Consider the following 136466-nt stretch of genomic DNA (forward strand, 5'->3'; position numbering starts at 1 on the left):
ACTGGTAATAAACATATTGAAATAGGACCCCCGCTTCGTAACGGTAGGTAACACTGGTAATAAACATATTGAAATAGGATCTCCGCTTCATAACGGTAGCTAACACTGGTAATAAACATATTGAAATAGGGCCCCCGCTTCGTAACGGTAGGTAACACTGGTAATAAACATATTGAAATAGGACCCCCGCTTCGTAACGGTAGGTAACACTGGTAATAAACATATCTCCGCTTCATAACGGTAGGTAACACTGGCAATAAACATATAGAAGGTAACACAAATATTTACCCCTGCTTTATCACAAACTAAAAGACAAATTTTGACCCACACTGGGCCATTGTAAGAACAAAAGGAAGAGGTAATAGCACACCGAAAGTCATATAAAATGCATGGGAGCAACAGGGCGACCCCGTGCCTCTAACTGGTATTAGGTGCTGGTTTCGGACGGATGTACGCCAACGGTCAAGTTGTTGAATCTGTGTTGCAGGCATATGCAATAGATGGATGTAAGTAGTGCATCCGATCCGCAGAGAATGACTCGTATATATATATAACGTTTTGGTTCAAGATTACATTTTATAACGCATTGCCTTAAGACCTGACGAAACACAGATGTAGGGGGCCCTGATAAGCGCATGAGCGGCGTAGATAATGAGTTAAAGCGCGAACCGGACAGAGTGAATTTAAAGGCTACCCGCGGAGTGTTCATAAGCTTGTAACTCAACCAGAACGCCGGATACTTTCTCGTTTGCTTATTTAAACTGAATGCCTTCCTTTTGGATCAAATTGTTTTACCCCTAACTTTGATAATGCCAAATCGCCGAAGCGGAATAGACCGAGAAAAAAACAAACAAAAAAACAACCAGTATGATAGCTTTATATATCACAGCATAAAAGCCGTTCACGCAGACGGATGGTAAATACTAAATAATGTTTTCCAGGTCGTTGAGGCAGAAAGCGAGCCGCTTGTCTTTTTCCATCAAGCCGAATACCGCGTAACAATTTTTGTACTATGAATGCTTCAGCCGGATTCGGAAAGTTTTGAATTTTATACACATATGCAATAGCTGATACATATGATGTGACTGTGGAAGGTTTGAGCTGACGATGTTGGCAATTGGCAATACACTGAGTAAGGTGTACACCTGGTACGGGCAAAGGAGCGCATTGAGGGTAATACAGTTGGTGAGGGGCCATGATTTCTATAACTATTCAGCGTGGAGGGTGCCAGAGACGTATTAAGAAGAGTAACACACTGTTGTTCAGAAAATTGTGGCCAGGTTTTGTGGCTGAGTCTATGTCCATGTGGGGCGCTAACTGACGAAACTTGTCGACTTGAAGGCGAGAAAGTAAATCAGGTAAACCGAAACCATTTAATTCCAATCTTTAGACGTTTGTCTGTTAATTATATGTTGTCAGTGTGTAACACAATGCAACGATGTTGTAACTGTTGACCCCATAACTACAATTCCAAAATAATAGAAAACAAAAGGGTTCCCGATTAGAAAACGGGTTATATTGGCAATATTAACTGGAGTGACCACTTGGTTTTAAAGATTTGGCTTGGGATGATGTGGGCGTGGATGAGTTTTGAATGGCATGTGCAGCGAGCAGTTTATTTGATTATGTGCAATGGAATGTTGTATGTTGTCCTCTGCAAAACCCACACACTTAGGGCTGGGAACATATGGGATTATAGCATCCAGTGCGCTTGTTGTGATTCCAACATGTGTTGTCGATAAATTGTCTTTCTTTGAATGAAGCCTGCATTAAATACTTTGTTGGATCATTGAGACAGATTTGACATCCATGTCTATCCACAAGCCAGTCACATCTGATAGAGATGATGTGAGTATTTCATATAAAACATATTTGAGTTGGTGTTTGTTGTTTTATAAACTCACTGTTTTCAATAATCCAGTGGTGGTGGTGGTGATGGTGGTGGTGATGATGAATTTTATTGATAAATTTAGTAATTTTCTTTATATTATATACATGAATGTATCAGCTTATTGTTGTTGTTTTTAATTAATGTTGAGAAATATTAAACTGTTTATATTTTATTTTGTATATGTATGGCAGTATTATTATCTATACAAATTAGTTAGAAAGTACTTTTTTTCTTTTACAGCACTAAACATTCTAGATGGGTAAAGAACCTGAAGGGGCATGAAAACCAAATCAGCATTGACTCAGCATTGAGTAATTTTCATCTGTGCACACACTACAAGTACTACAATGACTGCCTTGTGATACTTAATAGTAGACCACAGTAAATCTTTAGCAATCACCAATCATTTAATATTTGTCATGCTTTCTGCTATTATTAACAGGGTGACAAGCTTGTTATCAGTAAACGATATTTCAGTAAATGCATTATTTAGTAAGTAGTTATTGTTTTTTCATTCAATTTGATGTGTGTCATAAATACAATTATATGTTCAAATAAGAGTTTCACTTTAAAGATGCTCATTTAAAGATAATGAACAGACACACAAAAACTAGACACATTTGATACTAATTATATGATTGATTATTGTTTTATATATAGGTGACCTCTGATTTGTTTTGGAGATATTCATAAATGGGTGTTATTCTTTATTGTCTTCAGTTTCTTATACATTTAAGGATTTTTATAATTGCTTTTCTGGTATATATTACAATGTAATTTAATGCAAATGAAAACACACTTTAAACTAGACACATTTGATACTAATGATATAAATGAGTATTGTTTACATGTACTTTGATTTGTTATGAAGATATTCATAAAGGGTTGTTCTTCATGTAATTATACATTTTGGACTTGATTTAGTATTGCTTTTCTGGTATATATTCATTTAATGCACAAAGAAATTGTTTTAAGTGTTCAGTATCACTTTCACACATTGTTTACTTTTTTTTTTTGCATATTTGGCCTATTTATGCTTATATGTGCATTGTTGTATTTCAAAACCTTTGTGAAAAATAGAAACAGTATTATTTCTTTCATACATAGTCTGATACATAGTCAGTTTGAATGCATTATTTTTATCATATTTGAAAAAAATTGCCATTGTCCAATAAGACACATGCTGTTTTTGTGTTAATATCAACTAAAAACATCCATTTTCAACTCTTTTTTACTATGTAAATGAAGAAGTTAACATAATAACTCCATTGACTAGATTTTTATGCAATTTTACATTACATTTTAGTATTATTAAACAGCTAAAAACAAGGCATGTTATGTTATAAATGCATTTCATCTAGTAAACAATGTTCACTTTTTATATAACAGTTCAATAATTATGTTCTATTTATGTTTGCAACTTTACAGTTCAATAATTATGTTCTATTTATGTTTGTAACTTTCGGATGAAATGATAATGTTTATTAAAGTACTACACAAATTGTTAAATTGTTATTTCATATCACTTATTCTTCCCTACAAGTTGTCATTCCAGCATAGTGACGTTGCCCCCTCCCCTATATGATTAGAACTGCAGTGTACATGAACAATAACTCTATTTCAGCGTATTGCAAGAGTTATTCCCTTTGTATCTTTTCCTGTCCGGAGCATAACTAGAAACCTACTTTTTTGGAATTCCATTAAACATCATTCAATGGTATTTAGCACAACGAGAGGAAGTGCAGTGCACAATGACTATAGCTGTTATTAAGCTAATTACATAATTATTGCCCTTTGCCGCTTTTTCTTGACCAGAGCATTACTTTAAAACTACTTATGGTATTGAAATAAAACTTGGTATATGGGTATGTGGCAATGACAAAAAGAATAGTGCACAAGCACCCTAATTTTGTCGTGTTCATTAATGTACCCCACCCCTAATGAAATGTTCAACTTGAAAATCTTCAATTTCAATGCTTTTGCCTATGTTGTCATGCAGAATACTACAAATATTTTGAGAATTTCATAGATGCGGTTCAATGCACCATAATATGCTTGTTGGCCTTGACATTCCTTGTTTTTCAACATATAACAAGTGCATAAACTATTAAACGGCGCCCTTTGATGCTTTGCATCAATGGTCTTTCTTGTATACATTGAGATCAGACAGCGTTTTGATAAACAGCTAAGGCAAATCGAACGCGAATATTAACGCTCAGTCTCGCTCGACATTGAAACCGCGTCAAACAACAACCTCGATGATTTCTGGGATAAAAACGCCTCGGCCCGAGAAAGGACACGACAATACCCACTGAAGTTGTCGATGAAAATCTAGATTGTGAGCGCTGGCGAATTGATTTTGAAAGACTATAAACTACTGTCAATAGGGATAACAGGAATGACTTTGATGAGAATTTCTATAACCGCGAAAAAATAAATAAACATTAGCTCAAAATGAACATTGCTGGCACACTGTATAACGATAAAGATGTTCTTATCAACGTATTCATGCTGGAGTTAGTGAAAGTTGTTATCGCAAAATTGAAGTCAGGAAATGGTCTTGTCTCTATTCCATACGCGGTTCTAAAACTCCACCGATCATCGCAGTTCTGCAAAAAACATTTCAGTTGAAATTTGACACAAGTGTTGTACCAAGTGATTGGAGAAAAGCAATGATACTCCCTGTCCTTAAGGACCCTAGCAATGATACTCCCAGTCCTTAAGGACCCTAGTTCAGACAAAAGGACACCGTTAAATTTCCGCGGGATCAGCCTTCTCTCTTGTATTAGCAAGGTATACAGCGCACTGCTGAATAAAATACTTTCCTGTTACTTTGAAGAAAACGACAACCTTTCTGTCGAACAAAATGAGTTTGTGAAAGACCGCTCGTGTGAGGACCGCATTTTCACCCTTAACAGCATCATCAAGAAAAACGCCAATGTGTTCACCGCCTTTATCAACTTTAAGAAAGCCTTTTTGTGGACAGGACTTGATGCTTTACAAACTATTACTTCAGGGTGACGACGGTAACATATATAACAGCATTACGTCAATTTAAATTCATACGGTGCCCACCATTTAAATGTTGACAACATGGTTTGACTGCAAGTCAGGAGTATCTCAAGGAAATAATTTGTTGCCGCATTTGTTAATGACCTCGTCACTGAAGTCAATGACCTTGGCATTGGTGTGCAAGTTGGTGATCATCCCGTGTCCGTATTACTCTATGCTGATGATATAGTGCTAATTGCCAACTCAAAAAGAAACTTACAGAACATGCTCAATAATCTTTACGTTTGGTGCAAGCAATGGCGAGTACTCGTAAACACTGGTAAATCAAAATCAATGACTGTAGCAATTTCAATCAACCCATATTGTCAGCTTCCGGCGAGCTATTGTTGCATGGAGAAACATGATCGACTATCATCTGCAATTAGCAGACTTTGTAAATGACATCTTTAAATAATACAGACAAGTCAACAAACGATACTTATTCCTTTGTCCTATAACATTAAAAATAATTTAGATTTCATGGTAAATACCAATACGTCGCAGTAAGTTCTCGCTTTCTCACGGGAAGATCAGTTCTCAAGATTTAATTTTCACTAGATTTTCTCCATTGCTGAACCAAAATTTATTGAAATATGGGTTTTTTGTGCAGTTAGCAAAACATACGAAATTTGACATTCAAGAAAGAATGTCATGCTGGCACGACATTGGATATTCAAGAATGTTCAATGTCCAATTTCGTGCCAGCACGAAATACACTTTATTTTTGAATGTCCAATGGGAATGTCATGTCAGCACTTCATTCTTTCTTTTGAATGTCGAATCTCGTGCCAACATGACAATCAAAACCTAACATCCAATGTACAATCAAGTTTTGAATGTCCAATGTCGAACCAACACTTCAATAAAAAATAACGTCCAAAATTAAATGTCGTGCTAACACGAACAATATTTTTAGATGTTCAATGCCGTGCCAGCAGTATTCATAATAAATGTCCAATTTCGTGACAACATGACATTCAGCAAATCATTCATTTAAATGTCTAATGTCGTACCTTAGGCCTATCAAGGAATTACACAGACGACACTCAAGGCTTACCAAAGACACACTTAGACACCCTATGCCTACCAAGAAGCAGACTCCTTAGGCATACCAATGACACACCAAGACAACCTATGCCTACCAAGGACAAATCCAAACACCCTAGGCCTACCAAGGACAAACACAGACACCCTAGGCCTACCAAGGGCACACACAGACACCCCAGGCCTACCAAGGGCACACACAGACACCCCAGGCCTACCAAGGGCACACACAGACACCCTAGGCCTACCAAGGGCACACACAGACACCCTAGGCCTACCAAGGGCACACACAGACACCCTAGGCCTACCAAGGACACACACAGACACCCTAGGCCTACCAAGGGCACACACTGACACCCTAGGCCTACCAAGGGCACACACAGACACCCTAGGCCTACCAAGGGCACACACTGACACCCTAGGCCTACCAAGGGCACACACAGACACCCTAGGCCAACCAAGGGCACACACAGACACCCTAGGCCTACCAAGGGCACACACTGACACCCTAGGCCTACCAAGGGCACACACAGACACCCTAGGCCTACCAAGGGCACACACAGACACCATAGGCCTACCAAGGGCACACACAGACACCCTAGGCCTACCAAGGGCACACACTGACACCCTAGGCCTACCAAGGGCACACACTGACACCCTAGGCCTACCAAGGGCACACACAGACACCCTAGGCCTACCAAGGGCACACACTGACACCCTAGGCCTACCAAGGGCACACACTGACACCCTAGGCCTACCAAGGGCACACACTGACACCCTAGGCCTACCAAGGATGCACACTGACACCCTAGGCCTACCAAACATACACTGACACCCTAGGCCTACCAAACACACACAGACACCCTAGGCCTACCAAGGGCACACACAGACACCCTAGGCCTACCAAACACACACACTGACACCCTAGGCCTACCAAGGGCACACACAGACACCCTAGGCCTACCAAACACACACACTTAGACACCCTAGGCCTACCAAGGGCACACACAGACACCCTAGGCCTACCAAGGGCACACACAGACACCCTAGGCCTACCAAGGGCACACACAGACATCCTAGGCCTACCAAGGATACACACAGACACCCTAGGACAATCCCAGGACACAAAAACCTAGGAAACCCAAAGGCGCTATATCCCGAGCCCCGTGATAGCCCTTGTGACAACCAAGGAAGCACACAACACGCTGTGATGGCACCAAATCACCCCATGATACACATACACAACATAATGATAATTCGACAAATCGTTTAGGTATTTCACCTTTTCTAGAACCTGTTTGCATTGTTATCAATTTAAAGGGACACAGAAACATTTCATTAATGACAGCATATGTTTCATACTGCGTTCAGCTTAGGTTTCGGGTGATTATTAATGTGCGTGTGTGCGTGTGCGTGCATACCATATTCCCTGAAGTACTCCATGCGCAAGAAGGACTGGTGCTATACATACCATATTGCCTGATGTACACCATGCGCAGACAGGACTGGTGCTATACATATAATACTGCCTGAAGCACCTTATGCGCAAGCGGGACTGGTACTATCCATGCCATACTGCCTGAAGTACTTCATGCGCAGACTGGACCGGTGTTATCCACAGGACTGGTATTATCCATACCATACTGCCTGAAGTACTCCATGCGCAAGCAGGACTGATGCTATCCATACCTTACCGCCTGAAGTACTCCATGCGCAGACAGGACTGATGCTATACATACCATACTGCCTGAAGTACTCCATGCGCAGACAGGACTGATGCTTTACATACCATACTGTCTGAAGTACTCCACGCGCAGACAGGACTGATGCTATACATACCATACTGCCGGATGTACTCCATGCGCAGACAGGACTGATGCTATACATACCATACTGCCTGAAGTACTCCACGCGCAGACAGGACTGGTGCTAAACATACCATACTGCCGGAAGTACTCCATGCGCAGACAGGACTGATGCTTTACATACCATACTGTCTGAAGTACTCCATGCGCAGACAGGACTGATGCTATACATTCCATACTGCCGGATGTACTCCATGCGCAGACAGGACTGATGCTTTACATACCATACTGTCTGAAGTACTCCATGCGCACACATGACTGGTGCTATACATACCATACTGCCGGAAGTACTCCATGCGCAGACAGGACTGGTGCTTTACATACCAAACTGCCTGAAGTACTCCATGCGCACACATGACTGGTGCTATACATACCATACTGTATGAAGTACTCCATGCGCAGACAGGACTGATGCTATACATACCATACTGCCGGATGTACTCCATGCGCAGACAGGACTGGTGCTTTACATACCAAACTGCCTGAAGTACTCCATGCGCACACATGACTGGTGCTATACAAACCATACTGTCTGAAGTACTTCACGCGCAGTCAGGACTGGTGTTATTCATACCATACTGTCTGAAGTACTCCACGCGCAGTCAGGACTGGTGTTATACATACCATACTGCCGGATGTACTCCACGCGCAGACAGGACTGATGCTATACATACCATACTGCCGGAAGTACTCCATGCGCAGACAGGACTGATGCTTTACATACCATACTGTCTGAAGTACTCCATGCGCAGACAGGACTGATGCTTTACATACCATACTGTCGACTGATGCTAAGCATACCATACTGTCTGAAGTACTCCACGCGCAGACAGGACTGATGCTATACATACCATACTGTCTGAAGTACTCCATGCGCAGACAGGCCTGATGCTATACATACCATACTGCCTGAAGTACTCAATGCGCAGACAGGACTGATGGTAAACATACCATACTGTCTGAAGTACTCCACGCGCAGACATGACTGGTGCTATACATACCATACTGCCTGAAGTACTCCACGTGCAGACAGGACTGGTGCTAAACATACCATACTGTCTGAAGTACTCCACGTGCAGACAGGACTGATGCTATACATACCATACTGCCTGAAGTACTCCACGCGCAGACTTAACTGGTGCTATACATACCATACTGCCTGAAGTACTCCATGCGCAGACAGGACTGGTGCTATCCATACCTTACCGCCTGAAGTACTCCATGCGTAGACAGGACTGGTGTTATTCATACCATACTGTCTGAACTACGTTATGCGCATGCTAGGATTTGTGCGTTACATAACATATTGCCTGAAGTACTTTATGAGCAATTTAGTATTTGCGTTCTAGATACCATACTGCCTGCAAAAGCTATGATTTGTGTGGTCAGTTCAATATAAAGATTTGCTGAGCATTGCAAAGGTGCCAAAATCTCCAGATCATCCATTAATGGCCTGCTTATTTTACCTTTTGGTCTAGATTAAAGCTCGTGATTTGACATCGATCTGACACTGTTCAGTTTAAAGGGATAGTATATGATCTTTTAAAAATATTCAGTTTAATAAATTCCCTTTATATTGCTTTGAATTATTTTAATTTATTTTAAGTCACTTAGTGTAAAAGTCCGGACGAGATGCTTTACTTTTGTTTGTGTTTGTACCTGTCGTATCTTAGAGCATACCATTAACATCGTTATAGCTATAATCTTTAATCAATTTCGTTGATATGATGTTACGTGAGAATGTGATTTTTTTTATTGATTTTTTTTATTTTTATTTTTTTTTATTTATTTTTTTTTTTTTTTTTGGGGGGGGGGGGGCGTCTAGGCCGGGGATCGAACCCGGGGTCACCTAGGGGAAAAGCGTGTGTTCTAACGACTGCGCTTACAAACAACATGCATTCTTTTGAGAAATCGAGTCTGAAATGAACCAGTTATAATGAATTTCTTTGTTTTATAACATGTTTAATTTGGTGCGATTCAAATAAAAAGACATACTGGGTTTTTTTTTCCAATAAGAAAAATCATAAACTCTTCCTTTAAATGAAAGTGAATATTTCGCTGAATTGGACCCAGTCAATCAGCATTAAATACTAACACCATCCTAATCCTTAAAGCTGTTAATAATAAGCAGATAATATCACCGTAACCCATTAAACTATTAGATTGAAGGTAAAATTATAATATACCTAATGCCTTTATTGTTCATGGCGACATCGTGCCAGCTAGGTATTACATTCCGTGACATAGGTGCTGGAATAGTAGCGTGTTCCTAATGTTTGAACGAGAGACCGTACACACTGGATCGAAAACAGTGGAGAATTGACTAAACAAATAATACAAAATAATACATATATTAACTGAAACTTTTGACAGATAGCATAAGCCATGGCTACTGTTGAAGTCTCCAAACGACAATATTGTCCAACTCGGGCTAAGGAGAACAACAGAAGCGAGCTTGTTGCAGGCAGCACTCTGAAGTCGAAGTTAAGGCCGCGAAGAATGGTGTCTGGACAACCTGAGAATCATGACAAGTTGTAAGTGTAATTATACTACAACAACAACAACAACAACAACAACAACAATAACTACTACTACTACTGCTACTGCTACTGCTACTGCTGCTACTACTACTACTACTACTACTACTACTACTACTACTACTACTACTACTACTACTACTACTACTACTACTGAAACTACTGCTACTACTGCTACTACTTCTACTTCTACTGCTACTACTGCTACTACTGCTACTACTGCTACTACTGCTACTGTTGTTGTTGCTGCTGTTGTTGCTGATGATGATGATTATTATTATTATTATTATTATACTGCTGCTGCTGCTGCTGCTGATGATGATGATGATGATGATGATGAACAAACAAAAAACAAAACAAACAATCAAATACATATTTATTCATTATTTGTTATTTATTAATTCAATTTAGTTCCTAAACTTCATTACTTCTTTTTCAGGATTAAAACGCATATTCTTCAGAATACGGAACACCCAGAAAGAAAAAGTTATTCAACGAGACAAGCAAATCACTTCGGGCAAGATCGAGCAGAAACTATCTGCATGTTGTGCGACACCGTCGTTAATGAGCGTCAGTACTACCTTTGGGAATCGCAGTACACGAAATCTTCATTTTGCTCAAGGTGTTCGGATAACAATTCCGGACTTCGGTATATTTCTTACTGGGGAACGCCTAGCTATGTGAAGGGTTCCTGGCGTAAACGCCACAACGCAGGAAGAAGCATAGATATCGACCTTACCCCGCTCCTTCAAGTCTTGGACCGCATAGACAGAATGGATACCAGCATGGGCACCGTCACTCCATCTAGTGGAAATGTACTGCATAAAATCAGCGAGGCTAATGAAAGAGACAATAGTCGCATGGATAGGTATAAAAGAACCGCAGAAGAGGAACTGACTTTTAGAGATAACGTGGATAAAGACATTAGCAATACTGAGCAAAGTCCTCGGCGATATGTTTTACCACAACGCGCATTAACACGAATAGTCTCCACAGAAAGTGAAAATACCTCGTTTGATACAACGTCTTTATCGCGAAATGGTTCAGAAAGTAATGGTATTGAATATTACACCGAAAACAGCATTTGTGATGAAGCTGAAGAGGTATGTCCCCTTGAACAAACTGAAATATGCATACCAAAAGAAGAAACAAATGAGGAAAATAGCAATCGATTGAAATACTCTATTTTTGAAAGCGGTTTGGAAAATGATACTATAAAACGGAGAAGTACTGCAGAGGAGGATCACATTACCGCAGCAATGAAAATAGTAGAAGAGAAATCCACTTCTCCAATACAACGCACAAGAAGAAAATCAATTCTCTCTGTAAGGTCCAGTCAAGAGTTAACCTCTGCCTACACCGAACCCATGAATTCAAATGGTGCACCAAACATGAAACGGAGAAAAAGTGTTATATTCAGGATATGCGATTCAAGTTCCTCAGACTCGGGGGACGACATCGAGAAAGCAAGTGATTACAAAGATGAAAAAAGCAAAAATGAATCAGCTGATTTATCTTCAGATATTGCTTATGAACTGGAGAACACATCCAATGAAACGTATAATTTACCTGCAGTTGTAGTAATCAAAAGGGACCGTGCACCTATAGTTTCAATTGAAACGACTAAACAATTAAAGACTTTCGAGACGACATGCTTTGACAAGTCTTCTTTAAACAAATCAAATGCAACAGTTTCATCTAAAGAAGGTAGCTGGAATGTAAAAACAGACGCAACAAAAGAAACCAAGAGAGATTTTGAAGAAATCAGACAGAAAATGGAGGGCTTAAGTCAAAGAAGACACAGTATGAGGAGAAGATCTTTGCAGGATATTTCCAAAGGAAAATTTCGGTCAATGTATCTCCATACAACAGGGCGTAACAATGAAAACAACAGCTCGGATTCAGAAAACGATGATAGTGACAGTTCATATGAATCGATGGAAACTCTTTCTTGCAGTACCAATACAAATAACACTAACGTTTGTGATAATTCAGGTTCATATCATACAGAGGACGATTCCAGTTCACTTGAAGAAGTCAGTGAACTAACGAAAGGAAGTCACAATACATCTGGCTTTGATGAGTCTGAGGACGACAGAGATGAAGATATAAGTACAACAGAACAGCAAAGCACTTCTCTCGACGCATTTCAGAAAAGTTCAAATGTGAATGAGCGCAATGATGGCCATCAGACACAAAATCTTTGTAAATGTGATGGCAAGTGGAAATCATATTCAGATGTATCCTCTCCAGAAAGTGAAAATAATGATCCATGTGTTGAATCTCAAACAATACTTGCTGCAAGAAAATTAACAAATGATAGCAGAAAATATTGTAGATCAAACCTGAAGCGACTTCCTCAGGTAAATAACACTGGCAAATGGAAAACAAGTCTTGGTTTTTCTACCACTTCAAGTGATCTTAGTGACGACAGTTGTTTGAAAACCGATGATGATGAGCATCTTCAAAGTAAAACAGAAGAAATTGTAAATGAAGAAAAGCCCGAATTGTGGAAAAACTATAAATCCTCGGTTGACAATAACGTAAGGAAAAAAATACGACGAAGATTTTCTCGGGTTCACTCCTCAAATGAACTGGGAACTGCGCATCAATACCGTGTAAGTTCGGGTAGTTGGAGAGACAAGGTATACGGAACAAAACAAGAAGAGGAATCTGAATCAGAATCAGAAAAACTTGATGAACAGAACGATGCCAATAATTATATTGAGCTAGATGGCGACCAAAAAGAGGAGAATGCTTTGAACTGGCGTACCAGGGGTTATAGTGTGGACTTTTTTATGTCACGCAAGTCTATTACTGGTTCTGAAATTCTCGATAGATATAAGACAGCTATTTCCAATCGGCAGAAACGAAACAGTAGGGACGAGAAAGTGTATGTTGCAAAAGCAAGAAGAGCTAAGACAAGTGCAATTTCTCGGATTATGACAGAATCGACATTGACCTCTGGGTTCACACCCAGACAAAGTTCTGGCTCGAGGAAGGGCAGCTTGAGTGCTGAACAAGTACAGATGGCTTTTCAGCGAGCAGAAGAGTGTTCTAAGCGAACAACAGAGAGGCTCAAACAACAGTTGGCGCAGGCACAGTTTTAAGTGTATATATTAGACCTTTACAATGTAATACAATGTTGTTGTTTTCTTTCAGCATTAAGTCGTCCAATTCATAAAGTTCATGACATTCTTGCCTACGAGGAATCTTCAAAAGAAGAATTCCAAAAACAGCTGATTTTTGTCTTTTATAAAGTGCAAAGATATGGCGTAATGCACGCCATCTTACATTGACAGAAAAGATTTGTTTTCTACTTTTCGTTTCTGTAGATTATTGATTCTTGTGGCATGGTAATATTGTTTAAAATAAAAAAAGCGAAAACGAGAAGTCGTCTGGTTTACAGTACTTTGTGTGCTAGTTATGACTGTGTCACTTCATGATGGTATTTGTTAAAATGATGAGAAAAATGGTCGCATAGAAAATGGTAGAATCTGAATAACAGTTCAAGTAAAAACTTATTTGCAAAAGCATCGTCCAAAAGAACATTTTTTATCAAACACAAAGCAAAAATTGCTATCATAGTAGAGGGTTATTTTTAGCGTATTGAAACAAATATATTTACTATTGAAATTTAAAAAGATTAGCGTTTAAAGCTATGCAATTACAATTTTATACGAATAAGCTCCCCCGAAATTCGAGGAAAGGTATTAAAGAAAATAATTGAAGATTAATAGTAGTTTAACAGAAATATGAACCGAACTCACATAATTTCTAATTTTAGGTTAGGGGTTCGGTTGACTTTATTTTCAACTTACAGGGACTTAGTTTATCAATTAAGTAATGTGATTTAAGTTTGACGCCATGTCGTTCAAACATCTCCGGTGTTTTGGCCAAATCGAAATGTATTTCAGACAAATATTTCTAGTGTATGAATGTAAAGAATATTACACATTTAAGAGCAACATATTTAATCGAATAAACGTAAAACCTATTTGGTACAACAAGGATGATAACTCTGTAAAAATGGTGAATCATTATGTTTGCTATAGATATTGCATGTCATATTCGTAATTGTTCAATATTTGAGAGTGTTTTCCTCGTTCTCATCTACACTCCCATATCAAAACGGTAACAAGTAGGCGGAGCTTGACCGTTCCATAGCTACCGCGCTGATAAAGTGCAACACTTTTCACTTATACATCACGCTAGTTATTGAACATTTACGTTACCCGTAACTCTCGTGGTTGAAAGTATACATTGCCGATAAAGCGTTCGTCTATATTATCAATATCTCGGGTGATTTTCGTATATGCATCTTCAAAAACAATGGCAATTGAAAACTGACCAATCATAAAAGTTGTCAAGAGCTTGTTACATTTGTATAAATCGGCCCCAATGTAAATAATGCTTGTATGAAGTAACCCCAGTGTTCTTGAAGTGTGGTCTGGATTTATTTTGTTTATTAGGAACAAACTACCCCTTAAATGCAGGTAGTAATACCTTGTTTAATAATTGAAAAGTACAATTGTACTGTACATGGGTTTACGATGGTCTGCTCAGATGAGTACCTGCCGGCTGTTGTTTGGTTCATGCAAGTAAGGAAAAACAACAACTCGATATTGATTACGTTCAAAAGAATGTTGTCAATATAAAATATGTGAGTATAAAATTATTCCCAGGAATAGTAGCCTGGAGCAAATTTTTATTGAAATGAGAAAATAAACCTTTTTGAAAAGTTTCATTTAATTGTTCAGTATATGAAAATAACGATTAGTCGGTAAGCTAATTGTTTAATATTGTTAGTAAAGAAAATGGGTTAATAGGAATAAATTTAATAAAAATAATACTATTGTACATCGATCTTATCCGATTATATATTGCAAACAATGTTTCCCTCGTCTAACACGGCTCGAAACTCACGTGTACTATTGTGTGTGAACTCCTCTAAACTTAGTAGACTATAACCCATTTATACATATTAGGTGGCGTTTTTGTAACCAAACTTCCGCTTCGAACGAAAACAGCAAAATCATAAGCCGGTTCACAATACTTAATTTACAACATGTCAAGAGGAAGCAGCGCTGGATTTGACCGTCATATAACTATATTTTCGCCCGAAGGAAGACTGTATCAAGTCGGTATGTAACACTGGCTTGAACGTCTCTTAGTAACGCTAAATTATACACCTCAGCCTGAGGCTCAGGCTCCGTGGGACTGGGTGGGGTAATTTAATTCTAAAATAAATATAATATACAGTACATTCATCAAGTAAGACCTTCTTCTCTCGATGGTTCCGAGTTATAAAGCCGATTACCCCAGATTCCCTCAGAGGGTACACCTTTGCAGCCAACACCATGAATTTATCAATTGTCCGCATGCCCTGGAGTTAGTCTAAAATAATAGAGGTGTTATACGGGATTCTGGATTCTTCCAATCCCTAACGTGTAAAAAATAGATAAAAAAGGTTCATGTAAGTGCAAAAACATTTTGTACAAAACAAGCATTAAATGGATTAAAACACAGGATAACATTTCCAATTAAAAAGAAATTTGATTGACACATACACAGGGTTCGAATTTAGACTGGCGTACTCGCAAAATGCGAGCGACATTTGCACATTGCGAGTGACTTTTATTCAAGCTCGCAAAATTCTGATAGTGGCTTTTTCTAGACCACAAAATGTTAAAAGGGAAGGAGAATAAACATGAACTTAACTCTGCTACATAGTCGAGTGTAAACAGCGTATAAGTGGCATGTTTACACTACCAGAATAAAGAAGACAGTACGGAGTCACGCTCTAGTAAGTTTTCAAAAATAGAACAAATACGGAACAGGCCGAGTTTTATCTCCAATCTTTCCGGGATGCTCTGAGGCGTGCATAATACAAAGTGAATAAAAATGACGTAATCACCTAGCTCAACCATTGGCTAAATTTAGCACTTTTGCGCACTATATGTAAACCCCATCAACCTTTAAATATATTTCCGCCCAACTGTCAAAATGAATAGACTTCGTCGATCGATAAAGTTCATGGTCCAAAGCATCCACGCTACATTTACTGTTGCTTTTATTAATTTTAAATGTATAATGTTATAGTTTTTAATACTTATAGACTTAATGAAATATGTAGCGTGCTTGTCAAATGGGTATTAAATTACCCGAAGGCGAGGGTAAATATACAAAGTGAACAATCTCAAATTATTGGACAGCTTTGGTATCAAATAAGCCATCAACAAGTTCTAGTAGTCGAGTCACTCGAAAAAGATACTTCTGAATATTTATATTGTCTTAGGTGTTAACTTCTACTTTAATTAGACAATATTAAAAGGGAATAAAGCAAATAATAAAATTGCAAGTTGATTTTTCATTTTGCGAGTTGCCTCAAAATGCACTCGCAAAATTTTGCGAGTGCTCTTCAAAGTTAAATTCGAACCCTGATACAACAATTATACCATGCATCAAAACTCAACCATCTCCGGCAGGCTTCGAGGTAGACCCCGAAAATACAATCTGTGGCCGAAAGTGTTCCCATTGTTGTAAATCTGTGAACCGCATCCTTGCAGGTGCTCTTCATGTATATATTGTTATGTTTTGACAGTATGAAATGAAGAAAAATGCATCAAATGCATAATAATTTGTTAAAAATAAATTTTAGACGCAATATGCTTTGACCCTGAATCCCGATCGGAATAGCTACCCACTTTTTGTACAAAACAATTTGTATGTGAAGGATTTGCCATATATATCAAAAATTGTAAAAGAAATCTGTCAACTTAGAAATATTTGGAGTAGCCCTGGAGTTTGGGCCACCGATGGTGATTAGATCAATGGATTATGAACGCGATGTTAACTCTATGAAACTCAGCAGACATAAGAGTCTACACTAAAATTAATTTTGTTTGAATAAAAATCTCAATTGATTTTGATGGCTCCAGGTAATTGCTGTTATTCAATTTCCTTTGGGTTTTATTTATTTTTCAAATCCACTTCCGAGAAAATATTTGATTACAAGGTACATGACCTTGACTAACAAAGTACATAAAGATAATAATAGCTTACTTCTGAAGAAGAAATATTTATTCCTTGCTTATCCCATCAGACATGGAGCCCTTGCGGAGTTTTAAAATTGGATGTGGTAGCAGCAGCTTAAGGCGATTGTGTGCGTACCACCACCTTGCCTATAAAAGAATATATCCGTGCGATGTTGCAATCTCTCGCACGGTGGAAAGCATTTTTTTTCGATAAAAGTGTGGTTGGTAGTGTGTTTCTTTTAATTTAATTACAAAAATCACAATTGAAAGTGACTGGATTCAAACACATGATCAAAGTGCAAAGCCCCTAGAACGATTTTAAGCATAAAAAAATCTGTAAAGTTAGATCTCCTAAGAGCAAGATTCCTGTTTTGCACATCATTTTACATGTGTTTTGAGTGGAAATACCATTGATGCAAGTAAAAAAAAAATCCTTAGTTTGAAAACATACATATTTTTATTCATAAAAGGAAATTTCAATCAAAATAGTCATCCTCCTGATCAGTCATCAGCACATGGCAGATCAAATGCCTTGCTGAAGAGATAAACTAGCTTAAACCAAAATTGGGTCTTTCAGAAGAATATAAACACAGTCGAAAATAATCGTATCCGAAATATGTGTAGTTCTTGCAATCACATTTTAAAAGCCATAATTACGCCGTTATTGAGTTCCCATTAATAAAACTGGAATAATATTCATATTATCTACCTAGGGACAAAGAACGATTCAAGTTTTCTTTGTTTACCGTCGTCTTTTGGCAGTGTTCGAAATTCGCAACAGCCCGAGGCTACCGAATTTCAGATCGGGCTACCGATTTTCCATAGAAACTAAGCCAACCGGTCAACCGGTTTTTTCCTTATGCGATTTAAAAAAAATACCAATTAAACGTGTAAATCATCGTGATTTTATACGCTTATTATTCCAGAATGCGTCCTATCTGGCGACTAGAGCGATTAGTCGCCTTGGCAACGGGGAAAGATCAAAGCGAAGTCATTTAGTAATTAACGCCCGAAGCGACAAGTGATTATCGATCGTCTCTAGCCAGTAACGTCTTTTAGCGGCAGTCCAACTCAATGACGTCAATAACTCCACCCATTATGTAAATTAATTTACAGATAACTTCGGCAGTTTTCGCTTACTTACGACGGCTGTAAAAAAAACAACAATGCAAAAATATCAAAATTGATATTTCATTTATTTCGTTTTAATTGTATTTGATTTATTAGCTAAATTTAAAAGATAGAAGTTTTTAATGCGTAACAGAAAATTAACATTTTACATTGTCTTAAATGGGCGGGAAACAGGATCCGGTTTACTTCCTGACATATTTAATCAAAGTGGAAGGAGAATTGTTGGATATAGTTAAATCATTGTCAGTTTACAGCACAATAAGGTTTTATTACCTTTGAATTGCTTTGCCATTTATTTTAAAGATCAGTTTTAGGAATATTGGCAATAGAAAAATTGTTTTTTTGTTAATACATTGCACCATCGCAGTCGAAGGTATTTAAAAATTAAATTGATCGTATTTTTACGTTTCAATTTTAAACCTTTTGAACTTATAGACATAATATTATTTTTTGTATGATAAGGGACATTTTAAGAACAAAATCATAAAATCCTAATGTAGAAGGCAGCTGTTAACCTGAGAATAGCCGGGTCATACGGCCATAATTGCCAGGGGATATCCCCAGCCCCCAGGTCTTATTGAGAGCCCTGGAAGTTAAAGGTCATGATACATTATCTTGTAAATTGTCTGCTGCTATAGAATTAAACACAAACAGAGGCAATATATCAATGGTTCAATTTTAATTATTAACAAGTCAAGAGAATATTTATTTGGCATTTACACACCATTTAATATACAATAAATCGCTGGTAAGAACTTGATGCTTCTTACAATGTAAAAACAAATAATTTCTGAACAAGAAATAATTATTTCTTGCTGATCTCATCAGACGCAGAGTTCCGCTGCATGGTCATAAAATCAGACAATCTCTGAGGATGCTGTTTTAAAACCTCCACAGTAAGCAATGTCGAGAAACAGCGAGGGAGACAGTTTTACCCTTGAAGGAAACCCATAAACAGCGACTTTATTCCTTAGAGTGAGCTAGGAAAGGGTGTCTTACTCGTTGAGTGTACTAAACACGACTTGGATCTTTTTTGATTGCCATCTGACATAACAGGAAACATTCTTCAGCTTTTTTACAGGTTTTAATATGTAATAACAGGAGGGCTACCATTAAAGGAAGTTGGAAGTACCCTACTCCCTAAAAATGGGCCAGAACTTCCAATATTGAGTCATTGGAAAAACAAAAACTTCCCCTCTTTGGAGAAAGCTTGTGAAGGCTTTGAAGTTCAGAATATCAAAATCTGGTGTCAATGTTACTTATTGCCCACATTTTTAATAAATCTATGTAAAATGTATTCTTTAAATATTAGTTTGTGTAGTTTGCAAGTTATTGTTACACATTATTTAATATTTAATGTATCGAGGTTTGACTATAGTGGAAAATTCTTTGTTTCAGAGCCACAAACTTCCAAAATTCAGAGGAAACTTCAAAACATGCTTTTAAAGGGAGTTCAAACTCACCAGTTTTAAATTCTAAATGGAAGCCCTGAATACAATAATGTAAAACTCTCGTAACTTGTTTTACAATCAAATTTTGTAATTGTATATTGAAAGTAAGAAAATCCTAGTCAAGAACATGATTAGTCCTCTGACAAATGTTTATAACAACTTAACCCCACAAACATAGGCTATGCCCTTAAAAAATATTTCTGAGATACACTTATGTACAAAATCGTTAATATGACTATTTTTCCATCATTTCAGAGTATGCCTTCAAAGCAGTGAATCAGGGAGGGTTGACTTCAGTTGCAGTGCGAGGCAAAGACAGTGCAGTTGTTGTCACACAAAAAAAAGTCCCTGTATGATCTTACAATATACTGCTTGAATTTAGATGCTAGAACCCTTTTGTTGCCGTGTATTAAACTGACGTGTATTTAGAATAGAGAAATGAGTTATGGAACTTGTTTAAACTTTTCTTTTGCTCACGTTGTACATGTATATGTAGTTTATTCATTTTTTATTAAAATTTATCTAAAATCAATAAGGGACACAAACAAGCAATTATTGCTGTTACTATTGTTAAACCTGTTCCAATATTTCAGGACAAGCTGCTTGATGCTAGCACAGTAACCCACCTGTTTAGGCTGACAGAGGACATAGGCTGTGTCATGACTGGCATGATTGGTAAGGTTTTCTTTAAACACTTGCTAATGTACAAGTTTTCAAAATTATTCACGAAGTTAATGACATCAATGCAAGTGTATTTTTCGATTTTGCGGACAATAGTGGAACAAGAGGTCACTGTTTGAAGCTTGCAAAGCCTAAAGATCACAAGTCTATTTGATTAAATTCTTTCGGACATCGTACTATATCCACTTGGAACAGCCTTCCACAAAATGTTGTTACATGCAGCACCGTGAACAGTTTTAAATCACAACTGGATAAGTTATGGGCACAAAAACGTTTTGATCTAAGTGATGTGTATTAAAATCATCAATAAATTCATCAGTAAACAATCAGACCGGAGTGAATTCATCAATATTTTCATTGATAAACAATCAGACCGGAGTGAATTCATCAATATTTTCATTGATAAACAATCAGACCGGAGTGAATTCATCAATATTTTCATTGATAAACAATCAGACCAGAGTGGAGATTTGCACAGAAGTAATCTAAAGGGATCAACTAGCCTAAAGGGCTAAACATTTCCCTAGAAGACACAAGGTACTGTGAAATCATTAATGTTCGTGGGGTATTAATGTTCGTGGTTTTCGTGGGTTGGATGATCCACGAATTCAAGATCCCACGAAATATAAACCCTTTATTCACTTTTTCAATTGCCTTGTTACGTACATACTCTAGTATATTCTTTACAGAGGTCGCAGTATACAGTGTTAAAACCTGTCTCACTGTATAACTTACGATCATTATTCTGTTAATATGTTGTAACTGCCTTTAACAAATAATGAACCAAATCAATTAAATGTGTTTTATGCAGCAAATGACAGTTATAAGCAGGTGTTTAAACGTGTGCTGTTAATGAAAATCTCCAAGTTTACAAGATGTGCGTGATGAGTGTCCATACTCGATTTTTTTATTTAATAAAATAATTAATCGATTACTAGTATATTGAAGGTTACTAAGCACCGAACGTGACAATATACGCACCTTTTCGGTGTTTTCACAGTTTGCAAAATTCTTAATTGGCATTCAATGGCTTCCCCTATCTGTATTTATGATCAGGGTACATCTTCTTTTATTACCTTTATTCCCAATTAAATTGATAAGTGACATGGGTATATGCACTAATTGGCATGTCATACCACATTAGCAAGTGTCATAAACCGAGTGACGTAGAAGACGGAAACACGGGCCAGCGCGTGGATATTATGCAGACGATCTAGGACGATCAAGTACCCATGAAATTGTTTTTTTTTCGGCAAACCACGAAATTTCATGCCCACGAACATTAATGATTTCACAGTAGGTAGGTAGGTAGGTAGGTAGTATCAGCTAGCTGTGGCAACTTCATGTTGCAATTTGATTTATGCCTTTCTTATCCAGTTTATTCTATGGGCATATCCCCATATAAAAAAATCTTTGGAATCAAGCAGATTTTCTTTCCTGCATGATTATATTTTAACTCATTTGACTTGAGCCTAGTTCATAGCCGTAATCGCGATGTCTGCATTTTCAAGCCGAATCTAGGGGTTCACTGACGTAATGTATTCATATGCTGTATTTTGATTGGATTGCCGTTAGCAAATTTGAATAATCAAAGTAGTACCAGAACTGATTACAATGAAAACATCCAATAAAAATAGTTCTCCTAACAAGACAAGCTAATTGTATGTTCTTTTAATGAAGCACAAGAAATGGGTACGTAGCGAGTGAGTTAATCGGGTTAACTACATGAATGTTCTTGCATACGGTCAGATTAAATGCAATAAGAATATGAACATATTCAGTGTTTGACACTAAGACTTTTAGAGAAGGAGTCCACTTGACTCCTTAATTCCAAAATCAAGGAGTACGGCATAAAAATAAGGAGTCCAGGATAATTAGAACATTTATTCAAATTTATTGACTCAATGCTCCAGCTAGCCCTAAATAACAGGTTGGGACACCCGCTGCCCTTTTCAAGTACCCGGTTGCCATTTTACTACACCCTGCTGTGCCCTTTTGTTTGCCAGTCAATGTCCAGAAATGAATTATAAATGTACATACTTTTGACACTAACTTAAAGTTAACAGCTGAGGTAACAAACTCTAAGTACCGTATTGAAAGAAGTAACATCACATTACATAAAAAGTTGAGTACTGGCCCTTGCAAGTGTCCCATAAAGGCTAATTTAATTCACATCAAAATTGTCATTTGGCTGGAGCACTGATGACTATTTATTCAATGATTTCACAGAGCCTTTGGTATTTCATTTCTGAAAGGCAAACTAGAGATTTGTATTCTGAGAGCACATTTAAGTTATATTTTAATTGTTTTATTCAAATAACATGAACATGACTGAAACTATTTATCTTATAGATTCTAATATGACTTGAAAAAATTGCCATGAACTGACGATCTACCGTATTATATCATGTATAGGACGCTAGCATAGATAGGACGCAGGCAAAAAAATAGTTGAGAAAACGGGTAAAAACCCTTAATATATAAGATAGGACGCAGCGAAAAAATGTCAAAATCGGAGCCGAAAATTGAGGTTGGTCAAGTATTTATAACATATATATTGAAGTAAAAACAAACAAAAAATTGTATATAAGGCATATTTTGGTAACTGTCTTGTGTATTTCGATAATTATTGTCGTATTTTGGTAATTTAGCGTACACAACAATGATATATGTCTTGACATTTTGAGAACATATAGGCATATTATAAGACTTATACAAATGCCTTAATAGTCCCGACTGACAGTCAACCGTTGCAACCGTTGCAATAGTCTCCACATGCCTTCTGAATGACAGTCAACCGTTGCAACCGTTGCAATCGCAACAAAACTGTGTATTGTCAAAACTGATGATTGTTTTGATAAGGCTTGTCGCTGTGCGCATTAAAGCATGTCGGCATAATTAAGTGTCAGTAATTAGCCTTGACAGCGGAAGGCACATCGGGTAAAGTGCGAACAAACAACCATAAGGTATTACCATCACAATAGTTTGTTCTATTGATGTTTTTCTAATAACAGACAGCGGGTGTTTTTCACACCTTCGCACATTTGAAAAGATTTGATAGTGACAATAATGCTACTTTGCGTTATGCACATTCATTTATCAATTTTTTAAAACAGTAACATACAACAAAATGTTGTGTAAAATATCGAAACATTAAAATCATAAACAACGATTAATTGATATTAACCTCCTTTCCCGATTTCCGTTGCCGTTATAACTCAATCCAGTTAAAGTGCACTCACATCGAGTTTTTGTGAGTTTTATGAAAAAGTAAACACTCGTGTTTTTTTTCAATTTATTTCTCAATAAATCATTTTAAAGTAAACATTCAATATATTTCTGCGTGTGTTAACTTGCGTGATTTTACCTATGTTAGTTGTTCTCTTCGGTGACGCAGTACAGATACTTACTATTACCGCGTTCTTCCCCGGTCCGATATTTTCGACCTGAAATGGACTTGGAAAAAAACAGATGAAATTCTAATAGCATAGAAAGGACGCAGGCAATTTTTAAGACGAGAATTGGGGGTAAAAAAGTGCGTCCTATGCATGATATAATACGGTAGATATAGAACCTTGGCCTCTTGTGAAGCGGCTGTGGAGCCATCAGATATAAGGGAATTGAACGGGGGCATTATCAAATACTGAATTTTGTTTAATTGGAACATTCATCTGCAATCAGTGCAATGAGACACTGACATGCCTTATATGTTGTGTCAATGCTAACGGACTTTGCAATATAAGCTTGGTACATGGTGACATAGTCTGTGTAGGACTGTCCTTATTTCTGAATAATGTTCAGCATCCATAAACAGAATGCACTACCTGTCAAAGATAGCTTTGTTCAGCTGAATTAACAAGCAGTCAGCTGGTGATTAACTTGATTATTTTTCACTTTTTTGCATTTCCTTAGCTTATAATATTATCATGGCCCTTAAAAGAGTTTTGATGGCTTTCAATCGCACGTTAGAGCGCACAGTGACAAAGCTCCCTACAGTCAGGTACTCATACAGATGTCAGTTCAAACATCAGCCAAGACAATTGTTTTAACCATGCTTGCTGAATTTCCTTTCTCTATAAATTACAAACTCTTTATGAATTTTTTTTTTTTTCAGTTCTTTTATTTTCGCTGCCGGTGGCGAAATCCATTTTACCGTTGACATAAACATTGTTTACATCTAAAATCAATGAGGAATATTTTTGGTAAACACCGTTTGACGGGTTTTAACGATTTAGTTACCATATTACAAACTTTAAAAGATACATGATTCATGAATACCAGTCTATGACGTCACTTACTACTTTAAAGAGCGTCTAAATGATAACGATTTGACGAGTCGCAAAATAAACATACGAGCTTTCGGATACTTTTAACCTTTTGATACGATTAGTGTGCAATTGGATTTTGAAATGAAGGAGTCCGACGGACTGCCTAGACGGAAAATCCGGTAGTCCGAGCCGAATTTTAGGAGTCTCGGACTACCGGACTCCCGTTAGTGTCGAACGCTGATATTGGAAAAGAACGCATCGACATTTTCCGTTCAAAGCTCTTGATTGATAGACTGGTAGCCGCTTTCTCTTTTATCCGAAAAGAGACCAGTATCAGCTAACCACGGTGCCCGTCGTGCATTCGAAATGTCTTGTGGGTACGTAAAACGAATCAAGCTTGCGGTCTAAGTAGTAAACAACCAAGATATTTGTTGTTGTTTTTTATAAAAAGTATTGTTATCCTTTGTATAGAATGTTGGTATTAATTTATTAACAGGGCTGTTTTCGACCTAATTTGCATGTTGCCGTGACAATTTCTTTTTAAATACAAAGTTTATTTTTTAACTAATCATTGCATGTCACTCAGCACTTTTTTTAAATACAGCATGATTTTTGGTATTGATTGTTTTAATACTATTAATGTAAAATAAAAAACCATATGCCGCGTACCTGTATAACGTTATAACTTGTGTTCTTGAGGAAAAGTAAATTCGGGTACCAGTCTACTGTATTGACTCATTCACTCTGATCAGAGCGGTCGAATGATTCACACATGTACATGTTATCACTACCTCCGGATGCTGATGATGTGAATTTTATACGTGTTATATTGAAGAAATTTATCAATAAAGTCGCCATTGAATGATTACCACCATCAAACGGATTTATTGTCATCTTACCGTGGATAGCATGGTTAATTTGACACGTAGAATTTCAAGCAATACAAGTTCGTTTGATAAATCATGTGATTTCAATTTTGCAAAATGGAGATAAAGAAATATCAAATATGCGCATACTTATTTATAAAGTTTCATTTTAAATGAAGCCAAATGTATGAATATGTGCATAGCATCTGGCTTATGAATATGGTGAGTGTTTACCTATGTGCATAGAAATGTCTTGCCATTCTCAGTGTAAGTACATTTTGTTCAATGACATTGTGTGATAAACCATCGCCATTTGCCTGCTCACTTTTGATTTCTACTCTTATTATGCACCAGTCAATTGTTACCACCCCCTCGGCGTATACTAGGGAAAAGGGCAGTGTTTTCACCTTTCAGCGGTGTCCTCACAGTGCCTGATGATTGCGGTGGTTTTGTCTTCCCGCAAAATATAGCGGGGAATTACCCTTACCTAAGATCCTTGGGGTGCGAGGTTATTTGGCAGGGATTTTACCATCAGTGCGTTCCCGCAGGGTAGGGCAGGGATTTTATAGGGGATTGGTTGGACTGAAAGTCAAAGTATTTCCCAGACCTGGAGGGGGGGGGGGCGTGGTTACATTTGACTGGTGCATAAAGTTCTTTTTCTGAAGACGTTTTGAGCTCACTTTTTGTTTCCTCGCCAAGAATGAAAATCAGTAATCACCAAATGTTGTGGCATAGTGAAGCATAGTGAAGTAATGAAGATTTAACCTCACAACAGTCTTTCTCAAATGCTGTCCAGGCTTTTTTATGCTTAAGAATAACTTACCTGGAGATGTCAGACCAGAAATCGTCTTGGCATGAGATTGGATTACTATGGATCAGCATGCACCAGTCAATTGTAACCAGGGCCCCCACATCCGGGGGTATACCGGGGAAATGGGCTGTGTTTTTACCTTTCAGGTGGCCCCGCAGTAACGGGTCTTCGTGGAAAATACAGTGCGGATGTGGCTTAACCTAATGTCCCTTGGGTGCTGGGGGGGATTTGGTGGGGACTTTGACATCAGATCATCCCTGCAGGGCGGGGATTTTAGCTTGGGTTGGCTGGCCGAAAGTAAAAGTCCCCGCTATTCCCTGGACCGGGGGGGGTGCATGGTTACAATTAATTGACTGATGCATAAGCTTGCGTATACATACAGATTCAGTGTTTTGGTGCACAGTTGACTAATTACTTATTAGAAGTTAAGAATATATATTTATTTATATAAGTTATACTTTGCAATCTAAATCATAGATTTGGAAAAGGTAACCTGTATCAATAAATGCAATTATAAATAAATAACTGTGCAAATCTTTATGAATCATCCAAATATGAGTACCTTGCAGGGTCTATGTTATTTTTTAAAAATTATACTAAGGGAGCTTTCAAGATTAGCTTTCCAATCGCATACACAATGCAGTTTGAAACCTTGATAAATCAAACAAATCTTGGTTGCAGACCATTCCTATTAAATATTTGATAAGTCACAGACATTATAAGGTACATTTTAAATGGGCTGTACTCAGTTAATAATGAAAAAGAAAAAAAAAACACTTTCTTTTTTATAGAAACCTGACATTAACTTGGTATCGATGTGTACCGAATTAATGCATTGAAACTTACTAACTGATGATGCACATAGTTTACAAATGATTCATTAATAGCAGTTATTTCGTGTTTTTCCTTTAAAAAAAGTACATTGTATGTCTGCCGAGTATAATTAATTCCTTATGCGTAATCTGTCGTTGATGTTATTACGTGATTTAAGCGAGTTAGGTATATATCTGGAAATTCCACCCAGTCTTTATAGCATAGTGGATTCGACACTGCACTGCAATTTTTTTACATTTTGGTATTTTATTTACAATAACGATATCAAAGAGTAAAATAGTTTATTAAAAAATTGTCCTTAGATTCGTTAAAGAAAAAAATCCAACTTTTTTGGTGCCATTCTGGTGTACAGTCCCTTTAATAAACAACAGATGAAGCCAATGCTGTATTAAATTTGAGACAGACAAAAAGAAGACAGTACAAAGTTCAACAAGTGTGACCAATTTGAGAATACCCGGTACCTTACGTAATTTATAAATATTCATGCGATTCAGACAATTTAAATGCTAAAAATCACCAAAAAAAACCATTCCCTTGAAATATTCCTGTCATAGTTTAAACTCATCAAATTTCAATGCACAGCATTTGAAATAATTTTAAACAGATGAAAAACTTATTTTTAAAAAGCACAATACATTGTTTATCTTTTATGTGACCTAACATTAATATAAAAATTTATTCAGATCATAATTTAGAGACTTTTCTTGCACTTAAATGTGAACAAGTATGCTTGGGATTGAACACTAAGAAAAACAAATTTCAATGAAATTGAATGAAGCACAAAATATAGAAAAATTGAAATTTTTTAGACTTTCAAAACATTTATACTAAATACGGTTACATAAAATGATGAATACATTTGTAGGATTTGATATCCCACTAAATGTAACCGTCGGCTTCGTTCATTCTAAACTTTCTCTCAGTGATAAGGAATAAATTTTATTCATTGCAGTTGTTTTCAAACTTTATGAAAATAAGAACAATGGAAACAATGCATTTACTGTTGATCAGTGCAGATTGTGGGAGGTCATGGTTGATTTCACTGAACCACCAATAAGCCCTGCCGAAATTGGATTCTAATTGGTCAGTCAGGTGTTTTTGGTAGGCATAATTAGTATGAATCTTAATTTTAACCATCATTTAAGAATGTTTACCAAATCATTGAATATTGAAATAACAAGCGAAATGTTAGTTTGAATGATGAAAGCCATGAAATATGTGAAGTATTCAAAAAGAGACCATTTTCCAGCTTGTGTCGAGAAAATTATTAAGTAAACTTATTTATTGTTTATCTGGAAAATGTTGAAATCTCATGTTAAGGCTTGATAGCTATGTTATTGCAATATGTTTTATTCATTGCAATATTAATGTAAAACATTTTTATGTTGACTTAAGTTTGTAGATAAAAACTAATGGTATTGGTGATATGAGAATGATCTCGTAAGTCTTTAAAATCCCTTTTGGTATTGTGAGGATTTTGCTCCAGTCTTGATCAGTTTAGCTTTTGAAGATTTTCAAAGTAACTGCAAAACAAGTCCAGCTGCCTAGAAAGACTATGTCAAACCCTGACCAGATAAAATTTCTAGTGTTTTCAAATTACCACCTTGGCAATGGTTTTATCATAACATAGGATATTAATGCTAGTGGTTTTAAAGAAAATGCTAGTGTTTTTGTATTCGGAATGATATATCATAAGTGGCACTAAATTGAACATAATTTATAGTTCTCATTGATAAAACACATAGCCCCAAGTACATGTTGATCTAAGATTTAAGGCTTGGATGGAGTCAGGTCAAGAAAATTGCATGTAACATTGTCAATACATTGTACTTTCCAACGCAAAAACTGTTTGATTATTCAAGTATATAACGCAATCCCCACACCAAGGAAATGCAGTATTGCTTAACCAGCTCAATTGACATCATGAGTTGGACATTAAATTGCTGCAATTAAAGGCACATCTAGATATCAGAATTATTCAAATTCTGATTTAGCAACCTTATTATAGTTTAATATATGAACTACTTTTGCGAAATGAAAGCTTTTTTAGATTTACAAGGACGGGTAAAAGTATTTGTAGTAAAGTAAATGTACTGCAACACCTGATACATGTTGCCTAGGAATCTTACAAATTCTAGGCACTCCAAATGTTACAGTTCTACTCAATTTGGAGTGCCTGAAATGAAAGCTTCTTGATTCTACATTCAACATCTTTCTGTATGACCAATGACCAGGAGAATCATGAACCTACAACCATTTGCAACTATTGAGATAGGGAGCTATCAGGACAGAGACAGAGGACAATACAAAATACAAGAATGGCCTACTGTTGCATTTATTGATGTCTTTTACAAATATTATCCAAAGTATGGCCCTGTGGTTTAAAGCTCCCCTGAAAAAGAGGTGACAGGTTTTCTATATAGGATATAATTACATCATTGAAAATCTCTCTGAAACTGCAAATAACAAACCTTTGATATAAAATGATTTAATCATTTAAACAAGTATGTGTACTTTGGTTAACATATGCTAACCACGTAAATTAATTTGTTTAGATCTGATTTAACGACATTGAGATTTTCAAAAGAACTATGACTTTATCTGATTAAACACTTTAGCCCCACCCCCTCCCTCTACCCACACTTTTAAAATTTCCTTTGCAGCTTGCAAGCAGTTTTAGTCTAAAGTTTAAGCTAGCCCATTAAACAGTGACCCCTTGTGATGTGAGCCGATTTGTTTAATGCTTAGAACATGGTTATCAACATTCCCCTAAATGAAGCCCTAGTCCATCAGTGCTTTCAGCACTTTGATTATTTGTTTGATAATGTTTGGAAGTATCGACATCTACCCTACTCTTCAATCTGTAGTACGGTATACATATTTAGAAATGCCTGGACTTGAATGTGGTACCCCTCCCTCCAGTGGACATACATGAACATTTAGTTTACAAATTCACTTTCTACATTTGAAGTAACCATGCTGATAAAAGACTATTTCCATTTAGGTGAGCCATGCAATGATTTTGTAGAATGTTTCATGTGTTTCAGCTGACAGTAGATCTCAGGTACAGAGAGCTAGATATGAAGCCGCCAAGTGGAAGTACACATATGGCTACGAAATTCCCATGGACATGCTGTGTAAACGTATAGCAGATGTTTCCCAGGTCTACACACAGAGCGCAGAAATGAGGCCTCTAGGATGCAGTAGGTTTTCTTCAATCTTCTTTATTTCATGAAAGCAGATTTAAATGGAGCAGTTGGATCCTGACACTGCTACTTGCTCTTTTCTACCCTTTTTAACATGAAGTGTCCAATATTTGTATTGATATGTCCTTAGAGATGCTTGGTACACTATCAACACAGTGAAGCTTGGTACACTATCGACACACACTATCGACACACAGTGAAGCTTGGTACACTATCGACACACAGTGAAGCTTGGTACACTATCGACACACACTATCGACACACAGTGAAGTTTTTTCATTGGTATTTTATGTTTTTTGGACTTGGACGTTGTTTCACCCTAATCCAAAGTTCTCTGTATTAAAATATGAGCAGCCATTGTGTTGATAACCTACTACCATACTGTAAGGCTTGAAGGTGATAGAAGACCAAGATTGTAAACAAAGTTTGTTTAATAATTGATGCCCATGGTCCACAAATTATGTATGTGTCTATTAGAACATGTAAGGATTGCTCACAATTTTGTGTGTTCATGCTGTATCATGTCTGTATGAAAACAGAAGGGAACTTAAGCAAATTCCATGAAAAGCATTAAGTTACTGAAACAGTTCATTTGTGCGTAAATCTCACACAATAATTGGGTATTTCCGTAACACAGGCATGCAGTGTGTGATTGTATGACATATACTATGCTTATATTGGTTGCAGGTATGATATTGATAGCATATGACCAAGAGAATGGTCCCCAGCTGTACAAAACTGACCCTGCCGGCTATTTCTGTGGGTACAAGGCGTGTAGTGCTGGTGTGAAACAGCTAGAGGCCAACAGTTTCCTTGAGAAGAAGATCAAGAAGAAGCAAGAGTTCACACACAATGAGGCTACTGAGGTTTGTGTTATGAAGATGTGGTATTAAAATGGGCAATTCTCTTGGAAGTAATTATACCCCCCAAAACAAAGTTTGGGGGGGGGGTATACTGGAATCGGGTTGTCCGTCTGTCTGTCTGTCCGTCTGTCCGTCCGTTTTTTTTTTGTCCGGGATTCATCTTTGTCGTTATTGAACAAATCTTTTTCAAACTTTCAAATATTAATGACCATGATGTAAACCTGTGCCTCCGTGGATTTGGTCCGAGTCGCATGATCCTGAGTGGAGTTGTGGCCCCTTAATGAGTTAAATTGGGCAAAATTAGCTTTGTCCAGGATTCTTCTTTGAAGCTATTGAGCAAATCTTTTTCAAACTTTCAAATATTAATGGCCATGATGTAAACCTTTGCCTCCATGAATTTGGTGGGAGTCACATGATCCTGAGTGGAGTTGTGGCCCCTTAATGAGTTAAATTGGGTAAAATTAGTTTTGTTCGTCCTACTCCTTCGTCATTTTTGAATGAATCTTTTTCAAACTTTTAGCCATGGTGAGAACATTTGCCCCTGTGATTGTGGTTGGAATCACATGATCATGTCTCCAATTATGGCCCCTGAATAAGTTAAAATAGGCAAAAATTATACAGCTTTGTCTAGCCTAATCCTTGGTCATTTTTTCTATAAATCTTTTTCAAACTTTCAGATGTCAATGACCATGATATGAACTGTTGAATATGTGATTTGGTGCACCTGTATTAATCAGAATGTTTGCATGGCCTTAAAAAGACCTTTAATTGATTTTGTCCTTAAAAAGACCATCAAAAGTCCTGAAGTTAGGTGCATACAGGCCTTAAATTTGTTACAATATTCGCTTTGGTGGCCTACTCCTTTGTCATTTTTCAATATATTTTTCTCAAAATTTCAGCTATCCATGACCATGATGTGAACCTTTGTATATGTGATTTTGTGCACCTGTATTATTTCCTTGGTACTCATGTGTGGGGGGGAGGTGGTGGGGGTGGGTAAACAGAAATTGGGTTGGCAGACTGTCAAATTCACCCGTCCACCTTCATTTTGGAATATCCTGTCAGGAGTCATGACCCCTTTATGGTGAAAATGAGAGAAACAGGTTTGTTATCTCCCCTGAGGTGGGTGGGAGTGGGGTAATATTCGCTTTGGTGGCCTACTCCTTTGTCATTTTTCATCATGACCCCTTTATGGTGAAAATGAGAGAAACAGGTTTGTTATCTCCCCTGAGGTGGGTGGGAGTGGGGTAATATTCGCTTTGGTGGCCTACTCCTTTGTCATTTTTCAATATATTTTTGCTGCAGTGCCATGGCAGTCCCTGATTCAGTAATAGGTATTCTAAATAAACTAAATAAATGTATTGCCTTGTGCTTTCTAATGATACCATAACTAAGGCCAGGGCAAACAACCTAGACAGGGAAGGGTTGGGGGGTATTCGTTAGCCTTTGGCTTACAGTTCTAGTTTTACATATGGCCATTTACTCCACAAATGGATCTTGTTAAAAGAGTATTTAAGTAAATGGTGTGAAGTGATCCTTCTTATATCATGTTATAGTTGCAAACTTCAGGTATTTAGAAATGAGGGTCAAGAAATTGTTTAAAACCTGTACTGAACCAGTTAACTTACATTGCATTTAATAGTCTTGGGTGGCATCAGCAAAATCTTGTGCAGACAATAACTAAATCATATATCATCAAAACTGTAGAAGCTTGGAGACAGTGTTTGTGGAATAGATTTATGTGGATTTTATTGGTTTTTTCCTTTTACATAGAAATATGTATTAGATTGACGTAGGTGGGCGCACCTATGGGTGACACATCAAATAATGTGCAATTTTATTTGTAAAGCTGTCACGAAAATTTTTTACGTAAATACATTGACTGGTTCATCATTGCATCAGTTATTCACCTAGACGCTTTTTATACCCCCCAAAACAAAGTTTGGGGGGGGGGTATACTGGAATCGGGTTGTCCGTCTGTCTGTCTGTCTGTCTGTCCGTCCGTTTTTTTTTTGTCCGGGATTCATCTTTGTCGTTATTGAACAAATATTTTTCAAACTTTCAGATATTAATGGCCATGATGTAAACTTGCGCCTCTGTGAAATTGGTACGGGTCACATGACCCTGACCAGAGTTATCTCCCCTTGATGTGTTAAAGTAGGCAAAATAAGCCCTGTCCGGGATTCATCTTTGTTATTATTCAACAAATCTTTATCAAACTTTCAGAAATTAATGGCCATGTTGTAAACTTTCGCCTCTGTGAATTTGGTACAGGTCACTTGACCCTGACTGGAGTTATCTCCCCTTGATGTGTTAAAGTAGGCAAAATAAGCCCTGTCCGGGATTCATCTTTGTTATTATTCAACAAATCTTTATCAAACTTTCAGAAATTAATGGCCATGTTGTAAACTTTCGCCTCTGTGAATTTGGTACAGGTCACATGACCCTGACTGGAGTTATCTCCCCTTGTAGGCAAAATTAGCTTTGTCCGGCCTAACTCCAGGGCAAACAACCTAGACATGGAGGGGTGGGGGGTATTCGTTAGCCTATGGCTTACAGTTCTAGTTGAACACATTTTTCTTGCAACTAGTGTATCCACTCCTTTTATTTCATTTATGTCAAGCCTGCTTGTGAGCCAGACATCGTAGTCACCATGGCAGTTCCTTATATGTGTGTGCATCTGTTTGTCTGGACTGAAGAATGTTTGCGCTGCTTCTTGACCATGCATTATAAGATATTAAAAAAACTTGCCATGAAGGTTTACCATGATGAGGTGGCATGTTGTGCACAAAGACCCAGGTCTGTAGGTCAAGGGCATGGTCACACTTAGAGGTTAATGGCAAAATAAGTACTGATGACAGGACTGGTCTAGACTGAGCCTAATCTGTACCATGCATGATAGAATTTTCAAAAAAACTTGCTATGGATGTTAACCATGCTGAGGCGTAGTTTCGCAGGTACAAATATTGTTCAACTCAATGTTATTCCATCATTCCTGTGCTGCAATTGCATGGAAGATCATTATGTTTGTGTCAAAGGCTCCTTCAACTGGCTTGGCATGTCGCCATTTGGCGTCTAGTTTTGTGTTAACCTTTTGACATTGATGTAAACACAGTGCATTTACATTGAGTAAGCAAATGTTCTGTCTGCACTAGGTGAAATAGGACCAGCTGGATGAGGAAAGGCCGGCTATTCAGGGAATGAATAAATCCATAACAAAATCAATGCTTTATTGGTTAATTTTATTCGGGCAAGGACATTATGAAAGCAGCTTGGCTGATTTGGCAAGTTCAGCAAAATGATTATTTCGAATAATGATATCATAAGAATCACTCTCATGGATAACAATACAGTTAAAGCCGTAAACCGTGCATTAATAATAATAAGCTGAATGTGAAAATGTAAATTATTTTCTGCAGGACCCAATTTTGCTGGATGTAGCTATGGCATATGTAACTATTGATATCTCAATCATTTAAACAACAATTAGCTAGGATCTTTCTTTACCTTCTTCTTTTAAAACATCTTTTACAATCCAATTATTGTATTTATATAATGCAGCAGCTGGGAGTTGCTTACGTCATAAGAACGGACATGACAGAAGAGGTTTTTCAAGTTAACATGTACATACTTGTAAATTATTGCAGTATTCTCCCTTTGCTTTCAGATCGCTATCACCTGCCTTTCCAATGTATTATCGGCTGACTTCAAGTCATCAGAAATTGAAGTGGGAGTTGTAACCAAGGACAATCCTCACTTTAAGTAAGCTGCCGTGTCAGTTAGTGGCTCAGGTTACATGATAATGGCTGCCTGACTCTGATGATAGAGTATTCCGATATAGTTATTGAAATGGCAACACATTGTATAGATTTTGATAGTTAATAAAAAAATTGTTTAATACTGGAATTAAATAGATGCAATTACTTTCAATATCAGGGTTCGCTATAAAGCAAGGCTTTGAAAACATTGTCTAACATGGCAAACTTTTCACAAATTGGGAGAAGTTTCTATGATTCAAACTTGTTCTATATATGTATAATCTCTATAAGAATGTTTGGGTATACCGTTCCTCCCACTTTCTCCTCTTTATTTGCCGCTATATAAGTGTATGTTGTATTTGATTGTTCATTCAATACAATTTTTCAGACTCAAACTACATTGCATGTACATATGTACCACAATAATCTGTCAATCTGGAGTTGTACAAATAAAAGCCACGTACCCTAAAAAAGCCAGCCACCAGCCTTTTTATCATGTTTTCTGGCCAGTTCATACCAATAAAATTAGCTTGCCTGTGAATTTTTTATGAGACTGTGTGGCCATTGATGCTTACTATATTAAGGTTTGAAGTCTGACCAAGCACAATCTACTTGCAGGCTGGTAAGGATTTTCCAAATCACATTACTTAACTATGAAGCAGTACCTACATGTTGATAAGGTCAAAGACATACATGTTTGACCATCTTTATCGCAGGTGAATCGAGTGTAGCTTTAATTAATGCTGTATTGTATGTGTGTTTGCAGGATTCTAACAGAGGAAGAGATTGATGTTCATCTTGTGGCGATTGCAGAGAAGGATTGATCAAGTCTCCTACCTGGACCATATATCATATCGACATTCATCTCCACTGATGTGAAGGTGGACTTTTGTCGCAGTGGAAACATCAGTCCATGCAAACTTGTTAAAACCTACGAACATCTTTCAACTCAGATTTATGTGTGTTTATGGATGATCAATAAATAATAGATGAACATTTGTGAAAATGTTAAAAAATCAAGTCAAATCTGACTTAAACAAGAAAAGTGCTTCACTGTTTGTGGTTTAAAATATATGATAATTGTATACTTATTAAATGAATCTGTGAAATGTACATTGTTGTGTAGATTTTTCACCCACCAATTCACTAATAATTTCATTCTTGTCAAGATTTATCAAGTATTGAAATAGCCTTGGTGTCATTGGCATTGTCAGCATTCAAAATCTTCACATTGGCCATGGCTCAGTTTCCAATGAAACTTGGTACACATGTTTCCAGAGATAATTTGTAGCAAGGCCAATAACTCTTGACTTGAAAAATTGGCGAATTACGCTCCTTGTTGACTGGAAAAATATGACACAGACAAGCACTGGTATTCACTTCATGGTGCTCTTGTTCTAGTTGTGGAGTTGTCACATTACGATTGCATCATTTGTATTTTATGGGCAATTTTGTAACAACTCACAATATAGATTGCATGTGGATATTGAAATGTGGCAAAATTTTATGACCAGGCATAGCATAGGCAAGCCCAGATATGCTTGTTTTTGCTAATTAAAGGGCCATAAATTTATTTTATTAAGAGCAGCGGAAAAAGAGACCCAAAGTGCACAACTAAATCACCTCATTAATATTCCCCTAAGGACAGACGCACAGATGGACAAGGGCATATCTATAAGCCCCTCCCCCCACATTAGCACTTTTATGTATGACAGCTGTAGTAAGCATAGTTACTCTTCCTGGAAACCAGTTTACTCATTTTTTTGCAAAATCTAGAATTGCAACTCCTATCATTTCTAAAGGAAGAGACACATTAAACTTAAAGCACCTAAACTGTACTTTCAAATAATTACATCAAAAACATTTGTCATGATGCACATCAACTATTACTGTCAATAAATTTATCGATCATATGACTGAATCTAGAACACAAAACTCGTATGATGAGTTCAATAAAGCTTAGCTAACTGCAGCTCAATTATAAACACTTGGTAATCAAAGTTGCCAGATTGCTTTCATGGAATATAAACTGTTGGTACAGAAAGAGCAATATTTGAATGCACTTCAGTTAAAAAGCAATATTACAAGGGGTTAATGTGGAAACTGTATGTGCGCCGGATTTTTCATTTTGGCAAATGCGATTTTCAGTTGATAGGGTAAATTGAATGCTGATAAACCATATTCACACTTGTCCAACCTAGGTTTTGACCAGAGATGACCCATATTCACACAAATCCTAAATATCATGCTGAGAAATATTCTGACTGAGTAGATTAGAAAAAACACTTGTTTAATTTATGAAAGGAATAATAAACTAGGTAGATTGCTTTTTTGAAATAGCTCTCGTCTCCCCCATTGTGTGGGTGTAGGTTTATGGACATGATATTTGTACTTTTAGACTGGAGATGAACAAACGTAAGGGTCACCTACTGGTCATGACCAACCTGCATACCAAGTATGAAGTTCCTGGGTTGAAACTTTCTTTAATTATTGAGCGGAAAGAAGTTTGACGTACAGACTGGTGACCAACAAATTGTGTTTACTGTTATAAGTCTCCTTGACCTTTGACCTACTGGCCTGATAATCAATAGGGGTTATCTAGTAGTCTTGACCAAGTGGGATTCAAAGTATGAACATCCTGGGTGCAAGCGTTTAGTTATTGAACAATTTTTTTTTTTCACCTCGGGGTAACTGCAACCTATACCACGACCTTGATCTTTTGACGTACTGATTCCAAAAATAATAGAGGTCATCAACTAGTCATGTGCAACTAGCATACCGATACCAAGTATAAAGTTCCTGGGTGCAAGTGATCTTAAAGGCCTAGTTTAAGGAATATTTGGCATGATAATCCCCTGCTCTGCATCTCCTGCAAATTGCACTGGTGTCACAGTAGGGGCCAATTTCCTGTGTATGTGTGTATTGGCTCAGGGCCATTAAGGGTCCATTTTTATAACAAAACATCCAAAACTGCACAGCAGGATACTCAGATTAGAGATCTGATCAGACAATTAGGCAGTAAGATTAAGATCAATTAACAGAGGTTGTGTACAAATACACGTTGTTTTTTTGTTGTTTTTTGGGGGGATCACTTATAGAAGGCTTAAACTAGGCCTTTTAAATTGTTATTGGAAACTGTTTTCACCTCAAGGTCACCTTGACCATTTGACCTACTGATCCCAAAATCATAAAATCAAGATCATAAACAAGTAATGACCCACTTGCATACTAATTATTAAGGTCATGGGTGCAAGTTTTTCAGCTTTAGATCACTACCAAAATATTGTTTATCACCCAAAGGTCACAGCGACCTGGACCCACTGATCACAAAATCAAAAGGAGTCATGTACTGGTCATGACCAACTAGTATACAAAGTATGAAGTTCCTGGACCTAAAGGATTTTCAATTATTAGGAGGAAACCATTTTTTTACCTCAAGGTCACTCGGACCTCGACCTTTAATCTACTGATCTCAAAATCGATAGGTGTCATCTACTGGTCATGACCAACCTGCATACCAAGTATGAAGTTCCTTGGCCCAAGCGTTCTTTATTGAGTGGACACGAAGTGTGACATGTGATCGACTGACGGACGGACAGAGCTAAAACAATATGTCTCCCCTTTTCATAGGGGAAGACATAACTGTAATTTCTGTATAATACTAATAGTGACCTAGCTTTTGACTAAAGATGACCATGTTCACACTGGTCTTAAATATAAAGCAATCGTTGTAAAATAAATATGTTTAAATTATGATGACCGAGTTTCATGAAGGTTGGTTCAACACTGCCTAATTTACGTGCGCAATTTTTTTCTTGATTTTACCTGGTGACCTAGTTTTTGACCAGAGATGACCCATATTTACACTGGTTCTTTATAGCGTGCTGTGAAATATTTCTGGAAGATCGGGTTAACACTAATGAATTTGCGAAAAGAATATGAAATTTTAGCATAAATTTTCTCGATGTTTGACCTAGTGACTGATTTTTTATACCAGAGATGACCAATATTGTAACTGGTCTAAAATACCATGCAAATAAATATTCCAACCAAGTTTAATGAAGATCAGTTAAAACTGTTGTATTTGTGACTCAGAAAAAAACTACAATAAGTTGTAGTATTTGTAACGCAGAAAACCTAAAGCAAAATGTTAACTTCACTGAAATGCTGCCTGCCCTCTTGTTATGGCCAATCCACAGTATAATGCCGATTTTTTTTCAAAATAAATACAGCTAGTAAGCACTCCAGTAGCTGTCTTTTTGTAATTTAGGTTTCAATTAGTGTGCATCTTTTTGAAACTTTAGCAATAATATTGAACCATTTTATTTGGATATATTTGACCAGTTAGTGGTAATTTTTGCCATTGGTTGACAATTAATTGACTACTGAGGCCAGTTTATCTTATAGACGTTTTATTCAGGTCAGCTTACAAGTTAATACTAAAAGTGAAGTAAATACAACAAATAACAAGTGGTAATAAATGACAACCAAGACCATGCTTTATTCAGCCCAAGTTTTTATTCCCTTTCATCTCCTGTCCATGAGCAGTCAGGTATTTGCAGTAATATCTGCACAACCAGGTTTCCATGACAACAACAGTAAATTCAGTTGCTATGGCAACAGAAAATACAGATCGAAATGAATGATTTAATGTGATGATTACAGATTTTCTTCCACTTATGAGTGGAAATTGTAATGGCTAGCCATCCCATGTTCAACAGTTTTCGAAAATTTTGTCAGTCACCTGCCCCTCATGTTCCATTTTAGAGCACTTAGCAGACTTTACAAGTCGTTAAAACAGAGAATGACTTGGATAAATATTGATAATGGTATGTAATAAATATATATAATATATGTTTACATGACAAGCACAGAATACGGCACATGGATCTAGAGTTGTCTGTTAGGAGAGAGGAGGTCTGACATGACGGAATGGCTAGCCATTTTACAGAGATGTATTAACAAATGTGATGTCCATTACTTAACAAACATAGCACATTACTGAAAGACCTTGTAACTTGTTTTGTGCAAAAATGGTTCTCTTTAAAAGGAAAGGACAGTCAATGAGAAAAAAAATGTGAGGAAAAACTACCTACATTAATGGTGACCTTGAACCCTGAAAGTCAGATCCAAGGTCACATGTGATTTGTTACGAATGATTTTGTTTTCTATGCAAAAATTGGAGAAGTATCACAGTCTTATAAATAAATAAATAAATAGATAATAACAAATGTGAACCTCCAATGATTCTCTAAGTAAAAACTACCTGTGTATTTGATGAGGAATGTTATTTGGCACAAACCAACGGTATTAACAGATGATGTCCCACCACTCACTATCACGTATTTAGCCTCTGCTTAACAGTGTTATGTCTACTCCCTGTCTTCAGACTAAATATTTCTCTGAACATGGTTGAAAAATGTGCATTTGCAGTATACAAAAGAAATTCTTATCATATTGATTAAACATTTTAAGTATGTGATTTCAAGCACATACATCTGCTGATGTTGGGTGCAAGCTCTGTCTGCCAGTCATAACAGGATTAACTTAAAAAAAAAATCAATGACACGATAGTTTGTGGTGGGGAAAACAACAAATGAATAAATGATCGCCTCTTTCTATCACATTTGTTAAATAATAAGCAGGGTATTTAATGATATAAGCCCCAAATTTTAAGTGCACTGTCACAGTCAAGCGCCTCTTTAGCCAGTCATGCAGGGAAAGGCTAACATGACTGGTTCTCGGCCCTTAACGCGCAGCTGTCTGGTACCCAGCAATAGTGACCAGTTCAAACAGTCGAAACGTGTCTCTTTTAAGTAACTGTCTACTTTGCAATAATTGTACCATTGGTATTGTCTTCTGACCCCGATATAAACATACACTATGCTCAACTGCCAACTTTAAAGGATAAAAGTGCGCTGATTTTTGTTCAAAGTGTTACACTTGACCCTTTAAAATACTGGTACTAAAAATACATCCTGCAATGAAAAGCCAAAAGGAAACAAAACAATGCACAAATTGTTACTTAAACAACACACTGTTTGAGTGGCATTAACGAAACACGTGAAGTATGATCCTCAGATCTATATATATAGTAACAACATGATGTCATGGAGATATAAATGCAAATACCACATACACAAGTCCACCAAAACCAGCCTCTCTCTCTCTATCACACTAAAACGTGAGAATATGTGTGACATCAGGCCAACTCATACCCACACAACAGTCATTTAAAATATTATACACATCATCCAGTTTCCATTTATGGTTGCCTGGATTTTACAAATTTCTAGCCAATGATGTAGTCATATTGCTAGTTTACTTGAAACCTTTATATGGAATTTATTGGATATCCCGGTGATATTATATAACTTTTGCTCCTTTTTTTTGTCTTGAAAAAATCCAATAGCGTTATTTGTGGGTATGGGTTTGCCTGATAAACAGATCTGAGGTATAAATGTACATAAATGGTCATCATTACTGATATAGGGATGTTGCACCAATATTCTTATGCAGGACTTTCTCACAAATCATAGCAAACACATAGTAAACAAGTCTGATTAAAAAAGTTAAGCATAAGAAAGTTGGTTGTATTATACGATAGGGTACTATGTATGAGAAACACAGACTGGATTAAACACTTCTACATGAATATATGAAGACTATTTTGATACTATTTCAATAACAAACCATGCATTGTCTTAAAAAACGAATCTCGATAAATGACTCGACATAGTAGTGAATCTATGAGAGAATCAAGAGACGAGTAGCGAATATTTGACACATGACAACGAACATTTCCTAGTTTTGTTAACGATGGTGTGATTCGTCCATTCGCAGCCATAACTGGCAAGGATAGAAATCGAGGTATGACATTTTAAACCAAGCTGCCATTATTCATGAATAATGCAAGAAATTAATCAAACTGGATCGTAGTTAAAATATGTTTACACAAATAGTATTCTTGTCTACATAGTCATAAAGATAAGTTGAAAAATGTCCCAAAAGTTTAAGCAACATTTGATTTGAATTGTATTTTACTGAAAACTATCACATTCTCAGTATATAAATGTTGGATGTTGAAAATGTTCAATACTGTATGTATGTATGATTACATATGTCTCGATACATGTTTATGAAGTTAACAGACAGGAAAATAACATTATCTAAATGTACATATAGTAACTTTCCTGCCTGAGGTCTCAAAACAATTTGACAAAAGTATTAACAAATAAGGTTGAGTAACTATTATACACTTAAATATTATAATATATTAGCTAAATCTGTATTAAACATGAAACATTGCCTGGCCGATTAAAGTAATCACAATGCTTTATAACAAAATAACAAAATAATCCCTGTACTAGTAATGACGCAGTTATGTACCCTTTTATACCACCAATCACACATAGTTATTGTCCTGTGTACTAAGACATGGGGTGGGGTAAATCCAGCTTCAAAATGTCATTAAAACTATTCTGCTTCGTTTTTCTTCATTGACAACTTATTTTCACTAGCATTGTTTGTGTTATTTATCCTTAACCAGTGACCTTATTATAAGAAACATTCCTTCATTTTGTTTGAACTGAAATATAGGATTCTTAAATGGTTTACAATAATTATGCTATTAATAAAATCACGAAATTACAAATATTATCCTACCTATGGCTTACTTTTGTCTGTTTGCATAGAGAACCATAGTAAGTATTTTGTGAAAATTAAAATGTTATAAAATTTATGATGATTTTTCAATGTATCTGGAATGATTTAAAAAAAAAATGTTTAAATAAAAAGACAATTTTAAATTTCTACCTAAAACCTATGGCACAACCACTAAGTGATCATATACCCTAAAAGTTGCACCAAAATACTAGAAAAATGGCTATCACTTCAAGAATGAACCACGTGGCGATATTTACAGTAATGTTCTCATGATCTCATAAAACAAGGAGTATAAACCAGTTAAAATTGATAAAACTTGAAAGTACAGTAAAAACTGCCACATTGATGCAAAACATTATGTACAAGGTGAAGTTCATTTTAACACTGTATGCAAGCTTATGGTGATTATACTCAATATATCACAGCATATAAAATACATGAATAACTTGTGGGGGCAAATTTCAAATGTCAATGTGGCATTTTCTATTGTGACGACAGCAGAATAAATATCTGTAACTGAAACAATGTCCTTGATAAGGCAAATCTAGTAATGAGTGTATGGTACCCCACCCCTAGCATGTCTCGCATTTACTCAGGTGAAGCCCGAAGCCCCGAGGCTTCAGGCCGAGCCCATGTAGGCTGACTTATGAGACTGAAAGACCGTGTAGCTGGTGATGAAGGACTCATGTGTTGACTGCAGACAACCACCCACCCCGCCAAACACAGCCATGTCCTCTGCCATACCTGCCTTTTGTGTATATGTAACAGGAACTTTATTAAGTTTGTAATAAATCAGAGCAAGTGCCAACTGTGCGACTACAATTGCAATGTAAACATAGTCCACAATGTATTTAGATAAAATTTCTTTCTTATTTCTACATTGAAATACAACTTTTGTAATAACAATAACACCTATTCAATCTCAATTTATCATCTGTCTTAGACTATATAGATGATTTTAAAAAAACAACAAAACTTTTGTGATAAATAATAATGCCCATGTAAAACAAAACAATGCAGTGTTTAACTGAGGAAATACTGTTTAATACTTTTTTTAAACACTTCTGCAATTAGTTATGACAGTAGGAAATGGCTGGTGCTGGCGAAGTGGCGCAAGTTGCTTCCCTTTCACTGGCATAAAACTGAGTAATGAACAACAATAGCAATGAAAAATAAATGATCAACTATTAAACACGAGGGCTGAAAAAATGAATTTTAATAGTTTTTAGATATAACACCTAGCCATAGCAGTCTTGTATAGCAGACAAAGCTTCAGATTACAAAAACAAACAATAATCATGTAAATTACGCCAATCTAAAGAAGTTATGCTTAAATGCAATATATTTGATGTCACTGTTGACGTAGCTAGTGTATTGATATATTGTATCTATGATATTTTAGAAAATATCTGTTTTAAAAAAACCAACCCATCCAGTATTGTAAGTCACGGAGTGTAAAATTGTCTTTGTGGCTATAGTAATTTAACTATAAATTTAAACAGAAAAGGAACACTTAGTTCCTTATTGATTGACATGTGTAAACACTGTTCATCTCATATAAGATTACTTGACAAAACTTTACAAGTTTAATGTCCGCTAAACTAAACTGCCATGGCAATTGTAAAATGATCTATTACAACAAAGTGGAAAACAAAAAAGGCTAAAGACTTCCCAGAACTTCAATCGTAAACTATCACTGTTTAAAAAGTCTCATCACGACTCAATTCTATAATAAGCATGCTCTAAATCATAAACACGCACAATTAAAAAGGAAACAAAAGACTAAGTTCGTAGAAAGATATATGTGTATTGACCTGAATGTCAAACTCAGGCTGGCTCAAACTAACAAAGATAACACAGGAGAATAGAGCAAGAATATTTCAACAGAGACTTGGAACTGACTGCAATATATAGTGAACATCAGCTACCCGTGTAATGAAGTTCCACAAACGGTAAACAAAGAACAATTCTTACAGTCAGCCCACATGAACATTTTCAACAATGCCATGGTTTAAGACATGTGCGTGTACTGTTATTGTTAACTGTATAGAGTCGTTAATTGCATTAAGTTACATGAAATTAATACTTAAGAATCTTAGTAGCTCATTTTCAGAAGTTTATGAAGTTGATTATGACAATTTGTCCACTTAAATGTATGATTGATAATGATTTATGGTGAATACTTTAATTGGAAATATTTTATAGCATGTTTTAATAATCATTATATGATTGCTATTGATCTTATAAAATAATCGTTATCAGCAATTGTGTATACTATGTTTAGAATATGTCTATAACATAAGCAAGTATATTATTCAACAATCAAATCACTAATTAGACAAAACAAGTACTTTGTACGCCATCCCGAGGCAATATTAAATAAATGTAATATAAACTACACTCACACACAGTATTGTGATTAAATACAGTAACATTAGCTTAGTAACAAAGAATTTAAATAAGAATTAACAATTTGACTAAACATTATACATTAACAAATTATCATAATTTCCCAATTCAAAGATATATAATATATATTATATAATACAATATCTATACTTAGAATGATTTTCTACAAAGAACATAACACCTCTAACTATATAATGCATACACAATTTCATCTCTGCGGAAAAAATCATCTTTTTTTTAAAGTGGAGAAAAAAACCAACTTATATCCACAACAGTAATAAATAAAACATTTATCTTCAACAAAAAAGTGCTTACTTAATATGCAAGATAAAATGCTAGACTATAATAAAAGTAATAATAAAACCAGTTACTAGCGGAAGACCACTGGTAACTGTAACCCATGTTTCACAGGTTTTTACATATTTACAAAAAAATAACAACAGCCTCCATACCTATTGAATTAAAATGGAACATTCCATGATAATGGACCACTCCTGTGTGATGATAGCAATGCTCTGTAATGGTTTAAGTACACGTGTTCTACATATGCCAAAAGGAGATCTGTACCTATATTCCTATGTATATACAAATACACAATAACCGCAACTCCACTTAAATAGTGATACATTGATAGATAAAAGTCCGCTATTCAGACTGAAGCATGCGTGTGAATCAAGACACAAATCAAAAGGGCATGCAGTTGATAAATATTCTAGCTTCACGATATATCTCATGATGATGGCAAACAATTTCTGTAACAATAGTATACTTAACACGTCAATAAAATGTCTGTGACGAATCTATCGTCAAAATGTGCACTACACTACGCCACAGTAACAGAAACAAGAGTAAAACACGATGAGAAAGTTCAATGTTTGTTAAAATGGTTGGTTTTTTTAAAACAGTTGTAAATAAAGCCTAATATTTAGCCAGTGTTAACGGGCGGAGGTTTGCGCCTGGCGAGCCCTCTTGACTTCCTCTTGCTGTATGCGTTGCTGAATCAGGTACTGTGCTTTTGTGATGTTGTTCGGCGTTCCTGTAATTGTAACGATTCGATTCCGAGTGCCTGGCATGTAGACACCCTTCTTCGAGATCTGTATATTGGTTTGAGTATACTGCTGTAATTCCACTATTCCTTTCCCTCCTGGACCTAAAATCGCACCAACTATACTCTCCGGAACTTCTAAATCTTGTTTGGCTGTAGCCGATTTGTCCTCAGTTGGACTATACATGCCAGTCCCTAAACCAAACGAGTTTTGGTTGATGTTAATGCTAGGTGGCCTCTCCCCTCCAGGAGTGAAGCCCTGGGAACCAGGGTAGGCTGGTGTGGCCGTGTAGGACTCGTTTAACATGGGACTTCCCCCATATCTCTCCTGTTGCACGTTCGGGGAGTTACTGCCAAACAGACTAGAGTTGGCGGCAGTGGAGCCCGAACTTCCCAGTCCTGATGACCCACTTCCCACAGGTCCAAACAGGCTACCTGACGACGTTGGAGTACTCATCATGTAGCCCTGTTGGGGGTTTTGGGAGGGTGTGCCTGCTGCGGTCGTGATCATGCCCTGAGGCTGAGGACCCTGCATGCTCATCTGAGCCTGCTGTACATTCTGCTGCGTACCCATAATTCCTAATATTCCATAATTTGCTAAAGTGCTCATTGCTGAACTAATTTCCTCCGTAGCCTGGTCCGAATATCCGCTATTTCTCAGAGTCATTCTCAAACTGTCTAAAGCTCCAGGAGTCATTCCACCGCCAGCTAACAAGTTTCCTATATTGAAATTAGCTAAACCACCGCCCATATTTGCGCCTCCTAGAGCGTTTGGATTAAATCCAAATCCAAAAGTAGCACCACCAGCAAAACTGTTATTTCCCACGCCCGACATTTCCTGTTGTTGGTTCTGCATGAAGTTTGTGTTGGCGAATGGGGAGCCGGTGGGATTTGCACTAGCCACTGGCCCTGTGTAGTCTGCATAGCTTATATTGGGACAACTACCGCTCTGTGGGTCCTCTACGATCTTTTGTAATATCAAGTCTACAGCTTTTTTGTTGTTTTCCATGTCACCTGAAATATACAGAAAAGAAACACTTTTAAAATGACTATAAATTGTAAATTAAAAGTTAACAAAACAAATGAACACTATAGAATTAGCATAACAGGGCTACATTATGGGTTGATGCCAATTCAAAAATTTCAATACTAAGGCATTATTTTGTTTAATTTATTTGATTTCAATAATCAAATAAAAAAATTTTTTATTATTTTGTGTACAGATGAAAAAAATATTAGCCTTTGAAAATGCTTTTTTCAATTGACAGCAACGTGGCAACAAATTCCCCAGCTAAAATATTGCAAATATTTTTGTACACAAATGGTCAGCTTTATGTTTTGATCTTTAAAGTCAAATGAGTTTAACATATTAATGCATAAATATAAAATGCCCCTTTAAATGTACACCTTTTTCTTTGTTACGCATCACTACTGGCGAATCAACAGCAACCATTTAAACCATGGCAGAATGTGACATAAACCACATATGCGGATGTTTCTTGTTGTTATCTTACAATCTATTATGAACACATGTATATACTAATCTTGGCCAAAAAGCTGTCTACACATCTAAATTATGTTTCACGGCCAGTGCAGGAGACTCCCATGATCATGTTGTTGAAATGTAGACTAAGTTTAATACTTTATACTTCTACTCCATTATGAAGACAGCTTAAAGGTGATATAAATCATGCCAGTGTCTCCTGTGAAGGAAACAATAAGAGGGAGAAACATTTGCCACCAGACTAATGCAATGTCCAAATTTATACTAATTCATTTCAGCTGTTTGTGACAAAAGACAGCTTTAAGAATCCCTCCTGATTCTGTTGCCTGGGAGATGTCTATTATGAAAGGCCATGAGAAAGTATCTATTAGGGGATCAAGCCTCTTGGTTAAGAGACAGACAACAAAGCCACTCTTCCACCTCAACCTCATTTACGGTCTGAATGTAGAGGACATATACTTCCAACAAGAGCAGAGCAAGCAGATGCCAAGGATCTGTTGTTTTATTTTTCAAGTCATATAGGGTCATAACTTCACCAGAGACCACCATTACAGCCATGTGTTATGGGCATGTAAACACAAGAGCTTTTAATCACTCGCAACATGTAAACTAACTTTGATGTGAACATCTTGAACGGTCTTCTCAGTGGCCAAGTTATGGCAAAGGTTAAAAATAAAGCACGTCTACTGCAACAACACTATAGAGATACCTCAACTTTTTGAATAAAGAAGGTTATAAAGCTACTATGGCACACACCTGCAACTGTGATACATCTTTCGGGAAGGTTTGTTTCTTTTGACTTCTGTGAGATTTGAACGTAGGCACCGCTTTCTTCCTTGATCTGTTTGATGAAGTTACCCCCCTTGCCAATGATCATCCCTGCGGTGCTGTTCGGCACAAGAATCTTCACCTGAAAGACACGCCTTTGTTAGAATTACAGCTTCAACAGTGATTGTCACAGTATTAATGCCTACATTAGTACATAGATTGCTAATGAATTTAATTACTTCTGATAATAGTGTTTTTATATATATATATATATATATATATAGCTTATGAAAGTTCAAGCATTATTTAGAAATATTGTCTACTTAAATCATGATGAAAGGAAAGGCTATAATGTCCCAATATTTTGTTTTACACAAGTGTATAATGTGCCCAATGATGTTTGAATGGTGAATATGAGGGTGATAATGATGAATGTGGGTGGATGGGGTGAACATGATTTGCACTTGGTCAATATTGCTTATTATGAGAACAATAAAAACATAAAGAAATAAAGCCTGTTTTTCCACTAAGGTTAACTACAAATGTGCGAAGCGGATATGTTGCCTGCTGGGAGTATCCATCATTCACAAACCATATTTAGTAATAATGTTTTATGCACCATAGAAATTAAATATTTTCATATAGAGTGAAAATCTTTTTATAACATAGGCAAAAACATTGTTCAAATTGCATCTAGTCCTCGCATATTTCGAGAAAAGCATGGAAAAAAACCCTGCTTGATCAACCAATATTATCAAGAGCCAAAACTCCGGAGATGATAATGCTCACTGGCTGATTATTGAACACAGTTCAGAAGAGTTTATAATCCGATCTGACTGATGATCAAACTAAGTTGGGATATAATACCAATAAACATTGTAGCCAAGTTTGATAGAGACGTGTTCAAGCTAGAATGCAGACAAAGTGAATTTGGTCAAATTTTAGCAATTTAAGGGCCTGAACTCAGGGGTTAAAATTGGGATGAACTCAGGTCAGATATTATGCTGTTAAACGTTGTGACCAAGTTTGGTCAAGATAACAAATTCAAAAGTTATAAAGCAGACATAAAAGAGAGACGCTGCGGATGCCACTGCGCAAAATGATCCCCATGTCTGCCATGCTAGGCTGGCTACATGATGTACAAAATACAAGTAAGCGTACTGCATTTACTATTATATTATTATAAAAGCATATGTGTTAATAAAGTGCCGTGTGCACCTTATCTCTCAATTACCTTCAAAAAAGCATGATCAGTAGCTAATTTGTATGAAAGGTTTGCATTTATCTCATGTTATGAACCATATGTGAGGCAGAGTTGGATGAACCTTGGTGGAATGCCTGTAATATGCCAGACACACTTGATGTATATGTTGCCCTTGAATATCCTGTTTTCAATACTCATCCCTCACAAGTCTGTTTTGTTCACCTCTGATTTTTTTATTTCATTGTAATGTTATAGTTTAGCTAAAGTCAAGGTGAACTTTCAGTCAAATAAGGGAGAAGTTTGACATTTTTTGGAGACTTCTTCTCCCCAGTTTCCATCTACATGATGAGTGAAAGGCTGATACTGATTACAAGTAATATGATTGTGTATGTGCAACAATTACAATACAGGCAATGAAACAAATGCTAAGTATATAAATGTATTCCTTGTAGAATAAAGAAAACTGAAGGAAATCCAAGCTGTTGTTGGAGGATTGTCAATAATGGTTTAATCATATGACATGGTAGACAGTGTTCTAGTGATTCACAGTGAAATACTGGAATCCCCACAACATTATGTAAATCTCCTGTCTCTCAGACAAAATGACCTTTTAGTTTAGTTCAAGTGACATTTCAACAATCTCTTAAAATATTCTCTATTCTACTTTCCAACACTAAGCTTCTGCGTTTCAGTGATAAAACATCAAGCAAAACTAGCAACACTTATTCCACAGTAAATTGTATGATGGACTACAAATACTTTATTTTCCCCAAGGTAAATGCATCACTGCCAAAATGTTTTTTTTGTATGACATCATCTAACAATCTATAGATACATGTGACTCTCTTGCAGTTACTAGTTTTCTCTGATGTAAGCTTCAACACCCTAATATAAATTGGGATGAAATGATCATGAATGAAATGAAATGATATTAAAATGGTTTTAATTGTTGCTATTTAAGTTTCACATCACGCCAAAGGTCTAAAAGGAAATACTGGTATTTGGGAAGTAAAAAAAACATGTTTCTATGGAAACTTGTTTGAAACAAAAAAACTTTTCAAGGAAATTCAAGATATGGATAGTTTAAATTAAATTTCAGCTCTAAAATTAACTTCAAACCGGTCCTTATGACGCACACAAATCAGAGAAGAGTACACGGAAACTGATTGTTGCCTTGTGGGCACCAATTACTGTAAGCAGAAACTTAGTGCTTGACAATGGAGATGAAAGGATGAAAACAATGACTTACATTGACCACAGTTACCTGTCTGTGCCTCTCGAAATTATTTTTTGACACCTCTGGTTTTGGATTGGGGTCAGGCTTTTCTCGAATTTTTTCCATGATAAAGTTGTGGACCTTTCTGACGGAATCAGCGGCCCCCATGATAAGGCAAACACGTTCTGTTGTTCCTGGAAGAGACAATACAATACATTTTATAACCGACTACCTTAGAGGGAGATTATATTAAAGGCTTTCTACATTTATAATATAAATTATAATCCCACAATACTGCATCATTTTTATTACCAAAATATATTTGCTGTTAGATCAATTTGTTTCATGTAGTTTCTATCAATGATACAATGGACGGGAAAGTTGGGTGTGGTGAAAAAGTGTTCAGTTGCCTTAAATAATTGTCCTTGACATTGCCAGAAGCCCTTGTTAGAAGTAAAAACTGGAAGTCCCAACAACTCTACATTTGTTAAGCTAGCATTTCATATATGCTTTCCGGTGATCTATAGATACTTATCAGTGAAATAAGAATGATATTTCACTGTTTGAAACAATGAAATTACAATGTCATGTACAATTAACTGTTGAAGGCATAAAATATTAAAAACACGAGCTGTCACAAAGAAAGAGCGCTCAAACATTTTCCCCATTTTGACCAGAATTTCTAAGTTGAATTATAAAAGGCCATAACTTACATAACAAGCAAGATAATTATCTGACTAGATTAGTTAAGTAGGTTGAATGCTTGGGAGTCACTGTGTAAAGTTTTAATGCAATACATCAAGTAGTTGCTGAGATTTTGACATATGCACATACAAAACACTAACCAGAATTTTTTTAAGTGGAATAATAATTGGCCATAATTTGCATTACAAGCACGATAATTATCTGACTTGATTAGCTAAATAGGTTGGACGGTTGGGAGCCCTTGTATAATTTTTCAATGCAATCAATCAAGTAGTTGCTGACATATTGACTTGTGCACGCTAACTTGCTGAACCTAAACCAGAAATCTAAGTCGACTAATCAAGGTCCATCATTTGTATTAGATGCAAAGTAGAGTTATCTAACTTGGTAAATAGGTTGGATGGTTGGGAACTATTGTATAACATCTTAATGAATATATCAAGTAGTTGCTGATATATTAATTTATGTGTGCTTAAATGCAAAACCATAACCCGAATTTCTTATCCAGAATTTTTAAGTTCAATATTAAAGGGCCAGAATTTGCATAAAATGCAAGGTAAAGTTATATAACTTATTTAAATATATAGTTTGATGGATGGGCACATGTGTCTATGGTTTCAATTCAACAGTATTTCCTGAGATATTAACTTAAAGGTGCTTCCCTGCAAAACCTTTACCATTGTTTGATGCCAACTCAGTTGTGAGAAGTAAAGCTCCCATATTTATTGAATAGTCAAGCTTATAATTGTTAGGTCTGTGTAAGGCTAAGATTGCAATATTTTTCACCTTGTAACACCAAAAGTACCAGTTTCACTGTGACAATGCCACCCAAGAAATATAGCTTTTGGTGTTCATCTAGAGATATAAATAACGATCTTAGACTGAAACAAACAATTATCCTCCGTGTAATAAAAGTGATGATCTGACCATGAGCCTACATGGTTTGCTTTCCTTCATAATAGTGCACAGTGTGACATATATCAAGGACAAACAAGGACAAGTCTGTTAACTGTCACGTTAGCAACAATAGAATAGGCAACCTCCAGGCGAGGTGCCATCTCTCTTCAGAAAATAATCCCAGAAAAAAATGGTGATTTACTGTCATGGGAAGATTGTAAGACAAAGCAGTTAGATTTTTTTTTGCAACGTTCCAATATAAATCCATTGTGTCAATATTTTTTTCTTTCTTTTAAATTTCAGTAAAGACTGTCTGTTTAATCAGAAAGTACATCCTTTTCATGATTATTAAAGATCAAGATAAGAGAAATCAGCAAACACAGGAGATGTCTTATGATATATTCCGCATCTTGAGTGGAAGTGTGTGTGATAGGCATCCAATCAATACATCAGGCCTGAAACTTCCCGACCACTGACAGCACACATCCACTATAGAAGGTGATGACAGAAAACCACTACACATGTTGAAGAATGAATGCAAAAAGGTTGTATGTTACTTTAAATAAAGAAGTAGATAAGAAGTTTTTGCTGTCACCCATTGATATATCTACAAAAATTCTTATCAAGCTCTAGTTACGATGGTCTGAAGTATTCTTGATTCCTTCAAATAAATATTCTCAATTCCATTTAATATTGAGTAATTGCTGTACCAAAGTTCTAATAGCATTCAAACAACTGTGGTCTTTATGTAAAAGTTTTCTTTTCTAACAGGCAGTTAAAATGATGCTTTATTTATATCAACAGATTATATAAAAATCAGTCACAGGGGAAAGGTATAGATCTTTACTTGATGAAGGTAGTAGCCCTGCAAGTATCTGTTTTTCTCAGTTACGTCAAGATAATTATTGTAGCCTCAGTTATGTGACTGGGTACACATGTGCCAATGTCATTGTTAACCAGATTGCCAAGTTTCATATCAATATCTAAGCGTTCATGTCAAGTTTCTTGGATATCTTGTAATACTTTGCTAAGAGGCAGCCGGACAATATAAAGTTTATTTAGAGTACTCAATTCAATTTTTGACCTCTTAAGTGTGCCCTTGACCTTTGTGGTACTGACCTTGGTCTTGTGCATGACACACCATCTCATCATGGTAAACCTTCATGGAAAGATTTTGAAAATCCTATAATTCATGGTCAAGATACAGCCTAGGCAAGGATCAGTCCAGATGGACATTCTTACACAGTCACTTACGCAGCATTACAGAACCACCAGCTATGTCCAGTTCACAGCAAGTGTGCTCGACAAATACCATCTAAATAAAGGCAATAACAATTCTTCCAAAAAAAATACTGACATTCAGGCTATGACAATTCTTCAAAACGCATATGAGCCTAAAAGGTTTTATCAACTTGCATCATGTTCAATATTCTGTAATAAGGGAATGAATAAAAGTGACACTCAATAACCATGGAGATTTCATCATCAAGGATAAATAAGTGGAAAAGAGTTGCTTGATTGTTGTTTCTGCTATTATTTCCCTAACAGTTATTACTACACAGGAATTAATACTGAACAGCTAAATAACAAAGATCAAGTTTTTGTTTTAATTTCCAGCCGAAAAGGTTAATTTTTACAAAATGAATGACAATACTTCATAAGTTCAGGCAAGGATATAATAAGCAAGGAGAGAACAGGAAGCTAGGTCACCACAGTCTTCCTTGTCATTAACAGGAGCTGGTCACTTTTTATTATCAAGCACGTTTGACCTCATAAATTTATTGGCAAAACTTTCATATAGGGCCATTATCTGTCACAACTAAATATGGAAAACTAATAAAAATCCTAATTAAATTAAAAGGTTTGTTTAGTTTAATGCAACTGCAATCTTTCAAATTAAAATGCCTCCAAGACATAAAATGATCCAAGTTTATAGAAGCTGTGTGAAAAGCTGGTAATTAAATGTTTCCCCACAAGCAATGTCAACGGAGTATTGGCTGCATGAATCACTTTAATTACCTACTTACAGTCAAATAATTATGAAAATTTTCGAAACAGCATATTGCTAGATTATTTTGAACTCTTAATTGGTTATGTTCCAATCAAAATGAAATCACTACAAATTTCATAAAAGTAAATTATAATTTTCATTTTTTACCGTACTGATTAAAAAGTAATATGCAGTTGTGACTCAGTGAATTTATTCCTAACTACAATTAATGTAATGTATTAAATTTGCATTTCATTAAAATGTAGATCTGAATACATTCACTTCGAGTTTTAAAATTATCATATCAGCGGAAAAATTCCGTACGTAAAAATAATGTTTCTTTTATGCTTTATGGTGAAATCTCATGTTATTTTCACTGCCATTATTTTCTCTACAGTAAAAATATCAATTCCATATTTCACTGTAATTATTAATTTTGGTTTCTGTGTTGCTTTATAAAAAAAGATTGTTTCTCACCGTATTTTACAGTTAGCGCCAATTAAATTGACATTATTTCTCAAATTTTGGCATAAAAGAAACAAAACATTTGTTGAACTTTGGTGTAAGATCCAATTAATATCACTTCTGATCACAGAAAATTACATTTTTAATGTGGTTTCACCACTCATGAAAAATATTGCCTCCTGAGATCATTCCGTGATATAAATCCTGATCTTACACCAAATTTTAACAAATATCCTCTATATGTTACCTGGCCTCTGTGGATTACCTGGGTAGAAATCATTGGCCTTGGACATTTTGACTCGAGCGCCTGCTTCTTTTTGTACATGCGCAATCGTCTCGCCCCCCTTGCCGATAATAGCCCCTGCCGCAATGCTGGGTACCAGGATCTTGAGGTGAACATTGTCTGCACCTGAAAAAAATAAATAGCAATAGGTAATGCAACAAATATGTATAAAATTCATTTTCCTTATCATTCTCATGTCACTTTATGAGCACATTCAAGCACAATGTTGAAAATATGACACTTAAATGTGTGAATGGCTCCATCAAAGTTATGAATTGTATTACTGGCAATGTAGCAATTGTTGAATCCAAAACTCCTGAAAAGAAAATCTTAAATGATTCATGAACACACTTTCCGAAAAGTGTAGACAGAATATTATATAGCGAAAAGTGTAGACAGAATGATATACAGCCAGTAGGTAATCAGACTCTCCTCATGCAATATTCTGAGATAGATATGTGTGTATAAATTGCCTAGTAATCAGCTTATTATTTTGACATCATACTGATAATGATGTGTCAGCATTTTTATATGACCTAGACAGGAGTAAAAATCATCCCCAAGTGATACATTCATTATACACAGAGGTCAGAAAATAATACACACCACTTGGCGCATCATTTTTAAGCTATGATGAGGGACATGTTAGGATTTAAATAACAAGGCAATTAGCAGAACCATTGTATGCTCCCTGAAGGCAATATTTAAGTACACATTCAGCTGTCGTAAATTGAGTGACATACATTTTAGGCCAATGCAAACTTTCATTTTACATTACACATTGCATTTTAAAGAAAATAAACTCTTATCAAGATATACAAACATTCAGATACAATCATACATGTATCTTTCCATACAAACACTTCAACATAACCATACATGTATCTTTCCATACAATTACTTAAACACAATCATACATGTATCTTTCCATACAAACACTTCAACACAATCATACATGTATCTTTCCATACCAACACTTAAACACAATCATACATGTATCTTTCCATACAAACACTTAAACACAATCATTCATGTATCTTTCCATACAAACACTTCAACACAATCATTCATGTATTGTTCAATACAAACACTTCAACACAATCATTCATGTATCGTTCCATTACAAACACTTCAACACAATCATACATGTATCGTTCCATTACGAACACTTCAACACAATCATACATGTATCGTTCCATTACAAACACTTCAACACAACCATACATGTATCGTTCCATTACAAACACTTCAACACAATCATACATGTGTCGTTCCATTACAAACACTTCAACACAATCATACATGTATTGTTCCATTACGAACACTTAAACACAATCATACATGTATCGTTCCATTACAAACACTTCAACACAATCATACATGTATCGTTCCATTACAAACACTTCAACACAATCATACATGTATCGTTCAATACAAACACTTCAACACAGTCATACATGTATCGTTCCATTACAAACACTTCAACACAATCATACATGTATCGTTCCATTACAAACACTTCAACACAATCATACATGTATCGTTCCATTACAAACACTTCAACACAACCATATATGTATCTTTCCATTCAATTACTTAAACACAATCATACATGTATCATTCCATTACAAACATTTCCACACAATCATACATGTATCTTTCCATTACAAACACTTCAACACAATCATACATGTATCTTTCCATTACGAACACTTCAACACAATCATACATGTATATTTCCATTACAAACACTTCAACACAATCATACATGTATCGTTCCATCACAAACACTTCAACACAATCATACATGTATCGTTCCATTACAAACACTTCAACACAATCATACATGTATCGTTCCATTACAAACACTTCAACACAATCATACATGTATCTTTCCATTACGAAGACTTCAACACAATCATACATGTATATTTCCATTACAAACACTTCAACACAATCATACATGTATCGTTCCATTACAAACACTTCAACACAATCATACATGTATCTTTCCATTACAAACACTTCAACACAATCATACATGTATCTTTCCATTACGAAGACTTCAACACAATCATACATGTATATTTCCATTACAAACACTTCAACACAATCATACATGTATCGTTCCATTACAAACACTTCAACACAATCATACATGTATTGTTACATTACAAACACTTCAACACAATCATACATGTATCTTTCCGAATAAACACTAAGACACAATCATAAATGTATATTTCCATATAGAAAATGACTTATGAAAGCTAGACTGATGAAGATGAGGAAAGGCTTAACTTGGAAACTGTTGTCTGCTGCATGGGCTCATCCCTGTAGTTGTCAATGTAATAATGTATTAAAGAGGTATGGTTATATGGACTAATATAAACTACACATTGACCATCTGTTGTATCAAAATAATTTATTTTTTCCTTTATTGATTAAGTCCTGTGGTAAAACACCCTCCTCGGTCTCCCCATCAATCAACTTGTGCCATAAAAGCAGTGAACACATGGTATCTGGTTACGGCCATATTTACAAGAAACCATTGATTAAAGGAGGGATCTAGTAGCAACTATTAATTAAGGGATGGAACAAGTGACTTCCAATTAAGGAGATAGAAATTCCTGCCAGATGAACAGAGTGTTATGGTTTATGTCACTACACCCTAGAACCTACTGTAAGTGTTCTTGACCTGTAGGGAGGTCATGAAGACCAGTTCACAGAGATAAAGTTAACATTTAGGTGATGGTATATATCTCAGACCTAAGATCTGCTGATGGGTTTACTGTTTTTGCTTGTCTTAAATTATAACAGAGACCAAAATAACCTATAACATTCCATCTTGGCATCTTGCACTGTTGTTATATATAACTCAAGTGAAGACAGTTACCATAGTGCATGTGAAAGGTTAAAAACTTCCTTGAAAGCACTGAGACAGATTCTTAATTCGACCAAATCTATGGAACCATCATATACCCATTTTTTATATTTTTTGGTCAGATTAATTATCAAAGAAAGACAAAACTGAACTTTACTTTCAGTAATTTAATGGAAGCCACAACTATACAGTTGATATAACATCAATATTTTCTTTCAAGCAATTGAATAACTATAGCAACCCGAGAAAGAAAAACAAAGTGTTTAAAACAGACAAAATCGAAGAGACTGCGGCATGCAGGTTCTCTGTTGAACCTAAGTGTGGCTCATATATTCTATTGAAGCATGTGAGAGGTATGTACAAATGATAGTAAAACATACCAAATGCCTTGATAAGCCTTCACCTTATTTTAAGACACACAGGTATGCCTATTACACCTGGCTGTATCCTGGTGGTGCAATAATATAATCATGCAGATTATAAATGTGTTACATGTGTTTAGTCCAATTTTTACAACACTACAGAACCCTGGAAACAAGTGATTTTCTTAAATCACAAACAGTGTTGAGGAGAGGATGATAATGGTCAAATATTTGCATAACACTGATAGTAAAATGTATTATATTCTGTACTACCAACTGTTTTTTTAATGCTTATGAATGTAACTGTACTCAATTTGATTTCATTTTAATATCAAGCAGACGTACAATGTGAGAGTATGTTTAAATCACCTAGGGCAACCAACAATGTCCTTCATGGCGAACTCTTAGTGCAAATAGAAATTTTAAAACTGAGAAGTATGGTTGAATTCACATTGAATAAACATCGCCTTAAAGATATATAACTTTTAAGAGGTGGCCATTTAAAGTAAGTGGGGTTTAACCACACGGCAGACAGACTGCCAATTGTGTGGGGGCAAAACTACAGCTAATCATGTTCTATAATGTGTAACCGACTTGTTATGCCATTGGAATAGAACCACTCAAATTACAGATACAATTTAAAAGACTATCAGTCGATAGAACATCTGACAATCATAACGTATATCTGACTTATTCAATACCATATCGGGCAAAAATCAGTTGTATGTGTAATTTATGTTTAAATAATTGGCGAACCATGCATAGAGTTGCATCATCAGCAAAAACTTTTAACTGTCAAAATATAAATGATGATTTAGTCTAGTTTATAGAGAAGGCATGCTAGGCTGAATATTTTTATCAAAACTTGGTCCATGATTTGTTGTTGCAACACAAATACAACAAAATCGCTGCAAGCAAAAGTTTAGCCTGGTCTTCTTGTTGATTTTTTGTTTGAAAAGGGTGAATAATTGGACAATTATTAAACTTCCAATTTCCTTTCAATATCTTGAACAGTGTTTGAATTATGGTCAAGGTTAAAGTTTTTGCACTATGGCAGTAACGACAACAGCACCAAGGCTATGACAATACCTAGATATTTTTCCTTCAAAAATGTGCCATCATTTTGTTATGCAGATCTTTCATATAAACAAATCTGTGTTTGGTGGGAATGGTGCCCAAATGACTTGAATTTATGCACAACATTTGTCAGAATGCATTTTACATGACAAAAATATATATTGGATGAAGTCTTAGAACTGTATCTATAGCAATATGAATCATTTACAAGAATGTCGACATTTCCTGTCATGGGACAACCAATCCAGGCTAAAGTCCATTAAAGCCTTGAAGACACCAAGTCAGCAGAATTAACGAGTAGCCAAACATGAACCCTAGCCCAGTAGAATAGCACTGTACAAAAGGAAATAGAAATAGGATTGAACAAACCATTTACCAATCAATATGCTGTATTTAGTGGGAGCTATTATGATTACATTATAATCAATACAGCCATGTATGGATTTGGCACCAAATATTGTAAATGCTTACATGTTGTATTATAATGAGTTTAGAAGTTTCAACTACAGAACTATGAGTGACTGTTCTGATCTTAAAAGATAAATCAGGATGCTGGTTTGAATATTAAAATAGAAACAAGAAAACTCCTGAAGATCAATAATGATTGCAAGGAATCCCTAAAATCTGTTTCCGACATATCTATGAATCATCAGGCTGCAACTAAAAATGTACACACAAGTGGCTGTCAGAGTGTTTCTGGAATCTGGAATAAGAGTTTAAGAACAATCTTTCCAGTAGAGTTCAAATTGATGAACTCATTAGAAAGCCCTTTCAGTTTGTCAAACAAGTACAATGTTTATCTGACATTGTGATAATAGATTCAAGATCAGGAATGTATATAACGGCTGAGCTAGGTAAAACAAAATTGATCTGCACGGCTGAGCTAGGTAAAACAAAATTGATCTGCACCGTCAGCAATATCCCTGATGTTTTAACTTTCACAATGGCTTGCCTTAATCATGTATGATGAAATATCAGCTTTCTTAAACGAGTAGCAAGTATAGACAGTATTACTGAGGACAGTTTTGTCCGTCTGTGAGTGTTAAACATATTAATGAGGATGAAGATTTGGCTGATGTTTTTATCAATGTTTAGCTTTTTGAACAAAAAACTACCAGTTCTTAAGTCATTTTTACCAAGGTGTGTATATGCAGCACCCATGAAAATACAAGCTCTTGAATCAATAGGTAGTTGAAATGTGTGTATATATGAATGTAAGGCAGCTAGGTAAGTGCTGCCAGGTGCCCCTGTTCTTATTCCCTCATTTATGCCCTTGTCACCCAGTCAGTTTTCTTTATACATAACTGGCCATTAATAACATGCCAATAAAAACTGCAAATAGCTCAAGTATTGCAGTCGATCCTCAAGTCGGAAACAATGCTCACTGTTATCAACACTTACAATGACATTAGTGTATGATAGAACAGCGGTCAACTAAGATTGGGGTCTGACCGAGCATCTGTGTACATGTTATTGCTCATTAAACATGATGGAAAGGAAAACCATGCCCACTCCAGTTTTCTGTGTGATGTATGACGTCCATAACAGGCAGAACATGGGCCTGCTAAAGTGTGTAACCCTTGCAGCCGTCCCAGGGTAGGGCCAATTATCCAGACAGGTCTGTCAGTCCCTGTGGATCTATAAGCAAGAAACATCCAATACAGGATCATCTGATCAGTCCATCTGTCCATCACATTGCTCCCATTCCTGTCTTTTTTTAGTTTTGATCAAATATGACCAAATCAGTTCGTGTTCATGTTCAATGTATACCCAACAATTAATCAATACTATAAGTCATATCACAGAGCATGCACAGTTTCTTCAATGTCAAATAGTAGCAGAATATTACTTATGAATATTAAAAACTTCATGTTAGATCAAAGTAGGATTTGAACTTCAGAAAAAATGAAAAGCGACAGAACCTTTCAATGTAGGACATCTGTCCCACTGTGATCAGCAGTCCTCCACAGTTAATGGATCACCCCTTAAGATGGCCGGAACAGACACAAACTTTACCTTGACATTCACCAAAGTTATGTTAATATACAAAATTTCTATGTTATATTTCTTGCTTCCTTACAATACCCATCCTTAATCTCTTTCATAGCTATTAACTACAAAGTATATCATTATAATTGTCTATCAAAAAGTCACTACAGCATTAGCAACATTTCTAGCAGTGTTACAACTTGTCTTTGCAGGAGGACCTCAAAGCTTATTGAAAATGAATATTAAACATCAGCTAATACCCAAACCTTGATTAATAACATCCAAACAATTATGTAGATTAATAAGAAGTTGTTGCACTGAGCACAATCACGCAGTTTCAATGTATCAATACCTGCATATCTTATTTCAATATTACTTTATAAATGAATAGCCACTTTTTCATTTTAATATTGATGCTATCATGACACTATTCCTTCGAAGAAAAATGACTGATGATAAATTTTTAGCATAGTTTTCAAAAGGACAGGGTGCTGCAGAAGAAGGACAGGGTGCTGCAGAAGGACTGGGTGCTGCAGAAGGACTGGGTGCTGCATAAGGACTGGGTGCTGCAAAAGGACTGGGTGCTGCCAAAGGACTGGATGCTGCAGAAGGACTGGGTGCTGCAGAAGGACTGGGTGCTGCAAAAGGACTGGGTGCTGCAAAAGGACTGGGTGCTGCAAAAGGACAGGGTGCTGCAAAAGAACTGGGTGCTGCAGAAGGACTGGGTGCTGCAAAAGGACTTGATGCTGCAAAAGGACTGGATGCTGCAAAAGGACTGGGTGCTGCAAAAGGACTGGGTGCTGCAGAAGGACTGGGTGCTGCAAAAGGACAGGGTGCTGCAAAAGGACTGGGTGCTGCAAAAGGACTGGGTGCTGCAAAAGGACTGGGTGCTGCAAAAGGACTGGATGCTGCAAAAGGACTGGGTGCTGCAGAAGGACTGGGTGCTGCAAAAGGACAGGGTGCTGCAAAAGGACTGGGTGCTGCAAAAGGACTGGGTGCTGCAAAAGGACTGGGTGCTGCAGAAGAAGGACTGGGTGCTAAGGGAGAAAAGGTCACATTGTATCAGGATAGAAGACTTTTAAACATAAGAAATTGTGATAAATTGAAGTAATATTACTTTTAAAATCCCAAATATGTTTAGGTACTTATAATAATATAAGTTTTAATCAAAACAAGAGTCGGCACAGTATGTGAAGAACACCTACGAATGTGACATTGAACAAGATCAGTACATGAAAAAGTTAAAGCCTAGACCAACTATACTCTATGTCCTTATATGCAGCATTCCAAGGTCAACAAAAACTAAGTGTGACCTTAGAGGAAAAGACACAGGTCTTGCATGCGACAAGTTGTCTTGGTAGGTCAAACACATAAGGCAAGTTATTTTTCAAATCTTTCCATATAAAAGAAAGAAATTGAGCGGGACACATGGACGGACAGCCGGTATGGAAGTGCGATTTAAATATGCCTACTTTTGGGAGCAAAATAAAGGAAATATTTGACAGTCTATGAAGGCAGAAGGGTGCCTTTGTTGGTTTCCAAAAGGGAAAAAGGGTGTCTTTGTTGGTTTCCAAAAGGAAAGAAGGGTGCCTTTGTTGGGTCTCCAAAAGGAAAGAAGGGTGCCTTTGTCTGTCTCCAAAAGGAAAGAAGGGTGCCGTTGTCGGTCTCCAAAAGGAAAGAAGGGTGCCGTTGTTGGTCTCCAAAAGGAAAGAAGGGTGCCGTTGTCGTTCTCCAAAAGGAAAAAAGGGTGCCGTTTTCGGTCTCCAAAAGGAAAGAAGGGTGCTGTTGTTGGTCTCCAAAAGGAAAGAAGGGTGCCGTTGTTGGTCTCCAAAAGGGAAGAAGGGTGCCGTTGTTGGTCTCCAAAAGGAAAGAAGGGTGCCGTTGTTGGTCTCCAAAAGGGAAGAAGGTGCCTATGCTGATCTCTGCGAGGGCAGGAGGAAACCAAAACTACTGCCATACTTTTTAAGCAAACACCTTATTATAATGTCACTTCCTTATGTACAAAAGATGATTCTTCTTAATACATTGTGCAACAATTTCACACAAAGCTGACATGCACTTAGTCTGTATGAGAATAAAGCAACAAAAAATAATTATTTCTATCTCACATTCTCATTTCTCACAATTGCTTGATTAAATAAATTCATTATTGACTTTCAGTTGTTTTTAATCCTGAAGAACTACGGCAACTGCCATTTTCTGCAAACAGCTGATTCAGCAGTTATTTCTCCAATACATGAAGAAGTTCATTTGTGTCATACAAACCTCAGTCACTGAGAAGAACACGTCAACTGAAACTGATTTGCCTGCAGAAACCAGGATGATAATAATTACTAAAGGACAGACTGTCCAACATGTCTTCATTCATTAACTAACAAAAGCAAAGAGATGGTGAATAAATGAGTATTCAGACAGCTACAGTGGGTGGAGATCTCAGGAGTATCAGGCTGCAGGCAACCCTTTTATAAACATGCAGTTGACAAAACCTGAAGCCCCTGGGAATATCATGTGACAAACTCATATGAACTTCTCATAATTATGTAGTGATCCTCAAAGTCAACGTTCACACTCCCACCATAATTCATCTCCTCAAGATCTCCATGCCCATGCCTATAAGTAAAGTGTCTTACAGCATTTTGCATAAATTAAGTGATATGACCATTCTGAATGTTGTAGGTTATGACAGGAATGAAAGTCCACCCAGACTCTAGTTACCAAGAACACAGCTTGGTTTGTAGTTGTTGCAGGGCTTATGTGTAAGTTTGAATACAACCAATTGTTTCATGGATGCTAATTTAAAGCAATAACTTTGCTGTAAAAAAGTATGGATTACATCTTACACTTGGGTAGGCATGCACATAGCCAGTACTGTACAGATCATGAGGTCCAACATGAATGTGTGTTGAGATACTTATCATCTTAAAAACAAATCAATGAAGCAAGTCTCTCATAATGGAGTATCACTTTGGCCCAGGAGGTTTTCACCAACCACAAACACCAGCAATTTATAACATTCATGTGATGATCTGTTATATTAAAGAAATCCAAATTAATCATTAATTTACTTTTACTTTATGAAAAATACTACAACCAATCAATGACAATCATATGATTCCTAGGTGTGGAAAGGTTAACTGTAAGTCCACTTACCATAGGGGTCAGTCCAAGAGTAGGGCCCTAGATTGCTCATATCTTGCCAAGTCATCATAATTGTCTGCCAGTAAAGGGCAAGTTAGCCACATGTGATGTCACGAGTTAATAATGTATCAACGTTTTCTCCACTGCCCTAGACATGATAGCCAGGTGAACAAGGACGACAATCACTCCCAGTATGTCACAGATATCTAACAGTCACACACACTGTCACAACATCTAAACCCCCTATCTCCGGCATATACTTAATATATCTACATTTACACATATCAGTCACACATAATTTATATGTACACTACAGTAACTCAAGTCAAATACAATCATGCCGCATAAAGGAAGATAAGCCAACATTATTTTCCTTTTAATCCTTAAGCACAATGAAATGTTTAAATTTATGACAATGATAATCCAACATGTCACTTTTTTGTGTAAAATGTACAGAACAATATAGCCGGTTATCAATCATTAATTGATGGACTCAGGGAGCAGACCAGGACTTAAAAGTTACATGTGAATATCACATACATATACACAAGTCATCTACACAATAACCCGTCGATCATAATTATGATGAGACTAACAGCCAAGCCAGACATTAAAGTTAACAATATATGAATATGAAAATCTAGAGGCCTGCTGATGATTACACTATGTTTAGTCTGTGAATAAATGATTGAGTAAATTATTTAAATTACAAAATACATGTACATGTATAGGAGATAAACATGTACAGTTTAAAAGGTCTTCAAAGTCCTAATAGTTCAAATGCAGGTACTCACTGTCACATACATACGAAAAGCACACATTAGATCACTGCTTATTTCATACTTTATGATAGTTCATACTTCATGATACACAGTAAGCAAAGAGTTAAGAAACTGTGAATAGAATGTAAATGATTAAATGTAAACTGGTTTTTGAAACCTGAAACATGTTCAGACATGTCCACCAGATAACAATCTTATAAATGGTAAAATGTAAAAAAAAATCTTGTATGTCATTATTTTAATATTAATCATATGTATACACAAGCAGATCCAAGGGGAAAGAGGGGCACATATTTAATATAAAGGGAAAAAAGTATTTAATACAATATGCCAAACTATGCACCATTTCAGACTAGAAATTGTTAAAAAATTTGTGGGAGTTCCCAAGACTCCCTTGCCACTCCTTCAAACAAAATAAATTTTGGTTCTGAGGGAAAGGCGCAAGTCAAAACGCTACGCCCGTTAGTTACTCAAACATCAAATCCTGGCCCCGCCCCTGATATATCAAGAATGTAATATTGATGATCACTTAAGTCAATGGGTACTTAATAAAATGTAAGGGAAGTAAAAATGATGCACATCATACAATGACATCACTAAGTTTTATGTAAAGAAATCAATTAACTCAGCCTGCTTAAGAAAATTTATCAAAATTTGATGAGAGACAGATAAAATTTGAATTTCCTGGTATTTAGCCATTGCTCATTAAATTGTAATCATTACGCTGTTAAATCAACCGGAAAATAGATAGTGATGATAAAATATATACCAAATGACAAGAATTAGCCATCATGGTCCGATTTCTTTTCTACAGGAAGACAAAGGAAAATGAACTTCTGTTAAGTCAACGATTTCCCTGAATTCGACACCTTTTGAACCCACACTTGGCATACAATCATCATTAAATATCAAACTTATGATATACCATACAGAGAAATTTACCAATACTCAAGGATGCTATGTCTGTTCCCTTTCACAAAGTTGGTGTCATGCATTGGTATGAGAACATTTTTTGAGCTTACTGAATACCATTTTACCATTTATTCCAACAATGCATTCAGGTACTTGCGTAGCATATTAATACACTAACAAGATCCACATGAACATTTTCAAAGAAGCAATTATCAAATATGTGACCATTACGAGGGCTCAAATTTAGCACTTGCATATATATTCGCAAAATGCGAGTTTCGATTTGAAAATGCAAATTGAGATGGTTCTGGAGAAATAGCAACTTTCAATTTGCCTTCTTTCTGCCTTCTTTCTTTTTCTCGTAAATACACATAAAATGATGACGTATACACAAGTGTGTTATGCTTAGCACACACTGTTGGCTGGTATTTCCTGTTCAGATTTTAGGTGGCAGTATTTGGCTAAAATGGTATCAATTTTCAGGCACAGTCCATCATCAGGACAAGCATAAAATCACAAGATTCTTTAAGGGATAGATATTTCAAATCAACGATGGCCGATGCTGATGGTCAAACTTATCCAACATGGAAGCTAAATTTAAATAAACCTTCCATAACAAAAACTGTTACTCAAATGGGTGAAGAAACAGTTTTGCAAGTTCAATTCTTTTCTAAATTCAGGCCCGGCATTACAGATAAAATGTCAAAGAAACATATTTTGAAACAATGTTATCAGATGTGGCCTTGACCTTAGTCATGAAGGGTAACAAGAAAGTATGGGGATCATTGAAGAAACCTGAATAAAAATGTTCTTTTATATTTATAATCAAAACATGTATATATCTCAGGTAAGTATAAATTAATGTTACTCTTTTTATGAAGCTGACCGAGAGATTAAGCGGCAACTTAATGCTCACACTTAGTGGAGCATAAATAGTATACAAAGCAAACACGAAGACTACTGTATAGTTAAGTACATACCTAGTTCTGTCATAGTTGAGGTCTGTTGTGTGCTCATCTCCTCCCCCTCTGGGTATTCATGGCAGGTGGCTGCAAAATGTCCACAATCATACATTCAATATTACAGCTTGGAGATGTCAGTGTAGAGTCAACCTCACCCCAACACTGCAGTGTTGCCATGCCAACATACCAACCTTCACTATGGCAACTATGGGTGTAGTGTGGTGCCTTGTATCACACATGTGTCATGTTTGAATTTTGAAGGTGCCTATAATGTGAAGTGTTGTCATAAAACCATAAATTATGTTTAATTACACCAAAGATTTTACTGAAGTGTGCACTTTTGTATGAAATTCTCAGTACGTTGGCATGTGTGCATTATCTCAAGACCAAATTATAATCATTTGGTATTGATTATAATGTAGTAAACCCATAAAACCTACAGAATGTTCTTCAGTAGATCACAAGACAAACTTTTACTCAGGTAATCTATAAATGTAGATAAAACAGCTTTGTTAAATAAGATCTTTACTTAGAGATCACAACTCCTGCCCAATCCATCTCTGTCTCTACCCTTAACAAAAACTGCACTATTTACAAAAACAAAGTTTCAGTTTGAAAAAAAATTAACTCGAAAACAAAGGCCATTTGTTTTAGAGGCTGTTTTTAGCATTTATGACAGATGTTCTGTAGGTTTTGGTGGGCTTGTCCATTCACAACAGTCTGTGCTATATAACTACGACTAGAGTCACACATGTAACACTCAGATGCAAACTTGGCTCTTCCTTTTTTCCCTTTTAAGTTTCACTTTTATCAAATTTTGAATTTAAAGGTAATACTTTTGGTACAATGTATTGAAACTGTTCCTGGTTGCTAAGGCAGCCTAAGGATTGCTATGTATTTTAAGTCTCACATAAGTCTCGCTCTTGGTATTGCCAAAAGCCTATCATTTAATGTCCATGAACATGTATGTTTAAACTTGATTCATTCAATTTCCTTGTCTAATTTGCCTGTAAGTGGATATCAACAGGCACTCTTGTATTTGATAATATCCTGTAACAGTCCATTTTCTCAAGGGTTCATTGTGGTCCAATCATGTACAAGTGGCTGTAAACAGAACTCTAAGAGAGAAGTAGAAAAACAAAAGTCATAAGCATTAATTAATTTTTTCGGGACACTGAATATTTCATTTCAATACACTAAAATGCCCTAACTGACCAGCTTATTTCAATAATTGTACCAAAAGCATCAAACTTTTTTTGAATCTTGCCTCTCATTGGCTATTTAGATTCTAATATGTTAGAGATAAAACAGGTCCTATTTCAATTTAATTCTATTATCAATTAACATTTTGAACAGACTTTATTCTATATCATGTTAGCCTTGTATTTCAGTTCAACTCATGTTAAACCTTATGAGATGTTTTTAATTAGTGCAATGCATTTTTAATAGCACAAAACTGGTAAAACATTATGAAAACCATTTTAACTGCATTATAACTCTTTGGTACCTTTGAAATGTATATCTGTTATGTATACCATATTATTGTAACACAGTATTATAACATGCAGCTATGAATTATTACACTTGTTACTTTAACATTAGTTGTGATTTATGCATTAAAGTTTCATGGCAGTCCTGTACAAGCACTTGGCAGTTAACTGTTAAACTAAGTACAAACACATGACAAAAGGCACCTCATACTATCCTGGCTACCTACGTCAACTATAAATCAATTATTGAACATTACATGACGAATACATACACTTCAATATGTGCTTAATCAAGTCATTTGCAAATTTCGCTGAATAATCACATTGAAATACAAGGCTACATAGATATAGAATTAATAATTGAATATTGGATTTATTTAAGTCTGGGAATTTTCTTTATTGATCAGCAAAAATAAATTCAGTTTGCTGGATAAACAACAATACATTAATAATTGTATAAACCGTTAGAAATATATAAGGGTTTAAAATTACTATTAGTGAACTTGTGATTAATAATTATTACAATCAAAAACACAAAGCTATTCCAATACTTTTGAATATACACCTGAAGTGAATGACTGGATTTTAATGATTTTTAAGGTCAAAAGCTTATCAAACTTCGTGGTTAGAACTCTAAATCTTGTCTGGTTAAGTAATAAATGCAGTATAAAGCAATTTATATACCATAAAAAAGTATTCACTCAGGTGTACACTCAAACTAAGCAATTTACACATAAACTTTAGTAATAATTCAAAAACAACCTCCCACCCATTTTGAGTTCCAATTTTTTTTATAAAACTCTTTTTTTGAATATTTCATGTTTACCCAGGCGCAGGTGTAGCCTAAATCGGGGGGTTGATGGGATATATACATGACGTCTTCATCATGTTTTAATGCATAATAGGGTAAATAAGAAACAAAGATGTTATGAGTTTTATCACTAACATGTGACATAAAAATGACAGTGGATATGTTTGACATGAGAGGCAGCGATGATCGAAACATTGAAACAAATATAAAATATGGACATGCTCAAGCACTGAGTGACTGCAAATGTGAAAGAAACTGTTACACATGGTGCCAGGGTGATGCGGGAATGCCAGACAGTCACAAGTGATTTTTTTTATTCAAGCTACCAACCACCAATAAACACTTCTTTACCTGCTCTGTTTCAATTACAGGTTCTCCTGGGGCACAATCTGGCTACATCTTATTTTAATTCTCTGATCATTGTATCTTAATGATTAAAATTTACACCTAAAGCTTGCACAACTAGCAACCTTAACAAGATGTTCGCCCTAAAGTTGAATTTCAAGTCGGGCAGGACAGGCAGGCAGTTTTAAACAAACAAAGTGACAGCAAGTCAGTAATGATGGTTATTTATCTTCTACAATGCTAACCTTTTTATACCCAGTCCTGCCCATTCAGCAGGTTACTCACTCCAGTTTGACTTTTAAAATAAAACATTTTATAACAACGGATGACTCACTAACATAAGACTGCACCTATACTATATCAGAAGCGCAGTTGTTCAATATATCCTTTACATTCAAAACTGAACAGCTTACAAATAACCAATGGTATGCTTTATTACAATCATACTTACATTTATTAGATTGTGTATTCTTGTACCAAGGAGTACCTATTATTTAAAGTTCCTGGCAGAAATGTGAATAAAGGTGCAAGATAGTTCATGTATCTCTCCAGCTGGCAAGGCAATCATAGCAACTCATTGATTTTACCTGGCGTCTACAGTCATGTACATGGGCTGATATGCCTGGCATAGAGCACAGCTGTGTAGTTACCTGGCACCCTCACACCTCCCCTTACCATGCACAGCAACATAACACTACAAGTCAACCATCCCTTGCTTCTTTGCTGGCCATGGCAGACATGGTAACTTACATGTAAGCACTTACACCACTGTCCAGTGATGTGGCCATAATATTTAATATAGCAGATCTTTCATGTGATTTTTTTCTTCAAATTTGACATGTAAGCATGCAAGTGTATCAATGGTACCATGGCCAAGAAACCACAAGTAACCTTAACGCTTGGGTGCATATTATCTGTTGATCTGACCAAGTGCATCTAAATGTACATGTAGATAATAGACAGGAGATGATTAATGATCATTTTCGGTAATGTATGTTGCCATGTGGTGATGTCTGTTCCCAATTATCACTTCCAATCTAAATACTTTTCATGTCCATATATTTATCAGCTCCAATGATGAGTCAAGATACCTGGGCTTGCAATTCATTAAACATCTTAAGTCATTTCCTAACTAAAGTCATTTTCCTCACTGGTCATATGATTTAATAATTTTATGTCTACTTTATTTTTATTTTTCTAAGTAAGTTCATACTTTCATGTATAAACACTTGTTCTTTTCTTTAAATTTGACATCACTATTTAAACACTAAGTGTACCAGGCCAACGATGACAAGTTTTACCATCACAAATTCCACATGGCAAACACATTACCCAATACCTAAAAGCAATCATGGCAAAACCAAAAAAAATGTGCATGAAAGTTGGCCAGTGCATAATACGAGGATTAAAAAAAACACACATAGTATTGTAATTATTATCAACATGCATGCAACAGTGAATAGGTTATATAACATGAAATTTGTACAGAAACAGTCTGAAGTATGAAGAATCAGTAACATTTAAAGTTTCTAGAATATTAAAGCTAATGTTTTGCACTGCCCCCTTAAGGCAGGGATGAAATGTAAGGAGGTAAATGAAATGGAAAGGGTTAAACATCAGCGACCAGATATGTCCATGGTATATCTAGAAGTTTTTCATGTAGATTTATATATGAAAGTTAAAAACACCCACACAATTTGTTTTTGATGTGATGCAAAATGACAACAATAATGAAACACCTTGATAACTAAATGCCAATCTTAGTCTTACCCCACCACATCATTCACACTATGAAAGGTCACACAATGTTTCTTGAAGGACAAGTTATTTTTTCCAATACCACTCTGTAGTCTATGACCTAACATAAAACAACATTGTTTCATCTGACTTTGAATTGTACACAAATTTTGCTTCGACATTTTAAACAACTTACCTGTCAATATATTCATTTTTATAGCGGAGTATTGATGGAAAGTTTTAACCTATCATATTGATTCATTTCCCATGAAAATTTACCTTCAGGTATCATTGTAGTTGAAAATCCAATCAAAATCACAAAAAGTCTTAGTCAGCACATTCACTCCTCAAGAACACAGACTACCAATGTGTGTACGTACAAGTAAATCCTGGACCTATCACATGACTTAACTCGACCAAAACCATATGTTCAATGTATCTGTCACAGCCTAGCAACCATTAAAAATAGAGTATTTTAAATGATTTAAAATAAATGCTTTGCAAAAAAATGATTAATCCTTTAATAAAACTGAATTAAAACTGAAATTGTCAACCTCTGCAAATTCAGCATGTCATGAAAATGTAGGTGACCTGTAACTCAATTTCAGTTGTTCACCTGCGCCAGAATCTCACATTTAAGATTGGTACTTCTTATCAATCAGTAAAAAAGTTAAAGCATATTCAAAAGTAAACCAAAAATACCTCTCCATATGTTAAAATTGCTGTGATCTTGATTTTCAATCATATTTCCCTTGACATTAGTATAACATGAATGTAGGTCGAGAAGTGTCATCCTTTCGCACCAGCTGTCAAAATGCAACTGAGGATGGGATTACAGACACAACTAATCCCAGAAAAGAAGTGAGTCTGCTCTTTATTAAGTGTTACTCCAAACTGAAGATAGTTATTAAGATCGCAGTAGGACCGACTGCTCGCGATAGGTGGTAGCACAGCTATGTTGGCACATGTTCACATTTGCATGCCTCCACATGAAATCGATGTCGAGGGAAACACGTCACCACGCAAAACGAGATTTAAAATGTAAAAATACGCAAAAGTCCAAAATCAAATATTATCACTAAATAAAATGAACATTAAACATTCAATTTGTTGCCATTTTGCACCACATTACAAACAAACTAATCATATCCCAATTTTTTTTGCAACCGAATCGAGATGGAAACCGGCAGCAATCTGGTCGCCATATTGAAAACAGGAAACGTCATTGCCGTAATTTACCCCGCGCTAACAAACCAATTTTTCATGATATGGCCTAACCTGCGCCTTGGTTAGATCTTTTAGTGACCCCATTTTCAGATTCTGTATCCAAAGGTCTTTTTCTAGACTCAGAAGTGTCCATATCAGTTCCATTCATACCGTCGTAGCTCATTGCCATGTCTTACTGCGCCCAGATCTCGTGGGGTAACGCATATTCTCATCAGTTCTCACTGGAAACGAGACATGAAATTTGACTTGTGTTTACAGTATAGCTTTTTTTCTTACGTCCTACTGACTTTTAAATGAGATCAAACAAAAACGATGAATGAAGCACATATTAGATTTTCTTGAAATTTAAAAAAATGTTTGCATCAAGCTATGTCATTTCATCATTTTGATTTTTCTGCATGGTATTTTAGACAATGCCACGCCCCCTTCGAATTGGTAGCCCAAGCTGTTTTGGCCGTGTTCCACGTTGACGTAGAATATAACTGTTTGATTTTTTTTTAAATCACTGCGACGTTTGCAATTTATTTGCTCGTTTTACTTTTAACTGATTTTACATCTGAGATAGGAACTACTTTTACCAATACTGACTTCGTTTAACGAAGTTAATGCACGAAAATGGTATTTTTTCAAAATATATTCATGTATGTATAAATGCACTTTGGTTTGGTGTCATGAATTTTTCAATAATCTTAGCCAATCTTAATGATATATTGGTAATTTCATTGTGTATATAAGACATACACTGGTTGAAAACTGTGAAGGTCAAATATTAAATGTCCGATTCTAAGGTCGCTTCTAGCTAGATAAGACCAACGGAGTGATCCCCCTTCCAATTTTTATTCATGTTTATTAAAGACATATTATATAGATGACGGTTCATTACAAACACCAACACATGAACGCTTACTGATCTACAATTAATTAATTACTTATATGTTTGCACTGTAAACCGGGTCGGTCCAAATTTTGACATTAGAGTGGGCGTACTTTCGATGCGCAGCTGAAGATATGTGAGCCCCTTTTCATGAGAACGGAAACACTAATGAAACTTCTGATTTAAGGGGTTTTGGACTTTCCCCACAAACTATTTTGGCTTATCTTAGTCTGAAAGGTGCATTCCGGTGTTAGTTATGCCCCAGGTCCGGGGGTATACCTGAGATAGCAGGGGGGAAATGGGCCGTGTTTCTAGTTAACCTACAGGTGGAGTTCAACGAGATCAAAACGTATGTACATGCTTAAAATATGAACATTATAATAGGCCTTACCTAAGATGTCCCCTGGATTCGGGGATTTTACCTGGAATAGGCTGGACCGAAAGTCAAAGTTCCCGATATTCCCTGGACATTAGGGGGGGGGGGGGGGGGGGTAATGGCTGGGGGGGGGGGGGGCGCTGGCATGTACCCGTATGCCTTCCGTTATTTTCTGGAATGCCCTTCGATATTGTCAAGAATGCCCTTCGATATTGTCAATTAGTTTGCCTGCTAGAGTCGTCCCTGTAGTACCATTACCAATGATGTTTGCTGTCGTATTTTTGGTAGTCGTGTTTCGCTCGTCTGTTTTTTAAAGAAATGAGTCGAGATTTCGTTTTAAACTTGGTGTCGTTTTTGGCGTCAGCGTTGTCGTAGTGAAACAATTCGGCCTTGGTCATAACTGAGAATTGAAACTTGTTACATATAGTACCAGATAAAATATATATGCACATCAATACTATATTGAAGCAAGTCCCATAACACTGGGTTTAATAAGTATGCCCCATTGATTAACTTATATTTAAAAGCAATCAACAGATGAGCGTTGGCGTTTTTTTTCTGCTTCCAAATATATTCATTGGTGTTTCCTTGGACTGTTAAGTTGCCCCGTTTTCGCGCATCTGTCACCAATATTTACCGCAAATAGGCATTTGCGGCTTCATCTCTGTTTTTAAAGTGTGCCCGTAGTTATGATTTTAATATTAAGTATATGTAATACCTAATATATAAATGAATTAAAATATGGCTGATGCTGCAACCTATGGTTTGATGCCCCTAAGTTTTGCTGGTGCCTCGTTATGCACCTATCAAATTCTTTTTAAGGAGGGGGCATGGCCATTTTACCCCCAAATTATTTCTGTTGCCTGGAACGCCTCTGAACTCCGCGATTTGACAAATTTCCCAAATTTCCAAGGCTCCCTTCGACGACGTTGATATGTACATTGTCGTATATAATGCTGCACCGGCCACCGTTGTTTCTATGAGTAGCTTCCAAGCTTTATTCTTACACTCCCAGCTACCCGCCGTTGTCTGATATCTACTATGTTGTGCCCATCCTTCGCGTTGGATGTGTGTGATACTCAGGCCATACCGCTTCAACTTTTTTTGCGCACGTTTCAGTGTTTTTGCGCTCGACTCAGTAGACAAATTGCGGATTTTGTTATCTATACCCCCGTATCAGGAGCAGGGATTTAAAAATAAAATCCTTCTTGCTGATCAGGGATGCTCAATCGCCAATGCACCCAAAATTCCGCGCTGGGACTCATCTTGGTTGGGTATAAACGAGTGGTCGGAACGGACCATTTATCATATCAGGTTATAAAAGGTTATAATAATACTAATACCAATAATACTAATACCATTACTACCACTACCACTACCACTACTACTACTTAAATTTATAATAATAACAACATTTAACAGCTTAATTCACAGTATTTTTAAATACATACATACTACATAAGTAACATATAATTATGTGTGACCTATATACTCATAAAAACCCATACAGAGAAAGGTACATCAAAAATAGCTCAAATAAATGTACAAGTCAAACAATAAGCAATTTAAAACACATTTGGTTTGTGTACAGCCCTTGCTCTTCTGTACCGTGTACATAATGATATTTAATTAGTATGCGAATAATTAAATTCAATGGAATATGTGAAAGATTTGGCGATCGCTGCGTTTATTTTTTCTTTTCTTAAAATTTGGAAACGCTACCATTGTTTATTGCAGAAACATTCATAAAGATGCGATCGGAGAGTTGCCTTCCGGAAATTAAAGCAAGTTTCCCCACATAATTACTATAGCAGAATTCAGCGGCAAAACCTGAGATGCGTTGATGAAGATTACCTTGATCAAAATTACGCCGTCCTTTCCTCTGAGTGTGTTGATTGTTCCTGTGGCTGTGTGAAGGCCTCTTTTGGGGCAATTTCATGGGCACTTTTAATGGCATTTTGGGGTTGGAGGTGGTAGATGAGCATGGAACACGAGTGGCTACTTCGCTATACATTCTAGGTCCTATGAAATCCCGCGCCTAAGGTACAGCGGAAGCGTCTGCGTTAGCCAAAATTCTTGTTTGATGATTGATTGCATCTTCGAGCCTGTGCGCCACCAGTCTAGTCCTCTAATAGCTGAGATGTAGTCCACTCGACTAAGATGTCTCGCTGTCATGAAATTCCGAATGATCCACAAACTCCAGCCATGGGACCACGTAAGTAACTTCTTTTTATGTGTGGTTGATATTCTTTGCTATTTCGTTGACACAATCAACAAAGTCTGTATTCGGTTGGTCTAGGTAGTTGTTTATAGTCCGCAACAATATTGCAGATAATATGATCTTAGTACTATCGTTGAGTTCATGTATGTTTTTACACATAGAGCCTGCATGATTACCATCAACTACAGTTCGTCTGCTGTTTTCAGGAATGCCGTTTGCATGAAATATATGCCGCGGACTATCAACAGCTACAAATACAAGAGTTCACGTCTTAATTGTAATTACCGTATAAACATACTTAATTTAGAATAAGAACACACGGGGGGGGGGGGGGGGGGGCTCCGGGTAAGATTTGCGGAGGTTCAGCTCAGGTTCCGCTGACAGTATCGGCCAAAAGAGGCACAATTATATTTAACAAGTGACTCTGGATTGTTTCTTTGCACGGAGTGAAATACGTTGCATTGTTGCAGGCTTCGATAAGAACGAAAATATTTATTTTCACGGAGTCGGAAAGATAGCAATAACTGAATAAGTACAAAGAAGCTCGTGTTACAAAGCCTTTAAGCCGACTAACGTTTATCATTGTAACTTATTTTCCTTTCAAGTTTGCAAAGAAGGGTCTTAATGGTTGTTATATCAACCACCGCCTGTAGCTTACATATATACACAATGTACACCAATTTTTAGTGACTGGTCTCGTGAGGTACAACAGATGGCTACCAGACAAATCGGCCCCTTACCAAATCGGCCCCTAGCTCAAACGGTTACCTTTTCGGCCCCTTACCAAATCGTCCCTATCCCGTAGACGTTTCGGCCCCTGATTACCGAGACGTTTCGGCCCTTATTTTTATTTTATTTTTTATATCTAAATACATTGTTTAAGTAAAAAACATGTAATTTCATTTTATTTTTTTAATAGACAAAGCTATATACATGCATACAAAGGTATAGATAAAAATAGATTTAGAGAAAATATCTGTACACTTGAAAACATATTTTTATTTTATTTCTAAATATAAGTAAAAAACATGTAATTTCACGAGATATTTTTATAAGACGAAATAGAGTTGAAGAAGAAATGTTTATACTTCATATTTTTTTAAATAATCTTTAAATATTATACATAACTATGTTGCTAATATTATGTATAATGACATCTCCATTGTCTAACATCAGTCTTGACCAAACACCTATCGCCCGCCGTAGATGGCACCAACATTTTTCAGGAACTCCTCGCAGGTGACCTTATGCGAATCGTATGAGTCCCACTCATCCATGATCCTGGCGTTGATGTCCCTGTAACGCTCTCGATATAAGTTATAAATTTTATGAAATTCAGTTATTTATATTCAAATCAGGTATATATAAGGATGAAAAAAAGCTATTATTAATCTTATATTGAATACGTATGCAAAACCATACTGGCTTAAACGGTGGTTTTAGACAGACGGTCTTATGGCGAATTGTCACATTCCACAGAGGTATCAGGCGTTGAAATTGTGACACTTTGTGTTTACAAGCTTATAAATACGTCTACAAGGTTTGTTCCGACTTTCCCAACCGCTAATTCTCACACTTAAAGATTAATACCAATTATCTCTTCGCACCTCAAACAGAATATTATTTCACTTTTTTATTACGTATCATTGATAGATTATTTATTGACAAACACCTGTAATTTCTCGTGCATAGCACGCTTTGTCGTTGAACCGATTACTGAATGGAGTGATCACACAGCTTTAAGTTTTTCTTTATGTTGCAATAGTGTGTCAAATGTGAGCGATGTTATGTCGAAAACTAGGTGTTTATGGGAAGACAAGGGTAAAACTGCATTTCGTTCGGGTTTAATAGGACAGCTAACGTATTTATGTGACCTAACGGAAAATATTGATATTTCGAGCAAAGACTCTATAAATAAATTGGTTGAAAATTTTACACGTGTGATTCGCGATGTGGCAGACCCATTATTTTTAAAGAACTTTCAGTATAAAGCTGATAATCGCCGTTCAGGTTCACTGTTAAAAAATAAAGAATGGTTTGACACAGAGTGTGAACATGTCAGAAACGTGTATCTTGAGGCAATGCGAGTTTTTAATCGTTGCAAGAGTGACTCAAGTAGGCAATATTTTTGTGAATGCAAGAAAAAGTACAAAGATCTTGTTAAACGAAAAAAATATAGATGCAAATTGAAAAAGTTGGATAATTTAGAAAAGTTGAAATTTAGTAAACCAAAAGATTTCTGGAAATTTTTCAAAAATAAAAATAATAAAAATGAAAATGGGGGAATATCTTTAGAATCGTTTTACGCATATTTTTCTTCTTTAGAGGAAGATATATTTAAAACGACAAATGCAGAAGCAGAAACTTTTTGCGAAACCCACGACTTTAAGGTTCTTGAATCAAATGAGTTCCTTGACAGTAAGATAACATTTGACGAGATTGTCCAGGCTGTTAAAAAACTTAAACGGAACAAGTCATGTGGTGCAGACTATCTATTGAATGAATATTTCATTGAATGTATTGATATTTTGGGACCCTTTGTTGTTGATATTTTTAACGCAGTGTTGGATTCGGGACAGTTCCCTGATCAATGGCGAGACGGCATAATTGTTCCTTTGTTTAAATCTGGAAATCAATCTTCAGTCCAGAATTACAGGGGCATCTCGTTGCTTTCCTGTCTTTCAAAATTATTCACAACAGTTATAAACCAACGTATTGTCGCTTTTTGTGATGAAAATAATACCATATCGGATGCTCAGTTTGGGTTTCGCAAAGGGAGTTCAACGGTTGACGCTGTATTTGCATTACACATGCTTGTTCAGAACTTTTTAAATGATAATAAACGATTGTATGTTGCCTTTGTTGACTTAAAGAAGTGTTTTGATAGTATATATAGAAACGGTTTATTTTTTAAATTATATCAACGTGGAATAGATGGTAAAGTTCTTAGGTTAGTAAGAAGTATGTATGATAAGGTAAAGTCCTGTGTTAAAAGCTGTGATAAATTTTCAGACTTTTTCTACTATTCAGTTGGGTTAAGGCAAGGTGAAGTATTATCGCCAATTTTAGTGTCGCTATTTCTAGAGGATCTTGAATTGTACTTGCAGAAAGGAATTGAATCTGGTCTATCAGTAAAAGATATAACACTGATGCTATTCCTCTTCGCTGATGATATGTGTTTGTATGGTGAATCTCCGCAAGAATTGCAAAATAATCTTAATTTATTACATTCCTATTGTTTAGATTGGGGTTTAGAGGTAAATAGCATGAAAACAAAGGCGATGGTATTTAGAAAAAGGGGTGGCTTACTTAACAATGAGTCATGGACGTACAATGGAAATGAAATAGAGGTTGTTGACAATTTTAATTATTTAGGAACCGTCCTAAAGTATACAGGAAGTTTTGATTTAAATATTGAACATTTAGCGGGAAAATCTCTAAAGGCATTAAATGTACTATTGTGCAATTGTAAGAAAATTCCCCTAAAGCCTAAAACGTTATGTCAATTGTTTGATTCATTCGTTGGGTCTATTTTAGGCTATGCCTGTGAAGTATGGGGGGTCACCAGGTCAAAAGAAATAGAGCGAGTACATTTAAAGTTTTGCAAACGCGTTTTAAATGTTAGGCAAAATTCTTGCACAGCTGGTGTGTATGGTGAATTGGCTAGGTACCCGTTGTATATTTCTAGATTTTATCGAGTTATTAAATATTGGTGTAAAGTTAATGATTCAAATAATATTATATTAAATAGATTATATGAGCTTGGTTTGAGTGATACCGATAGAGGTAAAAGAAATTGGGTGTCAAGTGTAAAGGACTTACTTGACAGATTTGGCTTTTCGGAAGCATTTTATAATTTAGACAGCCGACAGGCAAAGCATTTTCCACTAATATTTAAACAACGGGTGATTGATTGTTTTGTGCAAGACTGGAACGGTTCAGTTGAACGAAGCTCAGTGTTGGACGAATACAAACATTTCAAGAAAAGCTTTGAATATGAAACGTATTTAGATGCATTACCGTTTAATTTAAGGTTCTTTGTAACACGGACAAGAATATCAGCTCACTCATTACGAATTCACACTGGAAGGTATGGAAGAAACGCAAGCCCTAGACATGAGAGATTGTGTTTAGTCTGTGGTTCTGGTGACATTGAAGATACTTTTCATTTTATATGTGTATGTCCGTGTTATAACGAACTTAGAATTAAGCATATACCTATAACATTTTATCGTCGTCCTTCCATGTATAAATTCATGAATTTGCTAAGTTCAAGAAATGATAACGTTCTTTTTAGATTATCTTTGTTCATCAAGAATGCTTTAAAAATCAGAATAACAACTATAAATACTGTGTTATGATGAATTTACTGAAAGACAAGCGTAGCTACCAATCTATTAGAGTGGGAGCTATAATGTTTTTTTCAGCAAATTATTATATATTTTTGATATTATTTTATATTCAGAAATTTAAACATTACTTAACTCTCCGTGACAAATGACTATGTGACTTAATGATATCTGGTATATAGGAATTTGAATGTATGACGATGTATGTATGTACAAGTCATTAATAAAATATTGTTCTGTTCTGTTCTGTTCGTATATATTGTTTTACTCTTGTTAAAATGCATTTGAACTATCAAGTTGTATCTTGTTTGCAATTCATATCTATAAAACAAACATTATTTCCTAATTATGTTTAGATAAAACACTAATTGTCAAAAATAATAATTAATAATTATTCTGGAGCAATAGTATACCACATAGATAACAAATTAATGGTTGAAATGTAAAGGCAACACGTTTAAAACAAATGGTACCCACTTTTAGAAACGATTTAATACATATACTTACGTTGTTTATATTACTCAAATTTTCTTCAATCAACTCTAAATAACATTAACAAATTAAAGACAATTATTCATTCACACGTCTTTGAATGTCTTTTTCACACCCACAACACTAAAAGTTTGCCTTGCAAAAAAGAACGCATGGTTCAAAGACAAATTTTCTTTGAAGTCTTTAATGATCAATTAATAATTAACAGTTATAACAAATAAAATTTCTTAGATTTTCTAACATTTTATATTAAAAATCAGGGTTAATAGTTATTTAGATTTTAATCATATTTTTATATCAGTCATATCAATGTTTTTCATGCTTATCTGTCTATTTTTAAATTTAAAGATTTTATTTACAACTTATTTACAGGTCTCATTGACATTTATAAGACAACCTACAATGTTTTTCTTTATACGCAAGATAAAAAATAAAATAAAATTAAGGGGCCGAAATGTCTCTATTGAAAATCACTAAGGGGCCGAAACGTCTCGAGTCATTTTAATTAAGGGGACGAAATGGCAGGACCGAAACGTCGTAGGGGCCGATTTGGTAGTAGGCCGATTTGGTAAGGGGCCGATTTGTCTTGCTCCCCAACAGATAACATAGTGTTCTCTAGCCCTTTTGCAAATATAATAATGAATTGAAATTTTGTGTGTATCGGAACAACAACAGTAAACAAACGGAAATTATGTTGGTAATTACTTTGCGCTAAAACATTGAATTGAATTGAGACAAATACTTAAGGAATTGGAAATATCTTTTCAATGCAAATGACACACAAAAAATGGAAAGAAGTAAAGAAATCCAACCAGAGATATTACCATGAAATTCGGATAGGAAATAATTCGGACAAGTCGGAATAAAGCTTATGGTTATACACTACTAGTTTTCCCTATATACAGATTCGAAAAATGCAATTACTACCATGTCACGTTTATAACAACCATGCATTTCCTTTAAATTCAGGTAAAACCCACTGCATTTGATTTACACAATAAAAAGGTACATGTAAAATGTCGCATTTCTCCTTAGAAAATTCACTCACTTTGAAGTTGAGCTCTGTTAATTTTTCAAGAAATCTATATTGAATCATGACAGAAGACTGCCAAGTTCTGGTCCAGCAAAAAATATGTAATCTCTTGAGATAGTTACGATCTTTTTCTCTCAGTCTGAGTGTGGGTATTTGACTGAATTTAAAGTATAATAACTTTAAGGTATGTGCATAACTCAGACTTAAACACAGTATCAATCTGAAGTAGTACTCCGAATCCTAAATATAGAGTGGGCTAAGGCTCCCACGTTTACATGTGTCACAGTGTGAACGGCGCCGTGTCGTTTATTGGTCGTTAATGTTTACGAAATTGCAGACTGTTTAACCGAAACAGTCACGTAATTAAAAAGCATGCAAAAATTTTCCCAGTTGTTTACCTGTCGTGTGATGTTAGCGATGTCAGATTCGTCTGGCAAACAGTCTGAAGTGTGGCACCATTTCACTTAATTTGAAAAAGATGGTCGTTCCAAGGTTAAGTGCAACTTCTGCAGAGGGGAAATTGTCTTAATATTTGGGGGAAATACAGGGATAATGAGGAATCATTTGAAGCACATCCACAAATCTCTTAAACAATTAACTGTTTTTGTTTTTTTTAATATAAACAGTCACTTATAATTTTCCTCTTATAACATGCTGATTTACAATAATGGGCTTTGTTCATGAAGTTCAATAGTTAACACCAATTTCTAAATAAATAATTATGCTATTGTTTTCCATTAATCCCTTTGAGTGGACCCCCTGATAAAAATAGAAAAAACATGACGTCACAAAATGTATGTATACGGCGTAAATATGAATGAACGATCAGGAAATAAAAAAAAATATTGAATTAATTTGTGCAGAAAGTTCAATTCAGATACTGACTATTAATACATGCAGACTAAAATACTAGTGGATGTTTATGCATCCATACAACTTGTACAATAAGTCAATAAACATGTAGATATCTACTGTATACATATACATGCATTCAAGCAGTATTTATTTACTATGACATTTAATAAAAGGAATCATTATAAAAGGAATCATTCAGTTTTTATGTCCCTTGTACACGTTAACAAAAATCTGTAAACGTAGGAGCCTTAGAGAGGGCATCCTGGACCACATCCTGGTACTTAGGGCTAAAAAAAAAATACATTTGGCTTGGGTTACCCGACCCTACCTATGGAATAGGCGCCGACCCTAACGTTTTTATAGTCAGTTTGAAAAAAAAAAAAAAAAAATTTTTTTTTTTTTTTTTTTGCTTTTCAATATGTAGTTTAAAACCTTAATTGCTTATATAGAAGATAACTTTAACACCATCCTCCAATGATGAAAATGACATTCTTATATAAAGCCTAATAAAAAAAAAAAAAAAAAAAAAGCCTACCTACCCTACCTATTTTTGAAAAGGATGTAACCCTAACCAAACAATTTTTTTATTTAGGCCTTAGCATTTAGTTATCACATACTTCATTGAGCAAATGTTTCTTTTTATTGTATATCCGACTTCAAATAAAGATTCTTTTATCTTGTGTCAGTTCTGAAGAAGTAATGTTGTTATTTTCATCTAAAAAAGCACAGTATATATTAATTAACAGTATTAGACATGTTGTCAAAAGAAATAACTATAGATCACAACTCTATACAAGTTTGGTTTCTGGTTTTTCTCATGCAATGAAAAAAGTAACAGTGGTTTGTAGTCTACATAATAGTACATTTGTACGTTGACGCATTATTTTTACGATTTTTTTAAGATGGCAAATCCTTCATGTAGTTCGGGTTTGATGAAAGGACTAGGAATGTAGGTTAAAGGCTGTACTAGTGCTGTAAGATCAAAGCACTCCACCCAAACAAATTAGGCAATCCAGACAAAATACTGTTTTTTACAGAATCTAATACACAGATTATTTTTCTCTTTTGAACCGTTACCATGTATCTAAAAAGGCTTAAAAAAGTAAATTGTTTGTTTAGGGTAACATCCCAAAAATAACTGGGTAGGGATTTTATCTTATTCATATCAAATATACTATATGTCTGAGTGTCAAAATCATTTTTTTTGCAAATAGTGCTATTTCTTGCAAATGTTACTCATATATTGCTGTTGTTAAGGAGCTGTAATTTGTCAAAAAATAATGACAGTTTATGTTAAAAAAAGTGTTTATGGTGGGAAGACATTTTTTTTTGAATAAAAATACTAGGGCTGGAGGATTTTATTAGTTAGGGTCAGGTTTCCCAAAATTTACTCAAAATAAACTCTTTTTAGGCCTTAGCAGAAATCAATACAGCTTATATGTAGTATGTAATTAAATGTAAACAGATATGCAGTGATGGTACATGCTGATGTTTTGCCTGAATTTGATCATTATCAACAGTACTGTTGGAAATTGGTTCCAGTTTGACTATCAGACTAGAAGTATTGATAATTGGTTCCACTCAATTAGCTGATTTTCAATAGTTCAATCGGTTTCAGACCAATCAATTTTCAATTATAATCGATCATCGGAACATCACTCATTGATTATTTTTGCTAGTTACATTTGTCCTGTGATTTCTATGTTTTTGCTTAATGTATCTTTATGAAGCTTCATTCAATATCAATCAATACAAAGCAACAAAAAATCTGATACTTAAGAATTTAACTTTTCATTGAATTGTAATGACCTTTTAAAATATGTTACTCTTTACAGAGTTTTTTTGCATGCAAGTCTTGAAGTTTGGTTCTTCACCTATGAATCTTCCGGTGTGGAATATCTATTTTTTTAATTTTTTTTTAAAGTCAATATAGTATCACTGTATCAGGGATGGTTTACCTTAGTACCTATTTTATTTTAAATAAGAGTATAAAATTTGTTTATGTATTATTTTCTTTTTCTTTTCAGACTGCATAAAACATGGCACAAGAAAGTGAAGAAGATAGTGTTTTGGATTTGTCAAAACTTGGCATCATAAAGAGCTATGTCAACTATAGAAATGACACCCATGAGTCATCTTTACTAAAGGAAATGAAGAAACTTTATGATGATGATCTACTGAAAGATATCACCTTGTGCGTTGGAAATTTAGAATTTTCTTGCCACAAAAATGTCCTGGCAGCTGTAAGTCCTTACTTCCGTTTAATGTTCACCCTGGATTTGGCGGAAAAGAAGCAGGACAGAATTGAGATATTTGAAGTTGACTCAAGGTCTATGAAAGATATTCTAGAGTATGCTTACACTGGTAAAATTAAGATAACAATTTCTAATGCACAGAATTTGTTAAGTGCGGCGTCGCTATTCCAAATACTTCCAGTTGTGAGAGCTTGTGCTAACTTCATGGAAAATCATTTGGCTGTGCACAATTGTGTGGGAATTCACTACTTTGCTGAAGTTCACAACTGCATTTCATTGAAAGTCAAGGCTAGGGAATTCATTGAGAAGAACTTTATAGAAGTGTGTAAAACAGAAGAATTCTACTCACTAACATTGATTAAATTGTCTGAATTTATATTATCAGATGAACTGAATGTTGATAAGGAAGAAACAGTCCTTGAAGCAATGATTGCATGGACAGAACATGATTATGCATCAAGAAAGGATGAATTTTGTGAATTACTACCATTAGTAAGATTTGGATTGATGATATCAAAAACAATTCGAGAAAGGCTGTCAAAACACCGCCTAGTGAGAAGTTGCAAGAGGTGCCAGCTTTTCCTTAAACATTGTAAAAACTTTGAAGAATCTCCTGCAGAATACGAGGGTGAATTTGATTTCAGTCTAAACTTGAGGGCAGGAATGTTCCGGCCAGAAAGCTGTCTTCTAATTGTGGGTGGGGTAGAACAAACCGGTATCAGACCATGTATTAATTGTTACAACCCAGTCACTCAGGAGGGCTTTTACATCGAAGAGTTTCCTGAAAGTCGCAAAAATGGCAGCTATGACTGTGAAGATATCGCTTGTGTGGTGACAGAAAACAACCAGATCTTTGCTGGAGGTGGAAACTACATCCACCATCACCTGTTTGATGACTCGGAAGATGACTCATTTGAAGAATTAGAATACAAGGAGTATGTCGTGCAGAAAGACTTCTACCAATTTGACATGGACCACAATGAGTGGCTTCCAAGATCACCCATGCTATTTCCGAAGTCCAACTTCACCCTTGCCAGCTTAAATGGCAAGATCTACTGCTTCGGAGGTCTGACAGAGAACAAGCATCCCACTGAGATAATTGAGGTTTATGATGTGGAGAGGAATCGCTGGAACTACCAGGGGATGCTGCCTACTACCCTCGTGGATCTCTCCTCTGTGGTGTACAAGGACAGCATATATCTTCTTGGTGGTCGAACGGGGGTAGGGGCTCACAACAGCCTCATCAGGTAGATTTTTAGTCGTGATTGTTATCTGGTTCATATTCCTTGTTGGTTTAAGCATAATTATTTAATGAAATTACACAGTGCAGCATTTACATATGTCATAGAAAATAGCACAAGGATTTGAGGAGATAGCTGAAATCTAGATGAAAGCTAATGGTATTACATTTCTTGTCTCCTGCCCTTGTTTTACAATTATGTTTAAGAAGACGAATAGATGAAAGGGTGTTTTAATTTAAATGTATGATTAAGATATTTTTATAGGAGAAAATGTTTCCTAGATTATAATTACCTAGAATGATAATTTTGGTGCTGAATACAATGTTTATAATGAAAGGGTGGCTCATTATATTTATTTAATACACATTTACAGAACAGCAGATACATGCTATTGATGAAGTTTGATCATGTATTTAATATTATTGGAGTAACAAAATTTATGAATTATTACTTGCTTCAGGTACAGCCCTGAGACTGAGGAATGGACCTCATTGGCTGGCATGCTGACTCCCAGGTTTAACTTTGGGGCATGCCTGGTTGGGAACGAGATATATGTGGCTGGGGGCCAGATTTACTCGCACGATTCATACACCATCAACCGAGAGGTACTCCGGACAGTTGAGATTTACAATCTTGAGGCCAACCAATGGCGCCTGGGTCCAGAACTGCCCATAGATCTCTTCAACGTGTGTTTGTCAGTTATAAACGGAGCCCTCTATGCCAGTGGAATTCCTGAGTTCAAGGATGAGGGTCCAAATAACTGGTACAATGTAGTATGCAGGTTGGACTTTGGTAAAAATGAGTGGGAAATAATTGAAGACAGTTTATGTAATGTGAGGAACTTCACCTGTGTAGTTGGGAAAATACATACAAGAAAATTTCTGAAGGTTTAACTTAACAAGCGAGCCATAGTTGAAAGAAAATAACAATTCTTTGTTCAGCACTAGTATATACAGTTTTAAAAGCATTCATCAGCATTAACCAGTTCTTGCTGATAACCAGTTTTAATCATCCATAAAGCTGTGAGTGAATATAAAACCAGGGACACTCTGTTCCAGAATCAGATCCTCAGTAATTGTCATCTGCAATGTGCAGTGTTATTGAAGATGGCATGAATTTACATCAGAAAGTCACCACATGTATTAAATTGCATTTACATGTATAATTAAATAGCTGTATGTTGATCTTTATGTAATCTCTTATTATTTAAAACTGTACCATGCTTATGTTTACAACATTATTTATTTTGTGAAGACTGTTTTGCTGTAAGATGATTTTTTCCTGACCAATTTCCCTTAGTGAATACATATAAGATTAAAAAAAATTAACTTAAAAAAGCACTTTTGTATGGAAGAGTTCTTTGATTCTTAAAGAAAATCATTTTATCACATTCTTTCATTCATTTTGTTCTGTTTATTTTTTCAAATCTTCCTTTCAAATTTCTAGGAACAATTGGAAGTCCCAACTCATTTTCTTGAATCTACAAAACCTCAAGCACATTATAGTACTTCTCTAGTACAATACAGCAATTTGATTGCATTTAGCATTAGTATTTTCCTCATTCGTTTGGGTGGGCAAATTAACTAATTATTTTCAATGTACAGTAATAATGTATTTCATCTGTCTCCAGTCAATGTCGATCATCACAGCTCTCTTTGCTGATTTTTGCTATATCTGTTTTCATAATATTTTTAGCTCACCTTAGCCATAGACATTATTAGGATCGATGAATGTCTGTCCTCTGTTGTCCGTCATCCGTTGGACGTCCACCCTTAGTTTGTTAACACTGTAGTGGTCTCATTCTTGTCTCAATTGTCATGAAACTTGGTCAGGATGTTTGTCCCAGTAATTACTCGGACGAGTTCGAATATGGGTCATCTGGGATGAAAAACTAGGTCACATTACCCCAAAATAGAAAAATATTTTTAGCACTCTAGAGGCTACTTTTTCAGTCCAAATATCCAGGAAATTTGTCAGAAAGGTTGTTTTGTTCATTTCTAGCTCAAGTTCGAACTAGGTCACAGAGCCCAAATATGAAAAAACCTAGTTTACACCCTAGAGGTGACATATTCAGCCCAAATATCCTGGAAATTTGTCAGAAAGGTTGTTTCGTTGATTTCTAGCTCAAAATTTAATCTGGGTCATCTGGGTTCAAAAACTAGGTCACAGCCCAAATATGAAAATCCTTGTTAACACTCTAGAGGTAACATTTTCAGCCCAGATATCCTCGAAATTTGTCAGAAATGTGTTTTCGTGGATTTTTAGTTCAAATTTGAATATGGGTCATCTGGTTTGTGACAAATTATGTAACTCCAACTTTAATATTGTAAGAGTTATGGCCTTTTGTACTTTTTTAAACAAATACATACTTTTCATGGTTTTATATGCCTGTTTAAAATATGAGACATACTCTAGTTTCACGTGTGGCATACAGGCTTCCAGGCTAGCCAAAGCTTTGTAGTCACCTGAGAGTTATTGCCCATTTATTATAGAAAAGGCCTTTTTCAAGTTTATTCAGGTGAGCAATATAGGGCCATCTTGGCCCTCATGTTTAATATTGTAATGTTGTCAGTGGTATGGTAAGAAAAGTAGATGTTTGTGCTAGCTGTTATATATATAATGATAATAATATATAATGGTGCCATCATGAATTACAGCATTACCGGTATACATTTTTGATATATAACTGGTGTTACAACTTTGATGTGACATCATAAATAAAATTGAAAATGTGCACATTATATCAGCTTCTGTATTGAGTGCAGCAAATCATCAAATTAATATTTATGAGGTAAATAAAATTATCACATTCTATCACATTCTATGGTCATTCAATACAAAAAAATTTATGAATTTAAAAAAAAAAAATTGTTAAACAAATTGAATATTGAATAGTCTCTCTATATATATTGTAATAATAGTAACCATGTCATTCTGAGTAATATGGATATGATAGTAGATGATTATGCCCCAAATCCTGATAGTTCATAGAGCTTGATAATTTGTATGTGTTTTTTCTTGTTGTTTTTATGTTGTATTGTTATTGCTGAAATACTGTGATTTTGTTTATGTGGTTTCATTTTTGATAAACACAGAAAGTGAACGCTTTAAATTATGCAGCTACATGTAGTTTCTTTTCAATATGTTTGTACATTGTATTTATGATAACACATTTATTATTTTCTTTCCGTATTACTTTTTCTGTGATACAAGGGCAGTAATTTAAAAATCTTATTTAGCATCATAACTTAAAAAACAATTCTTATGTGCTTGTGTTTTTGTAATATTGTTGTAGAGAGAAAAAAAATCAAAAAATAATTATGTTAAAAGTGTGCTGTTATTGTGTAATCTTTATTTAAATGGACAATTTTATTACTTTTGAGAGCTTTGTTAAATTGTAGATGCATTGCAAAAGACATGTATGGTACATGTACATGCATTTTATTTAAGATTTTACCAAGTCTGTTTTGTTTGTATCATATTGTTGTTATGAAGAGTGACTATGTTTAAACACCATGTTTAAGTCTGATTTCCTTTATTAATCATGAGTGCTGTGCAGTTTGTGATACAAATGTTTTTTAGCTGAAAAAGTCTGGGTATTGTGATAGCCTTGTAGTTGAAGTTATTGGCAACAACATACAGTAAAACAGCATTCGTTCAAACAGGCGGTCATTTGAGAACTGGCAATCGGTCGAGGCGTTATATATACAAAATTAGGATCGAAACCTACATAAGTCGAAACTTGAGCACCACTGCCGGTCCCAAATACACAAATCATGCGCAAATCCTTATGATTACCTTGCGGTCATAATTTCATAATTTTCAATTTTCCCTCTATAACTGTGACATCTTGAAGGTTTTATTTCTAAACTCTGTAGCACTAATTTGTATCTCATTGAGACATGCAGTGCAAGGTGAAGGTCACTGAGACATGCAGTGCAAGATAAAGGTCATTGAGACATGAGTGCAAGATGAAGGTCACTGAGACATGCAGTGCAAGATAAAGGTCATTTAGACATGCAGTGCAAGATAAAGGTCATTGAGACATGCAGTGCAAGATAAAGGTCATTGAGACATGAGTGCAAGATGAAGGTCACTGAGACATGCAGTGCAAGATAAAGGTCATTGAGACATGCAGTGCAAGATAAAGGTCATTTAGACATGCAGTGCAAGGTGGAGGTCATTGAGACATGCAGTGCAAGGTGAAGGTCATTGAGACATGCAGTGCAGTGAAGGTCATAGTTAGTGGTTAAAAGAGAACATTGTCATTGCCGTCTGCTCTGTTTCTTGTCTGTTAATTCATTTAAAGTGACACTCTTATTCAAAATCAATTCATACACATAAGCTTCTTTCTAAATAGTGCATTTATGGAAAATATTAATAACTGATATCAAGCTTGTAACCGTGTATTAAATAGCTGAAAACGCAAAAATATTAAATGATTGGTGAATGCTAAAAGATTTACTGTGATCTACTATAGTCTCATAACATAGAAATACCGTGTTTTGTGCACATTTCTTACAAATTAAACTCAGTTTCCGTCATAATAATCATTGTTTTTGACATTTATTCATCCTTTTTTGGAATATTAAAACAATATTTTTAATTGTGGTAAATCTTATGTGGGAATAAGAGTGTATATTTAAGTTAAGAAGTGATGAAAGTTGACAGGAATGTAAAGCAGCATGTGAAGGTGTGCACCTGGTGTTTTGTGTGTTACTTCTCACATTAAGTACAGATTTACCGTAAATGACTGGGTATTAGACGCACTTTTTTCCCTCAGATTTTGATGCAAAAAAATGCCTGCGTATAATACCCAGTAACAATTTTTTGAACTTTTTTTCTGAGGTCATTTTCAAGCCGAGAGTTTGTTTAGACTTATGTAGAAAGGGATGTTACTCGCGTCATATTGATCGAGTATATACGGGTTAAAACGGCAGTTGAAGATCGGGATACGGTATATCGTAAGACGTTTATAATTTCAACAAAAATATTTTTTGATTAAAGTTACCGTAATTCACCTAAGAGTTCGGACACTCTAAATATTTGGACACCCATAATTATTTCCCAAAATAATTTATTTTGCGTACCTAATTTTCGGACACCCAAAGGACATCAATCATAACTTTCATAGTTACCAAGTTTCACAGACGAAGATTATTGATTTTTATCTTTACAATGCCTGGCTAGATTACCTAACCGTATACACCACTGTGACAATTTAATTAGTTACTACCCGTCCTAAACGATTTATTGCCTGTTGAAAAGGAAGTGTGATATATTTATTTGAGGATTAAACAAACAACAAGGGCAATCAAGGGATTAAGAAAACATCGACATGACATGTTTGTAAAACGATCTGCCAATAAGCTTTCAAACTTGTACCACACTTATAGACTATATGAAGCAATAATCGTACAGTTATACATTAATCCTGCATAGGTGTCCGAACTCTTGTGAATTACGGTATTCAATATTATTTTGAATAATAAATTGAATTAAACAATAATCAAACTTACATATAAAAAAGCAAAGTTGGGCACTGTCAAAATATTTCTTGCATAACATAACTTTTCATTCTCGACAGTATGGTTTTAAAGATAACCATCGCCATTTTCACGAAAAAAATAATTTTTAGCACTGTCAACAAACATGGTGGCTGAAAATGCCGGACGATTTTGACATTTTTTCTATGCGTCTTTTAACCAAAAACATAGATTAAAAGTTTTTTTCTCGGATTTTTCACAGATTTTTTTCCCTGCGTCTAATACCCCCTATCGTCTTATACCCAGTCATTTACGGTATGGCCCTTGACTTTGTGAAATTATGGCTTACAGAGCAAACAGATTTTGTGTGGTGCTTGTCTCCAAGAAAGCTAGAATCATGAAACTTTACAGAAATGTGAAATAAATTGCATATACAGTCGAAACTCGTTGGCTCGATATCTCATGGCTCGATATCCTCGTTGGCTCGAACCAGATTTAAAGACCGATTTTGTTTTACTCTTTGTTCATATAAAATTTGATCAGATGGCTCGATATCTTGGTCGATATTTCTCCATGCTCAAAGTCTTTTTCGCGGTCCCAAGTAAGAATTTCACACATTGTTTTGTTTGCTTGGGTCGATGTCATTTTCGCGGGTTCAGTTAAGAATCTCACACCTTGATTTGATTGCTTGGCTTCATTTACCACAAAGCGCTAATCGATTAAAATTGCTTGACTGGTATTATAATTATTATCAAATTTAAATGGTTTAACAGCTTGAATAAACATGCCATCACTTTAAGTTCTGTCTCTAATTGTTATCCATCTATAAATTTCTATGCATTTTGATATACCTTATAAGCTATGTTTGTGTTACCCATTGTTTAAAATTGCTTGTTTGTTGTTTTCGCATAAATGTTTTTTTTATTCTAAAAAAAACAATCAAATGATATTTTCTAAGTATAGAATAAGTCATGTTACGAACTTAACAATTGTAATTATGTCCAATAAATACTCTTCTCTTCTCATGCGGAGATATCGTAGCCAATAACAAACGACGTAAACAATACTTTTTGTAACGAATAAAAAAATAACATTCTGTAAGCAATCCCACTTGGCTCGATATTCTCGAGGCTCGAAGTATTTTGGCCAGTCCCTAGAATATCGAGCCATCGAGTTTCGACTGTACAGCATGGAATCTTATGCCATGCCTACCTCGATTAGTATATGGACCAGAGTGATGAAACCATAGAGGAATGTTAACAGTTGATACTTTAGTTAGCATTGGTCTGTAATATTTTGGTATCGTTATCAGTTACAATGCTCATGATTTATGTATTAACATCTGAAATAAATACTGGTTAAACCAATATGACTTTCGCCGATTACTTCTGATAATTGATTTTATTTTTAATCCCTTATTTTAAACCAATTTTAGATCTGTAAAATAATCTTTATTTTATGAAATTCTTTAGCCGATAACTTATTGGTAAGTGTTTGACATATGGAACATATTTATTTTTAAATCATAAGTTGCTAAAAGGAATTTGCGGGATTTCGTTTTGTTGCCTGCTACCAACTTTGAAAATGGACCACCCAAGGGCAAGGGTCATTCTGACAACAAAGTTCTCAAGTTATTGTTGATGACAGAATTTTAGCACAGACTGACAACACTTGCTGCTCAGGTGAAATACAGATTTAAACACAGTAAAACAGATTTATTTGATGATTTATTCAAATAAAATATACATTATGATTCATAAACATGTAATGTCACATGATTTCATGATTATCACAGAAATGATGATTATTTACATAGCAATACAATAACCTAGGAGTTTACACCCACACAGTTTACACTGCATACAAACAATAAGATTTGTTCTTTATCAATACATGTACTAAAATAAGAATGAAACATTGATTTTAAACATCATTCTTTTCTTGATATATGACTCTCCAGTATTTATCACACCACATGGTTCATTCTTATGCCATACACTATAAAGTAGTGGAATCCAGTAACTGTGCCTCCAAAAATACCAGTACAAGGAAAATATTCAAACACCAAAAATGGCCAAGTTTGTATTAAGTTTAATCAAGTATTAGATAACTTAAGATAAGTGGATTGTCCGATATTCCTGAAAATGATAATGAAATATTAACCAATCACATTTAACTTGGTAGATGATGAGATGTTTGCATGATGGGGAATCAAGATGCAATGGTGATGACATTGTGAAGGTGACCATAGTCGAGCTTAAAACACTGCCAACAAAGTTTATACATGTACCCTTTAACAAAGCAGCTTGAACATTATAATCTGCTATTGACCCTTAAATACAAAGAGCAGATAAATACTTGTACAGAGAGTAAACATAATCAATGTATTGTGGTCCTGATAGACCAATGTAAATAGTTTAAGCCTGGAATTATAGATATTCTGGTTTTCCTAAGCTAATCCTCTGATACAATCAAAATTAAACTGTTTTAATATACACATGATACTTTGAAAACAATAGAGTCATTATATGGTTACATGAATTTCAATAGCTTGAAATTCACCTTTTTTGTGTACCGGCATGGGAAAACCCAGTTATGTGAATTTCGGGCTATATATATTGGTCACTGGTATAATACATAAGCGTTATTCAGAAACCAGCACTGGATTCAAGTTATGAAAAACATGTTCGTTATATATACATTTTCATCTCATAAAAGATCTCTTGGTCAAACTAAATCTGATTAGTAATACATTCATTTCAAAACAAATGACTTGACAGGTTATTTTAAACAAACTTGTTGTAAATTGCAAACACAATTTTGTAACTCTTTAATATTAAGCACAGTTCTTGCTTTTGAAAACATTTGATTGTACAAAAAGGCATGAATTTGTTTCCATGCTGGTTCACGTTTGTTCTACAGTTTACCATACATTTACTAAAATATCGTCATTACTCAGCATGTACAATGTATGGTGGCATTTTGAAACCTTTAAGTAATTATTAAGTTAAGTAGCATTCATACTAAAATGATGTGTATCTTATAGTGTTACTATCTGAATTTTCTTTTATCTCTTACAGGTTAAAGTAATAAATAAATCTTTCAATACAGATGTGATGATATTCCACAAACCTTTTAGTATAAAATGTAGACATTTTATGTTTGTGAATTGTAAAATCAAAGAAATATAAAGGACATTGTATGCATCTTTTTTTTATAAAATACTTTAAAGTACACCTCCATGTCTGATAAATAATCTTTTACTGTAAAAGAGAGATTCTGTGAGCTATGCTCCAGTATATAGCGAGAAAAAATAAATATAGAGTAGAAATACAGGATAAAGTAACAGTGGTCTTTTCTGCTGGAGTTCCTGAACACATAGCAAAGAGCCCGCACTGAACGCTGCCCATATCACGCCAAGTAGCTGGAATAATAACAGTTAATTAGCAGAAAATATGGAACTTCATGACATTAGGAAAGCGTGTTATGTACAGTTTTATTCACTTATTATTAAGTGTGCGATAATTGTACTTCTTACTTACTGCTTTCATGCATCTTTTATTGGCAAGGAGTTTATCATCTTGTTTTGCATTGTATATAAAGTTAAACACATCTAGGTAGCGCAGTGACTTCACCCTACCAGGGTTCGATACAGTCTGGGTGCAAGTGATAGAGTGAATAAGGTAGGTGTTCACCAAGATGGACAATTCAGTTTCCACAAGATACACAATACTACCTGCTATATCATAACAACAAAACATATTAATAACTGAGCAGGTAATATCAAAGTAACTATGGGACTAGTACAAATTTGGTTTACATGTACATCCCATGTTATGAACACAAAAAGAAACTCCTTCCATTTTGTTTACTTTGATATTAATGTCAACATATGACCAATAATAACATGGAGGTCATAAGTTAAAGACTCAAGACAAGATAACAGAATAGCATCAAAAGTGGCATAATCATTCATTCATCATAATCATTACTATGGAATTGAATCTATTAGAAATACAAACAATCAAATAACAAACATTTCTGACATTCAAATGAAAAGCTTACCTTTATTAAGTGAGCGATGTAGTGAAAAGCAGCAAACAGTGGTAAAATAAGGCCGGTCAACACAAGGGGTAGGACAGAGTATCCGATCACACCGAGGCACTGGGAGTAACTCACCTGAAATATTACACAGTGTTATCATCCTCTGTACATTTGTAGCAGGGCCAATAAACTGCTTCCCTTCTAAACAATTAGAGCCCTCTCCAATAAACCTCTGAAAATTCCCTGCACCAGTACATACACAGTTTTGTAGTTTGTAGGATGGAATATTGAACATGAATGAACAACATCTTATCTACCCTTTATAAATTTTGCAAATTGAACTATTTGATGGTAAGTCAAATTTTTACATATATACTGGCTCATATAATGTTGCAATGTTATGTAGTCGTTTCCTGAATGTTAGAATGAGTTCACCAGACCATTGCTCTTGAGCCATTGACGATAGAAAAATAATGTCTTATGAAAGATTCTCAGACAATTGACCGTTACTCCAAGTCATTGATTGTATAAAAATAACGACTGATGAAAGATTCTGCAATAATGGCCAAGACAGCATTGAGATGATTGATTTTCTAACATATGAATCAGACATATATTGACAAAGCTTGGTATTTCAAGTAAATACCTCTCCTCCCAAAACTCTGGCCAGCATAAACACAATGAGAGAGCCGAATATCCAGATGGTGATGATCCAGGACACAACCTACAAAAAGAGCCTATTTTCATCATATTCTTCTTTAAAATGGCTATTCTTTCCAGAATTAAGAATAATCTACAAAAACAAAAAATATTCCATACATGTAGCTTTTAGAATTGACATTCTGCTTAAAATAAACTACATATCATACATCTACCAACACTGTGTCTCCATACACATGTATAGTTTAGTTTTGTATTTATATTTATATTTTGTAATTGATTTAAAAAAAAATGTAGTACTTTACAGCGAATAATGAAAGCACATTTTACAGAGATATATTCCTTATCACCTAAACATAAACAAAGATATAGGTAAGAACTTATTTTGTGAGTAAGAATGACAGCAGCATACCCTAAACTGTCCATACAGTGAGAGAAGTGAATAGAGCAGTATGACAACAAGGGGTCCCCAGAAGTCTGGGTTTTCCCGCACCACATGTCGGTTGAAGCCTAACTGGGGCAGTGGGAATAGCACACATCGCAGCTTGTAGTATATGTCCTTCAGGTCTATATCTAACTCCTCTCTGTTCGAAAAAACACAACAAAAAACAATTAATTAATTTTAGATACAATTATATCTTTAACTGTCACAACTAATATATTTTGTAATTTTATTTTTATCTTAATACCTTGAAACATATATTTTTTGTTATGCCTAGAAGAATATTAAATTATGTTTGGACTGTATTTATCCAGATGAGCCAAATTGTTTATGGACACAAAGTCCTTTAAAAAATGACATCTTTAAAATGTTGTTGGTTTTTTTTGGTGAGAGCTGGTTAACATTTCAAAACAGCGAGAAATATCCAAATGATATTTGCACTGTTAGAAACTTTGAAATATCACTTTTGTTTTACTTATAAATTTCTATCAACCACATGTAAAAATAAAGATAATGTCTGGCCAATTTTACACGTTAATTGTTCCAACTTCTATTGCCCATTGGTATTTCTGTCTTCATAATGTACCCATCATGCTTATTTGTTATTGTAAAAAGTTGTATATTATAACATAAAATTTAATGATTTCCAGTTACACATACAGCAGAGGGGCCAGGTCTTCCTGGTCTGCTTCTTCCTCCTCCAGTAGCCAGCCAAAACCCTTACTCTCCAGGAACTGCCCAGCCCTGCCCCTGTTCTTCACCCCATAGTCACGAGATACAGGCTCATCCTTGCCATTTCCAGTGTCTATTGAACCTTCTACAGGCCCTGCAAAAAATATAGTTAACACAAGAGTTGCAAACTATCACAAGAAACACTCATGGGAATGATGATTATCTCTTTTTTTAACTAATTTAAGCAATTCAAGGTCCACAACTCTGAATGAGCTGGGGCAACATGGCTGAGATATACTGCCCCTACACATATGGCCCTGTTCTAGTGATGAATGGATGGAAACTTCTCAAGTTACAGCGCAGACAACATAAAGTTAGTGTAATTTAAGCAATTCTAGCGAATCCATAACTCTGAAATGGGGTAACATGGCCGGTTATTACACTTGGCTGAGATATTCTGCCCAATAACATTATTATTGTCTCGGTTTGGTGATGATCGGACAAAAACTTCTCGACAGAAACACAGACAATTTAGTGGATGATGCCCGCAGCAGGTGAATCCATAAGAACAATAAGGCTCTATGTTAGTTTTACTACAGACCAAACCAACAAATTTACTGCACATTTTTGTTTTAATTTGGAAAGTAACAGATGAGTTGAGTATAACTAAATGTGAATTTGGTTTTTGCATTGGTTGTAAATAAAAATGACGGCTTCTGGTAAAACTTTTTATTTTTCAAATGGAAAATGATGCTAATGAATAAAAACAAATTTTCAAAGAGCTTCGTAAAAGGCAACAGTTCTATCAAAAAGTTCCTATCATTGAACTGTGCAGTTATCTGATTATAGTCATTATAATCATCACATAAATTTGACCTGATGATAATGTTTCGTCTGAAATAATGACTTTAATCTAGTCAGAAATAGTGATCAGTGAGTACAGAAAGTAATGCTGGATTGGACAGACCCAAAATTTGTACTGGCTACATTGTACAATGTTTGTGAGCATTTTCTTTGTTTTCGTCTTCACATTAACGCCCATATCAGAACAGTAACCAGTAGAATGTGTGTAAACATTCTACAACTACCGTACATATACATTACAATGCTATTTACTAATATCACACATTATTTATTGAACATTGTCCTTGACAACATGGGACAAAACTGTAATGTCACCCACAACCCTCAAGACTTAAATTATAACCTCATGCTTAAGTGCTTGTGTATAACCTCAATTACTCAGGCAGATTTCCCAAAATTTAAAAGTGTCAGACATTCGGACTGACAAGACACAAAAATCTGTCAGACCAAAACATCTGTCAGACTGAAACAGATGGAACAAAAACAAGGTAAAAACATTGTTTTCTTTATCTCAGTCAGCTGATCTCATAGAAATTCAAGTGAAAATTAGTCTCCGCTGTATATAATCAGCTTGTCAATGTTAAAAACTTTCTATCTGGACGTTTCTTGAAGTATTATTTTTCCTTTCAGATCGCTCAGTATTTGATAATTTCCTTTTTGACCTTTGTAAGATTGTAATGGTGCAATGTTTACTGGCCATCAGTTGTTTTTAAACACCATTAAATAATTCTGCAAAAGAAGCGAAATGTATATCGATTCTTAAATTCATTAATGCTGCCTGAGTAAAAACATTCAAAAATAGATTTTGCTTGCTGCTGCTAAAAATGAACATTTTTAGACAAGACACAACCAACCTTTCATTTTTTAAATATCTAACATTTCAAACAGCAGGCTTTGAATCAAATTAGTGTTTAAATAGGTAAACAGTAATATGTTGAAAACTCTCTTCTCTTAATTAATTTTGATTTATAATATTTCGTTTTTCATGATAAAACAACTTGTTCTAATATTGAGAAACATTCAGATTGAATATAAACATGACAAAATGTGATAACAGCAATCCTTTCGAAAGAGGCCTTCTAAATAATTAAATTATAATTTGGCTATAGGTAGTCTGAGCACACAAATTTGATTATTCATCACAAGAAGAAATAATTGTAAAATCATTTATAAGTTACTGTTTTTATTTTTCATAAATTGTTTAGAAGGCATATTTCAAACCTGATGATCCTTGAACGAACTGAAATTCATTAGATTCAGATGTGTTGTAAGTCTGTGAATATGGTGGCGGTTGATCCTGGCCAAAATCACCCATGTCTAGGGTGAAATTGGCCGGTGATGTGGAACTTTTGTCATAACCTGCCATTTCGGCATTTACGTCAGCTTTACATATCCAAGGCGTTGTTTCTTATTTAAAAAAGTTACAAATTTCTTTTATTTTAAAATGTCTTTAAATTAAAATGCAAATAAACAATGATTACTTTATAAAATTAATCAAATAAGTTTGATATTTTCAACAAATTTTTAATTCGAACATTTCAATGTTACGAAAGAGCTGGCCGACGCGGGATCTTCAGAATCTCAATAATTAAGAAGTCGATTTTAAGCTTTTATATTTACAACGTAGGTGCCTTAAACTTCCCTTTTGTATACTTTTTAAAAACTGTCAATATCGTGACATTGTCTTAGTCCACCTAAATGACCGTCGACGAGTCTTTGGAAGATTTTAAGACCGTAGTTACCTGGTATTTGGACTGCAGTTTTGGCCAGTCGAACTATCCGAATCGAGCGATTCGGTGCCTAGGTTGACCTCTTGGTCTGAGGTTTATTAAAAATGTGTTCTTGTACTCTATAATGCACACAATAAAAAAATAATCCACTTTTGTTCATATAATTTTACATATTGTATTTTTTAATATTTCATACAACTCTTATAATTTACAAGTTATTTCGGATTGAGAAGTACATTGTATGTACGGATATGAGCTTGGAAATCAGCTCAAATCTTGAAGATTAATTTGATAAAACAAGTGCATACCTTGCATGCATGTGCAGCTGTATGCTCATTGCTCAATGCTAGCTATATATTTATCTTTCTTCTGCAGATCCAGCAATCATGGGAATTCAAGGATTGCTGCCATTTTTAAAGAAGATCCACCAACCTGTGAATGTCTCACAATTTGCTGGATGTACTGTAGCCATAGATGCATACTGCTGGCTGCATAAGGGAGCCTTCTCCTGTGCCGAGAAATTGGCTCTTGGTGAAAAAACAGACCAGTAAGTGAGAAGGGAACAACATCAAGAAAGTGTAAATTTCGCATGTAACACACATGATTCTGTTTATAATTTTAGTTTTAATCTATCATTCTCTTAAATAACTTTAAATGTACCAGTACAAAATGATTATTATAATGTTAGTACACAATGATATTTCAGAACTATTGGTCTTGAACAAATAATTGAACCCTAAGCATAGTTTTTTGCACATTTAACTAAGGGGCTGAGTGCATCCTGCTGATGCACATGTTAAGAATGATTGGTCCTCAGGAAATATTGTTTATGTTTGTACTGCATGTATTTAAATGAACTATGTATATTTGATCTTTTTCACTTCTTTTGCCTGTTTGGTACCAGTAATATTAGGAAAGTTCTGTTTACAGCTTAAAACTGGGGAAAATGAGTAATGTAAATAGTAAGGGTTTGGAAAACATTATGCTTTACTTCTCACTCAATACACATATCATTGACAAACTGAAAATCCCCCCTTTGGTGATGAAGACAGGTCATATTTACATTGGTTTAATAGGTCGAATTGATTCTGATAACAGGAACATTCTTTTTACCGTAAATGACTGGGTATTAGACGCACTTTTTTCTCTCAGATTTTGATGCAAAAAAATGCCTGCGTATAATACCCAGTAACAATTTTTTGAACTTTTTTTCTGAGGTCAATTTCAAGCCGAGAGTTTGTTTAGATTTATGTAGAAAGGGATGGTACTCGCGTCATATTGATCGAGTATATACGGGTTAAAACGGCAGTTGAAGATCGGGATACGGTATATCGTAAGACGTTTATAATTTCAACAAAAATATTTTTCGATTAAAGTTACCGTAATTCACCTAAGAGTTCGGACACTCTAAATATTTGGACACCCATAATTATTTCCCAAAATAATTTATAAGGACATCAATCATAACTTTCATAGCTACCAAGTTTCACAGACGAAGATTATTGATTTTTATCTTTACACTGCCTGGCTAGATTACCTAACCGTATACACCACTGTGACAATTTAATTAGTTACTACCCATCCTAAACGATTTATTGCCTGTTGAAAAGGAAGTGTGATATATTTATTTGAGGATTAAACAAACAACAAGGGCAATCAAGGGATTAAGGAAACATCGACATGGCATGTTTGTAAAACGATCTGCCAATAAGCTTTCAAACTTGTACCACACTTATAGACTATATGAAGCAATAATCGTACAGTTATACATTAATCCTGCATAGCAATGTCCATGCTCTCCACGAGATCCTCGTGGGCATAACTGTAAGTTATGTGACGTCACACAGTGTGACTCTTTGATCTGAAGCCGATAAAATGTGTTTATTCAGTTCAGTGCATGTATAAAATGGTGTTTTAATTAACTTCATGAAGGATTTACACTTATAGGCGTAATAAATAAGTTTATGACCATTGATTACTACGGATAAATTAATAAGTGGCAAAAAGCAAACATGAAGAAAAAAGGCAGGTTAAACAAACATGTAAATAAAATGTAAAAATGATAATTTTCTATGTATTCGGAGAGCGAAAAAAATAATTAATTTATGGTGTCCGAACTCTTGTGAATTGCGGTATTCAATATTATTTTGAATAATAAATTGAATTAAACAATAATCAAACTTACATATAAAAAAGCAAAGTTGGGCACTGTCAAAATATTTTTTGCTTAACATAACTTTTCATTCTCGACAGTATGGTTTTAAAGATAACCATCGCCATTTTCACGAATTTTTTTTTTTTGTCACTGTCAACAAACATGGTGGCTGAAAATGCCGGACGATTTTGACATTTTTTCTATGCGTCTTTTAACCAAAAACATAGATTAAAAGTTTTTTTCTCGGATTTTTCACAGATTTTTTTCCCTGCGTCTAATACCCCTTATCGTCTTATACCCAGTCATTTACGGTACCCTTTGAGGAAAAGGGCATTTTGGGGCAGTTTATGTACTTAATGTGTGAGTTTGACCAAGAAAATGATGAAAGATGCTGTTGTTGGTATATTTCTTTTAACCTGCATTTATATCATTGACATGTATTCTCTGTCTTTCAGGTATGTATACTACTGTATGAAGTACATCAATTATCTACTATCAAAGAATATTAAACCTATTATGGTTTTTGATGGATGCCACTTGCCGTCGAAGAAAAATGTTGAAAAGACCAGGAGAGAGTAAGATCTTGATTTTCAAGTTTTTGTTAAAATCTGGTTATTTAATCTCATGAAGTGTGAATGGTAACTACATGTATATAATAATCAGTTCAATTTAGTTAAACTTAATGGTTATTTTATGGAATTAAAATAATGCCATTTTATGAGCTCTCCTGTTTTTCAAAGAAAAGGTCATGGTATTGCGATAGTGTTGAAAAACTGACGTGGGCAACAACTTAAAAACATTCAAGTCATTGGCATATAAAACTTGTTACACATATTACTAGTGATATAAGGCATTTGTGTTGCTAGGCCCATTACTCTGGTTTTAATAAATATTGAGTTATGTCCCCCCAAAAAATTGATTTGGCCATAAATGAAAGAAAATGTAAATGGTAATTACATAAAACTTTGTTATATATTTATATTCTTGAACATTTGCACATTGTCATTAGTAATTATCACTAATGACAATGTGCAAATGTTTAAGAAGGCCCATTACTCTTGCTTTAATTAAAGTCAAATTACGCCCCTTGTTTTACTTAGAAAATAGACGAGCCTTAGCATTAGCTCTGTGGCGCTCTTGTTTAATATTTTATTTCATCAAATCCACTGTAAGTAAATGTAAACTGTTTAAAATATAAATATGTAAGGTATATGATTAAGAATAGACCATATCTCTGTTTTTAGAAAGAGAGAGATCAACCGTAAGAAGGCTGCGCAGTTCCTTCGGGAAGGGAAGCGAGCGGAAGCGAGGGAATGTCTCCAGCGATGTATCGACATCTCTCCAGAAATGGCCTTACAACTCATGAATGTATGTCACAGCAGTTGAATTATAACTATAAAATAGTTTGAAATATAAGATTCTGCAAAAGAGAACCCAAAATTGATGACATCTTCCTTCTCACTGTAAAGGCATTATGGGTTCAATCGCATGAGTTTGGATTCTGGTTGTCGAGCTAGACAAGAGGGTTTCTTCTGGTTACTTTGTTTTCCCTTACAGCATAATGCCATATCCTTAGTGTAACATCATACCATGCAATATGAGTGCGATATATAAAATATTATAAAAAAAGAACAATAAATTATGTTGAACTTAAACAAAATCTTGATATAATCTGTTTTGGTTAGTGTGATATTTTCAATATTTATTTTACTACACATGAAATTGAGTTATTACCATTACTTTATGAATGTATGACCAAAAAAGTTATTATAAAAATGAGGTCAGTATTATATTTACATGTTTTGACCTACAAATTAATTCTAAATACCTGCAGTTTAATGTATATAATAAATTGTTATAATATGATGTTTTAAGACGTGCCGAAACAACAGTGTGGACTGTATAGTGGCGCCGTATGAGGCTGACGCTCAACTTGCATACTTGAACAAGATCGGGGTGGCCCAGGTTATCATCACAGAGGACTCCGATCTCCTTTTGTTCGGCTGTGAAAGGGTATGGCAGTAGTGATACAGTCAATCATTTTTATTCTTTGTGAATTCTTTCCTTGGAACTTCATTTTTTATATGGTTGGACCCAGAGAAAAAAAGAGTCCCAGGCATAGTTTTGTGCACATATTACTTTAAAACTATGCATTCTGCTGATGCACATGTGTTAGAATAATGAGACCTCATGAAAATTGATGAGTAAAGGACTCTTGATGCACAGCAGAATGGATCAGAAGAGATATAATCTTATTTACACATGTATTTCTTTTATATACATATGTACTTGTGTAGTCATATTATATATATTTTATATTAGAACACAGTGAACAAGATCAGAGTTCATTGGTGGGATATCCAAGTTTTTTTGGACAGAGTGGAGCAGGAGTTATGTGTGCGCATTTAACTATTTTAAGATTAAAATTGACTTACTACCATTTGCTGCAATTTTTGGATTAAATGCAGAAATTACTTTCTGTTTAATTATCTTCTGTTATCTTAGATTTATTGATCCTGGCTATAATCTATAATGTCTTGCATCTTTTAGTTTAAAGTTTAAGATTAAACTCTTAAAACAAACAAAAATTTATTGTCTATTCCATTCAGGTACTGTTCAAGATGGACCATGCTGGTAATGGTGTGCTCATAGAGCAGCGTCGCCTTAACGAGGTGATGGAGATCCAGCCAGACCACTACACGTTTGACAAGTTTCGTTATATCTGTATCCTGTCAGGCTGTGATTACCTCCCCTCTCTCCCGGGCATTGGGCTTGCGAAGGCCACGAAGGTGTTCAAGATTGCCAGACAGGCAGTAGTGGAACAGGTGGGCACAAAGTCTGATCTGATGCAATTTAAAAATTATAAATCTTTTCTTCTGTGTCATAGAGTAGTGGCCACATCAGCCCCCCCTTACTGATCTCCTTGTTATATAACTGAAGAGTAAAAAGGCTATGAGCCTATTAATGAGGATATCTATGAATGAAAGGGTTAAGAATTTTTAATGATTGAGTTCTTGTCTGATGTCTCAAACTGTTATCTTAATTAAACATAGCTTGAGAGGTGTAAACCTGAGTGGTTTATTTCAAGCATTGGAATGAAAAACCATTGGATAACCAAACATGGTAACATAGCGATTACTTTTGTGTATATTAATTATGATAAGAAATAATTTGGCACTAGTTTTTCACAATGTAATGGTAAATAAAGCTTTTTGTCTTTATATGTTCTTTCTTCTCTTCTTTCAGCGTGTTGTTTCATGCGCAATAAATCATCCAAGGTTCCTTTATTGAGTAATGGACAGAGGGACCAATATTATTTAAGAATAAGAAATATAGATCATTACTATTTTAAAAACCCTCGATGAAAAACCCTCTCACTTAAACTGTTAACGAATTGCTATATTTATCAGTGGTTCTGAGCAAGTTCATTTGTATCCAAAACAGGAGGAAGTACCTTGAAATGAATATAAATGACTTCAGGTTTTTTTTCAAAAGGGGTCTTAGCCCCTTTATCTTACTTCGGGCATGAATCCCTCATACTCAAACAGACATGTCAGGATTGACAATTGATCAACTGTTAGAGCCCCTGATTTATAGAACAATCAAGCCAGTTCAGTTATGTATCCAGATCTCATGGGAAAAAATCTGTTCTATTCAGTTGCTGACGAAACTCTCAACATACCTGAAGTGCAACATTACGGTGCCACCGGAGTATATAGAAGGCTTCAAGGCTGCAGACAATACATTCCTGTACCAACTGGTGTTTGATCCCCTTAAAAGGAAGCTGGTACCTCTGAAGTAACACCATATTCACTAATATGAATTAAGTAAACATTTACACTTCAGTTACTGTTCCTTATTTCTTAGCATGATTGATTTAATCCAATATGATTATTCATATAAAAGTAAGGAAATTATCAATAAGGCCATATTAAAAGTAGTGCTGTGGTCATGCACCATTCAATTGGAACCACAGCCCCACAACTATCCCCGCCATACCCCTGGACCTTGGGGGAGGTGGGAGGTGGCGTGGTTACAATTGACTGGTGCATTACTGTGACATGCTGACAAAAGCTAGGCAGGTAGGGAAAAGATTATTTTGTTGTCTACAAAGTTTGTAAACAGGGGAGTTTATAATAGGAAGCTTTTCATGTCATGTTTCATGTCCAGTTCAGTGTGTAAATGGGTATCCGTAGAGACTACCTTATATTATTTTCATGATTAAAAACACAGCTTTTTAGTTTAAACTGATGAAACTACACTTAGATGTTGCGTGTCTTTTCTAGAGATTTCCATTCCAGTAATGTTGTCATAAATAAATCTCATTAATGATTTAGTGCATATTCCTGAAAATAAAAACAATTTTAAAATATTTTAAAATAACTTGCCACATGTGTTCGACATACCAAGACGAATTGTTGCGTGCAAGACCCGTGTCCTTCCTCTAAGGTCAAGGTCACACTTAGTGTTTATTCACAATGGAATATTGCAAATAAGAACATTGAGTATACTTTGTCGTGCCCGGGCTGTTTCTTTCCCTTGTATGGCCATATTTTAAAATACTTGCTATATGTGTTCAACATACTAAGATGACGTGTCCCCTGTAAGACCTGTGTCCCTACCTCTAAGGTCGAGGTCACACTTAGGTGTTTATTCACAATGGAATGCTGCATATAAGGACATAGAGTATAGGTTGTCGTGTCCAGCCTGTAACTTTCTCTTGTAAGGACATATTTTAAAATAACTTGCCACATGTGTTTGACATACCAAGACTACGTGTCGAGTGCAAAGCCTGTGTCCCTACCTCTAAGGTCAAGGTCACACTTAGTGTTTATTCACAATGGAATGCTGCATATAAGGACATAGAGTATAGGTTGTCGTGTCCTGGCTGTGACTTTCTCCTGTACGGACATATTTTAAAATAACTTGCCTTATGTGTTCGACATATCAAGACGACATGTTGTGTGCAAGACATGTGTCCCTACCTCTAAGGTCAAGGTCACAGTGACCTCAAATGATAAAAAGATTTTAAAGCTTGTCCGATTGATTAATCAACAATGCCTAGACCTATGGTCATCAAACTTGACATGGAGGCTGGACCTGACAAGTAGATGACCCCTATTGATTTTAGGGTCATTGGGTCAAAGGTCAAGGTCACAGTGACCTTGAATGATAAAAGGTCTGATTGGTGATTTGACAATGTCTGCACACACAGCCCTCAATTTTGACTTGAAGGTTGGGTTTGACCAGTAGATGACCCCTTTTGATTTTGGGGTTCATCGGACCAAGGGTCAAGGTCACATTGACCTTGAATGATGAAAGGTTGTCAGAGTTATAATTCGACAATGCCTGCACCCATGGCCTTCAAACTTGACTTGTAGGTTGGGCCTGACCAGTTGATGACCCCTATTTATTTTGGGGGTCGTCAGATCAAAGGTCAAGGTCACAGTGACCTTGAAGGAAAACTAAAAAATTCCTGGACCTATGGTTATCAAACTTGACATGAAGGCTGGGCCTGACCAGTAGATGACCCCTCTTGATTTTGGGTTTCATCAGGTCAAGGTCACAGTGACCTTTAACACAAAAAAGTTAACAAAGCTTCTCCCAGTGATATATCAACAAAGCCTGGACCTATGATCATCAAACTTGATTAGGGGGTTCGGCCTGACCTGTAGATGACCCCTTTCAATTTAAGGGGTCAAAGGTCAAGGTCACAGTGACCTTGAACGCAAAAAGCTTGTCTGTGTGATAACTTGACACTGCCTGCACCCATGGCCCTAAAACTTGGAGGTCCATGCATATTTCATTCAATTGCCCAAATAATCCTGATAACATGGCGCTCAGGCTTAAAAAAACAACAACATTTGGTTCGGGTTACCCGACCCTACCTACGGAATAGGCACCGACCCTACAGTTTTTATAGTCAGTTGGAAAAAAAAAAAAAAAAAAAAAAATTTTTTTTGAAATTGCTTTTCACTTTGTAGTTGAAAACCTTAAATGCTTATACAGAAGATAACTTTAACACCATTATACAATGATGAAAATGACATTCTTATATAAAGCCTAATAAAAAAAAAAAGCCTTCCTACCCTACCTATTTTCATGCGATGGTAATGTGTACGTATTGATTGTATCTCGATGAAACTTGTACAGTATCTAGATATCCATTAGAGCTCGGTTCCTTTCGAAAACCAGCCAGATCCGTCCATGCATGCCTAGATTATGGCCCTTGATAGTATAAAAAAATGCTATTGCGTAAACAATTGGTTGTGAACACGATACAGTCTTCATTTTTGATTGAATCTCGATGAAACTTGTACAGTATCTAGATATCCATTATAGCTCGGTTCCTTTCGAAAACCAGCCAGATCCGCCCATGCATGCCTAGAGTATGGCCGTTGATAGTATAAAAAAATGCTATTGTGTAAACAATAGCTTGTGAACACGATACAGTCTTCAGTTTTGATAGTATCTCGATGAAACTTGTACAGTATTTAGATATCCATTAGAGCTCGGTTCCTTTCGAAAACCAGCCAGATCTGCCCATGCATGCCTAGATTATGGCCCTTGATAGTATAAAAAAATGCTTTTGTGTAAACACTAGCTTGTGAACACGATACAGTCTTCAGTTTTGATTGTATCTCGATGAAACTTGTACAGTATTTAGATATCCATTAGAGCTCGGTTCCTTTTGAAAACCAGCCAGATCCGCCCATGCATGCCTAGATTATGGGCCTTGAAAGTATTAAAAAATCTGTTTGTCTGTAAACAATTGCTTGTGAACATGATACAGTCTTCAGTTTTGATTGTATCTCGATGAAACTTGTACAGTATTTAGATATCCATTACAACTTGGTTCCTTTTGAAAACCAGCCAGATCTGCCCATGCATGCCTGGATTATGGGTCTTGAAAGTATAAAAAATGCTATTTAAAGCTAAGTCTATTTTTAGCCAAGTCTACATGAGTGAAGTCTATTTTTAGCCAAGTTTACATGTAAAGTCACAATTGCTTGTGAAGGTTTGTTCAAATTATGCCCCTGGGGTCATTACTGCCCCCCCCCCCCCCTCCTCCCCCCCCCACGGAGATTGTCCCGCAAGGGACCAGTCCGGCAAATGCAAACGACCTCGGCGACATTGGCAGAGGCCCAGGGAAGAGTTCTCTTTTCTTTGTAAGGGACGGACTCCCCCCCCCCCCCCCCTTAAATTGGGAAATATTAAAAACCTGTTTGTCTGAAAGCACTATGCAAATCCTTGCTATTTTGAACAAGGCTTTATTTAGTGGTTCACTACCATGGATGTTTAAATTATGCCCCTTGGGTCAAAACTGGCACTGCCCTGGGTGTCACAATTTTCCTAGAGACTTTTTAAGAAATATTTTCAAAATCTTCTTGTTTCAAACCACAAGGCCCATACCTTTGATATTTGTTGTGGAGCATCATATGATGCAATTGAAAACATTTGAAATAATGCCCCTTTGGCAAAAGCTGGCCCCACCCCTTTTGACTTACTTATTAATTTTTAAAGGTACAGTAATGAAATTTTGACCATGTGAACAGTTTTGCAAACAAGCATTAATGTTGTCCTCGGATGTCCTTGACTTTGACCTTTGACCGACTTTTATTTTTAAAGCTACAGAAATGAAATTTTGACGATTAGTACAGTTTTGAGAGCAAATATTTTTTACCAGATTACCTTTACTTGGCACATATTAAAATAGTTCATGCAACTAATCTGCTTACAACACTTCCTGTCCTCAGATGTTGAACGTGCAGCGTTTTCAGCTAACCCAAACACTAAAAGTGAACTATATATTTGTTGCCTATAACTCAAACGTACATGCTCTGGATTGAAAATGACCACAAGAGCCATGCCAGTAGAGCATATGCCCTTTTGGGCCTCTTGTTTAAAAGGATGTAACCCTAACGAAACAAAAAAAAAATTTTGGCCTCAGGGGGGCATAATGTTTGACAAACATCTCTTGTTTTATGTTCAGAGGCAATTTAAAATAACTTACCATATGTATTTGACACATAAAGGCAAGATCAACTTTTCATGTACTGACCGTGTTCATAGGTCAATGTCACATTCGGGGGCATACGTCTTGTACTGTGACAGCTCTTGTTTTCTTGATTGTTTTTGACAGGCACACATAACATCTTAAATGCATTCATTTCTAAGACAGAGTATTCTGTTGTCCAGCGTGCTGCCCACAACAGCTTTTGTTCAATATGGCTAGCTATATTTTCACTGTTGGATATGAAACAGGAAGTTGAAAGGCATATAATAAATACACATTCTGACATTATTAAGATGGCCAAGGAAGTAACACAATACATTCAAACAGGATCATTAAAAGTTAATTCAAAGTGCCACATGGTTTATATTTTCAAGAATAATGAATACTAGTAATATGTTTTTATTTTTATTTTTTTGGCCAAAAAATAATTAAGGTCAGAACTATAAATATATGGTTGGTTGGGTTACTGTAACCACAGCATTATTTTTATTGGCCTGTTAAGACTTTATATGTAGCTGAATAAGTGAGTTTACCAGTGAAAACTATAATGGAATAATGGAACTTTTTATTGATAACCTATTTGTTTGTTGATGTATAATGTTTGGTAAATTTCTTGCTTTAAGTTCCTATGGCCCTGATGTGGATCCGAAGGAAATGGCGTATGCTGGCTCCTACATGCCCCAGGAAAAAGCCCTACAGATAGCACTGGGAAACATTAATATCTACAATGGCGAAAAGTTTGCTGATTTTGATCCTGAGAGATTTGTGGTAAATATTTTATAGAGTTCTGATGCTTGAACTAAAGGTGAAACACATAGTCAAATGGTGACATTGATAATTTGAAGTATTAATTTTTTCAAGAAATTGATATTTACCTTTGGTGATACATAATTTGGTAAATTAATCATTGCATTCTTTAATGTTTAAGAATAAAAAAAATGTAATGGAAGGCTTCAAAAAAAGAAAGAATTTATTTACAGTTGAAATGCTTTTATCCAAATTAATGGAATGAATTGAATTCCATATTTACATATTGAATTTGCTGTCAAATGTATATGCACTCTGTCATTAATTATGCCCCCCTTCGAAGAAGAGGGGTATATTGTTTTGCACAGGCATGTTGGTATGTCGGTCGGTCGGTCCGTCGGTAGACCAAAGCTTGTCCGAGTGATAACTCAACAATTCCTAGACGTATGGTCATCAAACTTCACATGAAGGTTGGGCCTGACTAGTAGATGACCCCTATTGATTTTGGGGGTCATCAGGTCAAAGGTCAAGGTCATAGTGACCTTTAATGGTAAAATAATTTTAAAGCTTGTCCGAGTGATAATTCAACAATGCCTGCACCCATGGCCCTCAAACTTGACATGGAGGTTGGGCCTGACCAGTAGATGACCCCTATTGATTTTAGGGGTCAAAGGTCAAGGTCACAGTGACCTTGAAAGCAAACTCGACAATTCTTGGACCTATGGTCATCAAACTTGACATGAAGGTTGGGCCTGCCCAGTAGATGACCCCTATCGACTTTGGGGGTCATCAGGCCAAGGTCAATGTCACAGTAACCTTTAACGCAAAAAAGGTAACAAATCTTCCCCCACTGATATCTCAACAATGCCTGAACCTATGATCATTAAACTTGACATGGATGTTAAGCCTGACCAGTAGATTCATAGAGCCAAAGGTCAAGGTCACAGTGATCTTGAATGGTAAAAGGTTGTCCGAGTGATAACTCAAAATGCCTGAACCCATGGCCTTCAAACTTGACTTGGAGTTGCATCTGACTTGTAGATGACCCCTTATGATTTAAGGGGTCATCGGGTCAAAGGTCAAGGTCACAGTGACCTTGAATGAAAAAAACTTGTCTTGTGATAACTTAACAATGCCTGCACCCATGGCCCTCAAACTTGACATTTAGGTTTCTGGTGACCAGCTGATGACTCTGGATTTTGAGTTCATAGAGTCAAAGGTCATGACGGTTATAACACACTTTATCCTCACACTTTAATGGTCATAATCTTAAAACAGCAACAAATCAGCTGTCATTTTGGTCCATGCATATTTCATTCAATTGTCCATATAATCCTGACAACATGGCGCTCAGGGGGGGCATAATGTTTGACAAACATCTCTTGTTTAAAGATGTATTGAAATATTTTATTAGTTCTTGACATTACTAACCTTACTGGGTACTTTATTAGTTAAATCACAATTGATCATGCTTATTTCTGTTTAATGCTTATGAACAGTGCTTGTATTATAAATGTCAGCCAAAGTACGGGAAGAAGAAGCCCGAAATGTTGCACATGCTGAGCATGTGGAGTCGTGGATACCGGGTGAAGCCGAGGGCGGCCCTCAAGGAAACCCAAACTCCAGAGCGTCCTAACATGAGGGGGCGTGAGGTGGAGGTTAGAAGACCTCTTAGGAGGAGTCCCAGGAAAAGGGCTCACCAAGGTAGGGAACATATTTTATAGAGTAGGGGTGGGGATGGGGATGGTGGAATCAGGGAGGGTTGTGGGAATATTGTTTTGCCTATTTTCTGTTAGTTCATAAACACTATGTAAATCATGTATGCATGCTACACAAGAAAGTATGTCATAACCCTAGATTTTACTGAATATGTGCTGTTTTAGGTGGGAACACCTTTTGTTGACAATGTGTTGAGCCAGCACTGTATGTTCTACTTTTTCAATTGTGGGTATTGTAAGTAAACCCCTCTCCCTATCTGAATGCACTGACACAGTGGATAGCTGCACTGTTTAAAAATGAAAGAGGAAGAATGGAATTTCAGTGCTCCTACATGGCAAGTTCTCATTGTTCATATAATAGATGTGATGCTTATGTCAATATTAAGTCTGTATATATATTCATGTAATGCAAATTTACACTGACATGATTTTGTAAAAAAAATAAAGTGTGAATGATCTTCGTGTGCGAAGTGAAAGTGGCCCCAATTCAAATGCCAAAACATGTATCAAATCATATATTTTGTTCCCAGGTGTGACTTCAAAAGAAGGAATAGAGTTGCGAGTAAATGTTTTAGCAAATAAAATTGAACCCTTCAAAACATAAATCTGTATATAAATTTGATGTTTTTTTTAAATAAAGTAACCTTATGACAGTGTTTTACTTCCACTGTCTTTGTCTTATAACAGTGTAAGTTTTTTTTCCTTAATTTCTATAATAAATGGGAATTCCCAAATTTAGTCAAAATGGCATATTTTTCCCAAACAGAAATGCCCTGACCCCCTTCCCAAATTGGTAAAAAAAATAACACTGGTCAGTTATACATTGTAAATTTTCAGATGAGGATTGTGAGTTATCCAAGACAAATTCTGAGTTGACCAACATGTATGGGGATGGTCCTCCAGAGAAAAAGGTTCGGCCTGACGTCGGAGATGATCTACATAGATTCATGTTTGCTAAGAAGAGCGACTCTCAAGGTTGATATCTACATCTCACTTCATGGATTAGTGTTGAACAATCCTTGTCATGTTAAAGATTAAGCAAACTTTCTAGTTACATTTTTTTTTTTGTTGCACAAATTTTCAGATAGAGTTTACGCGGTAACAAGAACTTGTTTCCAGCTGATTGAAGTTGTTTCTTTTGCCATTTGATAATAATTAAAGGATGAGTAATAAAGCCATTGTCCGCTTTAGAGCTTTTACGGCATATAAATATAACTACATTGTATAGCAATAAATATAGGATATTTATTAATTGTCCAGTTGGTACAAAAATGATGAAACAAGTTTAGGAAAAGTTATAAAGAGCCTTTGGCGCAACAAGTTTTTATAAAATTTATTAAATGCTAACTAATGTAAGCTTCAGTTTATAACGTGACACAAACATCACCAAAGAGGAAGTTTTAATTTATTTTATGATGCTAAATTGATAGGGCACTAGGATTATGTCAATGAAAAGTTACACCTGGGTATATGAGATATGTAATGGTAATATTTTACTCGTAACAGACAGTCATGCGAAAAATTGAATATAATAGACCCATTTTTATAAAGGACTTCTTCAAGTAAAAGCTGGTTGGTTTAGTCCATTGTGTACTTGTACATGTCCTGGTATTCCATATCCTTGCCCTACAGGTACACAACCCCCTGATCAGTCTGACTCAGAACCTGAACCAGAGCCTGCCAACCCCGGTGGAAAGCGCACTCCAGCATTCTTTAACTCCCTGCGTGAGGCCCATCCGACCCTCATTAGTAGCCCATCCAAGGATGAGGAGGAGAAGGAGAATCATGTTAAATCTCCCACCAGGAATATGTTTGCCTGTAGGTCTCCCAGCAAGAGACTCAGGTTCAACCTGAATGCAGAGAAACCCAAGCCTGTAGAGGTCAAGAGCAGGTTGGATTTTACTCCCATATTTTAATGATTTTTTTGGGGGCTTGATTGTGTCATTGATAAGGTAACAGCTTATAGTATCATGCTCGAGACCCTTTCCCAGTTATGCTGTCTGTTTTGAGAGGCAATGAAAAAGGTCCCCTGTGGAGATCGAGCCCACAACCACTTGGATCGGAGGCGGACATCTATAACAGAACATATAAAATTAATTCCAATTTGTTCTGTTTATTATGTTAGTTACATACATACAGCAAATTATTTTGTGAGGATTGTATAGAACCATGTTGCATATTGGAAATGGATTTATATAAATAGATTATAAACTTCTTTTCTACCAATGAATGCAGAATAATCAATTATAAGTCTTGATAAAGTATGGAGTGAATGGTTTAATGTGCAGTCATTTTCACTTGAGTAGACTTGCATGACAAGGGATGATAGCTTTGAAAGGCAATCCAAAATGGTAATGAGCAGTAATTGTTGAACACTTATACCTTCTGTTGCACAGCACAATGTTTCTTTACAGGTTCTTTTCCCCTGTATCCCGTGGAGCTTCTAAAGATGCAGAGATATCCAAACAGACCAGTATAAGCGGTTTCAGACCAGCACATTCAAACACCGAGAATGTTTACAATGAGACGGGTACAGAAATATGTGACAACCCTGAAACAGACACTAAAGACAGTGTGCCTAGTGTAGATTCTCCAAGGACTATGTCTCCATCTACAAAAGATAGGAAAAGTTCATCAGGGCTATTTAAGTTTACAAAAACATCCCAGAGTGATGTATCTTCCCCAGCATCTAATTCTGCATTCAACTGGTCGAAGTTCAAATTCAACAAACAAGGAAGTTCAGACTCTTTGGACTCAACCAAATCTGTACATAATCCTTTCAAAAAAGTTGTTTCATCAAGTAAATCAAATTCAACATCCATCCTCAATAGCAGCGCTACAGCTGATACAGGAGGCATGATTAACTCTGATATAGACAGCAAGACAGACTGTGATAATGATAATGAAACATGTGATAAAGATGCAGGATTTACTGATAAAGACTTGGAAGTTAGCGAGCAAGACACATCATTAAGTGAGAAAGAACCAGAACTAGGAGATACAAGCCCCTCAGAGCTGGGTGATGCCCGCTGCTCCATATCAGACAGTTACCCCTATAGCATAGACTCCATGTATATGTCCCAGCAAACAGCAGGGAGTCAAGACTCTCTCCCCAGTCTTCCTTCACTCAGCCAGGATGGAGACAATACTGTCATTGATAACTCTAATAAATCTGTAAAGAGGGTACCAAGTCTGAGTATATATTTCAAACCTGCTCCCAGTGATTCACAAGGGTCAACAGTCATCTCCAAGGGTATATCTGATCGAGGAGACACACAGGATGAACCTCAAACTGACTCTGGAGATGGCCCTGCGAAGGTGGTGTTCATTATTGAGTCAGATGATGAGGATGTCGGTGCTGAGGCAGACTCCCTTACGAAGCCAAAGGTAAACTTGGAGGTTTCATTCAATAATATTATATTGATTTCCGCCTGTGTAACTTGAAATTCAACATAGTTTCTACTATAGTTATTGAAGAACCTTTTATAACATATGACAGAAGATGTTGTAAAACAATTCTTTAAAATGTCATATACTTGTTTTGCATTATTTAAAAAAGATTTAAGAGTAAGGAGTAACATAAACCATCTGTTTTGTTTAGATGTGTAAGCTTATATGAAAAGGAGCAATCTTTGTGGGGAAGAAAGGACACAGCTTTGTGTTGTAACTTGTAATATATGTGTTATTTCTTTCAGAAAGAGGATTTAAAGCCAAAACCAGGTTTAAAGTTGGGTAAGTTTTAATAGATTTTTGATTACTCTGTTTATTTTTAGCTTCACTATTTGAAACTTAAGATATGTGTTCCCAACTATTCAATCTACTTTATTGTGTCGCCTGAAAAGACGACATATAGGGGTTACTTTTGTCGTCGGCGGCGGCGGCGTCCGCGTCCCATTTTCGCTTGTCCGGGGTATATCTCCTAAACTATTAGTGGTATCAACTTGAAACTTCATATGTACATAGATCTAATTGAGGGCAAGTGCAGTGCACAAGAACTGTTACTCTTGCTTCCATATTTTTAGAGTTATTGCCCTTTGTTATTTTCATGCTCAAAGTTTTGTCCGGGGCATATCTTGTAGAATATAAGAGTTATCAACTTGAAACTTCATATGTAGATAGATCTCATGAAGGGCAAGTGCAGTGCACAATAACAGTAACTCTTGCTTTCTTGGTTTTAAAATTATTGCCCTTTGTTAATTTTCATGCTTAAAGTTTTGTCCGGGGCATATCTTGAAGAATATAAGAGGTATCAATTTGAAACTTCATAGCTAGATAGATCTCATTGAGGGCAAGTGCAGTGCACAATAACAGTAACTCTTGCTTTCTTAGTTTTAAAGTTATTGCCCTTTGTTAATTTTCATGCTTAAAGTTTTGTCCGGGGCATATCTTGAAGAATATAAGAGGTATCAACTTGAAACTTCATAGCTAGATATATCTCATTGAGGGCAAGTGCAGTGCACAATAACAGTAACTCTTGCTTTCTTAGTTGTAAAGTTATTGCCCTTTGTTAATTTTCATGCTTAAAGTTTTGTCCGGGGCATATCTTGAAGAATATAAGAGGTATCAACTTGAAACTTCATAGCTAGATAGATCTCATTGAGGGCAAGTGCAGTGCACAATAACAGTAACTCTTGCTTTCTTAGTTGTAAAGTTATTGCCCTTTGTTAATTTTCATGCTTAAAGTTTTGTCCGGGGCATATCTTGAAGAATATAAGAGGTATCAACTTGAAACTTCATAGCTAGATAGATGTCATTAAGGGCAAGTGCAGTGCACAAGAATCGTTACTCTTGCTGCCATATTTTTAGAGTTATTGCCCTTTGTTAATTTTCTTGCTTATGTTTTGTCTGTGGCATATCTCGTAAACTATAGGAGGTTTCAACCTGAAACTTATTCCGTAGGTATATCTGATTGAGGGTTCAAATGCCACCTACACTTGAAAGTTAAATGGCAACATCATTGTCTATAAATGAATAAAATGCCAATCTAACAGCTATAATGTCGACAGTAAATAATTCGTCAGGCGACACATCCGACTCGCGGAGTTCTAGTTAATTAAGTAAGATTACACTCATTTGAAAATAATGGGCCTTTATTATTCAACTTCAAAATTCTTGTTAAGGTTTTGCATGTAAGCACACATAGGTAAATATCTCAGCAACTACTTGATGTATTGCATTGAGACTTGATGCAACGGTACTCAACAATCCACCCTGATATTTTTTGTCGTTGTCCGCCCGCAGTCCGTCCCTCCGTCACCTTTCTTTCTCTCTGGAACAATATTTTGCTACGGATTGGTCAGATGATGTTCAAACTTGATCAGATTGTCTACTTTCTTAATAGCTGGACTGCTTGTAAAATTAGAATACAAGGATTCAAAAACTAGTTCTCAAGGTCAAATCTTAGAGAAAAAGATTAAACACACTAGAGGCATTAGTTTTTGTCCACTATTCATTAAATTTAATCAGAGTGTTTCCCCTTAATGAACTCTTGTACTAATTTAAAACTAGGTCACATGAGAGTCAGTAGGATCATAAGATTCAAACTTGGACAGAATGTTTTCCTTGATGAAATCTCACAATATTTTAAAGTGGGTCACATGGGGTCAAAAACAGTCTCTGCGTCAAATCTTTAAAAACAAATCTTTTGAATCAGAATGTTTTCCTTGATGAAATTAATGACTAGTTTGAAACTGGATCACATGAGGTCAGAAACTAGGTTGAATATTTCATAAATCTTGTTCAGAACCAAATATTGGTATTGATTGGTCAGACTTTGTTCAAACTGTGGTCAGAATTTTGCTCCTGAAGTGGTTCACATGGGGTCAAAACTATGTCGCATCATCAAACCTTAAAGAAAACTTAAAAGTGAAAACAGAGGCAATATATCCTCTAGAATCTTCATGAAACTTTTTCAAAATTTGCCTCAAGGTCACATGGGGTCAAAAACTAGGTAACTAGGTCAAAACCTAAAGCACTAGACCACTCCCCCAGACCAGATAACAAAAGCATCTTTGGAAACTTTAAGTTGTAATGTTTCCTGAAGAAAACCTGTGCTTTAAAATGGTATTTTCAGTTTTAAAAAACTTAATATTTCAAAGGTAGATTTTACGTTATAACGCAATATAGGTTGATTTAAAAAATACATTAAAAAAACGAAAACATTGTATGATTTGTGTACAGTAAAAACATATCAGCCTTTAGGCAAATGTAAATTAATTGCAAGATGCTTAAATGGGGTGATGTGTGTTCATGCTCTTTCTTATTGCATACGGGACTCCATATGGCATATTGTAATGGACACATAAAAGCAGATCAATAAGATTCTAATGAAAATACATGTAAAGTAGATCTTAATATGTCAATTGTTTTCAAAAAACATTCAACATTTCTGATATATATCTAATATATTCAAATGTAAAACATTGAAATGCATTAACAAAAAATTGGTATCAACCTATTATATTGTGCCCCTTATAGCATAAAACTTCAACCTGTGCAATAAAACAGAGAAGGAGTTGTTGATTTTAAGGATATCCAATTTAAGGTTACTTAAGTTGCCTCTCTTAAATGGCTCCTGAATGACTACAATGCTTTATTTTTTTAAAGACCAATAGTCCCCTCCACTTGTTTTTCAGGTGGTGTGAAACCGGGTTGTCGAGTATCGGGTTTGTCAAGAAAGTCACGGAAATCCTCAAGTGACTCACTCGACAAAAACCAGCCAAAGTTGAAAGATATGTTTGCCAAGTTCTCTTACAATAAACAGGTATGAGTGTCTACTTATTTTTACGATTGGGCCTCACAGGTCTGCTAGGTAACTGTTTTGTATTTGATTATGTAAACACATCTGATTTAACTGAAAAATCTTCTCCTAAATCCACTGTAAATTATCATTTAAGTCTGTACCTGTCTTAGGGTTGTCAAACCTCTGATGAATGAAAATGGTAGAAATGGAAAGTGATTTTATTAGATATTGATAATGATTATGACTTTGTCAGGGCATTATTTTCCGGTAGTGATGCACATTTTTACTCTTTCAGTGAATGGCCCGACTTCCCAATGACTTGATTCCTCTGACCAAGGGGAATGCCTGATGTGATACTTTTCCACAAAACCTTTTACAAGATAAACATTTAAATTGAATTCTAATGAAATATGAATTGCATGGAATAAATGATTATTATCAGTTAACTATCGTTGTGTTTATATGTCTTACTGCTATGATTGTTTAAAATACATGTTGATTGTTTAGGAACCTGGCCCACATGTAAGCTAGTTTTCCTGTAGCTGTAGTAACCTTAATGTGAAAGTTATTTGAATGTAAAGCCTGGTGATCTCGTACAATTTTTGTATAATTTAAAAGGTATATCATTGCTGATTTCTTAACTTCAAAATATATGACCAAAGTACATAATACATCAGGTTGTTACAGTTTCTTTATTTGCTCTTTATTTCAACTGAAATTGGGCATATTTTTCAAGCCATAGTTAAGTAATGTTTTTACATTATTTTTTTCACTCACAAAATCCTTTCAAATTATAAAAAAACAATATAGGGTCACCAGGCATCCAGAATTCACATTCCCAGTATTTGTGGGTCGACTACCCTAAGATCACATGTATACGATTAAAGAGTGCAGCAGCCACTGGTTAAACGGTTCTGGATAAACTGTCGTAAATGGTTATTGATTGGTCATGTTGTCCAGTAAGTATTGACCAATCAATGGATTTTGATATGCCAACTATCCAAAAAATAACTTGTGAAGGAGCATCAACACACTATTTTAAGGCTTTTATTTCAAACCAAGTCAATCATCTAAATTAACAAGCGTTTATGTGTATTATATGTGTGGTTGGGTATAAAGGTCATACTTAACCACAACAAAAGTAACGTGTATAAAAGAGTAAGCCTTATTGAAACTATCGACACCGTATATAAATTTACTAGAAATTTATTTCTCCCACCTCAGATAAGTAGATCCAAAAATTAACCAAGCTAGAAATTCTTATCTTGCCCACGGGCAAAGATAAAACAAGTACCCATATGGAACTCCTTTTTTATTGTCATCACACAATTACCTCCCTTGTTGAAGACTCGTCTGTAGCATTATGGACGCCTTGTCTTGTGGCAATATTTAAAATGCTAATTAATTATTTCTTGCGTCAAATTGCACCATAAAAAGTTTAGATGGCGTGCAAAGTATGTTCTAAAATCAAAACCTTAAGATTTGTCTTTAGTAATGTAAATTCTATCTAGGAAATAATGTCTTTAAAATACTTAACAAAATTCCCTATTAAAAGCTACAAATATAGCTCGAGTTGCAACAAAGGTAATGAGACCCTCATCAATCATTATAATAAGGCGATTGCCTCTAATTATTTTCCACGGGATATTTGTTATAATTAGGGAGACACTAATGAACCACGTCCGATTGAAGTTGCCGAGGAGGTTTCCGGACAATTCGGCACCAAACGAATTCGGCATACATACGTTTTCAGCACTAAGTTAATTCGGCACCGCCAATTCGGCACCATCCGACTGGATACCAAGATAATTCGGCACCGTTTTATTTTATTTTTTGCTCATGTATTTAAGCAGTTAGGGTTTAAATGTTTTTCAAGAAAAATAATTATTCCCCGAAATATTTATAGAGCTACTTTATTTTTTATTTTGTTTTCAATTCTTATTTCTGTATTCATTGTCATTGATATACCGTACCGTATTCTAAATTAAGTACTTGCACAAATATTTTTTTTGTTATACTGAATTCAAAAGGAATGTTCGAGATAACAAACAATATACATGACATATTAAAAATGTTAACATTAAAACTTTAAGCTGAAACATTCGTTGTTAAAAATAAACATATGAAAGTATTTTGCAAAAATGAAATAAAGATGCTATGGTATAATGCCCAATTTAATGTCATTTTTATAAAAATGAACTCGTTAAAGTTGATTTTAAACGTAAATTCATTTAAACGGAAAGAAATACAATTATTATTCAAACTTAAATCATTTTATTGACAAATTGCTTTCTTATTCCTTATGCATAGAATACTTAAATCGAATATCTTCATAAACTACCTAAAACATAATGAAAATTAACAGACGACTTAAAATTATTACAGAGTTATTTGTTGTGTGATGAGATTATTATCTGTAGAAACACATGTCATAGTGTGTCGGCATGTGTCTCGTTAATCAACCCTATCCGTTCAACCCCTGGTGTGAAAATTAATAATAATCTTTAACATACCATTGTTTATTGATAACCATATGGTTTAATTGAGTACACGGGGGTCGCGTGGCAACTTTCTGAATGATATTTGTGTGCGTATATATTCAGTCAGACGGATTTTCAGTTATAGGTGTAGAATTTTTCTATTTAACTGTTAAACTTTCCGATTAGCTGTTGAAAAACGGCATTGGATTAAACAATGATCTACGATTTTTGCATGAAGTGTCGCCGTCTTGTGAGGCCTAGGAGAAAGTGAAGGACATGTATATCATGTGGAAAAAAAACAACATGAACAGTAACTGAAGGTAAAATCTTTCTTTTAATATGTAGGGTGTTTATTTGGTATTTATCATGAGTTTTATGACGTAAAATGAGTTGTTTAGCTTTGATTATAACATTATAAATTATTAAGATTGAGAAAGAATGAATGAAAAAGTTAAATTGCCATATGACGAATTATAAATTAATTGGACAATTATGTGTAAATAACAGAAGGTGGGTGACATATAATAGGAAATTTACTTATTATGAAAACAATTTGATACGAGTATCCGGATGGTATTCGAATACTTGATACGAATATCCGGTTTCCATCCCTAGTATAAAGAGTAATAATAATCACATTATATTTAAAGGTTTATTAAGTTCACAAAGGCTCCATTTATGTTCGTTTTTTTAGGTTATCCGATATACCGAGTTACCGATATTGTTAAACTTTCATTTTAGCTGTCGCTATACTATTTATACAGACAATGAATTAAAAGAGACAGCACAAACGTACGATACTGTGAGTATTATAACCTTATATTTTCAGGTTATAAACATCCCAAAACTTAAATGTAATGAAAAAATGACATTACGATTTTTTTTAATTTACTTGAATTAAGTAGTTGCTATAAAAATAATAATTTCGTAATGTACATGCAAGGGAACATCACCTGACAACACTTTATTGTATATTTATATTTGTCCACATAGGCCACGACCTTCAGGATATTTTGTGAAAAAATACCGGATCTATCATCCAAAACCGATTTTATAGACATAAGAGAAAAATAATTTGGTAACGTGGGATTCTGTGGAATATTACTTCAAACCTTTGCACCCAATAAATTCTATTTAATACAAGCTTAAAGACTTATGCAATTAAAAAGCTTTTGATGTAATATAATATTTGCGTTATAAAGGTTTGTTAGCCAAAGGAGTGTCTAGTGGCATAAATATGCATGCAAAAACTATTATTTATGACTTGTTTACGAAATAGGATACTGTCTAGCCGTTTTTCGGTAAAAAAGGTGTATGAAAGAATAATGCTTATCAAAGTGTTATCACCAACCGCTATCATAATCTTGCAAGGTGTGCTTAAAACGGAACACTTAAATAAGCGTAGGCCGAGTGCGAACATGCACGTAAAGGCATGTCCTTGAACATGATCCCCAGAAGATTGTAACAAATTGAAACTTACTATTGCAGTGTTCGCGAGTCGCTGAGGACGTATATTTGATAGCAAGGACTTGGACTTGGACAATCATGAAAACGGTAAGGAAGTTTGTTGTTTATTTAACGGAATTATATTTGAATTTTATTAATTCTAGGATTCCGAATTATTTCACTGGATATGAAATCTTATTTTTGGAAAATTATTTTTAGGGAAAAGGTCGATAAAAACATACAAAAATAACACATGAAATATTCTGAAAATGAAATTTTATTATCGAAACAAAATTTCTGTACGTCCCCCATTCGAACATCTTAATGATTCGTTTTCAGGTTTACATTGCTCCGGTGATTTTCTTCTGCTTACTTGCGGGCCGTAACGCCAGCTCATCATGTACACCTGGTGATAAGCAGTGTGACTTGTTCAGTAAAAGCTGGCAAGACTGACTCTCATTGTTCAAAAGGTAGTGTTTTATTTGATTCGTTTTAACTGAACACAACTTGTAAATAAGTTATTAAAACATCTACTACAATTACAATATGCCAGGATGAACGAATTCATGTGTATATGTATCTGCATTGGCATGTTATGTTCGGAATAATCCCCTTTCTAGCTTAGATCGATAGAGTTTTTAGCCCATTTAGTGTTGTCAAATAAAGCAAATGAAATACAAACACTTCTACTTCTTCGAATGTTTTTCTTTCCATAAAAATATGCATATTTTCTGATTCAAAGCAGCGCACTCATATGATTCAGGGCCCTTTTATTACCGATTATTAAGACATTCAATTGTCAATATAGTATATTGATTATAATATTTGTTTGTTTATAGATCTTTGTAAAACTCCAATCGCGGAAGGCGATAATCAGTGTGGGATAGCGGGAGTGTATCAAAACCAGCTAGAGTCAGTTATCAGTTTTACATGCAAAGACGGTAGTATTGACGGGCGCTATTGCAGCGCTGTTGGTGAAGCGATCTTTTTCTACCAATTGGCTGGACGTTACCTGGTGGCGAATGATAACGTTATACTGGGATGGACTGTATCTTGGGTAAATGCGCATGGGAACAGCGAGGCGACCACATCTTGGACTGGCATCTCGTACAGTGGTCAGGACACGATTGACACTCAGTGGCTCCTTGTGACGAACAAGGAGGAATTCTGGAACACCACAACGATCAACGGTGACACATTCACTAAAGTGTGTATTTAAAATCCTATGGACGGGGACCTCTAAGACAAATTACCCGTCTATTATACCAATATCACCGATTGAATAGAACGTATTATTGTTTGAATTGAATATAAACTTTTCCATAATAGAATAGCCGCTGTTCCAATTGTTCATTAAGAAAGTCAACTCACTGATGTTAATTAATTAGCTAAAATGTATTTGTATGTACTTGATCTTTTCAGAGACAGAGATTTGTTTTGAATTTAAGTCCTAATAAAAAGCACCAAATGGAAGTTCTGTATATTATTTATCTTGCATGTATCCCCATGGTATTCTGAATTCAAGATATAGAATAACATTTCCAAGATTGCTACGCTTTTAATACGCAAGGGAGAACTACATTTACAAGTCAAGTCAAAGTGGTATTAGTATGTTCAATAAGAACATTGCAAATACACAAAGAACAGCGAATTGAAAACCGAAAACCATATTTATGTATTTTTCTTTAAGCTGGATCTTTGTTGTGTATTATTTTATAGCCGTACCTTGCATCATGGGGTGTGAATATGTGTGATGTATTTATTTAATAATACAGGATCAAGCCCAGCAGTCAAATATTCAAACATAATACACATGCACTATAAATAGTAACATTTTACTATAGAAATTCGTTCCCGCAATAATGATTATCGTCTCCGCCCGTGAGATTATCACGGCATGTCAGGGAAATAAAAAAAAATGGGCGCCGTATACTTGGTTGGCAAATATTTAAACATTTAAAGTTTAAAGGGATTAAAATGGAACTATCGGTGCAATTATTATGAAATTAGTTTTACCAATAATGACACTTTCCGTGTTCCAGTAACGAGTACTACCCGAAACCGTACCGGATGTTAACATTCGGTAAAGGTCATAAAGCAGTGAGACAAGGAAATGTTTTGTTGAAACGTTTTACCCTATGACATATCCTTCATTATTCCACAAAATCTTGTTTTTAAATCCAGTTGAAATCATTGACAAATGACAAAACATATGTTTTATACATAATAATACATGGCTTGTGGTTGATAATTGCCCCAGTGAAAAAAAATTGCCGGGCAATTTTTCCTTTCCACTGGGGCAATTATCAGAAACGTACCCCCCCCCCCCCAAAAAAAAAAAAATAAATAAAAAAATAAAAAAATAACAACAACAACAAAAAAAAAACACTCAAAAAGCTTAACCAATAAATGATGGGACTTTATTGGAACAATTGTTCATTGAGAGTTTATACTAGTTTATGTGCACATTTACTTACACTTGTTCCAATATTTAAATATTAAAGCCTGTTTATTGCATTAATCGAAAAATGCAGCTGCATTCAAAACATATAAAACACTCTGGATACTTCAGTTTCAAATAAATTCAACGGAACTGAAATCCATCCGAAATAACATTTTTTATAGGCGAAAATTCAATAGAATTTTTTTTTTGCCTTTGCCATCAAATGTCTTCATCAACTCGACAACAAACTGCGTAAACACAAAAAGGAAATATTTCACGTGTGGCTACGCTACTTGGGATATATAGAGTTTGGTTTTGGCAATCTTACACTGAAACAACAATTATTCCCCATGCATATGCCATGTTTTGTTACAGTTGGCTTTATTAATATATACTTAACATTTTACGAAAGTTTTTAAAACTGTTTATTGCATTAATCGAAAAATGCAGCTGCATTCAAAACATATAAAACACTCTGGATACTTCAGTTTCAAATAAATTCAACGGAACTGAAATTAAATAAAACTGAAGTTCATAGAACTAATCTTTAAGATAAAAGCAAGAGTTATAAAAACACATTGTCTAAAACTTACAAAAGTTATCAAAAGGCAAATGCAGATAAATTGAAGACAATGAGTAAATCTAATCCAAAACAATTCTGGAAATTTTTGAGCTCTAACAAATCTAATAGTTGTAACGCAACACAAGGCGAAATGTATGATTATTTTAAAAATACCAACAGTGATTCAAATGCTCATGGAGATGGCGAAAGTAATGAACAAAAAATAAATAATACAAATGCCAATATAAACATTGATGACAATATGCTCAACGATGAAATTTCCGTTCAAGAAAAAGAAATGGCAATTAAGAAACTGAAAATAGCAAAGCGTCAGGTGCAGACGAAATTGTAAATGAATATTTGAAATATTATTTCGATCTTATGAAAGATATGTATCATAAAGTGTTCAATATTGTGTTAAGCACAGGCATTATTCCTGATGATTGGACTGTTGGTATCATTAATCCTATATATAAGAATAAAGGAGCCGTGTCTGACCCGGCCAATTATCGCCCAATAACGCTGCCTAGTTGGTTCGGGAAGTTATTTACATTGATACTTAATAATAGACTTTTGAAATTTGTTGAAAAACATGAGCTGATGAGTAAATTTCAAGCTGGTTTCAGACCTACGTTCTCGACAGTTGATAATATGTTCGTATTAAAAATGCTTATAGATTATCTGTATGTCTCACGCAAAAAAAATTCTGTGCGTGCATAGATCTGAAAGCTGCATTTGATTCTATTAATAGAAGTTTGCTATGGTTGAAATTAGAGAACTATTGTATTCATGGAAAGTTTATTAATGTTGTAAAAAATATTTACGAAAAGGCTAAAAGTTGTGTTCGAGTAAATGGAACATGCTCGGACTACTTCCCATGTTGTATAGGGGTCAGACAAGGGGAATGTTTATCCCCCTTATTGTTTTCGTTTTTTTGTAAATGATCTACATGACTATTTTCAAAATAGCACATTTGTTAATGGCTTGATTATTACAAAACACGATCGTGATCAAAGATTAATAGATTTCTTAAAATTGTATGCTGACGATACAGTTATCATTTCTGAAAGTGCTTACGATTTACAAAATGCTCTTAATGTTTATGAAAATTATTGTAACGAAAATCGACCCACAGTCAATACTTCAAAAACCAAAATTCTTATTTTTCCAGAGGTAGATTGCCTAGATACGAGTTCACTCTTTGTAATGCTAATATTGATGTAGTGTCTGGATATAAATATCTTGGAGTGATATTTGGTAGAAGTGGTTCTTTTTGTAAAGCTAAAGAACATATTGCAAAGCAAGCAACAAAGGCCATGTTTAGTCTATTAAAAAAAGCAAAAACATTATGTCTATCTAATATTTACACCTCAACTTTCATTCCTTAAATGAACTGCCTTTCGGCAATTGCGTTCATCAATCCATGAACGCAACATCTTCGGATATGTTCGGATCGCAATTCATCGCATAACAATATACATGAAAACTATTGATCTTGTTATTGTTTGTATTGTGTCAGCAGGTCCCGTAAAATATAAATCACCATTTTAGAAAGTGCTAAGTTATTATATTTTAAACGTTTTGCTGCCCAAAGAGTTTCAATTTTACGTTTAAAAGTGATTTCAAGTGGTTGATCATTTCCCGCGTTATTGTGACGTCATTTGAAAAAATGTTTCCGGTAACAGTCGGGTCGTCCTATTTACAGAATGGGTCAGAAAGGATTACTGAAAGGTAATCCGAAATGAAATGAAGTAATTTTTTAATGTTTTTTGAACAAAATAATGAACTATTGGTGTAAATATATTTGAACGCAATGTGCTGGTCAAAGTACGCGTGGAGTCCTTCGGACTCCACACACTTAGACCAGCCCAATTGCGTTCATACCCCGATAATGACATCAACCCCGCAATTCATTCCTTAATTGACCTACAGATTGATTTGTTTAAGAAAATTGTAAAACCAATTTTATTATATGGATGGGAAGTGAGGGGCTACGGAATAATCATATTTTAGAAAAAGTTGAATTTTTTAAATATGTACTTAACTTTAAAAGCAGTACACCAAACTGTATGGTATATGGCGAAACCGGTGTAAAGCCATTGCAAATAGATACTGATACTCAAATGATCAGTTATTGGTCAAGGCTTATAGTCCTACACTGTACACAACTGCCTGTATCTCTTTATTATGTTATGCTTAGTAGATATATGTATGACAATAGAATTAGAAACAATGAATTTCAATGGATAAAACATATACGAAATATATTTATTAAATGTGGTATGAATAATATTTGGGTAAGCCATGAGTTCCCAAACACATTATGGCTTAAAAGGTCCGTTCACATAAAATAATCCGATCTATTCAAAAACGAGTGGTATTCTACTTTAAATACGCCAAGAAAATGTTGTAGCTATAGACTGTTTAAAGAGAATTATGAATTCGAAGAATATTTAGTTAAAACACCTGCTAAGTTTTTGAAATATTTAGTTAAATTCAGAACAAGAAATAATAGACTACCAATTGAAGTAGGAAGCTGGAACAATATAGAACTGAATGACAGAAAATGCGAACTTGTGATAAAAACAGTATTGGTGATGAATTTCATTATTTATTAGAATGTAGCTATTTTGCCTAATATAGAATAAGATTTATTGACAGACAATTATACCGATATCCTAATGTTTGAAATTTAAGGATATTATGAATATCAATCCCAATGATGATATAAAATTCATAAAATTATGTAAATTCCTCAAGTGCATTGTTAACAATTTTAGTATAAGAATGTAACACTATGTTCTCCTCTACATATATTTATATATGTTTGATATTAAAGTTTCATAAACAATATTCACATTAAGAAAATCTGTATTATTATGTCCAATATATTTTGTAATGCCTCATTATGTTGTATTGTATATGTACCCATGCTCTTTTTGTCATGTACCTATGACATGAGTAATGTTAATATAAACTTGGATGTTTGTATTGTGCTAGAAGTGTAGTTTTAATGTAAAAAATGGTGTGATATATCGCTACGAAAGATGTAAAGATTGGTTTGTGAATTCTTCAAACATTAAGTGATATTCATTAACAATTAATGCATGATGTAAAAGCAATAATAAAGTATGGAATACATACAACAATTGCATTGTTGATAATTTAGAGCTTGCATTGATAAATTTTACAATTCTTGTATAACAATATTTCTTTTCTTTAATGTAGCAATAAATACATGTACTTGATAAATGTCCTTGATATATGACCACTATATGAATTATAGTGTGTATGGTATAAAGAATATTTAATTGTTTCCGTTTAAGTTACTGTGTGGCAATTACAAGTTGAAAATAACTTATCAATCATATAGTGTTGCACATTTTGCGTATTACATCAGTCCATACAAATTGTCCGGTATTACTCACCGACCTTTAGCAAGTAGTTTTGCCTTTTGTCAGTTTTTATGTAAGCTTGTATGAACAGTGTTTCAGTCAAATTTGAAAAAAAGACAGGGTGCTAGGACAGAAAGGGAAACTCTGTTGAGTACTCTTAAAAATCATCAAAAGAAAGCTCTGGCAAACTAAAGGGCACAGTGGGGCGGAAAAAGAAAACAGGAGAGGATAGCAGGGCTCTGACCCGGCTTTTAAAGCCAAGCTAGGGCACTTTATGCTTGCCCCAGATACATACTGTATTGAGCAACTCATGCTGGGCTATGATTCAACGATAAACCTGCAAAATGAGTCCGACAAAATATTCTGTAAGCATCGCAGTTACTCGGACAGGAATGTTCCTGGGCACGTGAATCGACATTCGTTATCGGTTTATCGGTTTGCCGGACCTCTTGATATTTTATCAGATTGTCTAATGTCTAATTGTATTTCGCAATGACTGGCCCGTGTAAAATCTTAAATCCATATCAGGTGAAGCACGTTCAAACTGAACTCTGGAGTAAACTGGCAAATACTGATTCTAGGGTTTTCCTCCCCAGCAAGCGCGTTTTAGCGTATATATTTGTACTCGGGAGGTGATTCTCCTTGGATGGTTGTCTATCTGCGAAAAGTCTAGAACAAACCTGAAATATTAAATTAAAATAGGCTTTATGCATGTTTTTTTTTTATTTAACCCTCACATAACGAGAATAGGGGTTGACTGGCTGTTTGAAAACAAATTGTGTCTATACTTTGGAGAGCAGTGAACGTAACTTTTTAAAGATTTTCTCATTAGAAACGGTATAGACGGAAACTCTTTTAAAGTTACACATACAAGCGTTCAATCTCGTATGATTGTTTATCTCGCGCTAAATTTGCCAATCAGTTAGGCCTAATTTAAGATATGTGAGAAGAAGTACCCGGCAATTCCCACGTCATACTCTAGGGTTTAGCCACTATCTAAAAAGGACAGAGTGCGGCAGAAAGAGACAGGGTGCAAAGGGTAAAAAGGGGACATTGAATAGGGCTATGAAAAACTTGCACTTTGAATTCGGCAGAGAGTGTTAGAAATTGTGTTGACGTAATATTAGTTTTCAACTGCCAGATATGTAAAGTTGGTATTTATTTATAAATTATATTTTTTTAAACAATACAAACAGAATATTTGATAGTCTTGAGCATTTAATTATATGGCAAAAGTACCAATGATGTTCTTCATGAAGGCTGAAGGGTGTTACTGTAAAAAGGACAGGGTGCAGCATATCTTTCATATATAAACTCGTCAGCTTCAATCCATAATACACAATAAATATTGTGTTATTCTGAATGGAATGTTTCCGATATGCTCAACTACACTCATTATTAGTAAAATAATGATGATTACAGTGTTTTGATAAAAATTATACAATTTGGAAGCAGAGGAATATATCACATGAACGCCGATTTTCAACAATATTCTGCCGATTACCTTGTTGAAATATAAAATGCAGCACCATCATTTTTCAATTGGTTCTGGTAATTTTGTTACCCTCCCCCCCCAACCCCCGAGCATGAGAAACCTCGCCAAAAGAATAGAACTAGACAGGAACGTGTTCGCTTGCAAAACGAAATCTTCATTTAAAGTTGTGGTTTATTTTGTATTCAGATCTCTAATCATAGAAGTACTTGGGGTTTACTAATATTTGTTTTATTGTTAAGCTTCCTCAAGTTAATGCATATTTTGATAAGATTAACCTTTTGCGTTTTTTCACTTTTTTACATTCAAGGCACTATTGCACATTTTAGAAAATAACACAGGTCTACCATTGTCATGAAAAAAAATAATGAAAGGCGAAAATGGCAACTGCCGGGTACTGATTTCTGTTGGATACTGCTCCCCAACCAATACACATAATTCATAAAGAGTGTACAGAACAAAAGCAACAAAACAAAATAAGATGGGGGGTTTTTCTATCCGAATTACCGCAGGTCCAGATTAGTGTTTACTGTACAGTTTTGTATGTTATTATGTTATTCTTCGTTTGTCTTTGCTTTCTTGTAAAAATAGAATAGACTATTTAAATTTTCTTACCAAAGCCTGGCCAGGAGGATGATAATCCTTCCTAGATATCACTCAACCACTCCTGTTTCAGTCGACATTTTTCTTTAAACAACGATAATTATAGTTGCAACTCAAATTCTTGTCACAAGTTTACTTTTTCTATTAGTAAACATCTAGCTTGTTGTTGCTGCATCCTATAATAAACCATTGTTTCATTTGGCTACCTTTGTAAGGCATAATAATTAAATGTCCTAGGATGAGAACTCAGGGAGATCATTTGCAGAACTTAGCAGCCAATAAGTACTTTTACCACGATGCAAGAAATGTTGACCGTACATCAACATATTTGTTGAAACGTTGGACGTCATGCATGTCAAACCAAACTATGATCTTGTATATGTTATTTTTTCGATTATTATATTATTGTTTAAAACAGAGAGTCACGTCCAGTCATCGTTCAGTGTTATGCATTTGTTTTTGTTATTAGTCCGTTTTTCCTTCACTTGCAACTCAGAGTGTGTATACCACCTGATAAATTACCTCATAAATGCTTCGTCAGAAGGCAATATTTGTTCTTGAATAAAGATTTGAAAACAAAGATTATTTTACTATTTCTTCACCATTTTAAATGAAACATAGCACAGTTTTTCGATTCTTACAAAGCTTCACCTTTAGTCTATTACTAGATTTTATTTATGAGTTTAGTTTCTTAAAACACTTCGACAAACCTTTTCACAAAACCGTCGCCAGATGGAGCACGGTCAAAACATTACTTTGGAAACAGGTTTGTCAAGGTATTTGAGGAAACTAATTAGTTAATCAAACGCCTGTAATAATACGTTAGCGGGGATATTGAATTAAGAGACACAAACTTTCCTTCGTTTCATTGAAACTGGTGAAAAGCTGTTTTATTTAATACGAGTCCATTGTAATTAAATACAACTTCATGGACGTGATTCGATTAAAAGGGGTCGGTACTTCTGTTTTCCATTCATTGGTACAGTGACGCGTAGTTCCCCTTCGTATGTCAGAACAAAACGTTTTTAATGGTTTCGAGAAAAACTGGATAAGAATGTGTGCCGAGAACTTGTAAACATAAGGATTGAAATTCATAAAAGAGTGTACAGAACGCACTTCACTGGAACTGCCATTTTGAGCGGGGTATTCAAGATTGCATGAATGCCACCGAAATGAATTTCAATCCTTAAATGGGGACGGTCTATACATGGTAGGGTTTTCTTTATAAAGACTTTAAGTATCTTCCATGGCCGAGAGTGTAAGATAGGTACATTTAGACCCGAGCGTAGTGTGTTTTGCGGAAACGAGGTTTACCGAGTTTCCGCAAAACACTCTGCGCGTGGGTCGGGATTAAACTATCTTACACGAGCGGCTATGGTAGATGCCTTTTCCCCACCTCAGTTAATCAAAATTAAGTAAAGATGTATTTTTTTGCTGGAACTCTTTTGTGCTTAGTGAAAATAATTGCGTATGGAAATGCTTCAATTCGCGGTTGTCATGGAAATGCGCGCAGTGATTCAGATTATGTTAATAGTCAAATCGGTCTTTAAATAGTTCTAAGGAGAGTGACGCATTTTTTCTTGAAAGGTGCGTGAAAACTGTTTTATGGTGACATTTGAAGCAAGAAATAATTAATAAGCGTTCTTAATATTGCCACAAGACAAGGTTTCCATGGTGCTACCGACGACAGTCTTCAACAAGGGAGGTATAATTACAATGTGGCGACCATTAAAACGGAGTTCCATACGGGCATTTTATCTTCGCCCTTGGGCAAGATAGAAATTTCTAGCATGGTTAAATTATTGGATCTACTAGGTGGGAGAAATATATTTCTACTGCACTCGGTTTTGTCATTGATGACTACGATTACAAATACAGGAATGAAATGTTTCGTCGTCGTCAGCCGTGTGGTGTAAAATCTTAAATAATTGGGTTTGGTCATGTTAAAACCGTTATAAATGTACCTAGTACATACTAATGGGACTAATGACAATTTATATTTGAATGAGTAAATATATCTATTTACATGTATAGCTTATCAATGTAGTCAACTACTCACATGCAATTTAGTTGGACAATCATATTGGTAAACTTGGTACACTTGTAGATGTGAATATGATTTGAAAAAGCTCAGAACACATTCTGGAATCATCTAATATGGCCGCTTAACTTAAGATGAAAACAACCCCCCCACAATTATCATAAGTATGCTAATATATAATTGTGGTAGTCACTGTGTCCTTTTTTTAACTGCATTTAATAGTGATATGTAATGACTAGTAAGGTGTTGAAAGTAAACGTTTTCGAAATTGAAACAAATATTTCTAAAAACAAGATTTGTTTTGACGTTGTGGCAACCACATTTTTATTAAATGATTATTGAGTTGCAGTATTGCAACAGTTTTTTTAAATCTAATTTTGTGTAATTTTTATCTCTAAATATGGAACATATTTCAGCATGTATTGCCCATGCCCCTAATGATTAACATACTGCATTGACTATAAGGTAAACATCAAAGCCATTTCAAAGCCAAAGTAAAAAAGATATCACTTTGAGATTCCGGTTCAATCTTATTTGTATCCAATATGGGGTGACATATTTGTAAATTGAATATTCCTTTGCACAATCTTACCTTTTATACGATTATGGACTTTCTAAAATATGTGCAGGGTTTGTGAAGAAGCCATCTGTGGTTTAGAATGTCGTTTGCAATGCTGCTTTGGTGTTTGCTCAACAAATTATGGAATTAATTGTACATAGCTGTTTTTTGTTGATTTGGTGATTTTGTGTTCTATGTCTTTGGCGTTTGCCCATTGCCACTAAACCGGGTTTATGTTTAAACGTTTTGCTACTGAGCATGTTTCTGTAGCTATTTGCATAAATATTGGAACTGATGAGCCCTGTTGTGGAACGTTTGACACGAGAAATACTGGAAGGCAAGACAAAAGGATCACTGTAGATGACCTAATTGTAAAGAATACATGTGCATATGCATATTTACTACATTTTTTAATCTTTTTTATACTTAACATTTTGCAACATTTATTAACTGGTTTTATGTTATGCTAACAAACAAATTAGAATATATTCTGTATTCTCGCTAAGATGTTTCGCTGATGTAGTGTCAGAATTGCTTGGCTACAAATAGTTCATTAACATGTACAATCAATAATTCTTTAAATGTTTAGGGTCAGGGGTCCTTTTGTTTCATTATTATTGGTAACTGGGTAGATGTTTGGCCATGACTTACCATCCTATTAAAATTTATTTGTGTCCAATCAATTCTAGGAAAAAATACAATAACTCTTGTTTGCAATATTCTTCTTTGCAATTATTACTGTTATGTGATAATTTTTATTTATTTATGGATTGAAATTCGATTTTTTTGCATGTTATTGGGGTATGATATGCAATAGGGCTGTTCAAAATGCTGGTGGTCCTTCGGATACCATAACCCAATAAAATGCAAAATGTCGAATTTATTATTCTTATATTTACATTTATTTAAATGTACATTTTACAAATAAATTGATTATTCAAGAGAATTTTCTCTTTTTTTTTCTCTCTCGTTGTTCTAAACGTTGGGTAAACTCGAACAGCTACAGTAACCTAAATCTATAGAACAATGAATGCGCAGAAAAACTAGTTCCTTATTGATGGGTTTAATTTCTATATTTTTAAGGAAAAGTATATTTTAACAACGTTTTATAACTGTATTTCAGCTAGAAAAATACAATTGGAGTCATGAAAAATTAACAATAACATGAAAAGAACAAAAATATCGCCGCCTACAAAGTTCATATTATATCTCGCTAATACGCTATACTAGCGTTTGTTAGTCACGAGTTTTCAAATTGGAGAGAAATTCAAGTCAATTTAAATGTTGAGCGTTATGTTGAAGAATCAGTGT

At 35.4% G+C, this 136466-nt stretch overlaps 6 protein-coding genes and 1 long non-coding RNA gene across 17 annotated transcripts; 5 read left to right on the forward strand and 2 right to left on the reverse strand.

The window, feature by feature from the left end:
• The first annotated feature begins 10236 nt into the window (after window positions 1–10236).
• Window positions 10237–13498, forward strand: LOC128207808 (uncharacterized protein DDB_G0287625-like). The gene is made up of 2 exons (XM_052910948.1): window positions 10237–10385; window positions 10828–13498. The coding sequence occupies exons 1-2, from the start codon at window positions 10237–10239 to the stop codon at window positions 13496–13498; spliced, it is 2820 nt and encodes a 939-aa protein (XP_052766908.1).
• Window positions 13499–15395: 1897 nt separating this feature from the next.
• Window positions 15396–36407, forward strand: LOC128209172 (proteasome subunit alpha type-6-like). Its single transcript, XM_052913081.1, has 7 exons — window positions 15396–15532; window positions 20263–20357; window positions 20601–20682; window positions 30515–30670; window positions 31361–31539; window positions 35204–35298; window positions 36061–36407. The coding sequence occupies exons 1-7, from the start codon at window positions 15457–15459 to the stop codon at window positions 36116–36118; spliced, it is 741 nt and encodes a 246-aa protein (XP_052769041.1). The 5' UTR covers window positions 15396–15456; the 3' UTR covers window positions 36119–36407.
• A 3385-nt stretch (window positions 36408–39792) lies between these two features.
• Window positions 39793–73382, reverse strand: LOC128207339 (RNA-binding protein Nova-1-like). 7 transcript variants are annotated; one of them, XM_052910197.1, is made up of 6 exons: window positions 73312–73382; window positions 67570–67638; window positions 55410–55571; window positions 51139–51299; window positions 48674–48827; window positions 39793–47427 (listed from the first exon to the last, which is right to left on the reverse strand). In XM_052910197.1, exons 1-6 carry the CDS (start codon window positions 73328–73330, stop codon window positions 46304–46306), a joined length of 1689 nt encoding a protein of 562 aa, XP_052766157.1. In that variant the 5' UTR covers window positions 73331–73382; the 3' UTR covers window positions 39793–46303. The 7 variants fall into 7 exon arrangements, with proteins under 7 accessions (XP_052766157.1, XP_052766156.1, XP_052766154.1 ...); XM_052910196.1 differs by having other exon boundaries at window positions 51154–51299; window positions 55428–55571; window positions 73213–73348; XM_052910194.1 differs by having other exon boundaries at window positions 55428–55571; window positions 73213–73348.
• An 8750-nt stretch (window positions 73383–82132) lies between these two features.
• LOC128209734 (kelch-like protein 28) lies at window positions 82133–93710 on the forward strand. Of its 4 annotated transcripts, none has more exons than XM_052913909.1 (3): window positions 82133–82170; window positions 85389–86863; window positions 87318–93710. In XM_052913909.1, exons 2-3 carry the CDS (start codon window positions 85401–85403, stop codon window positions 87748–87750), a joined length of 1896 nt encoding a protein of 631 aa, XP_052769869.1. In that variant the 5' UTR covers window positions 82133–82170; window positions 85389–85400; the 3' UTR covers window positions 87751–93710. The 4 variants fall into 4 exon arrangements, with proteins under 4 accessions (XP_052769869.1, XP_052769871.1, XP_052769870.1 ...); XM_052913911.1 differs by having other exon boundaries at window positions 82140–82166; XM_052913910.1 differs by having other exon boundaries at window positions 82147–82347.
• Window positions 93711–94063: 353 nt separating this feature from the next.
• On the reverse strand, window positions 94064–100402 carry LOC128207380 (protein YIPF4-like). Its single transcript, XM_052910259.1, has 6 exons — window positions 100247–100402; window positions 98150–98315; window positions 97460–97631; window positions 97034–97111; window positions 96409–96522; window positions 94064–95767 (listed from the first exon to the last, which is right to left on the reverse strand). The coding sequence occupies exons 1-6, from the start codon at window positions 100389–100391 to the stop codon at window positions 95630–95632; spliced, it is 813 nt and encodes a 270-aa protein (XP_052766219.1). The 5' UTR covers window positions 100392–100402; the 3' UTR covers window positions 94064–95629.
• Window positions 100403–100585: 183 nt separating this feature from the next.
• Window positions 100586–120543, forward strand: LOC128207995 (exonuclease 1-like). The gene is made up of 15 exons (XM_052911239.1): window positions 100586–100648; window positions 101131–101302; window positions 103366–103485; window positions 104155–104278; window positions 104786–104923; window positions 105520–105735; window positions 106569–106708; window positions 111551–111695; window positions 113195–113378; window positions 114230–114367; window positions 115025–115283; window positions 115807–116779; window positions 117088–117124; window positions 120028–120155; window positions 120430–120543. The coding sequence occupies exons 2-15, from the start codon at window positions 101142–101144 to the stop codon at window positions 120430–120432; spliced, it is 2766 nt and encodes a 921-aa protein (XP_052767199.1). The 5' UTR covers window positions 100586–100648; window positions 101131–101141; the 3' UTR covers window positions 120433–120543.
• A 2173-nt stretch (window positions 120544–122716) lies between these two features.
• Window positions 122717–125036, forward strand: LOC128208000 (uncharacterized). Of its 2 annotated transcripts, XR_008256812.1 has the most exons (4): window positions 122717–123416; window positions 124103–124168; window positions 124400–124530; window positions 124900–125036. It is a non-coding gene; the product is annotated as an uncharacterized LOC128208000 (long non-coding RNA). The 2 variants fall into 2 exon arrangements; XR_008256811.1 differs by having other exon boundaries at window positions 122718–124168.
• The last annotated feature ends 11430 nt before the right edge of the window (window positions 125037–136466 follow it).

Source organism: Mya arenaria, chromosome 11 (genome assembly GCF_026914265.1).
Source record: "Mya arenaria isolate MELC-2E11 chromosome 11, ASM2691426v1".
Taxonomy (NCBI): domain Eukaryota; kingdom Metazoa; phylum Mollusca; class Bivalvia; order Myida; family Myidae; genus Mya; species Mya arenaria.

Coding starts and splice junctions, on each gene's coding strand:
- LOC128207808 (XM_052910948.1), top strand. CDS start 10,237: ATGGCTACTGTTGAAGTCTCCAAACGACAATATTGTCCAACTCGGGCT. Junction 10,386..10,827: donor CCTGAGAATCATGACAAGTT/GTAAGTGTAATT, acceptor CTTCTTTTTCAG/GATTAAAACGCATATTCTTC.
- LOC128209172 (XM_052913081.1), top strand. CDS start 15,457: ATGTCAAGAGGAAGCAGCGCTGGATTTGACCGTCATATAACTATATTT. Junction 15,533..20,262: donor AGGAAGACTGTATCAAGTCG/GTATGTAACACT, acceptor CCATCATTTCAG/AGTATGCCTTCAAAGCAGTG. Junction 35,299..36,060: donor AAGGACAATCCTCACTTTAA/GTAAGCTGCCGT, acceptor GTGTGTTTGCAG/GATTCTAACAGAGGAAGAGA.
- LOC128207339 (XM_052910192.1), bottom strand. CDS start 73,330: ATGGCAATGAGCTACGACGGTATGAATGGAACTGATATGGACACTTCT. Junction 67,639..73,212: donor AAGATCTAACCAAGGCGCAG/GTTAGGCCATAT, acceptor GACATTTTGCAG/CCACCTGCCATGAATACCCA. Junction 48,828..51,138: donor GACAGGTAACTGTGGTCAAT/GTAAGTCATTGT, acceptor CGTGTCTTTCAG/GTGAAGATTCTTGTGCCGAA.
- LOC128209734 (XM_052913909.1), top strand. CDS start 85,401: ATGGCACAAGAAAGTGAAGAAGATAGTGTTTTGGATTTGTCAAAACTT. Junction 86,864..87,317: donor GCTCACAACAGCCTCATCAG/GTAGATTTTTAG, acceptor TACTTGCTTCAG/GTACAGCCCTGAGACTGAGG.
- LOC128207380 (XM_052910259.1), bottom strand. CDS start 100,391: ATGGCAGGTTATGACAAAAGTTCCACATCACCGGCCAATTTCACCCTA. Junction 98,316..100,246: donor GTTCGTTCAAGGATCATCAG/GTTTGAAATATG, acceptor TATTTTTTGCAG/GGCCTGTAGAAGGTTCAATA. Junction 95,768..96,408: donor ACATCGCTCACTTAATAAAG/GTAAGCTTTTCA, acceptor TTATTATTCCAG/CTACTTGGCGTGATATGGGC.
- LOC128207995 (XM_052911239.1), top strand. CDS start 101,142: ATGGGAATTCAAGGATTGCTGCCATTTTTAAAGAAGATCCACCAACCT. Junction 103,486..104,154: donor GTTGAAAAGACCAGGAGAGA/GTAAGATCTTGA, acceptor CTCTGTTTTTAG/AAAGAGAGAGATCAACCGTA. Junction 104,924..105,519: donor TTTTGTTCGGCTGTGAAAGG/GTATGGCAGTAG, acceptor TATTCCATTCAG/GTACTGTTCAAGATGGACCA.